This window comes from Chrysemys picta, chromosome 9 (genome assembly GCF_011386835.1).
Source record: "Chrysemys picta bellii isolate R12L10 chromosome 9, ASM1138683v2, whole genome shotgun sequence".
Classification (NCBI taxonomy): domain Eukaryota; kingdom Metazoa; phylum Chordata; order Testudines; family Emydidae; genus Chrysemys; species Chrysemys picta.
The window spans coordinates 45,861,369-45,983,108 of record NC_088799.1 but is presented as its reverse complement, the minus strand read 5'-3'; the positions used below and the strand labels follow the sequence as shown (position 1 = coordinate 45,983,108).

Below are 121,740 nucleotides of genomic sequence, written 5' to 3'. Positions count from 1 at the left end.
CACAATTTTCCCTTAGGAGATGAAGAACTTCTATACCCAAAGGACAACCTTCCCCCTTTCCCCTCCCCGCCCCGGCATGTCCCCACTTTACACTACACAACCTGAAACACCACCTATCAACTACAGTCTCTCTGACAGAGGAGAGATGACTGGACAATACTCCACTTAGACCTCATGGAGGCAATTGCTCTTTCAGCCAGGTGGGGCACTCTTGGAAAAACATGAGGTTGTTCCCGGCTCACAAATCAGGGGCTATATGCTCTGCTTTCATTGCACTCCAAGACCATATTAATGAGATCGAGATCAGTAATAGTAATTCAGCCCTACAAATGGCAGTGCAGTGCTCTGTGGGGCAACAACAAACAGGAATTAGCATCCAAATGGACTTTGGGATTGCATGCTGCAAGGATGCCCATATATTGTATGGCATGTGATACTGCTTATTTATAAAACTACACATCTAATCAACCATACACACTGGTTGAAAGTTTGTGATAACTGAAAAGTCTTTGTATCATGTTTAACAAAAACATGTCTAAAGAGCTGCCAGTCAAAAATGTGTACCATCTATAAATAAGATGATTTCATTAAACAGACCCATCTTGATGGTATTTTACAACAGGAGCTCAGAGACATTTTTATTGATCCCCCTCAAATCAGTCAATTGTGCTATTGCCTGAGAATTGATACAAAATATCATCTGATCATTTTTATGACTTTACTACATCAGTACACTTGGAATGTCACTATCACATCTGTTTAATCAAGCTCTATTCCATCTGCCTCTTTGGTGTGGTAATACAATGAGAACAAACTCCAGTTGCTAATAACAAGCAACCCATATATTTCCTGATCAAAGAGCTCACAGAGGGTTTGAAGTTTAAAGCACAGGAAGGTTTGTTTTGTTTCCTTATGCACCATTACTTTTTGCAGAAAGAAAAGAAAATATTCCACGTTGTGGAAGCACCTTTGGGGACTACAGAATTTCAGCAATCTTTCCTTGGGTCTTACCAGGGGACACTGGTATAGAGTTGTCTACAAAAGGTGTTGTGCTTTCCCTGGCTTCTTACATCCATTGCATCAGCTTTTGCAAGGCTAGATTCAACACAGAGCTTGTTTTGTCCAAGTCAATCAGTCCTCCAAAAATCCTAAAGAAATGAACTTCTTAGCCTGTGCCTCTACAATGATTCTGAATGCAACCCTGAGGGAGATGGATTCCAACAGGACCTTGGAGTTGGATGAGCCTTCCACGTACATGTTGCAAGAATGGATCATCTCCCCTCCATATACAGACATGAAAATGTTCCTGATCCCACCAATTGTCTGCCTTGTGGCAGCCATCCTGGTAATTCCCTCCATCTTGTTTGTGATTTTCTCCAGCTTCAGCATCCGCCAGGAAACAAGGTACCTGCTTCTGGGGAACGCTTTACTTTGTGATCTGATGTACCTAATCTTCTACACCCTCTCCGCCATTCTCAATGGCGCGAACCTCACGCTCCCCAAGTATGCCTGTGTGCTCCTGTTGTTTTTGCTGGCCGTGACTTACTGCGGGGGATTGCTCACAGCTACTGCCATGGTACTGGATATATTCTTGGCCATTTTGTTTCCTTTGCGCTACGTTGCCATTTTGCCTTCTTCACGAACAAAAAAACTGATTGTGCTCATATGGCTCTCTTCCGGTGTTTTCCCAGGGATCATCTACTTGGTGCTGATGGTGACTCAAAAACCCGCACTGTGTCCCATGAACACATGCTCTGTGCCAATAATACTGGTCATGACTCTGCATGGAGATGATGCTGTGAAGCTCTGTTATATGCTTTCAGTTGCTGCCCTCTTTCTCTGCTTGGCTTTAATACATGGTTGTTATATTATCCTGTATCTTAAAACAAGACAGTCGGGCATATGGGAAAGCGTTTTCTCTAGAGCTAGTGTGACATTCTTGATGCATCACACTATATTATTCTTTTACTTTTCTCCACTTCTGGCCCTTGTGGTGGAAACATTACTTTACATCAATGCTGTCATTGGACTACGGACAGGAATATGGATGTCTCTAACAATCTGCAATGTCCTGATGGTTCTGCCAAAAGCTTTGTTGCCTTATCTGTATGGGCTTCGATATAGGGAGATATCATCCTCTCTCAAATTCATTTTCAGAATGAAGCGCCTTAGACTTGTGTCACCTGTTGTATCACCATAAAGTGAGGCAGAATGTACTTACAGTAGAGTAAACTCAAAGGGGTTGTATTTGCCCTGTCGCAATAGGTAAGCATGTCACCAGCTACCTAGATCTTTATTTGCAGGTGTCAAAGGCATTGCTATGGCTGGGGTAGTTCTACTGTCACCTCACTACCAGAAGGTTGCACATCTTGACTCCTACATCACAACATGGGACCATACTCAGTGCACTGCATGTAGAACTAGAGCTTGCTCCATTGCTGGAAGTGGCGTTCTTTGGAGGAGACATTAAACCAAAGTCATTTCTGCCCATCTGTAGTGGGGGAGGTCAAAATTAAAAATAAAGAGCCAATGACACAAAGACCAATGGCTAACCTTGGCTGCCTTGGTCAACATTGCCCCTCAATAAAGTGAGTGCCCAAGTGTGTGACTGAGGGAACATCTACACTGCAACATAAGCCCATGCTTGAGCCGGGGGTCAAGCCTAACCTCCCTTGCATGTAAACTGCAATTGTTCTAACCCAGAGCTCAGGAGGTTCCAAGCTCAAGTCAAGCTGGGATCCAAGGTCTGAGCCCTATTGCTTTTCAGTGTAGACACAGCCCCACTTGACTCGGGTCCTGGGAATCGCCCAGAAGTATCCCACATATCCATGGGACAACTTCTTTAGTCCTCTCTATCCCAACAATCTGCACTCCACTCTATTGAAAATGGAAGTTACCCCTGCTGGGCAAACGGCAGCAGCTCAGGTCAATGTTAACCCATTCTCTTCTGATCACCGATCTGCAAACACACTATCCTACGGAGCCTCCTGGGTTTGCAATGGTTTGGCAGGCTGTTCAAACTTTCTGCAACATGCAGGGCAGGCATAAAGTTTTCCCACAGTGCACCATGGTCCTAGGGCTAAAGCAGCCACATTTTGGGCAGTGGGGTGCAGGCGCTAGGGTCTCTGGGATATGGTTACTTTGACTCAGGTCTGCACACTGCAGCGTGGACACCAGAGCCCTAAGTTTGAGCATGGGTTAGGAAAATCTTAATAGGATTTAAATGTGATGTAGACGCTCAAGCATAGGGTTCCCTAACACAGGTCAGCTGACTCAAGTCCCACTAAACATGGGCTTCCACTGCAGTGTAGACATACCCTGTGCTGTTGCTGTGTGCATAATGACTATTGCATTCACCCCTGGAGGAGTTACTGCAAGACTGGTATCCATTTGATTGGTTTGTAAAGCACATTATAACACCTTGGGTATGACAAGTGCTCTATTCAGTGACATCCTGTGCTACTTCTCGTATGTCAATGCATTATCAGTCAAATGAACTAAGTCTGACAATGTAAAAAACAATGGCTTTTCATCAAACATCGGTTAGAAGTGGAATGGTCTTGGATCAGCATCTAGCAGAGAAGTAATCAATGTGCAATGATGTTCTACAGTAGCCAGTCTGTCTTTAATTCTTTTCTCATCCGAAAAGTGCACAGGTGGCTAACTACTGGATAAAATAAATGGATGGTATTTCAGATCTCAAGGGAAGCCAGTTCCTCTTAAGCAGACGAGCATTGGAGGGCAGTGTGGGGAAGCTCTGTTTATTGAACTCTGTGAAAAGCTTCCAGTATTTTAAAAGATTATATTGTTTGAGCTTTTAAAACTTTATGTACACCACAATTTTTTGATTGGCTTTTAAAACACTGTGCCTTGATTACACTCTGTGTGTTACTTGTCTTTCTATCAGTATACAGATTCTCCACTTTCTGTAGTTCTGTAGCCCTAATGCAGTGGCGCTCAAATTATTGTACTGGTGACCCTTTTTACATAGCAAGCCTCTGAGTGTGACCCCCCCCCCTTATAAATTAAAAACACTTGCTTATATATTTAACACCATTATAAATGCTGGAGGCAAAGCGGGGTTTGGGGTGGAGGCTGACAGCTCATGACCCTCCATATAATAACCTTGTGACCCCCGGAGGGGTCCTGACCCCCAGTTTGAGAACCTCTGCCCTAATGCAAAGAGAGTGCAGAGTGGTAGCATATTACAGCCAGAGACTCCAGCAGCTAGGAGCAGCAGCAGCCCAAGCAGGTACCTCTGGACCTTCAGAAAACTTTCTATAGTTTTGACTGGACTTCCTCTGGCCTGTGCAGATTGCCTATTTGCTCCAACCTTCTCCCTTCCCCTGCCCCCTCCTTGACAGTCTCTTCACTTCAGACCTGTCCCTCCTACCCTATCCTCCCATTCCCTTTTCTTTCCATTTAGTTGAGTCTCTTCTAACTAAACTCACCACAAACAAACAATGTTTGCCATCACATTGTTCGCTCTACTTGTGTGTTTTAACCCTTCCCTCACCTTGTGTCTGGCGTCTGTTTGATTGTAAGTTCTTTGGACAGGAGCCATCTACTACTCTGTGTTTGTAGGGTACCTAGCACCATGCAGTCCCATTCTTAGTACCTAAGGTCTAACCGTTGGAATAAACATAACTGATAAAAATATGTACTTTGCACTCACTTGACATGGCTGTAAAGGACTACACCAAGGGTGAGGCAGTGGAAAATCAGGTCCAAAGTATTTTGAAGTGAATAAACAATAGGATATAGCAGAGTTTCTTTTACTGGTGGCTGCATGCTTCTCTGGGTATCTTGTCCAAAACTGAACTTTAAAATCGCAAGTACTGTTCCACTGCATATATCTGTTTTCATAAGTTCTTCAATAAAAAAGTGCCTATCATATGCTCTCTGCTGTCTGCTTTTATTTTTCCTTAGTTACAGATCTCATAGACCAGAGGTAGGCAACCTATGGCACACATGCCGAAGGAGGCACACAAGCTGATTTTCAGTGGCACTCACACTGCCCGGGTCCTGGCCACCGGTCCGGGGGGCTCTGCATTTTAATTTAATTTTAAATGAAGCTTCTTAAACATTTTAAAAACCTTATTTACTTTACATACAACAATAGTTTAGTTATATATTATAGACTTATAGAAAGAGACTTTCTAAAATCATTAAAATGTATTACCGGCACGCGAAACCTTAAATCAGAGTGAATAAATGAAGACTCGGCACCCCACTTCTGAAAGGTTGCCAACCCCTGCCATAGACATTTATTGTACTAGTCAAATTTGTAGAAAGACTGTCATTTAAATACAGAATCAAGTTCTTCAATAATGTGAGCAGTAAGGGTGGAACAAATAATTTAAATCAGAATTTCCTGAATACTAAATATTAACAGAATCCGGGAGAGTCCCTAGTAAGAGGGTGGTATTGTACAGGTTTTACTATGTATCCGTGGAAAAGTGTTTTTCTCTCTAGCTAGATATTGTTTTGCTCCAAGGTTGTCTGGCTTTTTATAGGGGATTTTTATAGTGGTCTATTAGTGTCCCATGGGAGAAATTTAACTTTTTCATTGGGTTCCCTTAGGTTTTGCTGTACATTATAGAGAGGCTTGCCGGGCTTTGATTCTTGTGATTCTGACGGATAACATCAGTGTTTATTTTTGAGCATTTTAATGGGTTTCAATATACAGAGTTGTGGGCAATTGGGGGGGGGGGAATGTAAGACAATTATTTATTGACAGTAAATATTGAGATTCAAAAATTTAAAGCTTGATAGCAATTAAAACACAAATTGTCAACATCCCATGTCAAAATATACTAAGTTCTCAGGCAGCATTTTTCTTACTTTGCCTATCTGTAAATTGTGATTATCGATGGAAATATTCTTTCACCTATTAATGTGTGTGTGTGTGTACAGTGAAATCAACATTCATGGACATCTACCAGTAAAAATCTAATCCTTCCATGCCTAATGATAAATAAAGAACAGGCCTTTTAAATAAAAACCTCACCAACCAACCCCAAAAAACAACTTGGAAATAGGTTTTGCATGGTTGGTCCATGTTCCAGACTGGTATGGGCAGGATCAGTTTTACTGGGTTTTATTCCTGGCTTTGCCAGAGATGTAAGATGTGATTCTGCACTGCTCTGCACCATGTGCAATCATTTGCACCAGTGCAAAGTGGGTGTAAAATGCTACCAAATCACTGTGAGCTGGTGTAAATGATTACAAATAATTGCATTTCTCTGATCGGTCTCCTGTCTGGGAAATGAGGCAATCCCTAATCCCTATCTACCATACAAATGCTAGGAGACCTAATTATGCCACTGTGAGCTGGTGTAAATGATTACAAATAATTGCATTTCTCTGATCGGTCTCCTGTCTGGGAAATGAGGCAATCCCTAATCCCTATCTACCATACAAATGCTAGGAGACCTAATTATGCCATGACTGTAAAGAGCTTTGAGCTCTTCAAATTGAAAATATGAGCTTTGCCTTCTGAGATTCCCAAACAACCTACCCCTTCTGTGATGAGCTAGGCTCTCCCCTGGTAAACAAGCCACACCAGGCTAGTGAGGATGAGTGTGCCGGGGCTAGGTTCCTGGAGGACCAGCTGGCAGAAGATGCCAGTGGTGATGGGGCCAAGTTAAAAGCAGATGAAGACTCTTCACACTAGGTATTGAAATCTGTGTGTTAGCCCCTTTGATTTACTGTGCAAGTGCTGGTGGAGGTGACTTTGCAATGGGGCGACTTCTAATCCAATTGAAGTCAAAGGAGCTAGGACTGGGCCCAATTTATGTTAGCTGAAGAGTGCTTTATGTGATGTTTTTGTCTACCACAGAGATGGCTCTACCACTCAGTGTCCCTACTGTCATAGGATTATAAAAGGAAGCCAGTCATCCGACCGTTTCACACTAGTCAATTAATTCAAATAATTTGTTATATCTGGATGCAATTCACATAACATTACTGTGATTTTCAGTAATAAACCAAGTTTCTAGGATGCCTAAAACAATACATTTGAATATTTTTAATTGAGAGATTTTTCTTCCTAAATTTATAATGCAGTTGACTATTGTCTATTGTGACAGGGTCAGGCCAGCTGGCTACTGGAGAGTGATAGAAGGCACATATATTAGCCTCAAATTAAGCAGGTCCCTTTTCCCTGGGTAAGGTAACAGGGGTGTTTCCAGAACAATCAGGAAGTTGCTGGAACCAATTAAGGCAGGCAGGCTAATTAGGACACCTGGAGCCAATTAAGAAGCTGCTAGAATCCATTAAGATAGGCAGACTAATCATGGCACCTGGTTTAAAAAGGACCTCACTGCAGTCAGTGAGAGGCATGCAAGGAGCTGGGAGTAAGAGGCGCACAAGAAGCTGAGAGTGAGTAGGTGTACTGCTGGAGGACTGAGAAGTACAAGCATTACCAGACATCAGGAGGAAGGTCCGGTGTTGAGAACAAAGAAGGTGTTGGGAGGAGGCCATGGGGAAGTAGCCCAGGGAGTTGCAGCTGTCACGCAGCTGTTACAGGAGACACTAAAGACAGCTGCAATCCATAGGGCCCTGGCCTGGAACCCGGAGTAGAGGGCAGGCCCGGGTTCCCCCATCCCTCCAACTCTCTATTTGATATAAGAGGAGTTGATCTGGACTGTGGGTCCCACCAGAGGAGAAGGTCTCTGGCCTGTCCCCCGACCTATTAGGTGGGCCAGCAGAGACTGTGGGGGATTGTTCTCCTCCTTTTCCCCATGCTGGCCAGTGATGGGGTTAGCCGAATGAACGACAAGTTTGTGCCACTAACAAAAGGAGCCAAACTGAGGACTGCTGAAAACCTGAGGCGAACAAATCCGCCAGAAAGTGCAGAACCCACCAAGACAGAGGAGGAACTTTGTCACGCTATATATAATGTAGAGATTCTAAATGAGGTCAGATTTGAATTCCTAGAGTTCATCTTGTGTCATCCATTACTTGAGAAAAATCCAATTAGTATTTAGAGTAGTATCTTAAATTTTAGATCAGTTTCAATGTCACACAGTGTTAATAGTAGCAATATAGGTAAACAAGCACACAGCATTTTAAAAAATACACTTGTTAAAATTTTGCTAAATTGCTCCGTTTAAACTAATTAAACTCCTGCAGGTTCAATAACTTATATTAAATGTGTCTGTTCCTTGAATGGCTAACTCCATCTGTTGTCTAATTTCTGAAGGGAGGTTTAATATAAGACACCTCAAGTTGACTCTGTCCGTATTAACATAGTGTATGTAAACTGTTTCTATCTAACTCCATAGTTGCTGCTCACAAAATAAAACTCTCTAGGTTTTTAAATTAGAAAGAAGTTAGATTTTCAGCTGAAGTTACTACCTGTGTTCATCAGCGTAACATACAAATGGACAAATATTACTTTAAGGGCCTGCTTCTACTAAGATTGCAAGCTCCTTGTCGCATTTATACAGTTTCTGGCACAAAAGGGTCCTGCTCCAGGACTAGCGTTCCTAGGTGCTGTGATACTACTACTACTACTAAGATCAAAACAAAAATCTCAATGACTTCAGTGGGAGCAGAACTGAGCCCTAAAATTGCACCATTGCTGAAAGAAAATGTGCAACCGAATGAAAGGGTTACTAACTGTATCGCTTCAAGGCAATAACAAAAATATGGTCCATTAGTGGGAGGGAGAAAAGTAAATAGCCAGCTCATCCTCTAATCCTTTGTAAAATAGTTTAGTTTCCCCAGTGACGTTAAGAATCAAACTGCAGCACATGGAGGGTAAATCGATCCATTTCAGTAAGCCTTGCATATGTGCATTCATAATGCTCTGTTGACACACAGAGAGTTAAGCTAATAGCAAAGTCATAAACCAAATTGTGGCAGGGGCTACATTAATACAAGGATGTTTCCCCATGGCAAACTGTCATTATACCAGTGAAGAATTAAAGAATCATTAACTAAACAGGCTAAACCTTGCTAAAAATAGTGTTTTGTGGGGTTTGTTTTGTTTTTGTCTGCTAAACAGAGTGAGAAATGAATTAGTGTTTTGGGATTTGTCTGGAAGCTTCTTTCTACACAACTGATTTATTCAACAACCAAATGTTGCTATTGCTAGCAGAATGGCACAGTGTGAGTTAAACAGAGACACGTCACAGCTTCTGAACTGAGGGGTGCCATGGAAGGAGACCCAAAAAGAAGCACAGATTGGTATCTGTTGTTGCAGGTCTCAGCCTCATGTGACGACATGTAGTTGCATCATGTTGTGGTGAAGGGATGCAACACACTGAAGAGAATGGGAACATCTAATCTGTCTTATCTATACTTTTATAGCAGGATGATCAGTGCAGAGTGTAAATGGACCAGAGAGTGTATCTGAAAGGAACTCAAGTTCCTAAGCAGCAGATCAGCTGCCAGTCAAGCAACGTGAGTGCAGGTGGGTGGCTGGGTGTGGCTGTACATCATTCCTTGATCAGGATGGGAGGATCTGTATTGAAGTCAAAAGAAATGAAAATGGGATCTGGGTAGGGTCGGGGCTACCTGGGAAAGTGTAATGCCCAGTGCGGTTTCCTGCACTGTAGCAGATTTTATGAGCTTTACTGTATGAACAGTTTTAATTTTTGGTCTTCCCCCTGGAGGGGAGGGTGAGCCAAGGGGCAGCTGGGGAGCTCCTAGCTGGGGTACCATGTCACTTGTCAGATGCTCATGCTGCTCCACCTACAGGAAGACTCCAGCTTATCCTGCCTCTTCCCATGTCAGGTCCCCCTGCCTAGTGAGTCTTCCCTTAACCAGCTAAGATGTTTGGAGGAGTTGAGCCACCCCTAGCCCAGGCGGGATTGGCGGGAAGCTCTCTCTGCACTTAACAGAGGACTGGGAGCAGTAATGGAAAAGTCCCCACTAGAGGGGGATTTCCCACACATTGAACCACTTACTCCTATAAAAATACCCTTTCCCTAGGAGAAGGGGCGATAGGCTGGGAGCCAGGAATCCTAATCACGCCTCGTTCAACAAGCAGCATTAAGAATCCTCTGTACTTCACAGCCTGTGTTATCGAGCAAGGTCTCATGCACCTGCCCTCAGAGTGAGGGAAGTATCCCTGCAGCAAGAGGCTGCGAACCATAAGTGAGGACTACAGAAGTCCTGCAAGGTCACTTCTGACATAGCTGGGAATGGAGCCCAGCTCTAATATGGGAGACCCATGTCTTAGCCACAATGCCTACACTAAGGTAAGGCCAAGTCCGTGTGCTTGGCTATGGTGTTGCCAAGCTGGCTGAAGGACAGGCAGCTCCTCCCATCCCCCTCCCCCCCCCCCCCCGCCAACTGGATCCTGGGCCATATGGGTGAGGGGTTGGGAGGGTTTACTATATGCAGCCTGGTGCTGCTGCCTCTTCCCTCGGAGAGCACAGTACCTGGCAGAGGAGATAGGAACAGTGGGAGGGAAGAGAGCTCCCATGGACACTGGAGAAAGAAGGGGACCAGAGGAAGTAGGGATGAGGGGGGAGAGATTGGAATAGAAAAGGAGGAAGAAAACATTAAGGGTGAAAATACTGGGGGAGAGTTGGGATTGCAGAGGGGGAGTCTTGAGGGGAGGAGGGGGATTTTAGGAAGAAAATAAATATTGCTAACAGACTTTGAGGGGAAATACTGTAGTGAACTGGCCTGTGTGTGCTTGTGCGTGCTGCTGCCTTCCCTGGGACAGAGCTAACTGCTCAGCTGAGGCCAGGCTGTGCTGCTCACACCAGAAGAGGCTGTGTCTCCTTTAGCTCCAGGGGTGAGGCCTGTGTCTTTGGAGCAAGAGGATTCCCCTGCTGTGACTGCGAGGTTCCAAGCAAGCTTTCAGCACCGTGATATCTCTGCATCCTAGGCAGCTACCGGTTTACCAGACAAACAGGGGCAGAAATAAACCAAAGAGCACAGCATGTTTGGGGGAGGAAAGGGGGAGTAGACAGGGAGAGAAGACGTTTAAATCCGGAGGATGGTGGCTACCAGTGTAGTTGCTAATATAGTATTTCACAAAATGTTTGCTTTGTTCTGTGTTTTGTATCTTTTGATTTAATTGTGATTTGGCTGTTTCCAGCAGGGGAAAAACAATCTGAAAATGTTCCCAGCCTTTGGCCAGGAGCCAACCCAGCCCTGACCCCTTCCACAGTTGTTTTTGTTTCTGAAGAACTGGCCAGTATGCTGTGATTGAGAGATTCTGGCCCACCTTCAGTGCTGCCTGTTGCCTTTTGTGTACATGATCTCTCAAGCTCCTGGAAATCGCATCCAGATCCCTAGAATTGTTTTCCTTCTCAACAGATTGTTCTGTTCCTTTGCATTCCAGGAAATAAAAACCCACAAGGAAGCAAAAGCCTGGTGTAATGCTGCCACCTACTGGGGAAAATGGAGATGGAAGCAGCTCAGAGACATAATCCAAATGTACGGGGGTGGGGGACTACAGTGGAGGGAACAATCCACTTTGGAGCAGCCAGGATCCCAATGTTAACATGTTGCAAATATTTGCCCATTCGTTTAGAAGTTAAAGTCCTAGCTATGAGCACAATCATAGGGGAAGACAGGAGTTGAGGAGATGGTTCCTATCCCCTAGCTTCCAGCCAGTTGGGAAGGGGAACAATGCCACTGTCCCTGCCAGCAGGGTCCTGCCCCCTCTGAATGTCTCTCCAGCTAAGTCCCAGTGCCTACCCCTTCTACTAGCTCTGCTCTGTGACCTGCAAGGAGAGAGGAAGCATTGCAACTCAGCCCAGCTGGTGCATTTCTTTCTCTTCCTGCTTAGGTGATGCTGTGAGCAAATCGCACTAGTGGAATTTGGGAGGCAGGGTGTGGGAAGACAAGGACATTTGGGCAAGGGGAAGAAACAGAGCACTCAGGAAAAAGTTGGGGGAGTTTTTGCAAGAGAGGACAACAGAGCGGAAGGTAAACAAAGACAAGGGGGAATTGTTTTGCATTCAAGGATATTAACATAACTTTTTATCTGGGTATATAATCTTGCTTCCTCCCCATGCAGTGCTCCATCCCTAAAACAGACTGTCCTTTGGGGCCTGCAACTCTTGATGCTGTGCAGTAAATTTAAATAGAAAAACAGGGATAATGCCCCCAAACAGAATTAAACACAGACAGCTTGCGTGGCCAGTAACCTCTAGATCAAAAACAATAGCCTACGAAAAGCAACCAACCTCGCATTGAATGCCATCAGCGTTCAGTGCCCTTGGAGAAATGATGGGCCTAGAAAGGTAAGCCTTGAAGTTTAATAAATCTAGACTCTGTTGAGGGGGTGAGTGAATTACAGATATAATCCTTCTGCCAGGTGGGGTGGGACAGCAAGGGCCAGGTTCAATATCTAGGGGTTTCTCTTAACCTTACAAGATAGTACTGTCTTGAGCCCACAGCCAGAAATCTGGGAAAACTAAGCACCATCCCTGGGCACCTCGAAGAGGCAATATTTCCCTACTCACCAGCAATGAGTCTGTGTATTAAAAAAAAGAGAACTTTTATTAAAAGGAGCGGGAACACAGAATCAATTTGGGGAAACATCCTGACAATGATTCAAAAGTATGCAAACAATAAGTAAACACCTACCCCACAGTAGCTTGGGCAGTGGTCTTTTGTCTCAGTTTCCCACTTAGAGGTGTGAGAGTCTGATGGACGAACATCCCCTTACCATGCCACTCCCCATTCCCTTCACTGCACCCACAATCCCAGTGGGTTGTCCGAGGTCAGCGAAGTCCCAGAATTCAGGAGTGCCATCATGGGGTTCACCACCCACCCCTGAAAGCAGGAGGTGAGCAATGCCTCTGCCAATGCCCACCGCTGTCACTGTCATCTCTGCAGCTTCTGCCTCTCATGGCAATGCTACACTCTGGGGTCCTGCCGCTGAGCCCAGTTCTTAGTGATTTCAGCTCTTAGTGAAGAGTGGAGAAACTCACTGTTGCTTCATCTGCTACATCCTCTGCATTGTCTTTTATCACAACTCTCACCGCACCAGGTCTAAGTTCAACCCCCTAGACCAGCTTATTAGTGACTTCAGATCTAGCAATCACTGAACAGAAACAAGGATTTAGATTGAATCTGATCAACTTTAAACACTGGCAGGGGAGAATCAAATGGTATCCTGCACTCTTTAAACACAGTCCATACCACCAGGTAGGAACACCTGTCCCGTCCTGTGTCCTCCTACCTGATGGGATCGTTGTTGTTACTGTTATTCTTGCTAGGTTTGTTTATTAGTTGTCATTCTGGGTTGTTTGTGGCCAGTTTTTTATGTACTTTCTAATTTTATAGGGATATTTTTATTTATTTATTTTAGCTAGAAGAGTAAACAAATCCAGAGGCAAAATACATTGTTGTGGCTTTTATTGGAAAATAGTTACAATAAACTTACAATGGAATCAAATTAGAATTTGTCCATATGTAGAGGTGAGAGAATTAGGCTCTGTTCATTCTGTCTTTGGTATCTCAGCTGGGATTGTCAGCCAGGGATGTCAGCTGGGTTGGATTTTTTGGGTGATGTGAAATGGAAGGATGATACCTTTTTTAAAATGACATTCTTTGGCTGCATGTAACGTGCCATCTGTTGAAAAGAAGTGTAACTTGCGAGGAAGCCACATGAGTTTTGCTAGTGATGCAACTCTTCCATTCCCTACACAACTTCTTCTTTTCTTTGGGTGATGCTGCAAGTCCAGTAGTCTGAAGATAATAGTAATAAATAATATAGCAACATGAGGCCAGGGGTGGGCTGAAATTTGGCATGACTATCCTACCTGCAGTAGGATAAGAGGCAGATGCACACCTACCGATCATGTTTCCTTGTATGACTGTAGGTTCTGTACATCAAGAGTAAACTCCAGATTATCCCATTATTTTTTGGGTGGGGAAGGAATTAAGATAATTTAAGACATGTCCTGTACAGAGGAAATGAGATTTCCTCCTGATTTCAAGGAGGCCGAGCACATGTACAGCTATTTCCTGAAAGGACCCTAGTAGCAGTGGTTCCACCCAACACTCTTTACATTTAAAATGATCTTTTCAACGCAGTCTACTTGGCCATTGTCTCCTTAGGGGAACTGAGGTATTTGGATATCATCCGTGGTTCTCTTTTCTCTCCCAAAGTCACACAGAAACCGCTCCAGGCACTATCCTGCGGATGTGTGTGTAGGACTTCCTGAGGGTGACGCTGCCATGATGGGACACCCCACGAGGTAGGACACACTCTTCTGTTAACCTCTGGATCTCGGGGTCCCAGCACAGCACCGTGGCGATGACCTCGTTCTTCTCATCCCGGCCCCCTGTGATGAACAACTTGTTGTTGCAAGGGGAAATCCCGCAACTTGCTCTCTCATGAGTGAACTGAGTCACTAGGCACCATGTGTCTTGAAGTGGGCTGTACGAGTACAGCGCTTTCATTGCTCCGCCTGCAACAGAAACAGAAATTGGTTTGCTCCTGCCATTCATTCCTCTAGTTCCTAGCCAAATAAGACATTTCAACAGGGTTCCATCACTGACACTTATCAGAACACTTTACCCCCAAGGTAAAGTCAAAACAAGACTACAGGGCAAAACAAGACTGCTCTGAAAGACCTACAAAGGGCCACTTATTTTTCATAGCTCTGTCAATTTTAAGGGACCATTGTGATCATCTAGTCTGACCTTCTGCATAACACAGGCCAGTGAGAGAATCTACCATGTCCCTAGGAAAGTTGTACCAATGGTTAATTACCCTCACTGTTAAGACAATTTCATTTTTTTTTTCTAGTCAGAATTTCTCTAACTTCAGCTTCCAACCACTGGATCTTGTTACACCTTTTTCTGCTAAATTAACGAGCTGTGTGCTATCAGAAATCTCTTCCTTCTTGTAGGTATTTGATAGACCATGATCAATTCACGTCTTAACTTTCTCTGGAAGAAACTAAACCGATTGAGCTGCAGTAGACTGTCAATGTAGGGCAGCACATGGAGGGTAAATCGAACCCGTTCTCATTTTTCAACCTCTTTTTGAAAGGATTCTGACATCTAATCTCCAAGTATCCAAGACAGGCCCATGAGCCATATTTCCTCTCAAGACAATGGTACCATTACATTTAAAAGGCACTGGGGTTCCTGCCTTGCTGTTTTCAGTAATGGGGTGCTTTCTCCAGAACTGCTGTATTTAGAAGTGGTAGGCAGATCTGATAGTCTTGGTTTTATTGTCCTGCAATGTCCTGAACCCTTCATGTAGGGAAAGGGGTGGGAGAGATTTATAAACAGTTCTATTGTACAACAACATGATTTCAGTTGTGACAAAATCAGCCTAACAGACAATGTGCCTCCTGAACCCTCAGTGTTGGGCTGATTTCTGTCCCAAATGAAAACTGTACTGGGTTTCTGATTTAATTGGTGCTATGGAAGGTTAGTGGGGGAGGGAAACATTCTCACTTGCTGCTTTTCTTATTTAGCCAATCTTCCCCAAAAGCCAGGGAGGGCAGGGGAGTTGATCTGTCACATGGTTTTTTCACTTAAGAGCCTGTGGTACTTTGGGGACTTTCTGTGATGTAATTAGCATGCTATAACCGGTTGAAACAGTTGGTTTGTGGGCAAGATCCTACGCTACTTGTTGGTGTTGAATTTTAACTCAGAGGCACAAGGATGTTAACTCACCACATAGTGGTGAGACCCACTGTCTCTCTCTCACCCATCCTATTCAGAGAGGGTGAATTGCATACCAGTCCATAGGGGCAGCCCAAGGCTCTACATGCACCTCTGAAATCTTATTTAAGGCCACAAAATAGGATTTCAGTGATGCCGCAGGCCTTGTGCTAGGCCTCTGCATGGAGCGAATTTCAGCCTGAATCAGTAGTACTCTGCCCTGCATACCCATGCTAGGAGAGGTAGCTGGAGTCTGCGCAGAAAAGCAATCACATTACTGTATTTTTTTTTAAGTATCCCCCTTTCCTACCCTCCTGCTTCTCTGTGTTCCACTGATGGCTCCCCCATCCTCTACCGGCTTTGCTTGGAAGGGGGCATCTCTGCAATGAACTGGATGCAGCAGCACTTCCTCATCTCCTGCAGTAGCACTGCTGGCACAGGAGACTGGTTAGTGCTCTGCAGTAACCCATCTTCCTATAGATATGCCTAGATGTGTGCATACTGAAGTCTTTGGCTGCTAGTGAAGTTGCAATGAGAGTTTGGAGTGTTCCCACTGACATTTAAGGACCATATACAGTTTAGCTGATCCTCTTTCAATTTACATTGCAAATCTGCTAATTAATGTAATCAACCCTGAATGTAATCTTGTGATGGGAGCTGGAGCATTGGGTCCTCCTGGCTCTGATCCCATTGAAGTCCATAGCAAAATTCACAACCCGATATGCACCTCCTGTGCAATACATTTCCTATAACCAACTGTCTGCATCTATATTGAACTGAGTAGGCATGACAGTATCTGAGTGTTCTGGGTTCCCATCCCTCATCTAGAATCTTTCAAGAAGAGCACACGGTAATGATCGTTTGATTATGCTTCTCTGTAGGGTTCCAGGAATTAGTCAAAAATAAGCTGCACTCAGTCTAGAGAAGAAAGAACATCACTGCTTTACCTACCCACAACATAGATGTGGTCACGGAAACTCACAGCATTGATGCATTTTGCTTCAACTGGCATGGGTGATTTCAAGCTCCAGTTGTTCGTAGCTGGGTCATAACACTGCGTTTTGTCCGTAGCCAGTTTTCCATTGGGTCCTCCCCCAATCACATACAGCTTCTTCTTGTAGCTGGCTGCAGCAAAGGAGCTCACATTGACCATGAGGGGAGCTGCCTGTGTCACCATTAAAAAACAAATCATTAACAACCCACTGAATAGTCATTTGGATTTCATGTCATATAGACTGATGATTTCTTTTCTTTTGAATGTAAATAGTCATGCATTGCTCTGTAGTCTCTTGGAAGAGACCACCATTCATTGGTGTTCCTAGAAGCTACCATGCATTCACCCTGAAAGGAACTCTCACCACTGAACTGCGTGTCTGTACTGCTGTTAGAGAGAAGACAGGCAACAGGGAGCTCGAAGTGCCACCGAAGACCCAGAGCGCCGCGCCATCAGTAAAAGCGCTGCCAGGTGATTAAAAATTTAAAAAGCGCCAAGAAATTGAAAAGGCGCCACTTGTGCTCAGTGGGAGAGCGGCCGCTGCCCCGCTCCCCCCCAGCTATGCTACTGGCTCCAACTAGGGCACTCCCTGGAAATCTGACTTTTGGGCCACTAGCTCTGGCTGGGGTCCTGATTGGGTCTGAAACAATCCATTCCTTCCCAGTGTATCAAGAAGCTACCAACTTTAAAACAATATCACCATGAGGAGCGGAATTGCAGTGCCAAGACCTTGTATGTTAGCAGGAATGGAGCGGGAGCAAACAGAATGGGAGGGGTGTCCTGATGAGCACATGTTTTGCCTAAAATCTAACGCAAAAGAGAGAGGTCTGATTTTAGGTCTGTCAGCCTTGATGGTGTCCCTTTTGCAAAGGGTAAACTTTGTTCAGATATGAAAAGTTAGGGTGCCAAAGTCCATAACGTGCAGCTTCAGCATTTGGGATTGCATTGCAGTGGTAAGTGGACATGCTGCCCCATTGTGGTGGGGAGGGAGCAGAGGAGCATGGCTAAGCAGCTGGAGATGCACTAATCTGGCACATCCCTACTGTAGCGGCTAGGCCCACCCTCAGTCCAATTTATTTCCTGGGATGTATCAGCATCCAGCTCCCATTGTAGATGCAATCTCTGAAAGGGGAATCCCTGAGACTGGGCAATAGTGGATACATCATCTGTCCTCTCCCAGGGAGTTGTGGCCCATGTTGACTCAGAGAGGTGCAGTTTGTAAAAGGAGCCCTATAGGTGCATCTCCAGTTACATAATGTACCATGTGCAATGGCAGGAGAATTTCCTCTGCTCTCTTGAATAGAAATACTGTAGCTGTCTGCGTGGATTATTGTGCTCTTGTTATAAACTGACATCACTAAATGTTTTCCTTTTAAACCTGTTAGAAAATGGGTGAACTCCACAGGTACCCTAGCTAGAGGGACTATTAAGTTGGTGCAGAATGTGTAAGGTAGTTGTTTTCAGAGGTTGAAACTGTTGCATCCTCTGTCGTCCTCCTCAGTGCACTGTCATACTAGCCCCATGTGCTAGGAATGGAAAGTGGGTGGCTGGAGAAGAGCTTAGCTGCTTAGGGAAGCAGCAGGGGAACATACTTCTGGAGAGCAGAGCTCCTCTGGAGCCATGTCAGACTGTGATGATGATGCAATGCAGGCATGGGCGGCACATGAACCGCCATCTGGGGAAGGCTAGCCCCAGCCCCACCCCTTCCGCCCCCAGCCCTGCCAGAGCCCAGAACTCCCCACCACGTCTGCCAGCCCCTGCCCCAGGCTAGCACCCTCCCAGCCCCGGAGCGCCAGGAGGGCGGGTGGCGTGGACCTGGCCCTCCCGGCTGCACAGCCCCAGCCCGAGCCGAGGCCACCGCATAGGGAGAGCCACAGGAGGGTCTGGGCACAAGTGTGGGTGGGGCCATGCCTGGCTGTTTGGGGAGGCACAGCCTCCTCCAGCCTATGATACCCACCGCCCATGAATGCAGGCTACTGTGGTGCAAGGTAACTGCTTTGATTTCATCAAGCTTGAATTTATCATGCTGAGTTCAGTTTAGCCTGTGGGCTTCAAGCCATTAGCCCAGCCTTACCCTCAGCTCTCTTTGACCTACAGTGGAGCATCAGCAGGTTTCAGGAAGCCAGCTACCACATGAAATAACCTGATTGCCTGTGTTTTCGTTGTGCAAAAGAGCCAGATTACACAACTGGCCAGTTCCCAATTTGTGTGGGAAGTGGTTGGGTGTGATTTACTGGGCCTGTCAATTCATCTCCTCAAATATAGTAATGGTATGAACAGCAAAACCTGAGCATGCACAGCTTTCCTTAAATAGAAAACATTTTTCTTTCATCCCTTAAGGAGTAGCACGAAAGAAGAAAAGTAGAACAAGTGACCATTTCTGAGCATAAATGGACTTGACACTTACAGCAGTTTCTTTTTTCAAGGAAGTTTAACATCTGTTCTGGCCCTTTGAGATACAGACCTAAAATACAACCCCACCCTACAAACTACCCACAATCAGGTGCAACCACTACTTTCAGGGCAGTGTACATTTACATAAGTGAAGTGGTCACTCTATCTAAGGGGACCTCTTGAAAGCTCTCATCCCACAGCTCCTCTACTTCAGTGTGGGCTTGGTCAGAGCCGCTTGTGCTGCACAACATATTCTGTGTTGAAAGGCCCAGCACAGATTTGCTTTTCCTTTTGTCTTCTGAGTGCTTTGGCTTTACCCTGGGTTATGTCCACCCTCATCTTTATCATCCTGGAAATTTTAGTCCTATCCCATTATCCATCTTTGCTTTCCTAAGTAGCCACAGATCTGACTCCCTTTCTAGTCAGCTGAACCTGCTGGCCCTCCTTGTCTCTTTGGACTCTTACCACCATCTCAGTGTTTAACTAAACCTCCAGGCTGTCCGTCCTGTGTGGGTGCAAAAATGGGGGGCAGGGAGTAGAGGAGCATGCAAGGAGCCTTCCGCCACCTTTGCATCTCTCTGCAAGGGTCAGGCACAAGCCTATAGATGAGCAAAGGCTCTGACCCTGACTCAAAAGAGGGCTCGGTGCCCACTCAGCAGATGTGGACTGCTGTAGGGGATGCACATCCGGCATCTGTTGAAAGGGTGGCAGAGCTGCGGCTACAATGTGTGATCCCTAGGGAGCCCAAAAGGAATTCTAAATGAGTCGGCCAAAATTCCTCCGGGTGGCTCCCGCTACAATGCAATGTGCTCCTTTCCCCTCTCCAGTACAAGCCATGGCTTTAACACAATCAGGTCCTTTACATTTGTAAAGTACTTTGAGATTCTCAGATGAAAGCATAATAAAAATGCAAAGCAGTAGTAATTTTCCACGTAGTCAAATACTGAGGTCCTCTCAAACTTACACTGCACAGTGCAGCTGTAATGCACCTTCCTGCTATTGGTTTCCTGGGTCTGCATTTCACCACTGCCAGCAACTTCTCCTTGTTCCGATGTCTCCTTAGTTGACCCATATAATGTTTATCCTCTGAGATTATTTCTAATCCCCAACCCTGTTTTACACTTGTGTTGAAATGCATGAGATGCTGCTCTGCATATACCCTTCTAGAGTTAACCGATTAGTAGTTTCCTTTACACCTGCTTGGTGTCTTCCACAGACTTAGAACTAATTCTGCCACCTTGATGCCTGCTGAGTATATTCTGTGAGTAATCCCATTGACTTCAAGGAAATGGTTGTAGAATAAGAAACTGTTCAGCAGGAGTCAGGATGGCAGAACTGATTCTTACTTTGATCCTCCTTCCCTTGAAGTCTGCATTTTCAACTTGAATCCACAACTAATAGATTGGGGGGGGGAGTGTACTAGAATTTAGCTCATTTATTTTGAGGTACAATAAATACCTAACAAAATTCCCTGATTTCAATTTGTTTCATTGGTGTTGCATGAAACAGAAGAGTTTGGCTGTATTTTACCTCTGACCAGCAGTTATGGAAAGGATCGTATGTTTCTACGCTGTTGATTCTCTGTATGCCATCAAAACCTCCAACCACGTATACTTTGCCACCTAGCACAGCCATTTTGTGCCTCCATCGCCCGATGTTTAAATATTCAATTTGGATCCATTTGTTGATGGAGGAATTGTATTTCCAGACATCATGTTGTGTTTCTTTCCCACCTGCAAGGTACACAATACATGTAAGTGACATAATTGGCAGGACCTGAATTTGCTCAGAACCTCTAGTATGTTCTATTTGTCATACAAGAAACAAAAACCGTTCGTTCATGGCATTTGCTCTGGAATCACATCTCCAGCAGAATAGTACTTGCTTTAGAGGAATACAACTTGCATGCTTAAAGCTCATCTAGTTAAATTTGCATTGCTATACTTTGGAGAGGGCAGAAAATTCCTGGGGGTTATTTTACAAGCCATCTCTTTCCCAGATATAAATCACTATTCATGCTTCAGCTGTCCTATCACTTTTTTTTTTTTGCATTTGTAACTTTAATATACAATCAGTGGCCTATTGCTTGTAATGATGTTCAGAAGAATCTCAGGAATGAGACCTGTTGCTGATTGTAGAATGTTAGACATAGAGTTTAAAACCAGAAGGGACCACCAGATTACCTAGTCTGACCTCCTGTATATTGCAGGCCACCAAGACCTCCCAGCACCCACACACTAAATCCAACTCAAAGGAGACCCACAAGAGACTAGACTATTATGTGCCACAGGCATAGAATAAGAACCAATGTGCACCAGTGCTGAGGTCCCCTCAGTGGCAAGAAATTTATTAAGTGAGCCATAGCCAGATAATCCTGGCAAGTGGCCCACACCAACATGTTGCAGAGGAAGGCAAAAAACCCATAACATCACTGCCAATCTGATCTGGAGGAAAGTCCCTTCCCCACCCTAAATATGACAATCAGTTAGACCCTGAGCATGTGAGCAAGAACCAGCCAGCCAAGCACCTGAGAGAGAGAATGGTCGGTACCAGCTCAGAAACCTGGCCCTCACCGTCCTATGTCCCATCTCCAGCCATGGTCATCATTGATGCTTCAGAGGAAGGAGATTGGGAGGGAAAAAAGCATAATAAATGGGAAGAGGGGGAGCCCTTCCTGACCACTTTCAAGGGGCAAGCTGAAACCCTGAAGCATGAGCTTTAGGAACATAAGACATAAACCAGAAGCAAGCCCCCGCCCCACCATCTCAAGCAACTCTGTCATACAATTGCATTCATAACTGTCTCCAGCTCTCTTAAAACTAATTAAGCTGTTTACCCCTACAACTCCCACTTGGAGGCTGCTCCAGAACCTCACCCCTCTGACGGTTAGAAAACTTCCTCTAATTTTTACCCTGAATTTGTTGATGTCAAGTTTATATCCATTTGGTCTTCTGCCAGCACTTTCCTTTGGCTTAAATAACTCTTCACTTTCCCTGCTATTTACCCCCTTATAGAGAACAATCATATCCCCTTGTTTTTGTTGAGAATTGGTGAATAAACAAACATGATATCAATTAAAAAATTAAGGCTCTGTATCACATAGTCCTCAGCCACTTGAGAATCCCCCTGGGCTGGGAAGGTCCTGCTGGGGAAAGGTAAACCAGCTTTGCACTGATGGAGCTGTTATTACATAGGGACGATCTAGCCAGCTGGTCCACTGACTTCCAAAGAACAAACACGGCGCCTGATCCTGTACTCCTGTCCCATGAAACTCTCCCACTGAAGTCTGCCCGGGAGTTTTTTCAGAGGGAAAAATTCAGCATTGGGTCCATTGTTTCTTGAATGTGAAAGGGGCCTGGCTGTGATCTCACTTCTCTTCATCTGACTTTGGGGCCGGCTATGCTGCAAAAAAAATAAATAACCTGCAGCAGCGAGCCTCAGAGCTCAGGCCAAGTAACTCGGACTTGCACTTCAGGACTACAAATAGGAGTGTAGACATACCTGGGCACTGAAACCTGGCAAGAGGGGAGGGTCTCAGAGCCCAGGCTTCAGCAGTATTAGGCGTAGATTGATTTCGGTGAAATTGCTCCTTATTTACACCAGGAGATCAGAATCAGGCCCAATAGTTTAATCCCCAGAATAGGTTTGCAAATGAGTCTCACTCATTCAAAAACTTTGCAGTGTTTTTGCCAGTACGTTAGTTTCTGTGTCATTTTTATTCATAACCGGAATACGAACAGAACTAGTTGAGTGTGAAACCCACTGCACAGTCTGAGAGGCTTCACTGCATAACCTACAGTCCATCTACGCAATCACTTCACCAGTTACTACATTGCAAGGAGGATTCATATTCCATTACCGAACTGGCTGCACTCATTTGTATGCTGTACCACAGCCAGATCACTGCAAACTGATGGAGCTCATCGCTGGGCCAAATAACAGATTGAATAGGAGATAATTAGCATGCTAGAAAGATTCGTTGGTAATGCCTTTGTGTCTATGAATTTTTCATATATATGTGTTGTTTTATTTGCACTCAAACAGGTGAAGTGTCTGAATGCAGAATGCCAGTAGTCTTATTTGCAGTAATGATTAGAGACAGCAGGTGTTCCAACCACATATTGTCGCAACCTTCCCATTTACATTACAGTTTGTTCTCTCCTGCATTAGAAAATAGCCCTGACAGGAATCTGAACTAAACCATGCTTTTGAATTCTGTCTACATCATGGGGGAGGGCGAGATTTTTGAGAGAACTGGAGATATTTAAATGCCTTGTCCTAAGCTTTATGGGAAGTTGTGCATTGATATTCTCTCTTCATTAAAAGCAGTAACTGCAGTAAATGAGGAAACTGAGACCTCCAACAGTACCCTGAGGGAAACCAGCAGGTAGAGGGATGAGGATGCAGAGATACTGAAGGAGTGGATAGCAAGGTAGAAAAGAACCAAGTCATAGAGCCCAAGAGAAGGAAGAAAATAGAGAAGTAGAAAGTGATAAACAGTGTCAGAGACAGCAGGCTAATCAGGAAGAATAAGCATAGGTAAGTGCCCCCCTTTTTTTTAGCTAAGAGAAAACAATTAATAACCTTGGCCAGTGCAGCTTTGTTGGAGTGGAAAGGGTGAAAAGCAGATTGGAGGGGACCAAGGAGGTGAAGAGGTCAAGGAAGTGAGTAGATGAAGGGGAAGAGGGATGCTAGTTTGAGTGCCAGTCTGATCAAAGTAAGCAGTTCTTACATAGCAGGGCATGTATAGGCATGTCTAGAGGCAGAGCAGCTAAAGGGGATAGAAAGAATGGGAGAAGAAGCCGCAGATGACAGGAGGCAGAAGGCCTGGGGCCAGGGGTGGCTCCAGGCACCAGCACAGCAAGCGCATGCCTGGGGCGGCAAGCTGCGGGGGGCGGCCTACCAGTCGCTGTGAGAGTGGCACTCTGGCAGCCTTCGGCGGCATGCCTGCAGGAGGTCCGCCGGTCCCGCAACTTCGGCAGCAGGTACGCCGAAGGCGCGGGACTGGCAGATCACCCACAGACACGCCGCCGAATCCGCGGGACCAGCGGACCTCCTGCAAGCATGCCACCAAAGGCCGCCTGACTGCCGTGCTTGGGGCTGCAAAAAACATAGATCTGCCCCTGCCTGGGGCTAAGGAGACAGACTGTGAGATTAAAAGCAGGTGCAAAGGATTGGGGGGACGTGTTTGTTAAACATTCCCAGTTGGAATGTTGGCTTTGATGCCCCCGCTAAGGACTACTGAACAAAGGGAGAAGCTCTGAAGAAAGAGCAGAATGTAATGATAGGATGAAAAGAGAACTTCCTTTCCTTAAACTATGGGGAGTGAAGGAGAATGAATCCTGGCCCCAGAACAAGGAGATGAATAAAGACTAAGTTGGAGCGAGCTTGTTAAAATCCATGTAGTCCTAAACACAGACTGCAATGGGAGATATTTTAGACCAGCTTCATCTTCTAGGCAGAATGTTCCCATTTGACTCACCCACCTTCCCCCTCCCCCTGTTCTACTTCACTCATTTTTGAAGTAAAGGTTGTGTTTGGGAAAGGTGCCTGATTGAGAACTCTGCAGAATGATGTCTCCTACCCAGTGCCGGCGCTTCCGCTAGGTGACCCTAGGCGGTTGCCTAGGGTGGCAGGATTTGGGGGTGGCATTTTTCCACCCTCGGTGGAAATTCGGTGGCAGGGGGTCCTTCCGCCTCGGGAATTCGTCGGCAGGTCCTTTACTCGCACCGAGACCCGCCGCCGAAGTGCCCCGAAAACACGGAGCAGAAGGACCCCCGCCGCCGAATGCTCAGAGGAGAAGTGCTGCCGCCTAGGGCGGCAAAAACCCTGGTGCCACTCCTGCTCCTACCCACAGCACCAGGACATTGGCTGGGCAAGCTTCCCTGCACAGCCCCACCCTTCATCCCACATTGGGGAAACCTGTAGCCTCCATTCACTCTGTAACCTCTGCGCTTGGACTGGCAACTAGGACGTGGCAGTTGTGAGGGTGGCTTTGAACCAGTGGGCACCTTTCCCCTAGGAAACGGAATGAGATCACCAAATTCATTTCCAATAGGTCAGCTGGTAATGAGTCACTACCAATCTGACCTGCCTTTGAACTTGTGAGTTTGAAATAAAAGGTTCTGTATTCCATTGCCAATCCCCTAAGCAAGCCAGAGTCTTCCTTGTCTTCATATGGGTTTGTATGGAGAGGGTATTTATAGAACCCAGGGTTGTGAGTTCAATCCTTGAGAGGACCAGTTGGGGATTGGTCCTGCTTTGAGCAGGGGGGTGGACTAGATGACCTCCTGAGGTCCCTTCCAGCCCTGATATTCTATGAAACTTGCTAAGTTACATTTCTCTTCTGAATCCATTCAAACTGTGATCCACAATCACAATTCACACTGCTGCCTTGTACAAGGACTCTCAGGCCTCACGGTGGTAATGGCGATTAACTTTGCTTTCAGTAAATGGTTGTTTTTTAGAGTCCCACCTTCTGCACTATTGAAGTGCTCCTGAAAATAGGATTTTCAATCCCAAGTAACACAATTACTATTACTGTTTGCAAATTATCGACTGTTGCTTATTCGTGCAGAACTCCTATTGGGGTCTTCCAGAAAAACTTTGTGGTAGCTACTGTTGATTGTATGCTGCATATGCAGCTGTAAGAGGCCTTTCTGTAACTATCATCACTGGGCATGCACATCAATCCATGAAAATATAGTTGTGCATGTGTTTGAAAACTGAACCCATGTTAATATTCTAAGAGGCTCAGCACTGCTACTACTCAACTTGGTGCTTCCCAGGAGCCTGTCCCTCAACTAGGGTGACCAGATTTCCCGATTTTTAGGTGTTTGTCTGGATATTTCGCTCCACCGGCAGTTTTTTTTTTTGCTCCGCCGGCGGCCCTCCACCTAACACCCTCCCCCAGTCCCCGTCCCCCCCCAGTGTCCCGATATTTTCTTCCTCTCATCTGGTCACCCTATCCTCAACCATGGCAAAGGCAATGGCTGAAATGCTCTAACACTAGCTGTTTATGTCAATTTACAAAGCATAGTATATGTTCTACATCAGTGGTTCTCAACCAGGGGCACATGTACCCCTGGGGGTCGCAGAGGTCTTCCAGGGGCTACATCAATTCATCTAGATATTTGCCTAATTTTACAACAGGCTACATAAAAAGCACTAGTGAAGTCAGTACAAACTAAAATTTCATACACACAATGACTTGTTTATACTGCTCTATATACTATACACTGAAATGTAAGTACAATATTTATATTCCAATTGATTTTTTTATACCAATATGGTAAAAATGAGAAAGTCAGCAATTTTTCAGTAACAGTGTGGCTGTGAGACTTTTGTATTTGTATATCTGATTTTTGTAAGCAAGTAGTTTTTAAGTGAAGTGAAATTTGGAGTACCCAAGACAAATCAGCCTCCTGAAAGGGGTACCGTCGTCTGGATAGGTTGAGAGCTGCTGGTCTTCATAAAAGCTGTACCTATTTCCCCTGCCTTGTTTATGAGACTCCTGTGTTCTCTTCTCTTGCTCCTTACCTGATATGTAGACTTCATTTTTTAGCGTAATACATGCAAACTCCACCCATTTTTTATTCTCGCTCTCCGTTTCCTGTTCTGTGATTGGTAATTTTGCCACCTCCAAACGGCTCCGCCTCAAAGGATCCAGGCAAGTTACTTCTGCAACAAATTTTTCATCTTTTGTGCAACCACCTATGATCATAAACACCTCAGACTGGAACTCATGCATCCGGGGCTTGGTTCTTTCTGAAATAATCTAGACACAAGAAATATAGACTGAATACGCAGGATGTGTCACGTGTGGTTAAAAACAGCATTATACCCTAGGGTGTGAGTAGCTCACTAATTTACCTCCCCTTGGTTCAGTTATTTGGCCAAGTTTTGCCCATAGTCCATTGAAAAGAGTCTCCTCTCACACGGTATTAACCAGCCCCAGGAGCACAGCTGTCTATCCATAGGTGCTGACTCCGAGGGTGCTCTGGAGCTGGAGCACCCATGGAAAAAAATAGTGGGTGCTCAGCACCCACCAGCCACAGCTGTTCGGCAACCCGCCTATCAGCTGTTCAGGGACTGGCAGGATTTGCAGGGAGAGGGCAGGAAGAGACGGAGTGAGGGTGGGGCCTCAGGGGAGGGGACAGAGTGGGGGCAGGAAGTGGTGGAGAGAAGGTGGGGCCTGGGGTGGAGTGGGAGCAGGGCATCAGGGCAGAGCAGGGGTGGAGCACCCACCTGAAAAAATGAGTCAGTGTCTGTCTTAGGTTGTTATATGGCCCCATCACTGTGGTATTTGAGCACCTCCCAGTCTTTAATGTATCTATTCTCTCAACACTTCTGTGAGGTAGGGGTGTACTATTATCCTTAATTTACAGGTGGAGAACTGAGGCACAGAAAGACCAAATGACTTGCCCAAGGTCACACAGGAAGTATGCTCCCAGGTCGTAGCCTAGAGCTCTGACCACTCAACCACTCTGCTTCTCTACAAACAGTGCACAAATCTAAAATGCTGCCTGTGTTGCAGTCGCAGAGTGAGACTGGTTCTAGCAAACTGTTTCTGTGTCAACGATAAAAGTGTCAAAGCGCTGTGCTGTTCCTAGGAGAATATTTACAAGGGGATTTAGGCACGATTCTAAGTTCAGAGGTGTTACTGATAAGCTGCATCTCACTGAATTGCAGGTGGCATGACATCCTTTGCTCCTAGTAGATACGCCATTAGTCATATTGGAATGAATGCAGTGGAAATTTCAAGGAAAGCTTTTTATAGCATACAGGAATTTATCATTTATTTGAAATTTCTGCCCTGTCAAACAGTATTAGATGTTTTTCTTGGACTTTTAGAACTAATTTATGGTGTGTTTCTATAAACTGGCATAAACGATCTAAATTAAAAAGCAGGGTCATGCAGACGTAAAATTCCTTTCTGTATTTGCTCAGTATAACTTACTAAACTGTCAGCAAGTCTCAGAGCTCTGCAGATGCCTCATAAGCCCTATTTTAACCCCTCTGCCAGCCTCACAGTCCTTTGTCTCAGCCATCAGCATTGGACAGGACTTTCAAGAGCACACACATTCTACCCCTTCAGCATCCAGGGAAATACCTGTTGCATGATGAGTGGCACTCTCTTTGCACAACTAAACTGGCCCAACTGCACTGCCATCGACTGCTGGCTCAGACAGCCAGACACTGGGACTGAAGACTGAACCCAGATCTCTAGCAAGACAGTACAAGGCACTGCCACTGGGTCACCTGCTGGCTGGCCTGAATTGCTAAGCACATTTGGAGTTGGGGCCTGCCTGTGTTTTGCGATGCCCTATGCAGGCTCCTAGCCAGGGAGCCTATCTAGCCCCTTCCCCTCCAAAGACAGGGTTTCACCACTATCTATGCACCCATGACAGACCTCAGACAGCCTGCTGCCCTCTCCTGGCACTCCTCAGGCTGTGGGGAAGCACAAGCACATGGTCTCTCATTCTCGGCTGTGAAATTTTGACATATGATGACCCTCTTTTGTGGGCCAGGAAATAGGACTGAAGCGTAACTTTCCATGTGGGGGAGGGATCAATTAGGGAATTCCCTTTGCCTGTTACACCTGGACTGAGATGGGCTGGAACAGGGTATGGGACTGTGGATTGCAGGTTAGGCACACGCGTATGTGTGTACGGGGTCCTGTGCTAATGAATAGACTATACAGACTTCTGTTTAGGATTCTGTCCCTGAGATCAAACCTGTGTTTTTCACAGCAGGTTTTTCCTTTCCTAAAAGGTTCCCTAGTAACTAATAAAGGTAGACACTGCACCTTCTCACACCCACACTGAACTTCTTGAATGCCTCTGTCTAGCTGGCCCTATGCATGGAACCAGGATCATTTCAGAGCAAATTTGAATAGCAGCCCTGCATTTGAGCCTTTTTTGTACTATAAAGACAGCTAGCACTGCTTGAGCAGATGTGCTACACACTCTGATAAGCATAAGGATATACAGCACACACACGTACAGCAGCAGGTTTTTAAAAAGTTACCAGAATCATTACTTGATTCATATAGCCCCCATCCCAAGTATACAGGCAGAGTACAGCACGCTATGAATGGGAATCACATCACCCAACACTAAGCAAAGCCATCTTTGAGGTGGAGCACACGAGTCAGCCTACATCCATAACATCACACAACCGTTATTTAGGAGGGGATGTGAAGAATAACATACTCAAGAGGTTCCATCTGGGTAGAGGATATGAGCGAAGGCCTGGGCAGATGGTCATACACATCTCAAGAACACAGGGGATGCTTTAACAAACCTAGCTCATACGTATCTCCAGTCAGGCTGTACCTCCTCTCTTATATTTTAATAGCTCCTACATTCTAAGGCCAGAGGGGACCATTATTATCATCCAGTATGACCTGCTGCATAACCCAGACCAGATAATTTCACCCAGGAATTCCTGCATCAAACCCATAACAATTTTATTGACAATTGAACCTTTAGGCTCAACAGTACAACTACAAAATGAGTATATTTTAGTAGGGGAAGTAGACATAGATAACTGTTTATGCAGGTATGGTACTGCTTACCCTAAGTGATCCATTGGAATGCTTAGCAGTATTTGATGTTATAGATGATGATTTTAAATAAGAAAGTAATGTCCAAAGTAATACCTTTGATTTGCCTTTTTACTAGGGAACACATCAAGGAATATTGATTAACCTTAGTTTGATATTAGACAGAATTGTGTGTGAGGGGTTCTCTCTCCTTTCAGAGATTCATGAACATTTTCTTAAATGCTTTTATGTTAAAATAAGCTGTCTGGAAACCTCTCGGATTCCACAGTTAAATCTCCAGGGTAACTGATCGTGATTATCTTATTTTTCAGAAGTACTAATTTGTGAATCTATTTTGTAAATATCTTTTTCCACCTCCAAAATCCATACTGAGTTCTGTGATTGTCAATCTGAAATATTCCTTAATTAGAATTGGTTCAGCTCCCCGCATCCCCTGTTTACTAAGTATTTTCATTTGTTACTTACCTCATTGCCTGACAGATGGTACATTCTTGCTTCTTGAAGCAGAGGGAAGACATCAGGACACTGTCTAATGAGTTGATCAGCTTCAACTGTCTCTACAAAATACCAAGGGTCCAGAAGGGGTAGTCGGACGTTCTCAAGAACGTAGGATAGGAGAGGAAACCGTTCAGACTCTTTGTATCTAACCCAGTTCATAACAGTCTCAAAAACCTGTGCCTCTTCGGTGACATAGAGGTCATCGCTCTTTAGCGTGTTGTAGAGAACGTCAACGGGGATCTCCAGAAATTCCTCACAGTGCAGCACTTGAGCGAAGTTCTGGATAATGTAGTTCTGGACTTGCTGCTTCAGCTTCTCCAGAGAATGAGTGTCAGCCAGCCTCAGAATCCCAACACAGTTTTCCGGATGGAGGGCTTCAGTGAGGAAACTGGCACAAGCATCCACCATCCGCAGAAACTACAGACACAAGGAGCATGTAAGATAATGTGCAGTTATTATATATTTGTATTGTGGTAGCATGGGGGAGCCCCAGTTAAGGGCCAGACCCCACTTGTGATAGACATTGGACAAACACAAAACAAAGAGAGATTCTTGCCCTCAAAAGCTTGCAACCTGAGTATAAAACACCTAGATAATATACAGTTACAGACAGACTGATGAGCACAAGGAAAGAATGAGACAATACAGTATGACAAGCAGTGATCTCAGGCAACGCACCAGCAGCCTAATCAATGTCCAGTTTTTTTGTAGGCATCATAGCAAAAGAGACTTTTAAGGAGGATAATCAAAGGTAGCATATATGGCCCTTAGTACCACAGAATTTGAGCACCTAATAGTCATGAGTGAGTTTATTCCCACAATACTTTTCTGATGTAGGAAAGTATTTATCCATATTGTGGATGGGGAACTGAGGCACAGAGTAGATTAAGTGACTTGCCCAAGGCCACACAGGGTGTCTGTGGCTCACCCAGGAATTAAACCTGAGTCTCATGAGTGCCAGTCCAGGGCCCTATCCATTAAACCATCCTTCCTGCCCTTATCATTGTTTATTTACTTAGTGAGTATGCTTGGTGAGCAGCTAATGATTTAAATCAGGTGCAGACAATACAGCTTGGACCTATGAGATACAAAAATTGGTATTTTAGGGACTAGTGTTCTGAAGTGCTGAGTGCGGACAACTCCAGTTAAAGCTGGTGGGAACTGCTGGTGCTCACCACCTCTGAAAATCCAGGCCCAAGTGAGTTTGGAGGGAGATTTGAATGGACAGAAGGTGGCCAATTGGCTCACAGAGAGAGGGAGAGAATTCCAGCCATTGGTAGTGGCATAGGAGAAGGATATAAATAGGGCCTCTAAGTCATGGGAGGGAGGGAGATGGAACTGTGAGAGTAACACATCCCGTGCTGATCCAGTTCTGTCACTTTTGTGGTGGTTTGGTGATGAGGTCATCAAATTAAACATCCCTTGGGACTACAGCCAGGATCTGGGTGGAGGAAGCCATACAGTCTTTGAACTTTATTTGACAGTGTTTCACAAGGCATTAAAAAAATGTCTGCAGTGGGACAGATTCTGATCTCAGTTATACCCATGGAGTACATAAAAACATAAGAATGGCCATACTGGGTCAGACCAAAGGTCCATCTAGCCAGTATCCTGTCTTCTGACAGTGGCAAATGACAGGTGCCCCAGAGAAATGAACAGAAAAGGTAATCATCAAGTGATCTATGTCCTGTCGCCCATTCCCAGCTTCTGGCAAAAAGAGGCTAGGGACACCATCCCTGCCCATCCTGGCTAATAGCCATTGATGGACCAATCCTCCATGAATGTCTCTAGTTCTTTTTTGAACCCTGTTATAGTCTTGGCCTTTACAACATCCTCTGGCAAAGAGTTCCATAGGTTGACTGTGCGTTGTGCGAAGAAATACTTCCTTTTATTTGTTTTAAACCTGCTGCCTATTAATTTCATTTGGTGACCCCTAGTTCTTCTGTTATGAGAAAGAGTAAATAACACTTCCTTATTTACCACCATCTGACCCATTATTCAGAAACTGCTGTTTGTTTTACAGCAGTGCTTTCATATGGGCTTCCTCTCCTACCTGGCTTCAGCTCTGTTTTAACCATGCAAGAATCATTGTAATTTAAAGGGACACTGTCAAATTGAAGAGTTTTAAATTGATTAATTAAAAATAAATCCCAGTTTCCAAGAGAGCGCCCTTTAAATAATATGCCCTGATTTATTTATTTTTAATTTTAAAAAATGTGTCAGGGTTTCTCTGCTTCCTTGCTGATGTTCCGAAGGGTCTTTTCAGGGAGGGAAAAATAGATGGGGCCAAAGAGCAACACTAGCAGATGTTCCTCAGGTCCCCACCTTCCCCAGTGCACTTGTGCATGCCTGATCAACAGCAGCACCACCATCACTGAGGGCATGTCTATACCTAAAACGCTACAGCGGCACAGCTGCAGCACTTCAGTGTAGACACCACAGTGACGGGAGGGGTTCTCCCATTGCTGTAGTGAACCCATCTCCCTGAGAGGTGGTAACTAGGTCGACAGAAGAATTCTTTGGTCAACCTAGCACTGTCTACACCAGGGGTAGGCTGTGTCTCTCAGGGGTGGGGATTTTTCAGTATATATTTTCAGTTTAGACCAGCTCTGAGGGCTTTCTAGGATCTTCATAGTCTTAGGGCAGGTCTTCACTACAGGGGGGGGTCGATTTAAGATATGCAAATTCAGCTACGCGAATAGCGTAGCTGAATTCGACGTATGGCAGCCGACTTACCCCGCTGTAGGGACGGCGGCAAAATCGACCTCTGTGGCTTCCTGTCAACGGCGCTTACTCCCACCTCTGCTGGTGGAGTAAGAGTGTTGATTCGGGGATGGGACACGATAAATCGATTCCTGAGAGGTCGATTTCTACCCACCGATTCAGGCGGGTAGTGTAGACCTAGCCTTAGGGAGTGGAAACATTTGTCTTGTGCTGCCCCACCCCCAGACTCCTGTTGCTCCCTTTGCAGGAGGCTTGGGAGAGAAGAGCGTGTCTCCTCAGCCCCCCACATCCCCAAAAATTTTAATTGCGTCCTGGCCCCATCCAGGAATAAAGAGGGCTCCCTGCTCCACCCTGTCTCCATTGCTCTCCAGCCACAAGCAGAGGTCTGGGAAGTAAAGAAGGGGGTTCTCCCAGTAACCACCTTCCCTGGCTCCTGTTGCTTCTCGCAGGGGTCCCAAGAAAAGGAGTCACCTTCCTGATCCTAAGCTCAGAAATGGTAGCAGCTCTGCTGCTTTGTTACTGGTAAAAACCTCCACTTGGGCTGTGTTTACACTGGACTTCTGTGAGAAATTCCCCACCATTACTGCCACCAGTTCCTCTCCACCAGTTGGAGAGTTAGTGCAGTCGAGTCTCCCAGGGCTGCAGGCATTTCTTGCCCATTGGCTCAATGACATGGGGGTGGAAAGGCAGGTGGCCACCAACACCCTGCCTACGTTAGTGCTCCCTCCATTGCTTCCCTTGCAGGGAAACTTTTATTCAATAATCCTAGTCACGGGGAGGTCTTGCTAGGTCCATGGAAGAGCAAGCTTGTGAGCTCCCCCAGCACGGTGTAAAGGAGCTCCCTTCTCAGCCCAGAGTGAGCATGATGTCATCTTGCTGGTGGATGAGACAGGAAGCTAGACTAAACATCAGCAAAACAGTGACCTTGACTGACAAAATGGGCTGTCAAATGCACAGCGTAGATGTCCTGAGGAAAACACTAACCTCTAAGTGTTGTCATTGCAACAGATTTAAAAAACATCAGACAGAAATACAATTTTCTAGTTGACATTGTCCCTTTAAATCAAAAGGATGATTCTGGAAATAAAGCATCAGAACTGCTATGATGGATGCATTTTAACTTTTGCTAATTACCATTACATTAGGGCCCCAATCCTGTTAATCCCCATATCCACTGACTACGATGTGAGCAAGATTAGTCTCCGAGTGATTAGCTCAACAAATGGACAACCCTTTCTGAGCACAAGTGATTGCAAGTAACTCCTCGTGCTTTGCTTTTTCTTGCCTCCCTGATTTAAAAGGGGAGTAGCACCCTGGTATTTAACATCATTCTGGTAAAGAATGAAGTGCAGAAAGACAAATAAAAGGAGATATTATGAATAATTAAAAGTAGTGCCATTTTTTTTTCTATTTAATGGCAATGACTGGCCATTTTAACTTTATTGTTCTCCATTGTAGGGAGTGTTGTATAACTGTAATTGAAGGAGAAAGAGAAGTGAAACACAGTAAACCCACAATTAAATGCAATCGTATTTAGATTTGTTTAAGTAATCAGGGTAGAATTTTCTGGGCAGACCTGTATCCTGTTGATATATGTAGACTGTTTACTAAAGTTGAAAAATGACAGGCATTGGTCACAGATATCTGGTTCCTGTTTTGCATGTATATGTGGTAAAGAGATTAGAGAAACGCAACTGACTAATGAAAAGGGCTACATTAAAAATCAAAATACTGTGGTTGTTGCTACAGCTTTTGTTCTAAAAATGTCAGCAGTCTGCCATGATGCCACTCTAGAGCTCTGTAGCTTCAATGTTACCTTGTCTGTCCCAGTGCTATTGAATTTCTTCATTGGGCTATCACTGTCTATTAATACTAATACTTTCCACTTATAGTAGTGCTTTCCTCCAAAGATCTCACTTTGCAAATACTGATTAACCCTCACAGCCTCCCCTCCTTTCTGCCTCCCATAAGGCAGATAAATAAGTATTATCCCCATTTTATAGATGGGAGAAAACGAGGTACAAAGAGGATGAGTGACTTGCCCAAGATTACTCATCAAGTCACCCATACAGCTGGGAAAGAACCTAGAACTCCTGACTCCCCCGCCTGTGGGCTAACCACTGAACTATGCTCAGTCTATTTATACATAGCCTATTAAGTGTAGCGTACATATGCACACAAGTGCACAGAAGTGATGTCAATAGGATGGTCTATATTTTGGTCCTAAAAGGCTTATGAGTGGGTGGAGAGCACTGTTAAGTATACTGTGTGGTTGCATCCATTGACAGAAGGTTGCAGAAGTGTGTGGTGCATATGCGGAAAGCAAATCACACACAAGAAATGGAGAAAACTATAAATCTTCAACAGGTCAAAATTATTTGAACCAGGATTGCCCCCTCCCCATTGCTCCAAACCCTGCCATCTGGATTTTGCACCTTCACTTAAGTCTTAATTTTAAAAAAATCCCACAAAACATCGATTTCCACCTTCTTGGGGACACTGTAGTTCCCCAAGGCTGAGTGGACACCCAGGGTAGTGAGGATGAGGACCACCCTCAGCCACCTCTGCCCTCGGTGATAAGGTTGTTTTCTTTGCTTCTGCACAGCAGCAGCTTCTCTAGCAGCTCTCTGACTATCTCTTAGCTGTTCTGTTGGGAGCAGAAAGGACACCTGCTCTCAGCCCTTCTAACAGAGAGGCGTGATGCATGCTGGGTACAGTGAGGGGTGGGGAGAGGCTGTCAGGGGCCCTAAGATCAATGCTGAATGAGATTGGGTGACAAGGAGCTTTCTATCACAGCACAGAGGGGCAGCCGAGGCTTGGACAGCAATACGCAGATAAAACCACCAGCTGCTCATAGTCCTATACGTTGCGGTGAGATAAGGGGTAAGGCCTGAGACAGACTTGGAGGGTGAAGAGGTTGTTGGGGGGCTTGGACAACACCAAAAGAGAGACAAAAAAGTGTCATATTTTGTTAACCCTCATAAAGAACTGGAGTATTCTCCAGTAACGGTCCAGAACCCATCAGTGTGCAGTAGTGCTGCAGCAGGTTTGCAGGATATAGTAGAATTTCTTATAAAGGCCAGTGCCAGGACTGATACTGTCAGTTAAACATTCTAATTCGGAACTGAGGGTACTACAGTGTTATCAATTCTCAGGATTTTACCACGAGTCTCAGGATATTTCGTGTTTTACTTAAAGCCCCAGCGGATGTAGTCAGGTGACTACATCCAAACCTTGATTTTCAACTTTCATTTAAAAAAAAGTGTCTTGCCCTCGAGGTTTCAGAGTAAAGCCTGAAAACTGACCCTGACCGATCAAAAAAAAAGAAGAATAATAAAAATAGGCCAGCATTTTTTTTTAAATGTTCTGATTTTGTAATGCTAGGGGTTTGCAATACTGGAATGCTGCAAACATTCATGGGCCATTCCACTCAGGCCATGAGGTTGGAGAGAAGAGAGAGAGGGACGAGAAGTAAAAATTGCCTTTTATTAAAATTAAATTACTTTTTGCTGTGTGGAGGTACTTTCCTAACAAGCACACCTCTCCAGAGTACTGTAAATATCAGCTCCTATTATTCTAAAGGCAATTGGTTAATCTCAGTGCACAGAGCTTTATATTTGTGAGATTCATAGATTTTAAGGACAGAAGGGACCATTATGATCATCTAGACTGACCTGCTGAATAATGCAGCCCATTTATAGATCCATCTGCATTATGATTAGAATGTAGTCCCACTAAGGGTATAATACCATGAGCTTTCAGGTAGCACATGTTTGAAGCTCTTTGGGGCAGGGTCTGTCTTTTTTTTCTGTATTCATACAGCGCCCAGCACAATGGGGTCCTGGTCCATAGCTGGGGCTCCTAGATGCGACCATGATACAAATAAATATGAAGCCAAAGATCTCTAATGGGTGTGACAAATTAAAAAGCATGTAGCGCTTTGATCATGTGTGCTGAATTGTATCCTCCTGGCAGCAATGACTGAAACAATGTGTTTCCATTAGTCCATGTGCTGAAGGTGCTTTTTCACTAACCTGAAAAAGGCTGGCGGCTTCTAAGACTTTCTGTACGTTTTGCTTTGTGATCAGCACCTGGCTTGTGTAAGTGTAGTCCAACAGCATCTGCATGGTTTTTGCATCAACTCCTTGAATTATGATTTTGTCTTCATACTTCTCTTTTAAATCATTGCAGAACATGGCCCTGAAACAAGAGCTGTTCATTGGTTACCCAAGAAGGACTACGCATTCTGAAAAAATATAGCTACCAGGTTTGAACATACCAGTATCAATATGTTCTATCAATGCAGGAGCCTTCTGGTTGCTTTGTATTTACACAATTAATATTGTAGCAAAACTACAAAGAAAATTCTTTGTCAATTACTTTCATACCATTGTAGTGCTAGATTTTAAAATATATATTTGCATGGTTATTATACAATGGAGCCCAGTTCAGAGAATATCTGATGATAAAAGTATAGAGCTGCTAAAGGGTCACACTGTCTATTCTGTAAAATGTAAAACATACAGTCTGCAGAAATAGACTGAAGCTTTTTTAAATAGACACTTGATTCAGGAGTAAATTTCTTAAAATAATGGCCTGCCAATGCATAAGAAGGTGAAATGAAATTGACAGAATAGATCTGTTAAATCATAATGGTAATAATGATGATAATACTTGATCTACATTTACCAAAACACTTCACAAACATCAAGGGCTAAATTGTGCCTGGTCCAGGAGGAGAGGACACAAGGAACTTCATCATCTTCCATCCCTGGGAGAGGGACAGGCATCGAGTTAAAGGGCTGGGGGTTGGAGGTGGGCCTATGGAACTAAGGAGACAGGTTTGTCATTGGGCCAGTGAACTGGCCTCTGCACTAGAGGTGAGGACTCAGTGGGCAGCGGGTGTCAGGTGGGAGCCCCATTGATAGCTGCTGTAATCAGCCACTCTCCAGCACTAAACCCCAGTTTCATTCACAACCTCTGCCTCACTCTAACTTCCCATCATATAGTTCCAAGCACATATACTGTTACCCCTCAGGAGGCAAATCCCAATCATGGAGTTTGTTGTGGAGTTGAGAAGTCTGTGTGTTTGGATATAAGGGTATGTGGATGGTAATGACTCTGAATTGTGGTTGGCTTGGCTGTTGTTATTGCCTTAAATGGCAATTTCCTTAGGTCACTAATGTTGTGTTTCAAGGGAAAGACACTTGCACAATCTTAATCCTAACAGAGTATTTTGTGAGGGGATATAAACCACAGAATTACCTAAGAGCCATCTAGATGCACTTTGCTTCCTCATTGCTGTTTGATGATCATGCACATTTATCTTCCTTTAATCTTTTAATCCATCTTTTATTTTTGAGCCTCTCTTCCAGCAGTTTTCTTCTGTAAGGTGAATTTACTACTGGTGAATGGTTTCTCACTCCCATGTAATTCTGGTTTATGGACTTTAAATACTTGCTGATTATCCTGATCTTGGTCACTGAGTTCAGATATCGCTTAGAGGCCATGTGCCAGATTCCAAAGAAGTTGCAATCACAACAGTAAGATTAGAAGTACCTGAGCCTGCTTTTGACTAGAGCCAGAGGAAAACATGTGTGAGTCTCAAATGTAATTCTATCTGCTGTTAACCCTGAATGCCAAATCTTTCTAGATTAGAGAGGACTACATATGATGCAATGTTAGGAGGACAGTGTGTCATGAGAAGTGAATAATTGTCTTGAGGGCCGAAGTCTTCACGGCCTGAAAAGGTGTGTGTTTCTGGGGGCATAATGAACATAGATTAGCTATCGCTCTGTAAAACCCTAGTGGACACAAGGTGCTGTAGTTTTTACCTCAAAATACCTAGGTGAGGTGAGCCACAGGCAGGGCCTATGCTATTGACCTCTCCTAGCTACACTGCAGTAAAAGTGACCTGCACCTAGTCTCCACTGGGATTTTACAGCAAGGTAACCAACCCACGTTAGTTATCCTGCTGTGTATGGTAGGGAAGACACAGCCTTTGAGCAAAAGGCTTGGGCAGATATGATATTTTAAGGAATGGCCACATTCTCATTTTCACTGCACTAACATCACAGCTATTTAGCATTTTTCTGTTCACTGATTTCTACTATGGTCCAATCTTTCTCCCATTAAAGTCAATGGCAAAACAGCAATTAAAGTCAACAGGAGCAGGAATTAGGCCCTCATTACATCTGTATTTTTCACTCTGTCTTGCTATAGTGGGGTGTTGTACTCTGATGAGACTAAATCTGGGGTATTGCAAGCAGGCAGGCATTTGGGAACAAAAGCACCCGGCACACACTACAGAGAGAGGAGTTCTGTACAAAAAGGTAAAGAATTAAGGGGCACATACTGCAAGTGTGGGTGGTGGAAATGCTTCTCATGTGAGTGAGAAACTGTCTGTTGTCCTAGGATGCAGCTGTTCTGTGCCCTCACTCCTGTATCTCATAGATCTGTGACTGCGGTCTTGTGGTAAGTGGGCACTGGCAGTCAAGGGAGGCACAGCTCTGATCTCACGTACATCATCATCATGAAACTGGAGTAACTCAGTGGAGTTACAGAGGCTTTCCACTCCCATAGGTGAGTTCAGGACCTTGCTTTTGGATTCTTGCCCCAGCTGTGACACTGACTCACTGATCTTGGACAAGTTGCTGAACCTTTCTGTACCTGTCCTCTAATCTTTTAAAATGGGGGTGGTAATACTTCCCTCATCTGCCTCATGAGGGAGGTGGGCAGGAGACTTGTTCACTGTGTGTGATGTGTGCTGACACTCTGAGCTGAAAGGCACTGGGCAACACCGCATCACTGTTCCCTGAAAGTTATGGGAGGAGTGGGGGGGAAGTGATGTAACAAAAAGGAGTGCTGGCCTTTCTTACAGCACCCCTACTGTGGCCAGTCTCTCCCCACTTGACTGACAGATGGAGAGATATATCCCCAGTCAACTCTGCCTCCCCCATACTTGCAGGGTCCATTGTACCCCCAGGGCAGTAACTTCCACTGGGCCTGGGTAGGCATGAGGAGAAGAAGTTCAGGATCAGTAGATAGTTTGAGCTTCCTGTCTGCTTTGGAGGTTCCAACTGCAGAGCTCCTGCTCCTCACCCCCTTCCATGCCATTGTCTTCAGGCTCTTTGGGATGGGTCAGGCTGGTGCAGAACTCCCCTTTGCGGGATTGAAGGGCTAACATATACCTCCGGATTTTCCTCATAATTACGTGGGGGGATGATTGTAGGTATTTATATATCTGTGTGCATGTATAGATACTGCAGATCTACACATACAGGAGAAGCGGTGCTTTCATTGCTTGAGCACATGGTTTAAAGTCAGAATGCCTGGATTCTAATCCCCACCATGGCCCTGATTTTCTGGTGTCCTTGGCCAAGTCACTTAGCCCAAAATTTTCAGAAGTGGCCACTAAGGAGGGATGCTTCTCTTTTCTGGTGCCCAACCCAGTGAGCCACCAGAGGCCTGACTTTCAGAGATGCTGAGCCCCTCTCGGAAATAAATGGAGCCTTAGGACTACGGACATGCCGTGACAGCTACATTAAGGCGTGCAGCAACTGACTTGCACACCTGAGGCTGTCCAAAATGGCATCCTCCATGCGGCGTGACCTCACACGAATACGGTGCACGCTAGGTCATGTGATGCAGAGGATGCCATTTTGTTCTACAAAATGGTGTTCTCTATGGGGGCCAGACAGAAGCATCCTGTAGGCCACCCGCGGGACAGTGCACTCCTGGTTGGGAATGCAGGGCATACTTGGCAGACATGGACGGCACGCCACTGCTTTGGACTCAGATTTTCAAAAATGGGTGTCTAAAGTAAGGCTTTCAAGTCCAAATTTAGATACCCAGGAAATGGGAGCTGCAGTGTGCCCAGCAATTTTGAATATCAAGCCACTTAGGTGCCTAAATTTGGACTCGCAAGTGTAAGATTAAGCACCCATGTTTGAAAACCTTGGCAAATTTTGGGCTCCCCCAACTACAGGGTGCTTCTGAAAATGTTGACCTTAACCTCTGTGGACCTGTTTCTTCACTGCCATGTGCAAATCAGGTGTAAAATGCTACTATTCTGATTTGGTGCCCTCTTTGCATCATTAACTTTGTGCAGCAGAAGTGAAGAATTAAGGCATGTTTCAGGATACAGAACTCCATCAGAAGCATTATGTTATGCATGCTCTTCAATAATAACTGAGGAAGGACTAAAGGTTGATACCTCTGCCTGGCCTCCGCTCAACCCCTGTTTAAAGTGTGAATTTACTATTAATTATTTATATTATGTTAGCACCCAAAATGTGCTAGGCCCTATACAGACCTAAAGACCCCAATTCAGCATGACAAATCAGTGAAATCCCAGCACAGGAATAATTCTGGAATCTATTTGCTCCTTGCAGACATGCAACATCCAATGAACCCTTGTGAGATACATCAACAAAGGCCTCATAGGCTTTTAGTTTCTTGGGGTATTTGTCATTGCTGTTAACATGACAGCACCCCGCCAGTATTCACCCTCTTTTTATTGGGTCATCTTTGTGACATGTCCCAAAGGGCTGAGGGTGCATCATAGACCCAAGGGGCATTTCATCCTCCCAAAGTCCTCTGCCAACAGCAGGTGACTGGCTGACAGCAATCAGCTCTTTGCTATGCTGACAGCCGCTCGTGTTGCACTGGGGCTCACTCTGGCTGGAGGGATCTGTAATCCCCTGATAACACACAATACTTTTTTAACAGTTAACCATTTTTTCAGTTACATTATTTTAATTGTTTGTTTCTTTTCCCTTTTCCATATGGCACTACTTTGAGAAACACTGGGGCATTGCTTTTAGCTGCATGAGTTTCACATGTAAATATTATTTTGTATTATCTTTAGTATCAGATGCCTAAAATAGCACTTCTCTTGTGATTTCTGTGAGTAAAATTTACTAAGCCTCCATGAAACTGGCACTTCCTACTCATATTACAAATGATCACAGATTTGTTTCCCTCCAGTTTCCATTGTAGTCAGTCAAGAGGCAATCTCAACAGTTAAAAAAAAAAAAGTTCCCAGCCATGCAAATGTGAAGGTCTAAATGATGATGGAAAATGTGTGATAACCAATACTGTGTTTCTCCACAGGTCTCAAATTTGTTCCTTCCAGTGAGTAGCAGAAAGTGGGCAGTTCACTGTGGTTTTAAAAGAACTAAAGGTGTAGTCTTTGGGTCTTTTAAAAATTCTTTCACATAGGGGGTTCCCATCTCTCAACTGATTTTACAGGAATCCTGGGAAAGACAGGAAATAGGACACACATCCTCTTTCTTTCTCAACGGGTTTATAGAATATGTGCTCTACCTCATAGTAGTAGTGGGGGGGGGGGAGACAACTTCCAGAAATGAAGTCACGCTAAAATAAAACTACTCCATGATCGCAATGAATCTTCCTCTTTGCCTTATACACAGATGCATTCAATGAGGGGTAAGCACCAACAATGCTCAGAATATTTGGCTAAGATTTTATTCTTCCATCGCTTCACCCGCCAACTGTTTTCCTTCCGTTTGTCTGTCTCAAGTAGACGTGACAAATGTTGGTACATAAAAATCCAGTGTTTGACACTGTTGATTTCCTAATTTAAGGCTCCCACTATCAAAGGAGGTAAAGGAGTTAGGGGTCCAAAACCCACTGAAAGTCAGTAGGAGCTGGGCATCCAATGTTAGGCTCCTTAGAAATTCCCAGACTAAATGTACTGAGTGAAAAAGGCTTTTGTTTTTAAAACTGCCTTACCTGAAATAATTGCTTGCTGCAGCAAGGACCACACGGTGGCAAGAGAATTCCATGCTGTCCACACACAGGATGACGTCCGTGAGAGAGTTTTCCAGCCTGAGGTTCTCCAGGCCATTCTGAAGCACCATAGAGAGCCCAGTGTCATCAAACTTAACCTTGTCACTGCTTGAGACTTCCACAAGTTCCCCCATCTTCCTGGAGCACTCATTGTCCAAAGAGACCAGAGGTTCTTCAGAACTTTTCTCCACCATGTCCCCCATGTTTAAACCAGCACTGTGTCATTCCGTTGGGGCTTCTCTCTAAAAGAGTTCCTAAGCTTCAGATGAGTTACACTGCCGAAGTTAAGCGGATTTCCTGTCCAGGGCTCTCCGCTTATCTACAGCTGTCACACACACATAACAGGAAGCCTTGCACTTTCTCATCCTGTTAACACAAACAAAGGCTGGTGGCGGGGGGGGGGGGGTGTCTGTGAATTTCAGGCAATATCAGCATGCTTAGAAAAGACTTAAGATGCTTCTGAATGTGAGAAGATTACAGGTGATGGGGAAGACCTCTCTCCTATCCTGAAACTGGCCCTTTATTATTATTATCCGGATCTACTTATCCAAAATGAAAGGTGCACTTTATGGATACCAGGTCCCATCCACTGGCAGTGAAACTTCTGTTGTCAGACATAAATTCTCACTTTTACAATTACACAATTTATCATTTTAAATGCTAATACCTGAGCTGACATCTATAACGTGTTTACTTTATACTCACATATTCAAAAATACCAACTGATGGGTACTGCTGCCCCTCGTTAGGTAATAGATGCTGTACATCAGCAATATTTCATTTTTAGTTTCTATGTGAAGAAGCATTTGAATAAACAAGAGATATATGGGGCTAGATCCTCAGTTGATATAAATTGGCATAGCTCTCTCAAAGTCAATGGACAGTGTCAAAGAGCCCACATTTGATGATCTTTAAGGTAAATTATGTCTTATCTTTTTTTCTCCCTTCAGCTATCTGAAAATGGGGGCTGAGGGGGAGAATGGCAGTTGTAGGGGTAAGGAACTCTCTGAGGGAGAGCTATGGTAGGTTATCTAAATGGCTGCACTTTAGAGTGTCTAAAGCAGTGGTCCCCACACTTTTCAGGATCGTGCCCCCTCTTACCCCTGTCCACGCCCCCCCTCCCAAACCAGGACTGTTCCGTGGGAGTGGGGGGGGGCATGGACAGGGGTAAGGAGGCTGAGGTTGGGGCCTCAGCTGGGAGTGGGTCTGGGCCTGGGAACAGAGCTGTGGCCAAGGCTGGGGCCGGGGCCAGGTGCGGGGCCGGGTGCAGGGCCATGGCCTGACCAGTCGGGGGCTGTGGCTGGGGGCAGGCTGGGCACAGGGCTGGGAGCCAGGGCCACAGCTGGGGGCAGAGCCGGAGCAGAGCTGGGAGCAGAGTGGAGCTATGTGGTGCTCCTTCCCCTACCCCTGGATAGGTGCTTTTTTAAGCATTTTTATAAATCTAAATAAATCAATGGAACTGGGCTGACTGAAGAGCTGGCCCATAAAGCACAAGAAAATCTCAATAAAGGGTTACCCGGTGTTTTTTCACTTTGTAAATTCCTCAGTTTATATTTTGCTATTATGAAGCTGCGGGGCTGGACCATGGAATAGCTTATTAGTTTCTTTGTGATACAACCTTTAAATTGTTATTCAGCTGTCCTCCTTCACTGTAGACCCTTGGATAAAAGACACTTAACTCAAATCTCTGAATAATAATGATAAATCTACAAAAGGAAGTAAAGAAAAGAATTGGAACTTGAGATTTGTAGATTCTATTCCCAACCCTACCACTCATATGCCAATAGATCTTGAGCAAGTTAGTTAACCTGTCTGTGCCTCAGTTTCTCCACCTATAACATGGGTATAATACCTAACTTTCATGGCTATTAAGGTTTAATATTTTGTAAAGTACTTGGAGAGCTTACGCATACACATTGTTGTTTCACTGTGTTCCCTCATCTGCCTATACGCACCTATTGTCTCCTGGCTTATACCCAGATTGCAAGCTCCTTGGGGCAGGGACCATCTTTTGGTTCTGTGTTTGTACAGCAGCTAGCACAAGGGGGTCTTGGTCCATGACTGGGGTTCACATGTGCTACGGTAATACCAATAACTGTATATATAGATACACACACAGAGTGTTGTTATTTCACTATAAATAGTGCTATTGGTTTCAAATCATCATTCATTAAAGGGCTGCCCAAAGAACTGCCCCTCAATCCCTCCAAAAGGAAGTATTCACACTACACTATCTTCTAGGTACGTAGACATCCAAAGTATTTTTTCCTTTTCAGATTCACACAGGAGATAATACAGTGGCAGCTTTACTGGGGGTCCATAGGTACAATTGCACCCACAGAAATCAGTCCCAGTTTAACTAATGTGCAGAGGGTGCACTTCCATGGGGCTCCCATCCCAGACTTGGCCCAGCTGCCCCTCCATCATGACGGAGGGCTGGCCGGGCCAAATTTGAGTGAGTGGTGTTTTGGCCCTGTGCACCAGACACAACACCTGGAGTGAGAAGCTGGGTCCAACCCCACAGGACAGAAGGCACAGCTGTGGAGTGAGTGCAGGGCAGGTTCAGTCTCCAGCATCTCTCCTTCCCCAGGGCCTCCCCTTCCCACTGGGCTGGGATTAGGGATGCTGTGTCACAGCGTAGGCTACTGCTGCAGGTGGTTGGTTCCCCTTCGGCAAGGCAAGAAAGTGGAGACGTGCACCCACTGAATTGGGAGGCTAAATCTGCCCCTAGGATAATGCAGGAATAATAGATACTTGGATGCATTTTGAGCATGGAACTAGTTGAGCATTAAATCACTACATCCTAGAGTCCCAGTCTTAGTCAAGCTGTCAGGCAACTGATGGAACAGATTAATACATTCAGTGTGTCTTCTTGCTTTAGCATATCAGGGACACCAGAGGAGCCCAGAAGTCCAGCCAAGAGGGAACAAGAACCAAATAAGTAAAGTTGGCTGAATTTTTTCATTTACAGTATTTTTTGATGAAAAAAGATTTTTTCCAAAACTGAAAACTTTTCTGAAAAGCTTTGTTGTTGGGGGGGTGTTATTTTTTTAATTCTTTTGTCAAAACCAAAATATTTTAGAATTTGAAATTTTGAATTTTGAAATTTCTAATTTTTGAAATTGTAGTGTTTTGTTTTTTTCACCTTCCTCCCCCTTGTTTCCTTTTTTTCCCCTTTATTCCTTTCTGTCACTGAATGCAATAGGATGAATGATGTCTAGGGGGTTTTCTACTTCCTTTTCTCTTTTGCCATAGTAGCTTTTCCAAAGTAGAGGAAGGTTTGAAAAGTTACCCAGTACCAGAGTTAGTTTCCTTTTTCCAGATCCTCTTTTGAAGAGTCATCATCATTTAATACATTCTCTGATTCAGTAAATACACCAGAAGTTCACTAATTTCCCCTAGCAACAGGAGAGTCTCATTGAGAATTATTTTATTTTGAATATATATATATAATGTGTATATAATGCCTGCATCTGTAACTTTCACTCTATGCATCTGGAGAAGTGAGATTTTTACCCACGAAAGCTTATGCCCAAATAAATCTGTTAGTCTTTAAGGTGCCACCAGACTCCTTGTTGATTTTATTTTGAGTTACCAAGTAAGAGACAAATTCTCTTCCTGCCTCTGTAGTACCTGACAGCAACATGGGTGTGGCTTCCCCTCAGGAGAGGAGAGGATTATGGAGTGCACACCAGGAGCTAAACTGTATGCAACTCTGTGCCCCACAGGGCACAAGAGGTTTGAGGCAGGATAGGAGCAAGCTGAGGAAGAAAGGAGTCAGAAGACTCACTGCTACACAGATCCCCTCAGAGCTCTTCACTTGTCCTTCTATCCAAAGTCTGTGCTAAGGTCAAAGATAGAGTTGGTTGGGAAAGGGAAAACTTTCCCTTTTTGACACTGAATACAATAAAGGGAGTGATATCCAGGGTTTTTTTGGTTGTTGTTTTTCTTCTTCCATTTTTCCTTCTGCTACTTAAGCTTTTCCAAAGTTGAGGAAGTGTCACAAACAGTAGCAAACTTAAAAATGAAAAACCCAACCCTCTACATAATTCATTGTATTGGTGCCAGGAAGGGAGAGAATTAAAATGGGAAACTTTTTTGAAATTTTTCAGGGGAAAAATGTGTGGTTTTGAACCCTGCAAAATGGAAACTATTTCAAAAATGTTTGGATTCCCCCCCCCCCCGCTCCTTTTTTTTGTCCAGCTCTAAAGAGAAGGCCTGAAGATGCTTAGACATTAGAATCCCTAATCGGAAGAACTTTAAGAATGGCATTTCTCTTTGGAGGCCTTCATGAACAAGAAGATGAAGACTGGTAAGGGTGATATATTGAGAAACCTATTTTGTTTGTAAGACTTCTGCTATTAAAAATCTGCTTTTTAAACATTCTGTGCTTTTAATTGAAACTGAACTGCATTGCTTTGATTGCCTGACCTGCACTCTGTCCACCAATCCATCTCTGCCAGAGTTACCACTAAAATTCCAAACCTCTGAGCCTCTTTAAACAGACTCCAAGGAGATGTTTCATTCTTTCCTCTCCAATGTGGAATAGATTCCCCCCAAAATTACTGCTTTGAGATGCAGGACAGGCAATATTAGGCCTTAGACTTTGACAGGTTTAAGATCCAAGGACTAGGAACAGAGCGAAAGATTTTGAAAGCTAGCTGGAGGATTTAGCCACAAAATCCAATTGAAAGTAATGGGAGCTGGGTGGCTAAATCCTGTCATTGGCTTTGAAAAATCTCAAATAGGAACTTTATAGCTATGGGGAACTGGGAAATCCTCCATTTCAATGGGATATGACACTTGTTTCTAACCTTGATAAGCACACTTTGAATCTGTGACAATGTTATTTACAGAAATGGTGTTTTAGTGCATTTTTAGGTTTCCAAAATGCATTAGTTGTTTTTCTCTCTCCTTCCAACAAGGTCTGTAGAATTGGACCCATGGTATTAAAGGAGTCTGACTTTACAAACAGAAGGAAATGAACAATAGTGCTGAGACAGGGCTAAACTTTGGGTGGCCCTTGTGCAGGCTGCAAGGGTGGAGAGAAAGGAAGCCAGAAATCTCCCTCCTCTTCTCCCCTATCTGCTGCATTCATTGTCTGTCATTTCTGCATAATCCTACTCATTCTTTATTTGCTCCTTCATGATCTCAGAGCAGAAATGAAGCTGTTGGGGTTGCTGTTGCTACTTCTTGTGGCTGTGAATTCCTCTCCTCTTAGGCCCCATCCGTGTCACTAATACGCAGTATTGCCAGCTCCACGTGTTCAAAAATCATGAGTCAGTCCCATAAAAATCATGTTTAAAAATCATGATATTTGAACCATAATAAAGGTGAGATTATTTGTATTTCTCTTTAGGATTCCCATTGTCATACTTTTCTCTATGCCATGAGGGCTAGAAACTTCATTTTCTTTTAAAATGAAAGCTGAGATTCTCATGTAAGCACGTGAGCCCAGAGGCTGGAGCTTTAAGAAAAACACCAAACATTGCAAGACTTGTAGTTAAATTGCCAGGAGGAGCAACAGTGAATACGGCCTTTGGGTTTGGGTCCCATTAACATTACAAAATGAAAACAATGCCACAGCTATGTCAGTGGAGAACAGTGATGTTACTAGCTCACCAACCATTATGGGGGACACAGGGAAGGCCCTAGCAGCTTCGGCCATGTTGAATTGCATTAACATTGAATGGTATCTCCATACCATTCTTATCTCTGTCTGTGCCATTGCCAATACATGTGCTGTATCTTTAACTGTTACAAATCTTATCTTTTCTACCATGCAGCTCTCCTCTATTTCCTCATCACAGTAAGAGTCTGCCTTTATAGAAGTGCTTCATCGTGCCAGAATCCCTTGGTCCATGAGGAAAGACTCACACCAAATTAAGTGATTGGCTGTTCATGCTTTGTCATTACTTGCATGGGCACTAGTACCATCAGCCAGTAACATAGAGCTGAGAGGCAAATGCTGTGTTTTCAGATGACTGTAGATTATTGGAACAAAATAATCAAAGAGCCATTTTTAAGATCTCTGAAGCCATCCAGATACTTGGTTTTGCTTTGATCTCTTTAAAGCAAGCTGGTTATTAATGGTTTAACAGATCACCAGTAATTTCAATGAACGAGACCCTGTTATGAGATCCTAGACCACTACAGTGAAATATTCCTTAATCCTGCCCCATTCTTTCTGTGCTTACTTTCTAGTAATGGCTTCCAAAAAGAGCTGTCTCTTTTTGGCCTTCATAACTTGCTCTGGCTGCAGTCCTTCTTTTCTCATGAATTAACTAATTGCCATTTAAATGAATCTGTTAATTTGGTGGAAACTGAGATGATCCAGATTTTTTTTTCACTTACTTAATTGGCCTCTCAGAGTTGGTAAGACAACTCCCACCTGTTCATGCTCTCTGTATGTGTGTATATATATATCTCCTCAATATAGGGAGGAGATATATATACTATATAGTTCCATTCTATATGCATCCGAAGAAGTGGGCTGTAGCCCATGAAAGCTTATGCTCTAATAAATTTATTAGTCTCTAAGGTGCCACAAGTACTCCTGTTCTTTTTGCGGATACAGACTAACACGGCTGCTATTCTGAAACCTGAGATGATCCAGTCAGTACTGGAGAGCTGCTGAGTTCCTTGCCTGTGTTTTCGATAGGTTTGACCCAATATTCACTAACTGAAAATAGGAAGTCTCCATTTTAACCAGGGGGAAACTGATGGGATTTTTGTAGGGGAATTGTTTTTAAAATTACACCTGAAACTTGTGGACCCAGCTTTATACAAACTACTAGTAAATTGGCTTCTCTGAGTTATCTTGGTGTCCTTTCATAGTTTACTCTTTCTAACCTGGAGTCACTGTCCATTTTATGACCCGATTCTTGAGCCTTGTATTGAGATAGTATCTGCACCATTCCTCTGGTCATTGTCTGAAGTTGTCAGGCAATTGTGCTTTTGTTGGTGTGGGCACTAACTTGCTCTGCCCCAAATTGTACCTCATTTTGGCCCCTCCTCCTCACTTTTGAAAAGCGCACAACTTTTTTTTTAAAGTATAAGTTAGCACTGCCAGCCCTACCTATATTCCCTTTCCTTCCCATCTGTTTGTTTATGCTTGTATTTTAAGAGGTTCTTATTGCACAGTGTTTGTTTTATTCAGTTGTATGGCACTCAGAGCACTTTGGGTGGGGAGAAGTGCTGCTATAGAAATAAAATATATTGTTTTCACATTTAAAGAAGCAGAATAGTATTATTAATTGCTTTACTTGTAGCACGGTAGCTCCCAGAAGCCACATTTAGAACCAGGACAATTGTGCTGAGTTCTGTACAGTCAAAGTCTTTTACTCTGTGTTTGAAGAGTTTACCATCTAAGAGAAGATGCAACAGTGGGTGGAAAGAACAGGGGTATGCAGAGGTAGATCAGGGAAACAGTAATAAGAAAAGTGGGCCAAATATATGATAGCAGATGTCCCTACCTACCAGCCTTCCTCACAGAGTGGTCTGTCCCTTCTCCTGGGAGGAGGAGGTTCTTTTCTCTATTCCTTTGACTTGCTACAGATTCTTGAGGAGGAGACATAGATTCTCCCCTTCCCTAGGACTTTTAGGGCACTGGGTCTTTAAAAGAGAAGGAGCAGCAGTGCAGTCCCCATCCCCTGTGATATGAGAGGCTAATTGTGTGGGCCTTCTACTTGCAAACAGGAAGAGAAATGAGATCCTTAAAGTGAGGCCCACTTTTTAAAAAAGAGTGCAGCCATCTTTTGTTTTAAACTAGTCCTCAACATAAAGGTGGCTCTTCAAACAATTTCTGCATTATGTGAGTCACAAACAGGCTCTCTCTTTAACATCAGGCTCCCTCCTGCTTTAATTTATTTAAATACATAAATAACAAGCTGTCCTGGACACTTGTAGGGTTGCCAGCTCTCCAGGATTGTCTTTAAGAGTCCAGGAATTAAAGATTAATCTTTAATTAAAGATTATGTTATGTGATGAAACCTCCAGGAATACATCCAACTAAAACTGGCAACCCTAGATGCTGGTCTAGTGCTAGCTGCCATGGCATCTATTTGGATTTGAAAGCAGCTGTTTCTCTCCCAGTTGCTGGAACATGGCCACTTATGTGTGAATAGTTCTTCCTCCAAATAAATGACACCTCTGATCTCTATAAGTGAACAGGAAGAGTTCATAGAATCATAGAATATCAGGGTTGGAAGGGACCTCAGGAAGTCATCTAGTCCAACCCCCTGCTCAAAGCAGGACCAATCCCCAACTAAATCATCCCAGCCAGGGCTTTGTCAAGCCTGACCTTAAAAACCTAGAGGCCACACTCGGAAAAAAGAGGACCGTTGTCCTCAAGAATGGTTTGATTTTGTATTCCTTGTGCACCTCAAACTTTCATTGAAGTCTGGTTCTGGCCCCAAGAGTGAAATGTCAGAAAGACAGCTCCAATAAGGAAAATAAGTACTGCTTTGCCACCTGTTTAGTGACTGAGTTGACCACGTTCACCAGAACAGGGATTGCAGCTCTTCGGATATAGGGTGACCATATTTCCCTATGCTGAATACAGGACACCTGATAAAATTACTCGTATTCATGCAAGTTCAACGGCAATCAATCAGAACTATGTAGTGCAAACGTTCAAATTAACATCAAGTTGGCTGAGCCCCCATTAAAAATAAATACGGCGTAGTTGGATTTTTTAAATTTACCTTCTTATCTTTAAGGCTTTAGATTTTATACAGGGAGGGGTAACACACACAACCCCCACCCCCACCCAGCGCTCTCCGCCCTCCATGCCTGGCTGGGCCCTTGGGACAGACCCACCTCTCCTGGTACCTGGCGCCGCGTCTTCCTTAGACAACACGTTGAGGGGAGCATGTAGGATCACATGCCCCCCTCCCCAGATTTCTGCCAGGGTTCACACCAGAATGTGGCCAGCAGCAGCCTTTCATCACTGTGCAGGAGGGAAGGGATGGGAGCTGCTTCCAGCAGCAGGGGAGGAGGAGGGGGAAGGGATGACCTGGCCCATGTCTTTGCAGAGCTCATCTCTTCCCCCACTCGCCCCCTGTCCCCTGTGGCTGGAAGCAGCTTGTCCCTTCCTGCCCACACATGTCAAAAGGCAGCTAACACCTCCAGGCTGCTGCTGATCACCGACATAACCCAATCGCCTCTTGTCCCCCGGCTACATCGCGGGCAGGAAGGGGTGAAGCCCTATGGATGCATTGTGCACCAGGGCCCAGGGAACCTGACTGCAGGGGCTTCAGCAAACTTGGCCAGAGACATGGCTCAGCTTCTCCTCTCCCCCCTGCCCCTGCTGTCCCCCCCCCCGCCGCCCCTGCTGCCCCCCGCCGCCACTCCAGAGCTTAGCTGAGGGGCAGAGAGGCTGCCCTGTCCTGTGCCCGTGCTGTGCGGGGCTTTGGTACATGCGGGGCTCGGCTTCTCTTGGCTGGCACCCCAGCCCACAATGTCTTGGGCTTTCCCAGGGTGCCTGTCCAGCCAGAGGCAGTGGGGGAAGGAAGGAGGCTGCCAGCCAGGTTGTTGGTGAGCTGAGAACTCCGACCAGGGGCTGGTTCTCTGCACAGTGCTGGGAGCGAGGCACGCCCTGCCAGGGGGGGATATGTAGGAGCAGTGGGGTTGCGGGGGCAAAGGATCAAAGCAGGGAGAGGACAGTGAGAGGGGGAACACGTAAAGGGCTGATGGGTGGGCAGCAGAGGTGAAATGTAACTGGCTGCTGCCTGGCGCCTGCCCTCACTCACCAGTCACAGCAGCTCACAGCGCGCAGCCAGTATCATCCAGAAACGGGATGGGGGGCAGGGCCCTGCTGGCTGAGTGCTGGCACGCAGCAGGGGCTGAGCTGATGGACCAGCACGGGGAGCAGCTGGCCATGTGCACTGCATCTTCACCCCACCACCAGCCTTCTACACCCACCCCCTTCATCGGCCACTGGACACCCTCACTCACTGCTGGTAGGGCGGCTGGCAAGCAGGGATCCGGCCAGCAGCAGTACCCACCAGTACTGATGGCAGGGGAAGACAGAAAGTACGGGACAATTGGCCTGTTTTTAAGAAAAAGTCAGGATACCTGCAGGAGGGTTTAAATACAGGACTGTCCCTTTAAAAACAGGATGTCTGGTCACCCTATTCATATGAATAAAAGACGGTATGTGTAAAAAGCTGTAAATGGAGGTGCTTGCAGTTTGTGATGAAATATATGAAGGTTTGACATTTCAAGAGGGAGTGTGATGTAAATGAGGGGAAGGGATGCTGATACAACTGAACCCCAAACCACAGGAAACGCACCCGCTTTCAGATTTCATGGCAGAGCTGCAGATCAATCTTGTGCTGAGTTTTAAGTTTAATTACTGTTTGTAAACCTCAGCCAGTTCTGAGCAAACTTACCTGTGTGCCACTCTGTACCTCGTAGCAGCACCCTGGAACCCCCATATTCACCCCGTCATATAATTATGATATATTTCATACAAAGCATGCCATGTAAGATATCATATGGAAGGTCATGATCTGCTGACACCCATTGTTCTGTCAAAATATGTATATCGTTAGTGTGTATGAAGTTATGAGATTTTGCTGTATGGTTGTTACTAAAATATGTTGTAAATTTGAGAGCCTTCACTGCTAGGTGGTGATGCACTCCCAGGAAGATGCTAAGTGACCATTAATCAACAGGAGAGTTATAAACAAGGGATTTAAAATACTGTAATAGGGCTGCCCAAGCATCACACAATGGAGGATTGCTCAACCCTGTGACTCAGCAAAGCTGGGTGACCATATTTCCCTGTGCTGAATACAGGACACCTTGTAAAATTGCTCGTATTTAACAGCAATCAATCAGAACTATGTAGTACCCCCCCATCGCAACATGCTATTAAAACTCCAGAGCCCAGAAGGGGGCCTCAAGGGTCTGGGGGGGGGGGGGAGCGGCCTTAGGCATAGATGTAGTATTACTTCTATTTTGGGGGGCCAGGGGCCAGCAGGGCTCAAGCCAGCTCCACATGGCAGATCTGGTGAGGGAGTGCCACCTTCACCCCCTGACTCACCTCAGGAGTCCACCCAACTTGTCTTGGTTGTGACGGGAGGGAGGCACAACCAAAAATTATAACTCAAAGGTGGGGGGGGTTCAGCTCAAAAAGTTTGAAAACAGGTCAGGGTGCATGGAGAGGGGTAGCTAGGAGCTGTGTGTGGGTGGGAGGAAGCTCAGGGTGCAGGGAGGGGGGTAGCTAGGGGCTGTGTGCAGGCAGGGGGGGTAGCTAGGGCTGTGTGTGGGCAGGGGGTAGCTCAGGGTGCAGGGAGCAGTCCCTGTTCCCTGAGGGCTCTGCCAGCCCCATCCCTACGGCTCTTACCGGCTGCGGCTGCATGAGAAAAGGGGGCTGGGAGCTGAGGTGTAGCCAGCAGGAGAGGCAGGAACACCATGGCTGCCTGCTCCATGGCACCTGCCAGAGGAGCAGTTGCCCCACACTGCCCGGCTCCAGCTTTCTGCCTCCAAACTGGCCAGAGGGCAGAGAGAGAAGGAGGTGTGGGGGGTGTGGAGCTGCCCCCGGGATACGCCTTCACGTGCACTGCAGTTTGGGGTGGAACCATTCCCGGTGCCCTCCAACTCTGCCCATAGGCTCAGGGGGCTTCTGCCCCATGGAGAGCACCGGAAATCCAAGATTCAGTCCTGCAGCTCCTGCCTTCAGCCTCATGGAGGTCGCCAGGGCTCAGGCATTCAGCCCCGCGGCGGGTGCTAGGAATCAGGGCTTCAGTCCCCACCCCGCGGCTCTGGCTTCAGCCCTGTGACAGGCGCTGGGAATCAGGGCTTCAGTCCTCCCCGTGGCTCTGGCTTCAGCCCCGTGGTGGGCGCTGGGAATCGGGAACTGGGGGCTTCAGCCTCCCTGCGGCTCTGCATACAGCCCCGTGGTGGGCGCCAGGGATTGGGGCTTCAGTCCCACATCTCCAGCTTCAGCCCCAGGGCGGGCGCCAGCCACAAACAAGACACAGCTGGGGCTGCACTGACTGACCAGCACGGGGAGCAGAAAATACGGGACAGTTTGCCCGTTTTTAAAAAAAAGGCGGGACACCTGCAATAGGGCTTAAATACGGGACTGTCCCATTAAAAACGGGACGGATGGTCACCCTAAGCAAAGCCCACCAGGACATGTCTGGGCTAGTGTTTTCCAGGCACATAGACTGAGGATATAAAATAGGGGACAGTCACATCATGCTTTGGCCTTTCTTCCCCGCCCCCCCCTCCAGCCCCCCATGCTGGAAGCAGCAAGAACGCTGGAAAGACCAAGACAAACTGAGGAGGCTGGTCCCAGGCATAAAGGGGAAGCCTGTGTATTAAGAACTATAACCTACCTGCAACATCCAGTGGGGTGAGAAAAACTGCTTGATCTAAATACTGCCTTGTGTAATAAGGTTTAAGATTTAGATTGTGCACTTACCAAAGAAAATAAAAGGTAACTACCTCTAACCTTTTGTGCCTACCAGTTAAAATCACTTAAAATCTATCTTTCTGTAGTTAATAAATCTGTTTTATATTTTACCTAAAACCGTGTGTTTTGCTTGAAGTGCAGGGAAATCTCAGCTACGTTTACAAAGGCTAGTGTGCCTCCTTTCCACATTGAGGGAGGGCAGATGGGGTAATAAATTTACACTCCTCAGGTTTCTGAGCGGAGCAAGATGGTATTCCAGGCGTGCAAGGCTCGGGGCTTGGGAGATTTGCTGGTGCCTTTCTCTGTGGATGTTAGTGGCTCAGGGAGCATTTGTACAATCTAGCTAGGTGTGGGGCTTCACATGCAGTTGTGCTGAGTGATACCAGTGCCTGGAGGGGTTTGCTGTTTGTCACTAACAAAGCATTGTGAGAGAGCCCAGGCTGGAGAGTTAAAAGGGCACAGCAGTACCGTAGTTTCAGGTTGAAGGTTTGACATTTCAAGAGGGAGTATGATGTAAATGAAGGGAAGGGATACTAATAAAACTGAAACTTCAATTTGTGAATCTTGTCTACTGTGTGATAAACAGCTGTGTGAAGTGTTGGCAATGGAACCCCAAACCACAGGAAACATACCCAGTTCCAGATTTCATGGCAGACCTGCAGATCAATCCTGAGCTGAGTTTTAAGTTTCATTACTGTTTGTAAACCTCACCTAGTTCTGAGCAAACCTACCTGACAGATGAATTCACATCAAAAGTGAAACTCAGAAGTTTTGCCTGTACGTTGCTTTGATTCTGGCGTTCATTTGGCCCGGAGATGTGACCACAGACTCAAATGGTGTCACAGAAATGCTGGATCTGTCGTTGCCTACTGATAGAATTTCATTAGTTTATAACAAAAGTTTTCAACTCAGACAGGCTATTAAGACACATTTACAATTGCCTTGATTTGCTGAGGAGGCAAGAAGAGGGGAGGCCAATGCAATGTTCCATTTGCTATCAGAACATCACACTTAGCAACATCCAGGCCTGCACACTAGTGACTGACTCACCTCAGGCTTCTCTGTTTTGTATGCTTGAATCCGCCTTGGTGCAAACACACATGGACCAGAACCAAAGAAAAAGGTCACATGGAGCCCAATCTCACACGACTGAAGCCAAATGGAAGTTTTCCTATTCAACAAGAATAGCATCAGGCCCATGAGCCCCTGTGACTAATAATAACTTACAATTTAATCATCATTAATTATATTTAATTGCTGTCCCCAGTAGGATTGAAGTTAACTTGTGGTGCTAGTTAACTCGGGGTCACTTACATAGTTCCAGCCTCATTCTCTGAGAAACAAGGAAACCAGCTCTCCAGATATTAACACGCTTGGTCAGCTTTTTTTTATTTGGACAATCAAATCTTTGGCTATTTAATGCTTCTGGCTTCCCTTTTTGATTTAATAAAGAGTGAAAACTGCAAGCTTTGTAACTGTGGTGACTGGCTGTTGAAAGCTGCAGCAGTGTCATTGCTGGGGGAAAGTACAGGAGCAAAGAGGGGAAGGGGTGCGTGTCCAGCCATGAAGCCTAAGATATTTTTAAAAATAAACAGATAATTCTTGGTAGAACTGCCAAGTGTGTGTGTGTCTGTCTGTCTGATTCTCTACTTATGGCTTATTTCATTTTATTTTTACCTGTAGAGCTATTTTATTAAGCACTACATTATGCATTAAAGACCTTCAACTCAACAGTGAACAGAATGGTCCAGTGACAGGGGCTCCTAGGCACTATGAAAATACAAATAATCATAACAACTTAATACAATGAAAATGGATTATCATTCTTGGATAATTGTGGATTTTGGGTGTTTTGGTTATACAACTTCCAAAAAGAAACACGTTCCAGAAAGTTTATAATAACCTGTTGCAAAATAAGTGTTTTTGCTGAAGAGTGTCTCCTTTGTTTTTGTCCCCCTTTTGCAAGGAATCTAACACACTTTGGGACTTGACCTTGGGTTACATTGTTGCTCCTCATGAGCTCATTACTGGAATATCATTATGCATCCATAGTATCTATGGCTCCTAATTTCCATTAAATCCTGAAATACCTTTGTGGATTTGAGCCTTTAACCCTAACTCTGACTCTACACTAAGAAAACAGTGCAACAAAGGATGGAGTAAATGCAGTATTTCACAACTTCCATATACCTAAAGTTTTTGATAAATGTAAGTACCATAATTAAACCACAATATACACATACATATATATATATATATTAGGGCTGTCAAGTGATTACAAAAATTAATTGCGACTAATCGCACTGTTAAAACAATAATAGAATACCATTTATTTGAATATTTTTGGATGTTTTCTACATTTTCAAATATATTAATTTCAATTACAACAGAGAATACAAAGTATACAGTGCTCACTTTATATTTATTTTTATTATAATTATTTGCACTGTAAAAAAACAAAAGAAATAATATTTTTCAATTCACCTAATATGAGTACTACAGTGCAATCTCTTTATCATGAAAGTTGAACTTACAAATGTAGAATTATGTACCAAAAAAACTGTATTCAAAAATAAAACAATGTAAAATTTTAGAACCTGCAAGTCCACTCAGTCCTACCTTACCCAATTGCTCAGACAAACAAGTTTGGTTACAATTTGTAGGAGATAATGCTGCCTGCTTCTTGTTTACAATGTCACCTGAAAGTGAGAACAGGCATTCACGTGGCACTTTTGTAGCCGGCATTGCAAGGTATTTACGTGTCAGATATGCTAAACATTCGTATGCCCCTTCATTCTTCGGCCACCATTCCATCCTGAAGTAGGACTGAGTGGACTTGTAGGCTGTAAGTTTTATATTGTTTTATTTTTGAGTGCAGGGTTTTTTTTGTACATAATTCTACATTTGTAAGTTCAACTTTCCTGATAAAGAGATTACACTACAGTACTTGTATGAGGTGAATTGAAAAATACTATTTCTTTTATCATTTTTACAGTGCAAATATTTGTACTAAAAATAAATATAAAGTGAGCACTGTACACTTTGTATTCTGTGTTATTATTGAAATCACTATATTTGAAAATGTAGAAAACATCCAAAAATGTTTAATAAATTTCAATTGGTATTCTATTGTTTAACAGTGTGATTAATCACGATTAATTTTTTTGAGTTAATCATATGAGTTAACTGCGATTAATTTACAGCCCTAATATATATACACATACTCATTTTTATATTTTTCTGTGTGGGGGATACACTGTGGAAATGTAAATCTTACCAATTATCAAAATAATAGAAATATTACTAGCTTGATGATACAGAATTCTGACTTATTGTTGATCATGGTTGGAAATATATTGTAATTCAGTAGTTAGTATTTACCCTTCCTCATTGGAGAAGAGATGGACACTATTAGATTTTTTTGTATTTTGTTTGTTCAAAAAAATGTTTGTAGAAATAACAAAAATATAACTACAACCATCTAAAGAAAGAAGACATAACACAGCCATTTATTTGCCTTTTTATTGCTTCCTGTCTACAGTAATGACCTGTTCCTCATTTCACTTCCCCTATCCTTCTAAAACTACTAAAAACCCCTCTCACCTGTACATAAAAGTTAATATTCTATAGCTTAAACAGCCAAAGAGTTCTGATACCTAGTGATAATATTTTATTTTCCATTTCCTTCTAAAGATTCAGCACCCTAGTGATTATATTTATAGTAGAAAGGTCATGCAGTAAACAATGTGCTAGCACAAAGTAGTGTTTTTTGTCAGAAATCCATACTGTCTCACTAATCCTATTTTTACACTTTTTCTGCCTAATGAGGCTGCTTTTGTATTGGATAGATCTGAGGAAGGAGTAGAATCAGACTGTAAAACACAAATTCTGTATATTAAAAGCAGCAAAGTGCATTGACTTAACTACAGCATTTGAGCCTGCAAAATTCCCACTTTTGTTAAATGTGTTTTTCTAGGATCAATGTAGCTGCTATTTTCTTTCCTTTCTTCATATTACAAAGCTTTATTCAAGAGTAAAGTCCAGAAGTGACTAGGATCTGGCCCTGTATTTTGAAGGGAGCTGAAGGTAGCAGAGCATTATTTTCTTTGGAAATACTTTGGACCCAGAAATCATTCAGATTAAGGCCCCAATTCAGCAAAGCAGGTGCTTAAATCCCATTACTTCAATGCATTTCTGTACCCTAACTGTACCCTCAAACTGGGTCAGGTTGGGAATTTTGTTTGATTTGGAATTACCTATTTATTATGATTGTATAAGTCAACCAATTATACTGTTGTGCAAAAGCAGGTAAGTATTAGTTTTAATAATTAACCAGGAAAAAAATTGCTAAAGGAGTATCATTAATGTGCTTTGATTTTTGTTGTTGTCATGTCCAGCTGTCTCAAGTTGGCCAGCCACAAAATCAGTGGTCACTTCTGAAAATGTTGGCCTACATGCTTAGCACCTACTTAGATCTTTGAAAAATAATAATTAATGAAGTATTATAGAAATGAGTAATTATTAATCATTGACTTCAACTTCTTAGGCAACATACAAATACTTATTTTGAGAGAAATGCTATGGACAGCTTGAGAAATGCCAAACAAGCTTGGTAATGCAATAATAAGGGCCAACAGCAGCTAATAGCAACCCAACAAGATATTTACTGCAGGACAAGCAGCTGTAATTTCTGACAGGGATGTGTGTGGGTGTGCATGGGTGTTTGTGTGTGTGGAAAGAGAGATGACATGAAAATCACCTTTATTCACATAAAATTACATTGAAAACTATTTTAAAATGTTATAAAATCACAATATACATAAAGAAAGATATGAATGAAATAAAACACATCTTAAGCAAACATTGAACATGGGTCACTAAAGCACTATCATCACTCAGCTTACTCAAAATATTGTTAAGATGTCAAATCAACTGAAAAGTGTCCAGGTTATAAGTCAATTTATAAAAGGTGTAATCAATTCATAGCTGGGCCACCATCAGTGCGTGGAACAGCCTTAGCACGTCGTACCCCTCTACCTCAGTCACTCTCTTCTGGTGAGATTTCAGAACAACTAGTTTTGCCTGATCCAGCAGAAAGTTAGCCAGGCAGGAAACTGGGCGAATGTGAGCACTGTATCTCGCTCCCAGAACAAACAGACTGCTGAAAAGTTGCTGCAAAAAATCAACAAGAGGAATCAAATGTGGGCAATGAAGGAAAAAATGAAACACCATGCCTGAAGCTGAACAGAAAGGGCACTGTGCAGACACTGAGGGGTGATATGTTCACAAAACGATTGGTTGCTACAAGTGCTGTGCAGGACCCTCCACTGCAAGTCACTGGAGTGCTTAGACAAAGGAGGTTTATTACAGCATCCTTCAAGCCAGGGCCATAGAATCACTCAAGGACAGAGCCATCCTCCAGGTTGTATTGGGGAGATCACAGATGATGGCATAATCCTGCACCTTGCACGCACACCATCGAGCTGCTGCTTGGTCATGGCTACAAAAGGAACGTTTACTAGACACGTCCAGGAAAACAATCTGCCTGGCTGCACAAGGATCTCCTCTATGGAAGAGGAAACAATCAGTGAAGGGAACAGAGGATTCCCCACAAAAGGGCAGTCCTTGCAAAAATTCCCTGCAAATACCAGAGCAGCCCATTGAGGGAGCGCCGCCTGGAATTCAGTGAGAACCTTATCCAAAAAACACACAGACTGGATTCTGGTCTGAGAAGCAAAAGTTGCTGCCGATTTCCAGTATGACCCACATGGAACAATCAGGTGGGACAGCTTTGTCAAGCCACTTGGAGTAAACGCAGAAAAAGCAGGCTCCTGGAGGAAAGAGCTTCAGAGGGGGAAAAGTGGATTAAAAACAGTGTCTCTTCCAAGAGCCACAGGCTAAAAAAAGAATGGAGGCAAATCTAGACTCTGTACTTGACCAAGTGCCAACAAAAGCAAGTAAAGGTCAAAACCCATCCCCCCAGCACAGAGGAGGAGAGAGGGCAAGGGAATCAGAGCACAGCAGCCGTTGAACAGACCGCAGGTGAAAAGCCACCACCCTGCTGACTAGGTCAATGAGCCCCTGGCTACCCTCATCTAGTGGCAGGAACAGCAAAGCAGGGTGCAAGCAGTGGTAACCATTCAAAAAAAAGTGATTAATGTGCTTCTGAATCTGGTCCAGGAGACCTGGGGGAGGTCTCAAGGCTGTTAGCAATCAAAACACATCCCTTAAAAGAGAGTCCAGGAAGAAGCCAGTGCTATTTCTGCAGGTAGCCCTGCATCTTCTCCTCAGCCCCTTCCCATGTATTGTTCAAATCAAAATCCCCAACACCTTAATCCCAGAGATGCCCCATTGTAATTGTTGGGGCAGCAGTCAGGGACTGCTGCATTGCCAAGAGCCCCATAAAATCAAATTACTCTTACTCCAGGTAATTCAAGCAGCGGACACTTGTTCGTATATTTGTGAACAAGCACAAAGCGCCTGCATGTCACCTTCAGACATGATGAAAACTGAGACATCGTCTACACAGGCCAACAGATAAACCAGGAAATCATCAGCCTCCCTGGCATAGATCAAGCCAGTCAAACGGCTTCTAAGAAGGTGCAGGAATGGCTCCAGACACTGGGCATATAACTTCCCAGACAGAGGGCACCTTTACATATGCCCCTGCAGACTGGGGAGCAGCAGCTAAGACCCCCATTAATCCTTAAGACACTAAAAAAGTTATGGTACGATAAAAAATATGACATGAACACTAGCTTCTAACATTTTTAAAAAATAACTATGGTTAACTCTATCAAAGACCTTCTCCTGGTCCTCTGAAACAAGCCCTACATCCAGATTAGAAAGTTTGCTAACAATAAAAACATCATTAATTAAGAACAAATTATCAAAAATACAGCTATTAGGAATAGGATATATTTGATCAGGGTGTATCAAAGAGTCCAGGTAGTCCTTCAGCCAATTGGCTACGGCCCTGGATATAATCTTATTATCAGAGCAGAGAAGGGAAAATAGATCTCCAATTCTGTAAATCACAGAGGTTCTCTTTTCTGTGCAACAGGGAAATCACTACTCTGGGGCAACTGAGAAGGAGTTCTTTCTCCTGGATACACTCCAGCACCAGTGGAAAAAAGTCAGGACCAATAAGATGTCGGAAATGTTTGTAGAATTCAGATGGCAGCCCATCAATACCTGGGGCCTTGCCTGTAGAGAGCTGTTGGACTGCAACAGAGAGCTTCTGTAGTGACAGCGGGGCATCAAGGCACCACTGCATCTCACCAGTTAGATTAGTAACCCCTGATGCAGCTCTGCTGGTGCCAGCATGTCATAGGTTTCAGGCGAATACAGAGTACTGTAAAAGAAAACAGTTGCTTTCTGGACCTCAGCAGGGTCAGTCATCAAATGACCATCCAGCAGCCAAAGACAAGAGATCTGCTGATGGTCCGTTGTCTTTTTTCTCCAACCTGAAAAAAAAACCTTCTGAGAACATGCGTGTCCTATAGCTGGATAAAAAAGGCCCATCTCAGGGCCCCCTGCATCTTCTCTTCCAACAACTATCTCAGGAGTCAGTACATCTCATTTAGAGTTTGGTGAATCTGTACCAAGATCGCCATGATTGCCATCTGCAAGGTTGCCATGAAGGTCCAAGATATCTCATTCCAGGGCACTAGTGGCCTGATGCAAGGACCATGTGGAGGCCTGGATATGCTGCTAGCAGAACAGTTGGATCTGGACCGTCTCGACACCCCACCGCTGTCTTAAGGATTCATATAGGGGCTTTTGCTGCCGCCAAGCTCCCAAACCACAGTGAATATCTGCAAAAAGAACAGGAGTACTTGTGGCACCTTAGAGACTAACAAATTTATTAGAGCATAAGCTTTCGTGGGCTACAGTCCACTTCTTCGGATGCATATAGAATGGAACATATATATCCAAAGAAGTGGGCTGTAGCCCACGAAAGCTTACGCTCTAATAAATTTGTTAGTCTCTAAGGTGCCACAAGTACTCCTGTTCTTTTTGCGGATACAGACTAATACGGCTGCTACTCTGAAACCAGTGAATATCTGGGTGAAATTCAAGTCCTTTAATAATTTGCTGTTAAAGCACCATTGAGAAGCACAGGCAGGAAGAGGGAGAAATACAGTGATCAGACAAGTGAGTGGGAAACACCGAGGACCAAACAAACATATTCACACTGTCCTTCATGGTATAAAAGTGATCCAGTCTAGCATCTGAGATGTGTTTGGGAGTAGCCTTCAGCCCACAGTACTGCCTAACAGTGAGGTGAGAGAACCTCCAAACATCTACTAGCCCAAAGGTGTGCAGGAGACAATACCCTTCTCTGGCTGCCTGAGGGTGTGGCTCCTCATGGTTCCTATCTAAAACATAATCTACAGTGCAATTCAAATCACCTCCCAGGACAATAATAGTATCGGGTTCACAGCCAAGCATGGAATGGGTAAGTGTCTGCAGAAAGGAGAGACAATCTCACCCCACAGTAGGGACATACACAGTAAAAAGATTAAAAACAACAATACCAGTATGTCTCCCCAGCTGGAGGAACCGGCCCTGCACAAACTTCTTTACAGACAGGATCTACGCCCCTGCACCCCAGGAAAAGAGAACAGCTACCACAGCAGTGACATTAGAGTCATGGCTCAAGAAAACTTCCCCCTTTCCATTCCTTCAACCAGTTTCCCTGATTATCAGGGTCCGAGTGGGTCTCTTGCAAAAGGACTAGATCAGCCCATTTTTGTCTGAGAAATTCAAAGAGTTGTGCCCTTTTATGGCCCCAGCAACCATTAATATTTAGAAAGCCAAAGTTGAGCAGCACCATGGAGACTAGAAGGAGAGAGTCAAAGAGCAGAGAGAAACAATGGAAAGTGGAAGTATCTGGGGAAAAATGAGCCATTGGGAGGCCAATATATCTTGAACAATCCCCACATACTTCCTCACCTTGCTCAACAACTTTTTGAGATGGAAACATTTCCTATGATCAACCGAGGTATCTTTCAAGACAAGGGCAGCTAAGTGAACAAAGCACTGTAAATCATAAGAACATAAGAATGGCCATACTGGGTCAGAGCAGAGGTCCATCTAGCCCAGTATTCTGTCTTCTGACAGTGGCCAATGCAAGGTGCCCCAGAGGGAATGAACAGAACAGGTAGTACATCCCCTGTCGCCCATTCCCAGCTTCTGGCAAACAGAGGCTAGGGAAATCAGGGAAATAGGCCTCAACCTCAAATCCCCACTTTCCTTTAGTGCTATCCAAAAAGTCATTAATCTCTTGCATACTGTACCTACTCTTCCTAGATAGCTGACTGGCTGGGGCATCAGGAACCAGTGAAGAGTCAGTGACATCATCAACAATCTCTTCTAGCTCCCTCAGACTCTGCCAACTCAGAAGAACATTGAGCTACTATTGTAACATTCACAATTGCGAAGGAGAGAGATTCAGTAGGAGCAGCTGTCATATCTATTTTCCCAAGAGTGGAAGGCAGTACAGTCCCAGGCTGGGACATAGTGTCATCACTGCAGTATACAGGATTGTGGACTTGAGGATTTACCATCCAAAGGGAAGACAGCACGCATTGAGAACTCTAGGCATGGAGCTAACCCCCCCCCCCCCCCCCCAGCACAATGCTGTCCTCCTTCTCAGGACACACAGCTCCATCCTCAACCACTTCCAGAATCTCATGTGCCTCCAAAGTCTTAGCCCCTTTAGAAACAGTCCCACATAAATCCATCTCATCAGAGTGTTCTTCACCCCCATCTCTAGAATCTCTCTCTGCTTCCTCTGCAGGGAGGTGCTCCTCAACCTCCAGGACTTGCTTCTTTCCAAGCACAAGTGATGGGATCACAACAGAGGCTTCTTCTAGGGAGGCTGCTCCCTAGACAACAGCAGACCACATATGGCGAGTGGGAGGATAGAATCTGGCGGTACAGATGCAGGCTCTGTCTCCTGCTGGTTCCTTGATGTCCCAACTCCCTCCCCACTATCCTGGGATCCCATATTCTTACCAGAGGCCCCCAAGCCAGAAGTGCATGGGCAGGAACCTCTCAAATGACCAGGGTCTCCATGCAGGAAAAAATTCATATTTGCAGAGGTAGCAAACACTGTATAATCTGTCCCATCTATGTGGTCCTTTAACACCAGGTTCAAGGGCTGTTCACAGTTACTTAGAACCACATAATCCTGGCACCGGAATGACATACCATGCCCGCCATTTGGGTTTTTGCAGCCCAGCGGAATCATCCCAACAGCAGAAACTACATTCCTATAATGGGAGCAATCATACACTAGAGTCACTGTGAAGCAAGGGAGGAAGAGTGGGCACTGGAAAGGCTACTTTACTAGCAGGAGGAAACAAGAGGAAAACTGGAGCAAAAGACTCCTTGATCCAGAGTCCCTCCTGTTCCAAATTATTCACAAACTGCTCTTGAACCAGGAAAATCACTATAGATTTACTCATTCAAGAGGCAGATTTTATATTAGCACAGCCAATAACCTTACCTACACTCAGCAACACTTCCTTCACTGTGCAGGAGACAGAAGGCACACATCAAACCTGTTGCTTGTGGGTCCTGTGATTTCTGAAATTAGGGAGAAGCATCACTTGATCTGCCATGCAGGGCCATCTCTAGAGATTGTGGTGCCTTACACAGCCCCCCTGCAGGGGGCATCCCAGGCCTCTGCAGAGGGTGGGGGGTGTCCCAGGCCTCCGGGGGTGGGGGGGCTGCGCCCAAGGGCTTTGGGAGGCAGGAAGAAAACTTTTGGAATGTGAACCACTGTGTGATATATGTTCCACTCTATATGCATCCGAAGAAGTGGGCTGTAGCCCATGAAAGCTTATGCTCTAATAAATTTGTTAGTCTCTAAGGTGCCACAAGTACTCCTGTTCTTTTTGCGGATACAGACTAACACGGCTGCTACTCTGAAACAAGATTTGGTATACAGAGACTTCAGCCTGCTTCATACCATGGCTCAAACACCATTCAAAAACCTTTTAACCTTTTATTACAGATATGGAGAAGAAAGAAAAGGAGTTAAAGCAATTGAAATATAAAGTATTAAGTAAGGCTTTCATTTTCACAAAATTTCTTGTTCCCTTTTCCTTTAGCTACAGAGAGTTTTTAGAAGGAAAAAACATCCTTGTTTGACAGTATGTTAGATGGTGTCAAATATGGTAATAACTGTCCTTTTGGGGAAGAGAGAAGTTAGTTGAGATGAACTGAATCTGCTCGTTACTGCTGTTTTTAAAGTCTAATCCCATTTCATCTCAGGTGGTGGTTGGGATTCAACTGGAGCTGCCAAGGCTGCTATTGTCCTCTGGATACCTCTCTGGCCTGACCTGATCAAGACATCCCTCAGGATTATGATGAAGGTCCAGAGTCCCAGGAGACAGTGAGGATGGAAGCCATGATGGGGAAGCTCACTCCAGTAGTCTCTGTCTGTTCTTCTTATACTTCCCACACACACACACACACACACACAAGTCTCTTTGTTTAAGAACACAAAAAAGGAATGATTGGTGGATAGCCCATTCCCTCATTATTTTGTCCACCAATTAAGCCTTGTTTCTGACACACCAGTTTTGGTTCACTGATTTCTGGTTCCACATCTTGTTTGCATCAAGCATGATTTTAACAGTCTTTGAACCGATCAGCAGGCCTTTTAGTTTAGACTTATTCAGTTTTTCTGTCTCCTTTTTGTACCTTTTCCCATCAACATTTATGATTGTAGGTTATTGTTACATTTCATGAACTTTTAAATACTTTTACAGTTGAGCTCATAATTAAAGTAAATTTGTAGGCTCAATTATTATAACACCCCAACTCATTACTGCTTTCTTCAACCTGCAGAGAAGTGAGCTGTTTGTAGGTCTAAATTTCCTTGTACTGCTGCCTCCTTCATCTGTTACTGCTTCACTAGCACTGGTAGCAGGTGAGGACATGGCAGATTGTGAAGAGCTGGGCATGCAGAGAAACTACTACCTAAATATAACCAGGAATTATACTATTTCCTCTTCTCCCCATCTCTACAGAGTGGGAGGGAGAGTCTGAGTGACATCTTGGCCCCTTTTTTCCTCATGCAGTGAACTAGCTATGCACTCAGGTGCCTTAGAAATTCAGCGGTATCGGAGCAGTGTTGTTCTCATACAATCCTTGGAGCCAATCTTGCCAAAATTACAGCTTTTCCTGAAGTGAGCAAGAAGGAAAAATCCTGACATTTGTGTTAAACACAATTAAATGGTGCCTACTGACAACACTGTGTATATTGGAGAACAGAGATTAATTGGGGGAGATTGTAGCTGGAGTAGATGAAGTAAAGATCCTCTCTTTTTTTCTTTTTTAACTATTTCCTATTTTGGGGCCTATTTATGAGAGGAGACATTGTCATATTCATTAGTCAGTTGTGTACTTTCCTAATATATATTGGGTAGGCCCCAAAAATACATTTGTAGATTTTGGGGGACACAGAAGCACCAGATACAAAATGCAACAACTGAAGAGAAAACAGTGCTTTAATTTGAAAGATATGGTACTGTCAGATTGCAAAATTATTCTCACTCAGGGTGAAGGTTCATTTTTTTTTTTTTTTTTTTTGGTAAGAGGAGTAAAATATAAATTGTTGGGTTTTTTTCATTATAATCTTGATAAAGGGAGTTGAGTAGATTTTGGATTTAGGCTGCTAAAATTACATGATAATTTGTAAGGCTGTAATACTGTATATCAGTGGGTGTTGGAGAATATTTTTCACTGAGCCTCTCATTTTCTTTTTGCCTGTTCTGCTTCCAATTTCCTCTTCACTAGTTTTTTCTTCTTTCAACTAAATCAGAATTGAAACATTGACTATCGAACAAGAAATCTAGTTTAAAAATTTCACTTATGAATAATTTCCCAATATATAATGTCCTAACAGCCAAGGGCATAAATCAGAACTTTTGTGAGCACTGATGGTTGCACTCACCAAGATTGTGGGCTCATTTTTGGAAGTGGCCTTCTGAAAATATTACCTCAAGTTACAGCTAAGGACTAAATTTTCACTGCAGTTAAGACTATTCAGTTCTGGTTCCATTCAGAAAATTCATGTGTAAATTATACATGCCAACAAATACCTGGGTGTATCTATATTTTATATGGGTGGTGCAATTATTTTTGGGAAGTTGGCCCTTGATAGTTGCTAATGGTTTAAAATACCAGCTTCAACTCTGACCATGGACAAAAATGGGCAGGCAAACGACGTGACACGGATGTTTGCATCGCTGTGGTCTCTTTGAACTACATCTCCCAAGTACTTCTGCCGCTGTGCTCCCACTGGCTGGCGTGTCACTGACATCATGTGTTTTGGCTTTGGCAGGTCACATGTTTCTCAGGGTCTCCTTTGTTTTGAGTTGAGCTGGAGCTAGAGAGACAGCCCTAAAACAAAAAAGGCAGAACCAGAGCACAAGCAGCAGCCCCACTTCCCAGCACCAGCAAATCTGCAGGAGCCAGGACTGAGAGGTAACGGGTGTCTGTGCGTAGCTGTCAGCGAATCACAGCGGCAGTCACCCTGTGTGTTGGGGGGCTCCAGGGGCTGGGGCCAGGAGCCGTGTCCCAGCACACCGGGTTGTCTGCTGCCAGCGGGGACGGGTGTAAAGCAGCCTGGGGCAGGGACCATAGACTTTAAGCCCAGAAGGAACCATCGTGCTCATCTTGTCTGACCTCCTGCCCATGGCAGGCCACAGCGCCTCACCCACCCGCTGCTGTGACAGACCCCTACCCCACAGCTCGTGGACAAGGGAGCAGGAGGCTGAGCCTGCCGGTCTCTGGGCGCCTAGTAACGTTCCCCCCCCCCCCCCCAGGTGGGTGTCAAGTTCCCCTCCCCGAGCATCCGGTCTCTAGGTACGGAGCGGTCCCCAGCCTGGCGGGGAGGGGGCGCAGGCTGGGCTTGCTGAGGGGCCCGGGGCTTGGCCGCAGGGGGACAGACCTGGCGCAGGCGCGGAGCCTCAGAGAACCGGGCTCCTCGCCGGGGCCCCCCGTGTGCCGGCTGTGTCAGTCGCGGCGGGACACGTTGTGGTTGAGCCGATCACAGGGGATGACCCTTTCTCGGGGGGAAGAGGTGCTGCCCCCCCATCACAGTAACCCCTCCGGGCCCGGCGAGGGTACTACAGGGCCTAGAGAGGGTAGTAACGTTCTTTCTTCCCCCCCTTGGAGTATGTGGACTAGGGCAAACCACAACGGAGGGAAGGGGTGGCGCTGCACCCCTCGGTATTTAGTAATTTGGATCCTTCCTTTCTTATCCTCCTCCTAATAACAACGGTGTTGGGGGGGGGGGGTTAAGGGTACTGGCGATTGGATAAAAAGGGAGCAGGAGGCGGGACTTTGGTGCTGCTTCGGTCTGATTGGGCAGAAATATTCGGGCGAGGAGATGGGTTGTCGCTAAGGCTTCCCCGGGTGAAGGTGAGCTGGAGGGCGCGCGCGTGCGCACACGTGGCAGCCCATGATGCTGGTAGTGCCTTGAGGGAGCCCATTGTAGTAACACGCATGCGCACACCTTGTGGTGGCCCGTGGAGGTCGGGATGGTTATCATCCCTGGCGCCAGTCTGAGGCATTCCTCCCCCATCCCCTTGGTTCGCCGCCGGACGGTCTCCAGCCGGAGCCCGAGGGAAGGGGACGGGCGGGCCAGGCTGTTGTCCAGGCCGCCGCCTAGAGTAGTTGTGTAGAGCGGGCTCCGGGAGAGACCGACCCGGCTCAGCGCGGTGCGGGCCATGTCGGGAAGTGCCAGGTGTGGAGGCCAGGGCTGCTCCCTTGTGTGCCTCCCCCTGTGGCCCTGGCAGTGGTACGCGCACAGCGCCTATGGCTGCAAGCGCCCTTGTGTTGTGTGATTCCAGGTAACAGGCTGCCAGTTGACTAGCTCCATGTAAATACTAGAAACTCCGCAAACATGGCTTTTTTTTTTTACCCGGAACAACTGTTTGTGGAGGGCTACGTCTTCACTAGCAACGTTAAAGCTCTTCCCGCGCTATAAAAAACCCACCTCCAGGAGGGGAATAGCTACCAGCGCTGTGCCGAGACTACACATTAAGCGCTGCTGGGTGAAGACGTTGCCAATGAAGACGTGCCCATAGTAAAGCCTTGCCCCTCTTTTGCAGAACAGAATCTCCCCGGTATAGACAGACCCTGAATTGCATGTTAGTCTGAACTAGTTTTGAAATGCATTTGTTAGGTCTGAACTGCCATTTAAACCTTTTTAAAAACTTAGGCAACTGTGCCTATTTAAAAACGGTTTTTTTTTTTAATTTCTAGTATAGACAAGTCCAAAGTGGGATTAAACGAGTATTAAAATGAGATATTTGGCAATGCTTCTCAAAGCAGTTAAGTGCTTCCTGTCCCACACTGATTGTCCTAAATAATTCCAAATCACAGATTAGAAACAGAGGGGTTTAGTCTCTAAGGTGCCACAAGTACTCCTGTTCTTCTTTTAGTTGACAGTGACACAGCAACACAACTGTGTCTCTTTACCATATATTGTTTCTATTGCAAATAATCTAGAGTCTGGTAAATCATGCACTGGGAAGAGTGGTACCAGGCTTCTATTTTTGTAGTAGTGTTCATACCGACAGTACATAGAGTAAACAAGTTATGAGTACATTGCCTCAGCCTGGGAATATCGCCACATGGGCCTCACAACTCACTTAGGCAAAACTCCCATTGACCTCAGTAGACCTTTATGTTGCAACCTTTTGTAGCAGTTTTTTGCCGTTTCACTCTTGTGTGTGTGTATGGGGAGAGGGGGTGGGGAACAGCAACCTTGAAACACTCTTGGATTATAACTGTGCTAACATGCAGTTAGCCCTCAGGGCACAAAGTATAAATAGAATCCTCCTGATAATACCTGGTGAAATAGCACTCAAGTTTCAGGACATAGATTTATAACGTATGCAAAATCTGTATTTAAATAATGTTAGGGCTGTGATGCAATCAGACAAAAGCCAGTAACCCACGCTCTGCCATTGACTCAAGTGGCTGTAAACAGGAAAAGGTCAACAGTGTAAATTGAAGACAATATCAGCCTTCAATTTCCTGGCTTTTGTCCATGATTTTTACCGCCTTGATGGTACAATGCATCTTTTTTCTATTTCTGTGTTTCTATGGGATTTTTTTAACAAAGAAATATTCAGGTGTATAAACGTAAGTATAAAACCAATCTTGCCATTGTTACACGCTCAAAACTCCCACTGATTTCAATTAAACGTGACATAAGGAAATCCCATTGAATTAAGGCATTAGGAGTGGTTTTAGTGTACTGCACGTCAGTTCTTCAGTCACAGATTTCAAGAGCATGCAAGACCCGAATTTCTAGTGTAAAATAACAAGCAGAAAAAAACTCTTAAAAATCCCTGAAACTTTTTAGACCTTTCTAATGTCACACAGAAACAAAAAAAGAAACATTTTCCCCCTTTTATACATCACCTTTTTAAAAGCAGACTGAACAAAAGTTAGAGAATATACTGTAGGGAACAATCCTATTTTGGTCAGAAGGATGGACTAGATGAACAGTCTTTTCCGTATTTGATTTATGATGTCCAACTATGTGGAATAAAGCACATCCACTGGATATGTTTGTTAAAATAATCATTAAAATAATTAGAATGAGAAGTAAAATGCAGTTATTAGGCTTCAGCATAAACACTGGTATTTATTTAGTTGTATTACAGTAGAGGCCGACCCAAGGTCGTTGCACTAGGACAGTGCTATACAAACACATAGCTTTGTCTTGACTAGGATTAAAGGTGTGTTGTTAGAGTAGATAACACCTAGTACTACACACATTCCAAAACTCCTAGGGTGCAGCCAGACTATGGATTTGGATTTTGTTTGTTTTTACCATGTGTTAGTAATGTGATAAAAAAAACACCTGTTTTCCTGGTAAAGACAAGGCTCTGGGCCAGGTTTACATTAGCAACTTTTGCCACTGTATTAATGTTGGTAAGGGTGTGATCTTTTTCTTATGACATTTCTATACTGGCAAAAGCCCTAGTGTAGATACAGTTATACTGGCATAAAAGTGCTTTTGCCCATGTGTCTTATTTTGCTCAGGGAACCAGTATAAACTATCCTGACAAAAGCAATTTTTGCCAGGGCAAGCTATATGTACAGTAGATGGGTTTGCCAGTAGAGGTATACTGACTGTAGTCTTTCATTAATTTGGGGTGCAGATTACACAAGTCACTAATCACAGGTTCTTTAGTCAGGTGGCTACTTGAAATTATTATGAGATTGGTGGGCCACACTTAGAAACTTGAATTATCCAAATAAATCCATGGATAATCGTTAGGGCTGTCAAGCAATTAGAAAAATAAATCACCATTAATTGCTCTGTTAATAATAGAATACCATTTATTTAAATATTTTTGGATATTTTCTACATTTTCAAATATTGATTTCAATTACAACGCAGAATACAAAGTGTACAGTGCTCACTTTATTTTTAGTACAAATATTTGCACTGTAAAAATGATAAAAGAAATAGTATTTTTCAATTCACCTCATACAAGTACTGTAGTGCAATCTCTTTATCAGGAAAGTTGAACTTACAAATGTAGAATTATGTACAAAAAAAACCTGCACTCAAAAATAAAACAATGTAAAACTTACAGCCTACAAGTCTACTCAGTCCTACTTCTTGTTCAGCCAATCGCTACAGACAAACACGTTTGTTTACATTTGCAAAAGATAATGCTGCCTGCTTCTTGTTTACAATGTCACCTGAAAGTGAGAACAGGCGTTTGCATGGCACTATTGTAGCCAGCGTCGAAAGATATTTACCGGCCAGATGCGGTAAAGATTTATATGTCCCTTCATGCTTCAGCCACCATTCCAGAATACATGCTTCCATGCTGATGAAGGGTTCTGCTCAATAACAATCCAAAGCAGTGTGGACCGACGCATGTTCATTTTCATCATCTCAGTCAGATGCCACCAACAAAAGATTGATTTTCTTTTTTGGTGGTTCGGATTCTGTAGTTTCCTCATTGGAGTGTTGCTCTTTTAAGTCTTCTGAAAACATGCTCTATACCTCGTCCCTCTCAGATTTTGGAAGGCACTTCAGATTCTTAAACCTTGTGTCAAGTGCTGTAGCTATCTTTAGAAATCTCACATTGGTATCTTCTTTGCATTTTGTCAAATCTGCAGTGAAAGTCTTCTTAAATCGAACAACATGTGCTGGGTCATCGTGCAAGACTGCCATAACATGAAATATATGGCAGAATGCAGGTAAAACAGAGCAGGAGACATACAATTCCCCCCCAAGGAGTTCAGTCACAAACTTAATTAACGTACACCTCTACCCCAATGTAACATGACCCGATATAACATGAATTCGGATATAACACGGTAAAGCAGCGCTCCGGTGGGGGCGGGGCTGCACACTTCGGCGGATCAAAGCAAGTTCAGTATAACGCAGTTTCACCTATAACGCGGTAAGATTTTTTGGCTCCCGAGGACAGCGTTATATTGGGGTAGAGGTGTATTATTTTTTTAACAAGCATCATCGGCATGGAGGCATGTCCTCTGGAATATTGGCCAAAGCATGAAGGCGCTTACAAATGTTTAGCATATCTGACACTTAGATACCTAGCAATGCCGACTACCACAGTGCCATGCGAACATCTATTCTCTTTTTCATGCGATGTAAATAACAAGCGGGCAGTATTATCCCCCGCAAATGTAAACAAACGTGTTTGTATTAGTGATTGACTGAACTGGAACTAGGCCTAAGTGGACTTGTAGGCTCTAAAATTTTACACTGTTTTATTTTTGAGTGCAGGGTTTTTTTGTACATAATTCTACATTTGTAAGTTCAACTTTCCTGATAAAGAGATTGCACTACAGTACTTGTATGAGGTGAATTGAAAAATACTATTTCTTTTTATTATCATTTTTATAGAGCAAATATTTATACTAAAAATAAATATAAAGTGAGCACTGTACACTTTGTATTCTGTGTTGCAAATTGAAATCAAATATTTGAAAATGTAGAAAAACATCCAAAATACTTAATAATTTTCAATTGGTATTCTATTGTTTAACAGTGTGATTAAAACTGCGATTAATCACGATTAATAAAAAATTTTGAGTTAATTGCGTGAGTTAACTGCGATTAATCGACAGCCCTAATAAGCATTAATACACAGAAAACACATAAAGAATAAAGCAGTCCCTGCTGACATACTCACAATATAGTAGAGACTGGTGAAGATAGAAGAAAGAGTCAGTGCAGAACATCGTAAGTGGGATGTAATGCTCCCGGCTTCCACCATCTGATCACCCCGATGCACACATCAGAGATTGGGCATACATCTTTTTTTATACTCCTTTTCCCTGAGCACCCACACACCCAGGTACCATATTTAGATTATTTTCCAGCCTAAGGTTCATGTAGGGCTATCCAGAAAACCATAACTGGGGTTCTGATTGTTGACACAAGCCACATGCCTCGGTACATTTCCTAATATTTCTAACGCATCAATGCAGTTAACTTCATGTTTACACATACTAAAAGTCCCCCTGGTTTTTGTTCTTTTCCAGTTTACTTATTTATTACAAGATCTATATTGCAAAAATCCTTATAACCTAAGCCAAACACTCAAGCTAACTTATGTCAACTGTTTATGCTAACTGCTAGGCCTCACTAGGTCTACTGCTGATAGCAAAGCCTATTTGAAATAATTCTTTATAGAGTTTCCCCTACTTTTATAACAGCTGTTCTTAAGCAGCTTAGTTTATTTTAACATATGAATTAACAATACAGAAACTCCTAAACAAGGGTTTCCAAGATCAGGTCGGGCTTCAGTGGTCAATCTGGCAAACCTTTTATAATGTAGACCTGGCCTTAGGGCTTGTCTACACTTGGGCCAAGTCTACACTACAAAGTTTTGCCTATACAACTTATGTCAGAATATGAAAAAAATCATCCCTCTAGCCAACATGCTGGCAAAAAAAACCCATGTAGATGCAGTTTATCCTGCAAAAGAATCTTCATATGCTGTAGCTTACGTCATTTAGGGAGGGTATATATAGCTATAGACACTTACTACAACAACAAGCAGGTTCTTCTGTTGACCTAGCACTGTCTACACTGGGGCTTAGGTCGTCTTAACTACATCTCTGAGGGTGCAGATTTTTCACAACTCTGATGATGTAGCTAGGTCAACCTTTTTCTAGTGTAGACTAGCCCTAATACCACCTTCCCGAACAACATTAGCTGTGCTGACAAAAGTACTCTTCGGTTGGAATAATTGGGTTTGCACTGGACTGTTTTTTTTTTTTTTCCCAGCATAGCTATATTGGTTAGGGGTTATGATTTTTTACACTCCTAGCCAATATAATTATGCTGGCGTAAATTTGTAGTATAGATCAGGCCTACCCCATGGAGTTATTCAGGAACAGTTGTTCCTAAATCAGGCAATGTGTAGCATAGCCCTTAGACAGCATAGACTTTAACATGTGCTAATGTGATGAAATTGAAGTTTATGGGGGAGCTGTATGAGATGGTCCCTGCCCCAAAGAGTTTAGATGAATGGGGAAATTCACATCTCTCCAATCTATTGTTTCAGGTTGTCTGCAGACTCAGGAAAAGAGAAGCACAGTGGTTCACATTCCAAAAGTTTTCTTCACAACTGTAAGGGTAAACATTTACAGTATTTATTTTTTACAGAAAATGGTAGGGCCACCAGAAAAATGCCAGCTACAACAGTGATTGGTACTATATGAATACCAAAGATTAATAGATAAAAACAAGTTGGAACAGCTTTTTGCCTTTTTCAGTTAACCTTTGGCTCAGTTTAATTAAAACTTTTTTTATTATGAAGTAGCTGGGTTTTTCAAGGGTTTAGATCCCCTTGCGCAATACAAGAAATTAAGATTATGTTAGGGAGCAACTTTTCTTGCCAATTTTAATTACAGAAGCACAAAAGGTATGTCACATCTGTCAAATTTTTCCTTTCATATAATTTTAAGCGTATCCAAATTATGGGTAAAAATTTGGTTTAAAAAAAATTAACTCACTGCACAAACCTTATACACCAAAGCAGCGTTTTACAGTTGATGTATAGTTCACTTCATAACACAGGATTATAAAAGTGACATGAAAGACTGCTGTACTGGAACAGTGAAAATGTATGATCTTGGTTCTCCAGTGAGCTCTGCCTGGCTCAGGGGTTTGCCTACCCATAGCTCATTGCAGGATCAGGGCCTAAATATTAAAGTGACCTCAAAACTTGTCAATGGAAAAAATGGATTGTTCTTTCTGACAAAATAAATGAACATACCTTCTTTGTGCTGATTTAAGGGCCAGTTTCACCAAACCTTCCGCATGAAAGTCTTCCTTACTCTCACAAGTAGTTCAGTTACCTCAGTGTGACTCTCCATGTAAATAAAGATTTACACAAGGTCTTGCCATTATTTTTCTTATATGTATTATGTCATTTTAGAGATGTAGGGGTTGCTTAGAAACTTTACTCTTTGGGGGATTTTTCATTTCTCTCTCTTTAGCTTTAGTTAAATTTGTGGCAGAGAACCTGAAACTGAACACTTAGGGTTTGTGTACACATGGAGATATTCAGGAATAGTGTGGTCACTCTTAAGCCATGTCTACACTACTGGCGCTACAGTGATGGAAGGGCTTTTTTACCGTCGCTGCAGTTAGTCCATCTCTCTGAGCAGTGTAGCTAGGTCAGTGGACCTAGCTGCACGTACATTGGGGTTAGGTCATCTTAACTTCGGCACTCAGATGTGGGAATTTTTCACACCCCTGAACGATGTAGCTAGGTCGATCTAAGGGCTACACTTGCGAGTTAGAGGACATTAAAGCAGCCCAGTGCGCTCTAACTCACAACGCATCCACACTGGCAAGGCCCGTAGAGCACTCTGACTCCGCGGCTAGAGCGCTCCTGGTACTCCACCTCGGCGAGTGGAATAACATTTGATGTGCCCCTGCTGGAGCGCCACGGCGCCAGTGTGGACACCCTGGTCTGTTAAGGCGCTCTGATTGGCCTCCAGAAGTGTCCAACAATGCCTGTTCTAGCCACTCTGGTCATCAGTTTGAACTCTACTGCCCTGCCCTCAGGTGACCAACCATCAGACCCGCCCTTTAAATGCTCTGGGAATTTTGAAAATCCCCTTCCTGTTTGCTCAGCCAGGCGTGGAGTGCTCTCAGCGAATCTTTCCAGGTGACCATGCCTCCACGTGCCAGGCAATCCCCAGTATGGAGCAATGGCGAGGTGCTGAACCTCATCAGTGTTTGGGGGGAGGAAGCTGTCCAGTCCCAGCTGCGCTCCAGATGTAGGAATTATGATACCTTCGGGCAGATATCAAGGGACATGATGGAAAGGGGCCAGTGCACTTATAAAAATGGCAGGTCACAGGGGCAGCACCGGAGTGGCTGTTTGCCTCGCAGGCTTTGCGGTAGGCATTCTGCAGCTCCTTCACTTTAACCCTGCACTGGCCAAGCGGACTCGATCCAGGCGCTCGTAGCCATGCAGGCGGAGCACTACCACGCCTGCCCCTCCCCCCCCCCCCCGCAGCCCTTGTCCCAAAACTCTTTCCCTTGTGCCCCCATGTCACCTCCAATCCACTTTCCCCAACATCCGGGTTCTTATTGCCACCAGCTGCCTCCAACACCTGTAGCTTCACCACTCAGCCCTGAAAACTACGACCCTTACCCACTGCACTCAACCCCTATCACCATACAGTATAGCCATCCTGAAGTGCAGCACTCATTGCAAAGCACTCCAAACAGGAAGGCTGAGTATGATCACAGGACATATGCAAATCTGTGATTGTCCCGTTCCCCACTCCACCCCTTTGCCTTTTCTCTTTCTCAAGCAATTGTGTTTCTTTTCAATAAATGCATTTTCTTTTCAATAAATGGATTTTTTTGCTTTGAAAACATTCTTTATTATTGCATAAAGTAAAAGATACCTTAGCCCAGGAAAGCAACAGGCACCGCAAGTCAGTGTATCATACGTAGCAAACACAGATTCCTACTAACATTGGAACCACTGCACTTCACTCCCGTGCAGGGCACCAGACATTACTGGTGGCTTTCAGCTTCAAATTGCTCCCTCAAGGCATCCCTAATCCTTGCAGCCCCACGCTGGGCCCTTCTTATAGCCCTGCTCTCTGGCTGTTCAAATTCAGCCTCCAGGTGTTGAACCGCCGAGTTCCAGGCCTGAGTTAATATTTCACCCTTCCCTTCACAAATGTTATGGAGGGTACAGCACGCGGATATAACCGCGGGGAAGCTGTTATCGGCCAGGTCCAGCTTCCCATGCAGAGAGCGCCAGTGGCCCTTTAAACAGCCAAAAGCACACTCCACAGTCATTCTGCACTGGCTCAGCCTGTTGTTGAACCACTCCTTGCTGCTGTCAAGGCTCCCTGTGTAGGGTTTCATGAGCCACGGCATTAAAGGGTAAGCGGGATCTCCAAGGATCACACTGGGCATTTCGACTTCCCCTACGGTGATCTTCTGGTCTGGGAAAAAAGTCCCGGCTTGCAGCTTCCTGAACAGGCCAGTGTTCTGAAAGATGTGTGCATCATGCACCTTTCCGGGCCAGCCTGTGTTCATGTCAATGAAACGCCCACGGTTTCCACAAGCGCCTGGAGAACCATAGAGAAATAGCCCTTCCGATTAACGTCCTCCGAGGCTAGGTGGGCTGGTGCCAGTATTGGAATATGCGTCCCATCTAGCGCCCCTCCACAGTTAGAGAAACCCATTTGTGCAAAGCCAGCCACAATGTCCTGCACGTTACCCAGAGTCACGGTTATTCTGAGGAAGATGTGATTAATGGCCCTGCAAACTTGCATCTACACGATTCCAATGGTCGACTTCCCCACTCAAAACTGGTTAGCCACTGGTTAGCTGTCCGTAGTTGCCAGCTTCCAGATTGCAATAGCTAGCTGCTTCTCCACTATCAGGGCAGCTCTCAATCTCGTGTCCTTTCGCCACAGGGTCAGGGCAAGCTCCTCACACAGTCCCATGAAAGTGGCTTTTCTCATGCGAAAGTTCCGCAGCCACTGCTTGTCATCCCAGACTTGCATGATGATGTGATCCCACCACTCAGTGCTTTGTTTCCTGAGCTCAAAAATGCCGTTTGACGGTGGTGAGCATGTCCGTGAATGCCACAAGCAATCTCGTGTCGTATGCATTACTCGAGTCGATCTAGTCGGAGTCCTCACTGTCACTTTGGATCTTAAGGAATAACCCGACTGCCAAACGTGATGTGCTGGCGAAACTCGTCAGCATATTCCTCAGCAGTTCAGGCTCCATTCCCACAGACCGAAAGGGAAGACAGAGCGCCAATTGAAAGATGGCGCCAATTGTGGACGGAAGCAGAGGGATTGCTGGGATGCGAACCGATGCATCATGGGGTGTTGGGATGATGCCCAGAATCCCCCGCCCCCTTCCTACAAGCCACAGCGCCAGAATGGGAAGAGGTGCTCTGTGGGATAGCTGCCCACAATGCACCGCTCCCAATGCCGCTGCAAGTGCTGCAAATGTGGACACGCCAGTGCACATGCAGCTGTCAGTGTGGACAGACTGCAGTCCTTTCCCTACTGCACTTTACGAAGGCTGGTTTAACTCAAAGCGCTCTACATTTGCAAGTGTAGCCATGCCCTAAATTTTAAGTGTAGACCTAGGTTTATTCAGGAACAATAGTACCTTGTTCCTGTTTCGTTTAATCCACTCTGAATCCAGTAACATGGAGTTAGTCAGGAGCAGCTGTTGCACTTTACATTCACACCCTAATTTACCTGTGTTAACTTTCAAGTGTAGACAAGCCCTAGGGCCCACCCCCACTCTCCCTGTTAACACTGATGCAACTGAATGGGTGGTAGCACCAATGGAAGTATTTTTCTGATATTACCTAAACAAGGCCATAGAAAGGACAGTACGTATAAATTCTAGGAACTACACCTCTACCCTGATATAATGCAACCCAATATAACACGAATTCGGATATAACGCGGTAAAGCAGCGCTCCAGGGGAGGGGAGCGGGACTGCGCACTCCGGCAGATGAAAGCAAGTTCAATATAACGTAGTTTCACCTATAATGCGGTAAGATTTTTTGGCTCCCGAGGACAGTGTTATATTGGGGTAGAGGTGTAATTCCTGTTCCCATTGCAGTTAGTGGAAATATAACCTTTTAATTCAGCAGGACAAGGATTGCAATCTAAAACGTTTAAAAGCAGTACATTCTACTATTGGTTTGTTGTAATTTGCTTTCCTCTCTAATTTCTTCCCCCCTTTGGTATCATTTGTGTGATATACTTTGTTAGTAATAATAATGTGATAAATAATAAACTAAAGCTTCATAAAAGTGCATGGTACTTTAAATAAATGAAAGAAGATTGGTAGCTCTTGAGAGCATTTCTTTAAAGTACCATGCACTTCGATGAAGCTGTATTTTATTATTTATTACATTATTATTTTACTAATTGATTGCTGACTTTTGTCCTCATCCCTGTACAAAGTATAGAAGACACACGTTCCCTTCCTCAAGGATCTTGCAGTTTAGGTCAGGGGTTCTCAAACTGTGGCTTGGGACCCCCAAAGTGGGTTGCTTCGGTCCCCATTCCTGAGGTCATGTAGTAATTTTTCTTGTCAGAAGGGGGTCGCGGTGCAATGGTTGGTTTAGAACTGTTGGTTTAGGTATATGGCTTGAAAACACAATGCCCCTTATTAAGCAATTAATAAGTATTATGAATTGCACTGTATATTGCATGCTAAAACTTAAATTTGTCAATTTAATAAGAACCAAATCCTGCTTTCTTTACTTATGTCAATAATCCCATTGAAATCAATAAGATTGCTCATGGGAATAAGATGAAAAGAATTTTGCCCTGTTATGCTATACACTAAGGCCATAATTCTGTTTACATGCTAGTTTTACCTGGGTATAACTCCACCAGCTTCATTGAAGTTACTTCTGATTTACATCAGTTAGATCAAAATCAGGCCTTTAGGTTTATAGTTATATTCTCACAGTTGCACTTTCCTTTTTTACTGCTGATGTAAATCCCAATCTGCCACACTTTTTCATGCTGAGTAGCCTGAATTTACTGTACAATTAGTATCAATATGAGTAAATGTGGCAGGGTTAGGCCTCAATATAAGAATATAAGAACCATACTGGATCAGACCAATGGTCCTTTTAGCCCAGTATCCTGTCATCTGACAGTGGCTGGTGCCAGATGCTTCAGAGGCAATGAACAGAACAGGGCAATTTAGCAAGTGATCCATCCCTGTCGTCCAGTCCCAGCTTCTGGCAGTAAGAGATTTAAGGACACTCAGACTACAGAGTTTCATCCCTGACTATCTTGGCTAATAGCCATTGATCCTCCATGAACTTATCTAATTTTTGTTAACCTTCACAACATTCCACAAGTTGACTGTGTGATGTGTGTACAAGTACTTCCTTTTTGTTTGTTGTAAACCTGCTGACTAGTAATTTCATCAGGTGACCCCGATTCTTGTGTTATGTGAGGGAGTAAATAACATTTCCGTACTCATTTTCTGCACACTATTCATGATTTTATAGACTTGTATCATGTTCCCCCCCTTTAGTCATCTCTTTTCTCAGATGAACACTGTCTTTTTAATCTCTCCTCATCTGAAAGCTGTTCCATTATCCCTAATCATTTTTGTTGCCCTTCTCTGTAATTTTTACAATTCTAATATATCTTTTTTGAGATAGGGCAACCAGAACTGCATGCAGTATTCCAGGTGTGGGCATACCATGGATTTATATAGTGGCATCATGGTATTTTCCATCTTATTATCCATCCCTTTCCTAATGGTTCCTAATATTCTCTTAGCTTTTTTGCCTGCTGCTGCCCTTTGAGCAGATTTTTTCGGAGAACTATCCACAGTGATTCCAAGATCTTTCTTGAGTGCTAGCAGCTATTTAGGCCCCATCATTTTGTAAGTATAGTTGGGATTATGTTTTCCAATTCACAATACTTTATCAACATTCAATTTCATCTGACATTTGGTTACCCATGTATGCAGTGTAGTTGTAGCCGTGTCAGTGCCAGGATATTAGAAAGACAAGATGAGTGAAGTAATATCTTTTATTGGATCAATTTCTGTTGGTGAAAGAGACAAGCTTTCAAGCCACACAGAGCTCTTCTTCAGGTCTGGGAAAGGTATTCCGAGTGTCCAAACTAAATGTAAGGTGGAAAAGATTGTTTAGCATAAGTAGTTAGCACATATCGTAAGGGACCATTCAAGGTACAGTGGCCTGTTAAAACCTCTGCAGTCATAGGACCAAAAGGGGGCTAGTGGATTACAGATTTTTGTAATAAGCCCTAAATAAGGCTACGTTTTAGTCACGGGTATTTTTTGTAAAAGTCACGGACAGGTCACAGGCAGTAAGCAAAAATTCACGGTCTGTGACTTGTCCATGACTTTTACTAAAAATACCCGTGACTAAAACGGGGGGAGGGGAGGCTGCCTGAGGGCATGGCAGGTGCTGAGGGAGGGCGGCCTGTGTGCTGGGGGAGGGCAGTTGGTGGCACACAACCTAGAACCCTCGCTGGTGCTGGAGGGGGCAGTTGCGCACTGCCTCCGCCCAGAGCACTGGCTTTGCAGCTCCCATTGGCTGGGAACCATGGCCAGTGGGAGCTGTGGGGGTGGTGCCTGCAGGCAGAGGCTGTGTGTAGAGCTGCCTGGCCATGCCTCCACCTAGCAGCTGAGCAAGGGGGATGTTGCCACTTCTGGGGAGCCCCCCAGGTAAGTGCCATCCAGAGCCCACCTCACCCCGTCCCATGCCCCAACCTCCTGCTCCCTCCCACACCTAAACTCTGCTGCTGGGCGGGGGGGGGAGGGGCAGCGCAGTGGCCCAATATTGCCCCAGCAGCAGCTGGTACGACTGGTGCAGGGGCTGCCTGAGGTGCCCCATAGCCAGGTGCACCGGCCGCTGCAGAAGTCATGGAGGTCACGGAATCCGTGACCTCCGTGACAAATTTGCAGCCTTCGCCATAAATCCAGTGTCCACTTACCCAGTCATCCAGTTTTTTGAGATACCTTTGTAACTCTTCACAGTCAGCTTTGGATTTAACTATCTTGAATAATTTTGAATTGTCTGCAAACTTTGCCACCGCAATGTTTACCCCCTTGTCCAGATCATTTATGAACAGGAGTGGCCAACCTGTGGCTTCGGAGCCACATGCAGCTCTTCAGAAGTTAATATGCGGCACCTTGTATAGGCACCAACTCTGGGGCTGGAGCTACAGGTGCCAACTTTCCAATGTGCCAGGAGGTGCTCACTGCTCAACCCCTGGCTCTGCCACTCCCCTCAGCCTGCCACGCCTTTGCTCCTGCACACCACGAAACAGCTTATCGGGAAGTGCGGGGAGGGAGGGGGAGGTGCTGATCGCCGGTGGGTGGGAGGCGCTGGGAACAGGGTGGAGGAGCTCATGGGGGGCTGCTGACATATTACTGTGGCTCTTTGGCAATGTACATTGATAAATTCTGGCTCCTTCTCAGGCTCAGGTTGGCCACCCCTGATTTATGAATATGTTGAAAAGCACTGGTCCCAGTACAGATCATTGGGGGACCCCACTTTTTACCTCTCTCCACTGTGAAAACTGACCATTTATTCTGACCCTTTGTTACCTATCTTTTAACCTATTACTAATACATGAGGAGCTTCCCTCTTATCCCTTAACTGCTACTTTGCTTAAGAGCCTTTGGAGAGGGGTCTTGTCAAAGGCTTTCCGGAAGTTCAGGTACACTATATCAACTGGATCATCCTTGTCTACATGTTTGTTGACCCCCCTTAAAGAATCCTAGTAGATTGGTAGGCCATGATTTCCCTTTACAAAAGTCATATTGACTCTTCCACAACAAATCGCTTTCATCTATGCGTCTGATAATTCTGTTCTTTATTATAGTTTCAACCAGTTTGCCTGGTTCTGAAGTTAGGCTTATTGGACTGTAATTGCCAGGATTGCCTCTGGAGCCTTTTTAAAAAATCAGTGTTACATTAGCTATCCGCCAGTCATCTTGTACAGATGCTGATTTAAGCAATAGGTTACATACCACAGTTAGTAGTTCTGCAATTTCATATTTGAGTTCCTTGGAAAGCAGTATAACTGGTGAGTTTAATATTTTCATTTGGCCCAGGAGATGTCACTACTGGATAAAACTGTTGCAAAATCTATTGGATAGAGTATAGAGATACAGATTAGAATATCAAGTGACACAATATTAACTGGGTGCTTTAGCGGGCTTTATTGAAAATGTTACATTGAATGCAACAGTATTCTTTAGGCAATAAATTGACATGTAATCTATGTGTTAATCCAAATTAAGAATAATTATTTTGTAGCCTTCATATGACCTTATCAAAAGTGTTTTCTACCTTGTAAATAGTTTCTAGAGGTTTTCATTAAATTGTGTCTGAAATGGAATTGAGCCCTATGTAAAAAGCAACAGTATGACGTTTGGTATATTTATAGTGTTCCTTTTTAAAATTGTCTGAGTGAGAAAATTGTACTACAGAATACAGTCAAGAATAGTGCCTTCTAAAGAGGCTTTATAAAAAGCCTGTTTAAAAAAAAGTATGGTTCATTTTGTTCTATGTTAAGAGATGGTATAACCGGACTTTGGTCCAGTAATATGCAGCTCTGAAGATGCTGGGCAGTCAGGAAATAAAATTAGTATTAGAAACAGCATTTACTGTCTCTGCACATGGGGAATGAGAGGAAATGAACGTAATCTCTTAGAATCCTTTTTTTAAAAAGAATCTTTTGCACAAGTTTTAAAATAATTTGAGACACATCTTCCTGGAAGTTTAAAAATGAATCCATACACTTAGAATTATGGAAGTTAGTGCAGGAGTGCTTCCCAGGTTTTTTTTTGTAGGGCTTTAATCCAGTTTGTTTTAAAAATCAGGAATCAAAAGATATACCAACTGAGCTATGCTTATAGGGATGATCATCGTATATACCTTCACCAGGCTATGTCTAGGCAAATTAATTATATTATATTTACAGGCAACCTTAATTCATTTCCTAACCTTTGAGTGTTTGACTTTGCAATCTTAATAATATTCTTTTAACATACTTTGTGTGTGAGTGAGAGAGCTGTATATATTGATGATGATATAATGCCTTCGACTATAGTCTTTGCTTTTAAATTTTAGATAGGAGTTAACTATTGTCAGAAAATAGAAATTCTCCTTTAACTCATTAGGTAGCCCCCACTTCTTACTTCCAGATGCAAAGACTCCTTATTCATTTGCTTGCATAATGGTTTTCTCACAAATATACATAATTTTTTATTTGATACTTATTCATGCGGTTGCCTTTTTTCTGTGGTATCTACATTATGCTTCAACATGAATTTGAAGTATTTTTTCCAAAATGCACATTAGTAACCTGTATTAATTTTTAATTTCACCATAGCATATTGATTAACTGATTGTTTTGCTGATAAGGAGAAAGAGTTAAGACATTTGCTTTTGCTGATCAGGAATGGTCACTGGGATAAACAAAATCATTAAACTCCATAGATTGCATTATGGTACTGATGTATACTGAAGACTGAGATGTAGTTTGTAGCCTCCCTCTACAATTGTTCTAGTTTAAAAATTTCTTCTTTAATATTACTTTTATTAGTGGTATTACAGGAGCACCTGGAGGCCCTGAGATCAGACTTGCGTTGTGCTAGGGGCTGTGCAAACACGTAGTAAGAAGCAGTTTAAAAATCTGTATAGCAAAATCCTGAGGTCTTTACTCAGGCAAACTCCTGCTGATATCAACTGAGAGATTTGCTTGAGTAAGGACTTTAGGATTTAGCCTTTTGACATTTTTAAGCTTGATATAAAGGTGATACTCCAATTAAGCAAAGGCTAGGGTATTCATAATTATGGTTCTCACAGCAACCTTAACTCAGTCCTTTGTGTGTATGCATTACAGTAGGATATATTTCATTGCATTGCATGGTGTCACATTTCATTTGCCAAATAATAACTTTTGACCGTTACTAGAGTAGTGTAAGTTACACAGATTTTAGACTGATCAGGCTATTTGTTTTGTATTATGCAAGTTTCATAAATTTCATAATTCTTTCATTGCATTAACTGTCAGAATTGATTTGTTGGGTACTAAAATGTTTTAATTCTTCTAGCCATAGCACCGTACAGAAGACACTCAGAAATCTTTTCTCAATGATTCTATAGTCAACGGATGTAACAATGGTACTAATACTGGGCCGCAGACTGAATAGAGAGGATAGCGGGGTCCGTGATTCCCCTGCAACCAAACGTAAAGTTTTTGAAATGGACCCGAAGTCCTTATCAGGTCATGAGTTTTTTGACTTCTCTTCAGGATCATCCCATGCTGAAAGCATACTCCAGATCTTCAATGAGTTTAGAGACAGCCGCTTGTTCACAGATGTAATTATCTGTGTGGAAGGAAGAGAGTTTCCCTGTCATCGAGCTGTTCTCTCAGCCTGCAGTAGCTACTTCAGAGCTATGTTTTGCAATGATCACAGAGAAAGCAGAGAAATGTTGGTGGAGATCAATGGCATTTTTGCTGAAGCTATGGATTGCTTTTTACAGTACGTGTACACTGGCAAGGTGAAAATCACTACAGAGAATGTGCAATATATCTTTGAAACATCAAGTCTCTTTCAAATTAGTGTTCTGCGTGATGCTTGTGCCAAGTTCCTGGAAGAGCAACTGGATCCTTGTAACTGCCTGGGAATCCAGCGTTTTGCTGATACACACTCACTAAAGACACTCTTCACCAAATGCAGAAATTTTGCACTGCAGACATTCGAGGATGTTTCTCAGCATGAAGAATTTCTTGAGCTTGGGAAAGATGAGCTCATTGATTATATTTGTAGTGATGAGTTGGTGATCAGTAAAGAAGAGATGGTTTTTGAAGCAGTTATGCGCTGGGTTTACCGTGCTGTTGATCTGAGAAGACCAGTGTTACAGGAACTTCTAACACATGTGAGACTCCCTTTATTACATCCTAACTATTTTGTACAGACAGTGGAAGTGGAACAGCTGATTCAGAATTCTCTAGAGTGTTATCAGCTGCTGCATGAAGCAAGAAGATATCACATACTTGGAAATGAAATGATGTCCCCAAGAACTAGACCACGCAGGTGAGAGGATTTTTTACTGTTTTTCTGATATGCCCTAGAAGAACATTATTTTTTTTTACCTGTTTATCTAGTAGATATGAACTGTAACCAAACTGCAGCATAGTGAAGAAAAATTTGAAAGTGTCTTTTATTTTGTGTTACTGAGTTCTGCATTTTTACTGCCTTATCCACACACAAAAGCCTGGTCACCTCACATGCTTAACTTTAAGTAGGCCTTTGAGTAATCTTATTCACACATATATGTAACTTTACTGATATGAGTAGTCCCCTAGAATTCAATAGGAAGGACACTGATGTCAGTAAGTTACTCACAGGTGCAGATGTTGGCAGGATGAGATCCTAAGCCCTTTCCACTAGTTGCCCAGTTAAGCCACTTGCAGCAGCTTTCATTCCAGCTCATTACAATGCAGCCATTAATCCACTACATTTCATAATTATTTAATTTTTACAGTGTAAAATAATAATGTATTGTACACTTATCAAGGAGTTGGGTGGCATTTTTCAGTTAGGGCAACAGCGACTGCTTTTGAAAATCCCACTGTTACACCACAAAACATTTTACAGGTTTAATAAAACACTTTACAGGACTAAAAATACAGTTCTAGAATTATATAACATATTTAGAGATGAAATAACAAAACAAATGTATATATTTACAGAATTACATAGTAGCTACAGAAAATATTTTAAGTTTAAATATTGTAAACTGTTTTTTAAAATCCTAAAACATTATTTCTTATTATCCCATAATACAACTGGAAATTGCTACTGTAAGCTACAGTAGGAAATGAGAAAAAATGCCAAGGGTGGTATTTTGGGAACTGTTGGTTATGGTGATTTCTTTTAGATTCTGCCATATACCTTCCTTCCCAGGTAATTGCTAAAAACATTACATTCTTGAAGGAATGGTAAAGAAGGAAAACTAAGATGTTTAACCCTGGAAATTCTGCCAAACATAACATAGGTACTTGAGAAGGTTAGTTGGCTAGCTGTAATGCTGCACTGGAGAATTAGCTGAAAAAGGAAACACCCACCTTCACCCCACTGCTTATGTTTAACAGAGATGTTTTCTGAGCAGGGTTTTTGTTACTAAACTTAAGAAGAAACTAAACACTGAATCATGAATGCAGCAACAAGAGGAATAATTTATAAAGAGAGAAGCTGCCTAGTCCCCGAGTGATGATTTTTCCCTGTATCTATTATTAAATTCAAGGGATAGTTCCTTGTCATTTGATTCTGTTGCAAAAATTGATAAAGTTTTGTAACAGTTACCAGATTCCTCCCTGCCTCCTCCATGCTTTCCCCTTTCATTTCTTCTAAAATGGGATTTTGCTAGCTCCTTTACCCATTCCCTCCCTATGTTCCATGTATTGCTGCCTCTTTTTTCTCCTGCTGTGCTTTTATGTAAGCTTTGTTAGTGAGGAAAAAGCATAGAACCGACTGAAAGTTCTGTATACCAAAATTAATGTTTCTACTGAAACTTTTCTTGGGAACTGTTCTTGGGATTGTGTGTGCATATGTATCAGTATGTTTCTATACTTAAACTGGTTTCTGACTAGCTGTTCAAAAACAGTGGGATTCTGGTCTGAGTTCATTTGAAGCAAGTGAAAAATTGTCTGATGTCACTGCACGTTTAAAACTTGGGTTGAGATCCTCCCTTCTTTTCCCTTATGCCCCTATGCCGGGGTGGTCAATTATTTTTTGTAAAGGCCCAAATTTCTTTGTGAAGGTATAGTCAAGGTCCAGACTCCAGGGAAGAAAAATAATAAAAATAACTACAATAATGATAATAATAAGTAAATTCCATTCAAAAGCCTCTGATGGTCAGGATTTGGCCTGTGGTCTGCCTATTGACTGTTCCTGCCCTAAGCTTTCATTGTATAACAAAGTGGTGATGTGGGAGCCAGATAACTGAATACAGTTGCACTGACATCTTGAGGTCGTCTCTCATATCTCCATTAAGCTTCACAGTGACATCTAGTGGTCATGTTGTTCTAGTGCAGGGGTGGGCAAACTACAGCCCTCAGGCTGCTTCTGGCCCATCAGACGTTTTTATACAGCCCTCAAGCTCCCGCCAGGAGCTCACAATTCCCTTGATGAGCACCGTCTTCCAGCACGCAGAGCCACACTGCACAGGCGCAACTTCACTGTGCTGTTTCCGGGATCGGAACCCGCCCCAGGCGGCAGAATGCCAAATTCCCTCCCGGTCTCCTACAGTCCCACCAGTCCCAGCTAGGGTGCCTCCGCCTATGGCGGTGCCTGGTACGACCATCTTGGTGCCGCTGCTGACAGGGCCCCTAGGAGTCCCCAGTACCGCCCCTGTAGAGCTCCCCCCACGCACCACACCCCATGAGTCCCTTCTCCCCCACCTCGGTAACATCCTTTATAGAGCCTCCCCCCATGCTACACCCGATAGAGTCCCCCTCCCCCACCATGTATGCATGGCCCGCCATACAATTTCCATACCCAGATGCGGCCCTCAGGCCAAAGAAGTTTGCCCACCCCTGTTCTAGTGGATGGACTCCTGTATATTTAAAACAAAATATGAATTGCATATCATAAGCTTTGAATATCTTTAGACTGGCTTACAGTTGTTGCTTATTTCAGTGCACAGACCCACTAGACCAGTCTAATGAAAATATATCAAGATGTACTTTTAATTGGTTATTATCATATTTATCCATTTCAACCAGTTCTTCTCAACTACTTTTTTTTAAAATGTAAGCATTCAGTAATTTTTTCCTCTTAAGTGATTTACTTTTTATTTAATTACTGCACTGCTGGCTATTTTTTTTTATGCAGCATCCAAATATGGTGGATGTTTTTACAGACAAAATTATTGGTTTTTTTCAAAAGCCCTCAGAATTTCTGTCTGTGGAAATTTTTAATTTTTTTGAACAGATTTTCTTTGAACTGATTAAACGACTTCTACCCAGGCAGCATTTGTTGGTCTATATTGTTTCATTCAGCTTTCTCAAATAATGTCATGAGAGCTGTATAGTTTCCTGTGTGAAGTACATCAGAAATCTGATTTTTAATTTCTTTTGTGAAAGTACTGGATTTAATGTCACTTTAGTAATGTGATTTTCCATTTTTTCTATTTTGGGGACCATGTAATGACAGAGAGATCTCGTGGACCACCTTCCATGTTATCTCCATAGGCCACAGTTTGAGAACCACAGCTCTGCTGACCTCCATTTGCATTTTATTTCAGTAGTTAACTGTTGCTGTTAACAGCCTATGCCTACTTGTATTTTGTGCCTGCCTCTTTATTTTTTAGCTTGATCCCTATTATCTTTATTGACGGCACACTGTCCCAATTGCAAAAAATTCTAAGGTCTGGTCTACACTAGAAAATTAGGTTGTCTTAACTACGTGGCTCAGGGGTGGATTTGGGTGTGAAAAATCCACCCCTCTGTGTAGTGTGGTTAAGCTGACCTAACACCTAGTGTAGACAGCACTAGGTCAATGGACAAATTCTTCTGTCGACCTAGGTACTGCCTCTTGGGGCTTGTCTGCACTTGAAATGCTATAGCAGCACAGCTGCAGCACGTCAGTGTTGAGACTGTATATGCCAACGGGAGGCATTATCCTTTTGATGTAGGTAATCCACCTCTTTGAGAGGTGGTAGCTAGGTCGACGGAAGAATTCTTCCATCGACCTAGCCTAGTGCTGTATACACAAAAGCCTGGTCTACACTAGATAATTAAGTCGGCTTAACTGCATTGCTCGAAAGTGTGAAAAATCCACACTCCTGAGCAGCACCGTTAAGCCAAACTAACCCCAGTGTAGATAGTGCTAGATCGATGGAAGAATTCTTCTATCAACCTAGGTCCTGCCTCTCAGGGAGATGGATTACCTATGCCAATGGGAGGGGTTCTCCCATCAGCATGATGCAGCAGCAAAGCTGCAGTGGTACAGCTCTGCCACCGTAGCATTTCAAGTGTACAGAAGTCCTGGGACTTAGGTTGGCTGTGCCACCCAGGGGTGTGGATTTTTCATACCTCTAAGTAACGTAGTTATGTTGACCTAATTTTCTAGTGTAGAGCAGGCCTTAATCTCCACATGTGTGACCATCCAGAGGTGTGGTTTGTTCATTTTTAAATCCAGTTCTGGATTTAAAATATTTTAGTAAATTAATTTTCCTTCAGAGAGAGCAAAACTATGCATCATCACTCTCAGGCAGTATTTTTGATCCACGGATATTGGCTCATTTATCTCTTAATTTAAAAAAGATTGGCAACCATGCATAAGGCTGCGAGTTTGTCACAGATGTCACTGATTCCGTGACCTTCCATGACTTCTGCAGTGGTTGGTGCCCCTGCGCCAGTTGTACCGGCTGCTGCTGGGGCAGTCTCGGGCCACTGCACTCCCATCCCCCAGCAGCAAGAGGAGTTTGGGAGGGGAGCAGGGGGTTGGGGCACAGGATGGGGTGAGGCGGGCAGGCTCTGGGAAGTGTGGAGCCAGGTAGGGAGCCTGCCGATCCCGCCAACACATCCCCACACCAGCACCAGCGGGGGTCCTGGGCTGCATGCTGTTACCCACGCCCTCCTAGCACCAGCAGGGTCCTGGGCCACACACCACTGCTCACCCCCTCCCCAGCACCCATGAGGGTCCTGGGCAGCGCGCTGCTGCCCGCACCCCCCCACACACACAGCACCTGCCGTGCCCCCAGGCCACCCCCTTCCTCCCCCCAAGTGCCCCCGGCACCCCCAGGCCACCCCCACCAAAAGGTTTAATCAGGGGTATATAGTAGAAGTCATGGACCAGTCACGGGCTGTGAATTTTTGTTTACTGCCCATGACCTGTCCATGACTTTTACTAAAAATATCCGTGACTAAAATGTAGCCTTAATCATGCACAACAAGCTCCTCATTTGGCAGAAGGCCATGATTGTAGTCTTTAAAAATATCAATAGCCAAACCTTGTCCTTTGTAGATATCTTTGGTACATACACTTGGGTTTGCCTGTTGGGGAAAAAGTAAGAGAGACAAATTACTTGCTGTTGAAAGAAACCAATTTCTTTTTCTGAATAGTGCTTCATCGACTCATAAGGTTCCTTCCCTCTCTCCCTTGAGAGATATCTTTCCAAGATTAGTTCCTCAAAAAAGAAGATGGGATAACTAAACATTAAACATTAAATAGATAAAAAGCAGGACCTGACATCACTTCAAGGTTGGAGCAGCTGAAGGGAAATTTTCGTTGGGTTTTTTGACTAGCTATGAGAGAGTAACTGAGACTTTGCTTTTTCTAAAATATTTAGAGTAAAAAGGACTTACTTGTTTAACAAGAGAACAGTAATAATCAGCTAGTTTTTACTTGTGGTGTCCCACAATGTGAAAAAAGTATGGTTTTAAATAAAGGCCTACAGCACTTTTATCATTTATAAACAAAGTTGATGACGGGTCATGCAGTTGTTATAGACACAAGGTAATGTGATTTTTTGCAGGATTGGGTCATAGTAAATAAGATATCTGCTCTTATGGAGTTATTGTAGTTAAAATAGTGTACAGCAGTGGTTCTCAAAGTAGAGTCGCCGCTTGTTCAGGGCTTGTTCAGGGCCACTTTGAATTTGCTGGCTTTGGTACTTGGTTTTATTATTTCAATCTTCTTTGAAGTTTTCCTCCATCACCATACCCTCTTTCACATTACTGTTACATATTTGCAACCATATGTCCTAACAAAGTTTTTATCTGATCCATAAGTCTTAAACTTTTTTTAAAAGAAATTTTCTGTAACACTTGGAAGATAGTTCTAAATTTGTGAAATATTAAAGTGATGCAAACTGTCACAGGAGTCTTTGTGAGATTTGTAACTTTGCAGAAGACTGTTTTCAATATGATGGATTTTATATGAAACTTCCAAAACTGCATATATAAATTTCTCACACATGGCTTCAGCTTTACCTCTGATATTTCTCTATTTTCAGTCAGAGGAGGAAAACAACCTTAAAGTTTAAGGTCTTTCTTTTTAAAAATTTGATTTTTTTCATGGAGCAATCATGCAATATAAAAATTTATTTAAAAAAAGGTTACTTATTGGCCTGGTTACCTGGCACACAATGGGACAGCTGGAAATACAGTGAAACCCTTAACCATTTTGTAAGGAAATAATTATTGCTGTAGAAGTCAGTATAACATTAAATAATAGATTTTCAGATTTTAAAACTGTACGACCTTGGTTTTTCAAGCTGATATTGTTTGCTACATATGCTTTAATAAACATCTATTTTGTCTTTCTGTTTTCATTCTTTTAGATCAACTGGTTATTCTGAGGTGATAGTTATTGTCGGAGGCTGTGAACGAGTTGGGGGGTTTAACCTGCCATACACTGAATGCTACGATCCTGTGACAGGAGAATGGAAGTCACTGGCTAAGCTCCCAGAATTTACTAAGTCTGAATATGCAGTGTGTGCTTTACGGAATGATATTCTTGTTTCAGGTAAATAATTCCAGGAAGCTTAAGCTTAAGTGATGACAGCAGGAACATCCTTGGATAATTTACAGTTCTTTAGGTGATTGTTGCTCTTTGAACTTCCAGAAGCTGCTGGAATGAAAATTTCACGAATTTCACCCCCCTCTAGCCTATGTGTTGCTTACCAAATCATCTCCCTCAGTATGTGTTGAGCATAAACCCTATGCCTATATTTGGTAGCCACAAATATTTTTTTCTTATTGTTTTGTTTTTAATCATTAATAATTACAGCTCTGGCTGAAATTTCATCAGGGAGGTCTGGGGATATAATATTGTTATGAGTGGAGCTTAGAGCTAAATGACTGTATGAACTGACCCACAATCCAATATGTCCTCCTCCATACCAGTTAAGTATGCAGCTTTTAAATATTAGTGCTCAGGTTCTGCAGTGAAAACAGATCAAACCTTTTTTCAGCATAGAAATGCAGAGTAGAGGCAAATATCTCACCCTTCTTAAATCCTGACCTGGAGGTGCTGAGCACCTGCGTCTCCTAGTGAAGTCAGTGGCTGTAGCTGCTCAGCACCTCTCAAGTTTAGACAAAAAAAACGTTATTTGGGTCCATGTCTGTCATCTGGACCAATGGTGACAGACTTAGCTGGATACTAACTCCTGTCCTGGAACTATCTATCTCCCCCATTACATTTGTTTGTTACCTCAAAGCAGGGTGGATTTGATTTAAATCAAATTGATTTAAATCATGATTTAAAGCACTAGTCAGGAAGACTCGATTTAATCATGGATTTCTACATAAAAGTGCATTCTTGTTGTTGTTATCAGGGCCGGCTCCAGGCACCAGCTTACCAAGCAGGTGCTTGGGGCGGCCACTTTGGAGAGGGGCGGCACGTCCAGCTGTTCGGCGGCAATTCGGCGGACAGTCCCTCACTGCTGCTCGGAGCGAAGGACCTCCCGCCGAATTGCTACCACAGATCGCGATCGCAGGTTTTTTTGTTTGTTTGTTTGTTTGTTTGGCTGCTTGGGGCGGCCAAAACCCTGGAGCCGGCCCTGGTTGTTATAACCTTAATACATATTCTTCACAACTCAGAGATAGATGTAGATTTCATTTTTAGAAGGTACACACTATACATTTTTAAAGTGATTTATTTTGAAAACTTTTCAGATGAGTTTTACAGGTATATCAGAAAATGAATGATTGTTTGGTTATTTCATTTACCAAAGGTAATTGAAGCAGATATTTATGAAGTCATTGGGAGGTGAACTATCTCCAATTCAACAGGTTAATCATTAATATTTGGAGGATTTTCTTTCCATGCTGTATTAGGAGGGGAACATCACCAGACAGACATTTAAATTGTTTCATTTAACTAAAACAACAGTGTTATGTATTCTGGATTTTTTTCTTCAACAGCAAACATATAATATTTTAACAAAACAAGCATATGAATTTTTGAATTTAGTTAAACATTCAAGTTTTTTAAGATTAGGTTTGTTTTTGTTAAAATTGTTTAACTAAAATAGTTAAATGAAATATTTAAAAAAAAATTAAATCGACTATGTCAGTCAGTCAGCAACTTAAAATATTGACTTCTGCAGCTAACTCGGTCGTCTTCATCTTAATTTTCTTGTTTGTTCATAATCTGGAAAAGAAAAACAAGCTTTCCTGCTTTTTCAGGTCCCAAACGATTTACCAGTTTGAAATGAATTAGTGCAAAGGAAGAAAATATTCTTTCTACACCGGCAGAAGAAGCTACTGCTGTTAAAAGTGAGATTATCACTTCAACAGTCTCTGAATCCAAGTGCTTTAGTGACTTCCACCAGTTCACTGGTGTGACTTTCTTTAAAACATCATCAACAAACATATATTTCTTGAATGGTTCACTCTTAGTTCTGAAGTTTATTATAGTTGGCATTATGGCATTATGATTGCTGGATGTCTGTCATAGCCAACTCCTCTTGTTCAGTTGTTAAGGTTTGACTGTGGTACTGAGTATTGAGAATATTTGCAAGAAAATGAGCTGGAGATAGTGCTTGTCCCATTTGTTTTTTTAATGCTTGTAATTTAACTGTCATTGCATATTTCTCTTTTTAAGATCTCACTCAGTTCCTTCCAAATTTCAACAGTGCCAGCAATAAAACAGCTATTTCTCTGCATTTTGTTCAAGGCTACAGAAATAGGCTTCAGGGTACTCAGTACGTGTTCAACATTTCTCTAAAGCCTAATGTTGAGAACTTTGGCTGTGACAGTGCCATCTATTTTTTCACTATTTTGTTCACAAACTGTCATCAGATTAGGCCAGTTCTTGATATAGTGCTCAAAACAGTCCACTACTGAGTTCCATTGCATGTCTTGTGGGAGAATTAGCTTGGTTCCTCCCACTTTTTTCAGAGCAGCTGCTGCAAAGTGGTTGTTATGGAACAACATGAGCCTTTATTTCTGGAACACTGAAGTCTTTGGCTAGGAGGTGCATCAAATGAGCACTGCAACCGTATGTTATTATCTTGGGACTCTCTTCAGTCTCTTCTGAATTTCTTCTCCTCTTGGATACATTTGCAGCATTGTCTGTGACCAAAGCTGTGTACTAGACATTTGAAATTTTTTTCAGTTTGTTCTAGCTTTTACTGCTACTTCTTGTAAGTATTCTGCTGTGTGTGCATTTCCTGATGTATCAATTGTTCTGAAAGGAAGACATTCCCTTCTTCCGTTGTCACACAAGCACATACAACAGGTTCATTGTGGACATTGCTCCACCCATCAAGACTCAGGTTAACAATTTCACTTTCTAGACCTTTTGCACACTGTTCAAATTTCTCTTTCATACACTTTATTCAGTAATTTGCCTGCGACATCTGCTCTGTTGGGTGGACTGTATCGTGGTCTTAATGACTGAACCATGTTAATGAAGTGTGGGTTCTCAATCATACGGAAAGGAGAGTTTGTTGCATAAACAAACCGGGCAGTTTTTTCATCAATTACCTTTTTTTGTAATCTGCTGTTTCTTATCACAAACTCATGTATGGTTGTTTCTGCATGATGGAGTTTTTTTTTTTTCTTTTTGCTACAGGTGATATACTGTGGCTATGTGACATACATGATGTGACTGAAACACTATCATTGGCAGATAACTCTGAAACTATAGAAAATGATGGTGATATTGAAGATGGATAGTCTTCAGAATCCTGAATGTTGAGGATGGATTCTCCTAAACGAAATAAGTCAATGCAGTTATTTAATTATTATTACCATACTGCTCATTTAGTATTACTCATTGCATTCACTGACACTCAGTACTACTTTAAATGTGAAATTGTAAAAGGAAGATCTGCCTACTTCAGTTATTTATTTTTTTATCACAACTGCATCTAAAATGATAGCACCATAGAGTAACAACTATATTTTTTGCTCAAACATGAAAATTCAAGAATAGTCCAGAAGGAAGACAGGCAGTCCTTAAGAAAGAAGTACGAAACAAAAAAGTTTACCAACCTGAAGATCCTGCATGTTCAGACATGTTGCTTTCATCATCTTCAGTGCAGCTTCCTCCTGAGAAAGAACACTTCTCATGATGTTGTTCCATTTGGGCAACCAGGCCTTGCATTTCTTTGTTGCGCTGTTTGCATTTTGCACACATGCCTGTCTTACCCACAGGTAGAGGAACTTCATTAAAATATTCCCAAACTGGGTCTCTTTTACGGCCTGCTGCCATTATAGGTTTTCCCTTCTAATGAGAGAATGGTATGGTAGATCTCAAATCAGTGAAGGCTACACCAAGACTTCTGGAATATGCTGCTCAAACAGTTTCACTTTTGTTTCTACTGCCTGTCCCTCCCTTTTCACATTTATCTCCAGACTTCTTCTCCTTGTCCAGATCTATTCCGCCCCCAACAATCTTCTATTCATTGAACTTTTTGAAACTTTTCACTTTTAGAGAGAGGTAAGGGATTGACTCTGTGTACTCAAATTTGCAGAGGGACAATAGGGTTGAGGTCTGTTATTTTTATTTATTTAAATAAAATTTATTTATTTTATTTAAAAACATTTTTGCTGTTAACAAGCATGTTATCTCTGGAGACACAAATCCACAGTTTGAGAACTGCAAAACTAAGCATCTCTGATGGTATCTTCTAGACTGAGCACTGAGTCCCATTGGGTAGATAGAAAGATTAACCAAAATAATCTATACAGAAGCCCATGGAACACCATAAGATTGGGTCCCTAATCCATGAACTATTGCAGGGGTCGGCAACGTTCGGCACGCGGCTCGCCAGGGTAAGCATCCTGGCGGGCCGGGCCAGTTTTATTTACCTGCTGACGCGGCAGGTTCGGCCGATCGCGGCCCCCACTGGCCACAGTTCTCCGTCCCGGGCCAATGGGGGCGGCGAGAAGCTGTGGCCAGCACATCGCTCGCCCGCGCCGCTTTTCACCACCCCCATTGGCCCGGGGGCGCGATCGGCCGAACCTGCCGCGTCAGCAGGTAAATAAAACTGGCCCGGCCCACCAGGGTGCTTACCCTGGCGAGCCGCATGCCGAACGTTGCCGACCCCTGAACTATTGGAACTCGTTTACAAAACACTTCATAGAATATCAGGGTTGGAAGGGGCCTCAGAAGGTCATCTAGTCCAACCCCCAGCTCAAAGCAGGACTAATCCCCAGACCAATTTTTACCCCAGTTCCCTAAATGGCCCCCTCAAGGATTGAACTCATAACCCTGGGTTTAGCAGACTAATGCTCAAACCATTGAGCTATCCCTCATATTATAGAATTAGAATTTATAACCCCTATTTCATGATGAGATATCTTTGAGCTATAATGTATCTTAATTAAAACTATCTTTAGATAGTTTTTTTCCTCAAAAAGCATTTTATCAAAACAATCTGATTTAAATAAAAAAAATCAATTTTTTTTTAAATCATATATTTTTATCCACCCTGCCTCAAAATGACTATCTTTGCAAATGTAAAATATCTTTCTCATTTCAGCAGACAGACAGTGGAACGGAGAGGGGGACATATGCATGAACCATGTAGAGGAAAACAGCCTGTGTTATGTACATGCCTCATAGCATATAAATCTTAGAGATTTCCTTTCCAGTGGCTCATCCATGCAGTGGTGCTCAAAGAAGTCTAAAGAGTGTGGCAAAAGTTATTGAAATATTTCCCAACATTAAAAAAACTGTTAGTGTAATGTCTTATCACAAAAATGTATGTATTTTGCTCAACATGTTATTCTGAAAGGTTTGCACAATGGGATGTATTTCTCGTGTATTTTCATGTTTGAAAATATTAATTGATATTAGCGTTTCTTAGAATCATAGAATTAAAAGGGACCTCAAGAGGTCACCTACTCCAGTCCCCTGCACTCATGGCAGGACTAAGTATTATCTAGACCAGGGGTAGGCAACCTATGGCACACGTGCTGAAGGTGGCACACGAACTGATTTCTAGTGGCACTCATACTGCCTGGGTCCTGGTCACCAGTCCAGGGGGCTTTGCATTTTAATTTTAATTTTAAATGAAGCTTCTTAAACATTTTAAAAACCTTATTTACTTTACATACAACAATAGTTTAAAGAACAGGAGTACTTGTGGCACCTCAGAGACTAGCAAATTTATTAGAGCATAAGCTTTCGTGGACTACAGCCCACTTCTTTGGATGCATATAGCTCTAATAAATTTGTTAGTCTCTAAGGTGCCACAAGTACTCCTGTTCTTTTTGTGGATACAGACTAACACGGCTGCTACTCTGAAACCTGTCATTATGCAAGGCACTGCATTTAGCCGTATGGAGTGGAAATCCATCAACTTCATGAAAAAACTCGCACAGATACAGACAGACATCATCTTCCTTTCCAAATGCAAGCAGATGGACATCATACCAAGCTATATGCATCCGAAGAAGTGGGCTGTAGTCCACGAAAGCTTATGCGCTAATAAATTTGTTAGTCTCTAAGGTGCCACAAGTACTCCTGTTCTTTTTGCGAATACAGACTAACACGGCTGCTACTCTGAAACAATAGTTTAGTTATATATTGTAGACTTATAGAAAGAGACCTTCTAAAAATGTTAAAATGTATTTACTGGCACGCAAAACCTTAAATCAGAGTGAATCATGTAGAATCATAGAATATCAGGATTGGAAGGGACCTCAAGAGGTCATCTAGTCCAACCCCCTGCTCAAAGCAGGACCAATTCCCAACTAAATCATCCCAGCCAGGGCTTTGTCAAGCCAGGCCTTAAAAATCTCCAAGGAAAGAGACTCCACCACCACCCTAGGTAACGCATTCCAGTGCTTCACCACCCTCCTAGTGAAATAATGTTTCCTAATATCCAACCTGGACCTCCCCCACTGCAACTTGAGACCATTGCTCCTTGTTCTGTCATCTGCCACCACTGAGAACAGCCGAGCTCCATCCTCTTTGGAACCCCCCTTCAGGTAGTTGAAGGCTGCTATCAAATCCCCCCTCATTCTTCTCTTCTGGAGACTAAACAATCCCAGTTCCCTCAGCCTCTCCTCATAAGTCGTGCTCCAGACCCCTAATGATTTTTGTTGCCCTCCGCTGGACTCTTTCCAATTTTTCCACATCCTTCTTGTAGTGTGGGGCCCAAAACTGGACACAGTATTCTAGATGAGGCCTCACCAATGTCAAATAAAGGGGAACGATCACGTTCCTCGATCTGCTAGCAATGCCCCTACTTATACAGCCCAAAATGCCGTTAGCCTTCTTGGCAACAAGAGCACACTGTTGACTCATATCCAGCTTCTCGTCCACTGTGACCCCTAGGTCCTTTTCCGCAGAACTGCTACCTAGCCATTCGGTCCCTAGTCTGTAGCAGTGCATGGGATTCTTCCGTCCTAAGTGCAGGACTCTGCACTTGTCCTTGTTGAACCTCATCAGGTTATTTTTGGCCCAATCCTCTAATTTGTCTAGGTCCCTCTGTATCCGATCCCTACCCTCTAGTGTATCTACCACGCCTCCTAGTTTAGTGTCATCTGCAAACTTGCTGAGAGTGCAGTCCACACCATCCTCCAGATCATTAATAAAGATATTAAACAAAATCGGCCCCAGGACCGACCCTTGGGGCACTCCGCTTGAAACCGGCTGCCAACTAGACATGGAGCCATTGATCACTACCCGTTGAGCCCGACGATCTAGCCAGCTTTCTATCCACCTTACAGTCCATTCATCCAGCCCATACTTCTTTAACTTGGCGGCAAGAATACTGTGGGAGACCGTATCAAAAGCTTTGCTAAAGTCAAGGAATGACACATCCACTGCTTTCCCCTCATCTACAGAGCCAGTTATCTCATCATAGAAGGCAATTAGGTTAGTCAGGCACGACTTCTTGAATAAATGAAGACTCGGCACACCACTTCTGAAAGGTTGCTGACCCCTGATCTAGATCATCTCTGACAGGTGTTTGTCTAAGCTGCTCTTAAAAATCTCCAATGATCGAGATTCTACAACCTCCCTTGCTGTAATTTAAGCCCATTGCTTCTTGTCCTATCCTCAGAGGTTAAGAAGAACAATTCTTCTCCCTCCTCCTTGAAACAACCTTTTATGTACTTGAAAACTATTATCATGTCCCCTCTCAGTCTTCTCTTTTCCAGACTAAACAAACCCAATTTTTTCAATCTTCCCTCATAGATCGTGTTTTCTAGACCTTTAATCATTTTTGTTCCTCTTCTCTGAACTTTCTCCAGTTTGTCCACATCTTTCCTGAAATGTGTCTCCCAGAACTGGACACAATACCCCATTTGAGGTCTAATCAGCGCGGAGTAGAGTGGAAGAATTACTTCTTGTGTCTTGCTTACAATACTCCTGCTAATACATCCGAGAATGATGTTTGCTGAGTCTACCTCTCAGTCTACTTCTGAACAACTGCCTTGTTTAAATGTAATGTTTTATGAGACAACAGAATGAGATCCAGTGTCAAAAATAGCTAATAATATCCTTCTCAATACTGACTTAACAATTAAGAGAAAAACGTTACTTTTTAGTATTAATTATCTTTGAGAGATTTATTAGAATTCTTTCAGTCTAAGTTATAATTAACAAAGGATCTGTTGTCTTAAAGTGGAGGAAAGTGGTTATTTAGATTAGAATGCAAGCCTTGCCTCTTTGATTAAACTTTTCTCCAGCAGTGACATCTTCTAAGGAACAACCAACAACTAGCAAATAGAAGGCAAGAGCAAACAAACATGCACATCAGAAACAGGAGGCTTTGAAAATTGTCATCTAGGAAACAGATCTCTCCAATTTTTGTACAGCATGAAGATACCACAGTGATAGGTGCCTTATCTGAGATAGATCATGGAAGATTGTACTTTGTAGAGGGTTGGGAGAAGACTGGTGTAGATCATTATGGTAGATGGTATTTTGGGGGAATCGGTTGGAAGAGATTATTGTTTTGGGAGACTATACTTCATAAGAGATGCACTTCCTCTACACAGTGACCAAGAACATCTGAAAACCTCTATCTACTTAAATTTATATAATCACAGATGAGTCTACATCAGATGTATAGGATGTGACATTTTCCGTGGTCTACTGCAGAGGCGTACGTCAGTATCCAGCACCTCTTATTTAATAACTTCCTTAGTCAAAGATACATTGGTTTTTTTTCTGTCTTTTTTCATAATTTTAAAGGTGGAAGAATTAACAGCCGTGATGTGTGGATTTATAACTCTCAGCTTAACATTTGGATCAGAGTTGCTTCCCTAAACAAAGGCAGATGGCGTCATAAAATGGCTGTCCTTCTTGGTAAAGTAAGAGAAATAATTCATTACTTATTGTAGCTAATACATTTCCCAAATATAAGCAAAACTTAAATGTAAAACCAGGTGTAACTATTTAGAGTTAGACTGCATTCCCCATCAACTTCTATTGCTTTTAATAACCAATGAATTATGGGCTCAGTCAGGTTGGCAGTGTCCATAGAAGTTAAACTGATGTTTCCTAACTTTTGATTCTTCTTCAAGTGCTTGGTCATGTCAATTCCAATCAGGTGTGCATGCACAGTCGTCGGAAAGTTTTCCTTTAGCGGCTCCCATTGGGTCGGCTGTGGAGCCCCCTGGAGTGACACCTTCATGGCGCTCAATATATGACCCTGCCGACCCGGCCCCTTCTCAGTTCCTTCTTATCACCAGTGACGGTCTTTGGAACTGCAGTTGCTTGCTTAGCAAGTGCTTCCCTTAGCATTCTTTCATATAGTTAGCGCAGCCTAGTTTAGTTGTAGTTAGTCTTAATTGTTAGTGTATATATTGCATATAGTGAGGTTTGGGAGCAGGGTTTCCCCAATCCCCAAACCTCCCCTTCCCTCCCACCCCCCTTTGGGCTCCAGGGCATGCCGTGAGCGCAAGGCTTTAAACCCTGTGGAAACTGCAGCAAGCCTATACCAGCAAGCGCCCCCCACAACTCATGTCTGAAGTGTCTGGGGGAGGCACACCAGACAGAAAGGCGCAAGATCTGCAGGGCTTTCCTCCCGAGAACTAAAAAGGAGTGATATTTCCGATTGAGGCAGTTGCTTATGGAATCCGCCCTTCATCCCCAGTCTACTGCGGACCGCCCCAGCATCAGTACGTGACACAGTACCAAGGAAGGACTCTAGTCTAAGAGACCTTCGGCACCAGCGCTCTCTGGCACTGCAGGATGCAAAGACAACCCGGCACCGCTCACATTCACCAGTGCCGTACAAGCGGCATAGAAAAGCCGACAGGGGGCATTCCCCGTGCAGAAAACAACGGGATCTGCAGGCGCAGTACCAGGACGTCCCATGAAGGAGCCCTCGGCATCCAGGCAGCAAGAGTGGGTGCAGTCAATTTCAGTTCCCACGATGGGACTGTCGAGTCTGGTGTACAGCGACTCCCGGGATGGGCAGTGCCAGGTGGAGGAGTTGGAGTTACCCTCCACACCGGACACGTTTGAAGTCACCAGAGACTTAACAGCGATGATGACTCCTCAGCCCCCGGTGATCAGAGATAAGCCCCCGGTGTCACCGCAACCATCGCCATCTAGAGGCAAGCTGGCCATGATGTGGCGGTCTCCCTCTCCTGCCCGGCACCAACGAGTGAGCAGCAGCAATCCCTGGCTCCAAGAGAGAACTGGAACCGACTCTCGGCACCGGTCCCTTGGCACTGGACCCTTGACACCCAGTCCCTGACGCCAGATTCCCGGTATCGGTCCCTGGCCCGGGCATCTCGACACCTGTCCCCTGCATCATCGGCACAGGTTCCCGGCGCAGGATCATGCGGCACCACCATGGTCATCTCAGTCGAGATCCATGTCTTCGAACTCAGATGGTGACTCGTACTATTCCTGTCGCAGCAGGCATAGATCCGACAAACAACGGAGGGAGGCACCAATGGCATGGCAACCCCAGTGGCAGCCTCCGGTGCAATGGCCTTTTTGGACCCCCTGGGCTTACCATCAGGCCCAGGGCTCCCGTTCGGTGGCCTTGGAGCACCGATCACCCCAACCAAAGATCAGCCTATGCCCCGTGGTTCCGAGGCGACCTTGGCACAAGCCCCACAGCTGGCGCAGGTCGCCACCAAGGCAACTCTGAGGCACAACCCATTGCAAGGCCAGGCTACGGTTGCCACAAAGGCCCCAGAGGCTGAACAGGAGGAGATCAGGGAGTCAGAGGGTCAGGAGGACCCTGTACCACCTCTGATCTCCTCATCTTCATCTTCAGATGAAGTGGTGGCGGGAGCTTCAACCTCGGACCCTTTCCCAATTGACCACAGGGCCCACCAGGACCTTCTACAAAGGACTGCCTGTAACATGGGGTTACAGGCGGAGGAGGTGGTCAAACCCGAAGTCCCCATGGTCGACATCCTTGCACCAGAGGGACCGTCCAGGGTAGCTCTGTCACTAATAAAAACTATCCAGAGCAATATTAAGACTCTGTGGCAGATTCCTGCCTCAATCTTGCCCACCGCCAGGGGGGATAGAGCACAAGTACTCCGTTCCCTCCAAGGGATAGGAATACCTGTTCTCTCACCTGCAACCATGCTCTCTCGTATTATCGGCGGTGAATGAGAAAGAGAGACGGGGCAGCAAGGATCGGCCCCTAAATCCAAGGAGTCGAAAAGGATGGACCTTTTTGGCAGGAAAATCTACACAACTGGGGGCCTGCAGCTGAGGGTAGCTAACCAGCAAGCTATCCTCAGCAGGTACAACTTCAACTCGTGAGCCTCCATATTGAAGCATAAGGAGCTGATTCCACCGGACTCCATAGCTGAGTTCTTGGCTATCATTGATGAAGGGAAGGTAGTGGCGCGAACCTCTCTCCAGACTTCATTGGACTCAGCAGACTCAGCTGCCTGCACCCTTTCCTCAGGAGTAGCCAGGAGGAGGAACTCATGGCTATAGGCAAACCTTCATCTGGCTCTAAAAAGGCCTTTTGAAGGGATGCCCGAGGACTGCGCACCCACCATGACATTGGATCCTTCCCCCTGTTTTATGAATCACCTATCCCACTTTTACCGTGCGTGGTCCCAAATAACATCGGACTGCTGGGTTCTTTGCATGGTAGAAGTGGGATATTCTCTCCAATTCTGCTCCTCCCCTCCCTCCCACGTCCCTTCCCCGTCCCTTTTCAGGGACCCTTTACATGAGCAACTCCTTATCCAGGAGTTGCAAATGCTTGTTGCAACAGGGGCAGTGGAGGAGGTTCCTCAGGAGCTAAGGGGCAAGGGATTCTATTCCCATTATTTCCTAATCCCCAAAGCCAAGGGATGTCTCAGACCCATCCTAGACCTGCGAGGACTCAACAAATTAATGATAACGTTGAAGTTCCACATGGTCTCCGGGGGACTAGTACACTGCCCTCAACATGAAAGATGCATATTTTCACTTAGCCATTCGACCAGCACACAGACGATTTCTCTGGTTTGTGGTCAACCAAAAACATCAGTTTGCGGTCCTCCCATTCAGCCTGTCAACAGCCCCTGAGTGTTCACCAAGTTCATGTCCATTGTAGCAGCCTTCCTTCGAAGGAGGCAGGTGCAGGTATACCTATACCTCGACGACTGGCTGCTCAGGGGCCGCACCAGGGAGCACATGGAGTCTCAAGTCCAATTAGTCAGATATACTTTCAGCAGACTGGGTCTCCTCCTCAACGTGAACAGGTCAACCTTGTCACTGACCCAAAGAGTAGAGTTCATCGGGGCACTGCTGGACTCGGTACGGGCAAGAGTGTTTTTGCCAGAGACCTGATTCCAGGTCATGACAGACATTATTCAAGGCCTCAGGCAATTCCCGACCACCACAGCAAGGGGATGCCTGAGTCTCCTCAGCCACATGGCAGCCTACACTTACATGGTCCACCATGCCAGATTGAAGCTCAGGCCACTCCAGGCGTGGCTCACTTCAGCCTACCGCCTGGGACGCAACAGTCTGGATGTAGTGGTCATGGTACCAGGGCAAGTACTTGAGTCCCTCCAGTGGTGGCTCAAACCCTGGGTAGTCTGCGAGGGAGTTCCATTCAACAGCCCCCAGCCCTCCTTTTCCTTTGTAACAGACGCATCAGCTCTGGAATGGGGCGCACATTTGGGAGACCTACAAACACAGGGCCTATGGTCACAGGAGGAGCTTCCCCTTCATATCAACAACAAGAAGCTCAGGGCAGTATGGTTAGCATGCCAAACCTTGCAGGCCCAGCTACGAGGTCAGTGCATGGTAGTGATGATGGACAACACCACTGCCATGTTTTACATCAACAAGCAGGATGGAGCCTGTTCCTCCCCCCTATGTCGAGAAGCCCTCCAGCTATGGGAGTTCTGCATAGCCCACTCCATTTACCTGGCGGCATCCTATCTCCCAGGAGGGCAGAACAAACTAGCAGACCACCTCAGCAGATCGTTCCGAAATCACGAGTAGTCCATCTGTCCGGATGTCATACACACCATCTTCCAAGGGTGGGGGTTTCCCCGGGTCAACCTGTTCACCACCAGGAACAACAGGAGGTGTCCAATGTTCTGCTCCTTCCAGCATCGCTGTCCTGGCTCAATCACGGACACGTTTCTGCCTCCCTGGGGAGGCCACCTGTTGTATGCCTTTTGCCCGATCCCTCTCATGCACCAGGTACTTCTCAAGGTCTGCAGGGACAGAGCGGAGGTAATTCTGGTGGCCCTAGTGTGGCCCTGACAACAATGGTACACCACGCTCCTGGAACTGTATGTGGACACTCCAATCAAGTTACCACTGCATCCCGATCTGATCACTCGGGACCATGGTCACCTTCACCACCTGGACTTCCAGTCCCTCCATCTCACAGCCTGGAAGCTTCATGGTTAAACCCTATGGTGCTTCTGTGCTCAGAACCAGTAAGGGAGGTCCTACTTGGCAGTAGGAAACCATCTACTAGAGCAACATATCTAGCTAAGTGGAAAAGGTTCACTTGCTGGTGTGCCCAGCAGCATACACCTCCACTACAGGCGTCTATGCCACTCATTCTAGAGTACCTTCTGTACCTGAAACAACAAGGACTGGCAGCATCATCCATCAAAGTACATCTCGCTGCTATCTCAGCCTTCGACCCAGGAGCGTCTGGCCGATCGGTATTTGCTAACCCCAAGGTAGGCTGTTTCCTCAAGTGTTTGGAACGCCTACATCCTCAGACCAGACAGCCTGTCCCAGTGTGGGACCTCATTCTTGTCCTCTCCAAATTAATGGGGCCCCTTTTGAGCGAATAACGATTTGCTCCCTTCTCTATCTATTGTGGAAGGTAGACTTCCTGGTGGCCATCACATCAGCTAGGAGAGTAACAGAGCTAAAGGCTCTTACCTCCGATCCACCCTACACGATCTTCCACAAGGATAAGGTGCAACTCGGGCCTCACCCAGCCTTTCTTCCTAAGGTAGTGTCACTCTTTCATACTAGCCAAGACATTTTTCTACCTGTTTTCTATCCTAAGCCTCATGCCAGTAGTCAAAAGCAGAGGCTATACTCATTGGATGTTCGGTGAGCACTAGCATTCTACATCGAGCACACTAAGCCGTTCAGGAAATCGAACCAGCTCTTTTTAGCGGAGCAGACCGGATGAAAGGACTCCCGGTCTCATCTCAAAGAATATCTTCCTGGATCACGTCTTGCATCTGCACATGCTACAAGCTGGCCAAGGTCCCAGCCGTGGCACTTACAACACATTCCACGAGGGCACAGGCCTCGTCAATGGCGTTCCTGGCCCAGGTCCCGATACAAGAAATTTGCAGGGAAGCAACGTGGTCCTCGGTGCATACGTTCACCGCTCATTATGCTATTACCCAGTACGCCAGAGATGATGCAGCGTTCAGCAGTGCGGTGCTCCAATCAGCGCTCCGACCCCACCTCTGGGTTGGAGCTTGGGAGTCACCTGATTGGAATTGACATGAACAAGCACTCGAAGAAGAAAAAATGGTTACTCACCTTCTCGTAACTGTTGTTCTTCAAGATGTGTTGTTCAGGTCCATTCCTATACCCACCCTCCTACCCCTCTGTCGGAGTAGCCGGCAAACAGGAATCGAGGAGGGGCTGGCTCGGCAGGGTCATACATGGAGCGCCATGAAGGCGCCACTCCAGGGGGTTCCACAACTGACCCAAGGGTCAGCTGCTAATGGAAAACTTTCTGACGACTGTGAACGTGGCGCACACACACCTGATTGGAATGGACATGAACAACACATCTCAAAGAACAACATTTATAAGAAGGTGAGTAACCGGTTTTTGTTTGTTTGTTTGTTTCTTTGCAATGGAGCGCTGTTCTGGTACATTGTGGAAGATCTAAAAGGAGATAAATGTTATGGGTACAAATGAGCAGCAAATTACACCTCTTCATAAACACACAGGTTAAAGCATGTATCCAACAATGATTTGGTACATAAAATAACACTGGGCCTTAGACATCTTTTATCTGCAAATCCTTCACTTATGCAGCCACTAACTCAAATTGATTGTGACTTTAGCAGAATATCTGGGCCTTTTTATTTACATGCAGATTATTTTATTTAATAATCTGCATGTATATTGAACCTTTAAATCAAAATATAAATTAGTAAAGAAACTCTTATTCTTGCTGCATTTCCAAAGGCCTATTTTATTATTCTACACAAATACAATAAATGAGATCGGGGATCCCCAAAGGTTTCATTCATGAGCGTGAGTGGCAATATATACACTTATCAGGGAACTGTAGTATGTAGCTTCTTAGAGATAACAGCACCTGCTTTAAGTTGGGATTGACCTGAGGTGAGCAAATTGAGCAGAGACAGTATATCTGTCAATATGCTAATGGTAATATACTTGTGAGTCTCTTTTTCTTAAACTGTAACTTATGTGATAGGCAGCCAGGTAAGAAAATACATGACCAAAAGGTAAATCAGAGTAAAGAATGTCATTTTAGACAGGAAAGAGAGAAGTAAAAAGTTGAGGAGAAAAGGGTTAAGTTAAATAGAGTTTCTTTTTATTTCTGAATATAATTTTATATTATTATAAATTTATATTATTGTAATATAATTTATAATATCAGTGAAGATAATCATAGAGATTTCTTATAGAGCATGTTCAAGTAAGAAGGAAATCTAATGTCCATATTTGTAACATATGTTCAGGTGTCCATTGACTCCAGTATCCCCACATATCAATGTATGGCTGCTCTCTTGAGATTCTTTAGCTCAGAATCTTAAAAGGCAATATTCCTGTTCTTCTGCATAGAAGCATTCTGGAGGGAAAACCTATGCATTCAAAAATATAGCAAATCAGAACTGAGGCACTGAAGCTTTGAATGAGTTTAATCCTATACTTGCTTAATTAAAACTGGAGATAAAGATAAAGAAGATGCTATTTTCTCTTTGTTTTGCATAGGTGTATGTAGTTGGAGGGTATGATGGGCAAAGTCGACTCAGCAGTGTAGAATGTTACGATTCATTTTCCAATCGATGGACAGAGGTAGCTCCACTTAAAGAAGCAGTGAGTTCTCCAGCAATAACCAGCTGTGTAGGCAAATTGTTTGTGATTGGTGGAGGTCCTGATGACAACACGTGCTCTGACAAGGTTAGTTAACTATATTTATTTCCTTTCTACGTATCTTAATAATACTGCTAAAAATGTAAGTTATACAGAGAGATTTTTCAACTGAATTACAAATCTCCTGGCCCAGTCTATTGCCTGAATGCAAAGTATATATCTCACAGTAGAAAAAGCTAACTAAATAAAGCACAGTTATGCCATTAATACAGTCTTTGTCGTAGTCACATCATCTTTCGCTTTGTGTATTAAGAGCCATACAAGTTCTTAATGAAACAGCATATTTAAGTAAAGAATGTAATATACTATATAATTTATTATGTAAGTTGCTGCTGTTTAATATTTTTTGTTTTTAATGTTGCAGATGTACAGTAGGAACAAGGTGTATGTTTTTGACATAGCAATATCTTGAGTTACTTTGGTTTTTTTGTGAGGCACTCCAAATAGATACAGTAAAAAGCAACAAAGAGTCCTGTGGCACCTTATAGACTAACAGACGTATTGAATACCCACTTCGTCAGGAAATCTAATGTCCATATTTGGACATACTTGTCAGACGAAGTGGGTATTCACCCACGAAAGCTTATGCTCCAATACGTCTGTTAGTCTATAAGGTGCCACAGGACTCTTTGTTGCTTTTTACAGATCCAGACTAACATGGCTACCCCTCTGATACAAATAGATACTGTTATCTTTAATCTCTTTGAATCAAAACTTCTGTATGTACCTAAGATAATAAGTTTGATTTTGGTTCAATTGTGGTGTTAAACCTAAAATGTGTTTACTTGTTTTCAGGTTCAATCATATGATCCTGATACTAATTCTTGGTTGCTCCGTGCAACTATCCCCATTGCAAAGAGATGCATAACAGCTGTATCTCTAAATAATCTAATCTATGTCGCGGGAGGGCTCACCAAGGCAATTTACTGCTATGATCCAATTGAAGATTATTGGATGCATGTACAGAATACATTCAGCAGACAGGTAATAAACACTAAAAATACTTGAAATGTCTAAAAATGTATTTTATTTTCCTTGTATTAATAATTTGATATGAAATGAGTTTGATATGAAACTCTGTTAAATTACATCTCTCAGATCCACTAGTTTTAGCTTTTCATTTATTAAGGTTAAGATTTTTGCCTTGGGTATTTTTAGTAAAAATCATGGACAGGTCGTGGGCAATAAACATAAAGTCAGGGAAGCCCACAACCTGACCTTGACTTTCCAACACCGGCCACAGCTCCAGCCCCAGCCACTGCTCTGGCTCCTGGGGGCTGAACCAGCCCTGGCCACTGCTCTAGTCCGGGCAGCTGCTCCAGCCCCAGCTGCTCCTTCAGCCCAGGTGACTGCTTCAGCCCAGGACCCAGTCCTGGCTTCTGTTCCACACCCAGCCACTGCTCCAGCCCCTGTGGCTGCTCCAGCCCTGAAGTCCACCCTGGCTGCTGCTCCAGCCCTAGCGTGGTTCCTGCAGCAGGGCCAGATAGCTGCTTCAGCCCTGCTGCTCTGGTGGGGGCTGAAGCCAAGGAAGTCATGGAGGTCTGATAAAGTCACAGAATTCATGACCTCCATGATAAAATCATTTCCTTACTCTTTATAGTCTAGACACTCAAAAACAAACCATGAAACATCTAAAAGTAACACTTCAGGTGAGCGCCAATATGTTAGAATGGGCAGTCTACTTATTGGAAACCACTACCCCAATGTAACACATCCAAACATGGATTTATACTAAATTCAATTGGATCCTTTTGTTTAGTCAAAATATTGTTTCCTTGAAATTGATTAGAACTACAAAATGTTGTAGGAAAATGTTTTAAACAGAGCAATAAACTGGTCTGTGTAGAACTAAAAGCAGCAGAGAGCAGTGTCACAGCAATGTGTGAATGAGCCTTCTGAACAGAATTTCTGTGTGTGCCCTTCCCCTTGGGATACTATTTGTATGTCATCCTATAGCAATAAATTTCACCATGTTTTTTGAAAATCTACTAATGAAACACTATAAAATGGAGGGGAAAATGCCCTCGAAGAGATCTGCTTCTGCCCTTTCTCCCCACTTTCCATCTCTTCCTTTTACCATTTTCTGCATAGTGTTTTCACTTTGACTCCCTCTTTCTGTCTCTCCTTTAGGACAAAATAACTCCTAGCCTCCCTTTTTTCCTCTAGAACCCAGCATCTCCTTTCTTTGTCTCTTATTTACTCTATCCCTGGCTCTGTCTTCCTTTCCTTTTTTCTAACCACTAATTGTTACCTACTTCTGTTCCCTTAACCTCTCTCCCTGTTCCCAGTCCACATTTGTTACATTTAGTCTTTCCACTTTTCTCTCTTCTTTCAATCCCTCCATTCACTCCCCTGTTTTCTTATCTTAGTTGCTTAATTGTATTATCCCCAAACGCTGGATATCTCATGTATAGTGTCTGAATCAGCCATACTTAGCTGCTTCAACACCTCGTAGCCTGATGCCTGAATAGCCCAAGTCTTCAGGATTATCATGCTGCTACTTCCCCCGGGTTGACCCAGAGGAGCAGTATCCTGCTTTCTCCAGTGGGTAGCATCAGAAGGAAATAATATAGCACCAAGCTATCTCCTTTTGGTAGTCAAAATGCTGTACTATCTCTCCAACCTTGAATAGGGTTTGGGTTTTGTAAATAGTCATGTATGTGTTTGTGTATTTGATAAACAGGAAAACTGTGGCATGTCTGTGTGTAACGGCAAAATCTATATCCTTGGTGGAAGACGAGAAAATGGAGAAGCCACAGACACTATTCTTTGTTATGATCCTGCAACAGGCATCATCACGGGAGTAGCAGCCATGCCCAGGCCAGTATCGTATCATGGCTGTGTGACTATTCATAGATACAATGAAAAAGGCTTTAAACTGTAAAGAAAGGAAATCTTAAGAAAGAATGCAGTGCCTTGGTACAGGACAGAATTTCAAAGATTCATAAAATGGGAAACTGACTTTTCCCTCAGTGCCATATGAAACTAAATATCCATGTGCCTTTTAAAACAAAATGTTTTCAATTAATTAAAAGGTAAAAAAAAATCTACAAACATATCCAGGACCCGTTCAGCCATTTCTGGCATGATAGCAGTGAACTAATATTTACATAGTTTTCCCCTTCTTTGTGATCAGTAATTAAAATTTGGGATGTTGTGTAGGGAATGTGCCTTCACAAGTAGCTGTGCCTATATCTTAAGGACTGATGTCTGTATTATTTTTTCAGTTATTTCAGAGTCAGTTAATTGAAAATATTTAACCAAATTGACCTACAAAAAATGTGTTGGTTTAAAAGAGGGCATATCATTCTGATTAACAGGCATGATGCAGTGTTGTTGTAGCCATGCTGGTCCCAGGATATTAGGGAGACAGAGTGGGTGAGGGTAATATCTTTTATTGGGCCAGCTTCTGTTGGTGAGAGCTTTTGAGATTATATAAAGCTGAAGAAGAGTTCTGTGTAAGTTCAAAAGCTTGTCTCACCAGAAGAAGTTGGTCCAATAGAAGATATTATCTCACCCACCTTGTCAGTATGGTGTTATTTTATCAGAAAATTGCTTGGCGTACCAAATACACTTTATTTCATGATCACCCACTACTATAGATTTTTTTAAATGCAATGCTTCATAGGAAATAAATATTAAAACCTTTGAGAAATAATGTTCCTCTGTAAATGGATAGGGAATAGAGTGGCATCATGGTTGTTCTCTGAGCTACTGCAAAAAGTTGCAGTAACTATTGTTTTCATAGTAACAAACCTTAGTGTTGCTAATAATTTATTATAAGTCTTACAAATACTGGACTACATGCATATGGAAAAATAATGATCCTTGCAGCACGGGCACACTTCTGTGAAGCAGTTTTGTATCCCAGTTCTGACCTCCTTAAGTTGTAGAGCTGAAGTCTGCTAGTTCCTGGTATCATTCTTTGCTAACTGCAAGGTACCTTTCATCATTCTACTGCATGAATCGACCCCTAGTCAAGGGGGTCTTCATGAATTCCACAGTGTAAACTCTGTGTTGATAGAAAGAGCTAGGGACTACAGGCCTAACTCTGCTGTTTTATAAATTGATCTTTGCGGTACCTCGTTATGCGAAGTTCCAGGATATCTGCCAACTCTGTTTCTACAGATTTCTTCAGACAATCACCTTTTCCAGTGCTATTGAGCTCCCATAAACCCTACAGAGGGCATGTGTGAACCTGAAAATTTCCCCACATCACCAGAACGCTACCCAGGGACCCGTCCATTTAGCCATGTGACTGTGTGAGGAGTATATTTTAACTTGTTTAATTTTGAAAGCTTAGAGACTTCCAAAGTATCCTCCCAAATTTTGGCCCATTGCTTTTCAATGAAACTGAAAATCTTGCTGAAGATATTCCTCCCATTCCTGCTTAGATCTCTGTAACAGAACTATATGCTCAGATAATTGGGGCACAAATTCATGAAACTGTACATAGTGCTTTGGAGTTTGCACGTGGAAGGGACGCTCGCTTCCCGCACCAATTTCCCACCAGAAGGCAGGGAGTGACACCATATCCTCTATCCCCATGAAGCCTCTCCTTACTTTAAGAACATAAGAATGGCCATACTGGGTCAGAACAAGGGTCCATCCAGCCCAGCATCCTGTCTGCCGACAGTGGCCAATGCCAGGTGCCCCAGAGGGAGTGAACCTAAAGGTCAATGATCAAGTGATCTCTTTCCTACCATCCATCCCCACCCTCTGACAAACAGAGGCTAGGGACACCATTCCCTTTGAACTCCCTTTATGAGGAATTCTGAGGATAGCTGTCAGCCAGGAAAGCAGACAGTACTGGAGCAGATGAACGCAAAGGGCCTCTTCAAGGACAACCATAATCTCCAGCAGACCCAGGAGATTTATGGGTTCTGAACTCTTTGTTCAGTCTGTAGGGAATAGGAACAAACCACATGTCCGGAACATAATCTGTTCTCCTTGGAATTTCTTCTCCATCTCCTTCCCACAAGTTTTCCCATGAAATAGGTATTCTGGCTCTTGGTGTGGAAATGATTCATTTAGAGGGTCATCATTTTCAGTACTGAGTTACTGATGACATTATAAAGGAGCACTGAGCATTAACTGCGCATTGTGCCTTTTCATTTGTAACCTCAGGAATGTATGCAGATTTCAATTGCTAGCAAAATACCAAACATTGGTACAGTATATTAGGTATATTGATGAAATAAAATTATATGCATATTACTGAGGTAACTAGTGAATCAGTCCCTGAGTGTATACACCCAGGTGGACCTAAATTGGAAGAAATGGAGTAGTGTAAGAAAAGTGAATCAGATAAATTAATCCTTTTCTGGATTTCTTGGGTCCCTGTTCACCAAGCCTGACTTTGAACATATAATTCCAGCACCCGTGAATAAGGTCCATTGACAGCAATGGTAGTTGCACAGTAACTGTTTTGTAGTAACATGGTAAATAGTTTTTGCCATCATTGTAAGTGAAAATGTAATTATGGAAGGAGCACCTGATTAGAAATAAGATATTAAGATAGATTTCCATTTCCCGCAACTTCCTTCCTTTTTGTATTAAGATACTGACTGTTGATTCTTATAGTAAGCTGTTCTGAAATGTTTTTTATTTTGTAGCTATATTATAATGTTATTTGTGTGGCGATTACTTTTGATTTGTGTTCATAAGACTCTGTAAATACAAACACATTGTTTTCCTTGTGTCTGAAGATTCAGTTTATACTCTAGAATGTTGTCTTTTCTATGTTAACTGTTTACATGTATCTTATTACTGTTACATATTAATTTTGAAAGTAGCTATTTACTGTACCAGTAATTGCAGACATTTAGATGTAGAAGAAACTTTTTTGCATGCAGCTTTTTAGACCCTGTACCAGTAATGGAAGAGTTAGTGTGTTGAATATAGCTAAAATGGCAGAAGTTATTTATGCAGTAATTCCTTTTTAAGTGAACAGTCAATATTTAATATTTTTGATTCAGTACATATATAGTTGAAGTTATCACCCATTCTGTCAAAATAATATTTTTTAGAATGTAAAAGAAAACTACTTGTTATTGAAAATCTAACACGGTTTAGAGGGATCTATTATATATTGAGCCACTTTCTTGGGTCACTTGTTCTCCAAGACATTTCATTTAGGGACAGATGGATTCAAAGATTCACCATGATGTCAACCCATTTGATTGGATCTTACGTGCCCTGATGGACAAAAAAAAAATCTACTTGCATTCCTTGAGAAAAAATACGGAAGTACCTTTCAGTATAATCAAAAGAGCTTCATGATGAAAAGTCACAACTTGTGCTAACTCCCAGGGAATGAGATCTTCTCAAGGATATAACTTAAAAATAGCTATGTTTGGGAAGCAGAGCAAAATATTTTCTAAGTGTTCCACCCATTTAAAAACTCACTGTTAAGAGAAGAACAGGAGGACTTGTGGCACCTTAGAGACTAACAAATTTATTAGAGCATAAGCTTTCGTGGACTACAGCCCACTTCTTCGGATGCATCCGAAGAAGTGGGCTGTAGTCCACGAAAGCTTATGCTCTAATAAATTTGTTAGTCTCTAAGGTGCCACAAGTCCTCCTGTTCTTCTTTTTGCGGATACAGACTAACACGGCTGCTACTCTGAAACCTTTCACTGTTAAGAGTTTATCTAATATTTAGCTAACAGAGAAAAGTAATTTCCTTAAATCTCATATCTTTAAAAGAAGCTAGATTAAATGTTTTCCTTCTGAGTTTTGATGTTCATGAGCTTTGTCACTCCACTCTTCGGAATCTTGGCATTGACTGAAAAGAACATTGGTACTTAATTGCAACTTGACTGTCAAGAAGGTACCATCTAAATAATTTAAGTAGTGCATCCTAGAGAGGTCTACAACCTTTTACTTTTAAACACACCATGCATGACATCAGTTTTATAGTCATCAGCATGTTACGTTTCCTAGAGTCTAGTAGTTGCTCATTTTCTGGTCAGTTCCCTCATACCCCATATGCCTTCAGAGTAGGCTGAACTTGTGGGACCTCTTCCATTTGTACCATTGGATAGTTCATCTTGCAGTGTATGCATCCTATATGATCCAAGGATTAAGCACTGTGTTTTCTCTCCTAACAGTGGGAGTTCAACATATTACTGATTTTTGACTCATGCACTAATACAACAGCATTAAAAATTGTTTTGATATTCTTACTCCATGGCGCAGATACCTTTAATTCAGGAGATGTTGATATGGACTCCTCCTATATTAATTCACCCAGAATTTTTATAGGATTTTCAACACTCTGCAAGCTTCAGGGAAAGGCTGATAATGGAGGAAAAGGAAGTGTTCATCTTCACAGAGAAGAAGTTCAGAGAGGAAACTTTGGACATCTGTGCTTGAAAGCAGGAGACACTGATGATTGTTAGCTATTCTCTATAAGACAGACTGAGTTCACTGCCTTATCTTGTGTGATTAATCAGGTTATCCTGCTTAAATTGATAAGATGCCAGGACACAAGATGAGAAATAATCAATTTCTTGCTATTTAAGACTCTTCTCCTCCTCCACAGTGTGTTGATGGTGCACTGGACCTTCATTGTTCCCTACCATAAAGGGGAGGTGATGGAGTTATAAACTAATTCTCATTCCAGTTCAGAAGAAAATTAATAGAAAGAATCTGAATAGATGGGTGGGAGAGGTAACAGTTAAATTCCAGTGCATTCATTTGGTAGTTGAGGTTGCTCTAACCAGGAGTTTCTAGACACTCTTACAGTTCATGATCTCAGATATTGACTCATTTAACAAAACGACATCATGTTTGGCAATTCATTGTCTTCAGCTTCAGAGAAAAAGATGCACATGTTGATATGCTTGTAGTCCTTCTAGTGATGAAGCTCAGGAAAGACAGGAGGGTTCAGTTTTCTTACTTGCTCAATTTGGACAACGTTTTCTTTACTGTTGAAGGTGGCAATCGCCAATTCAAGCGGATTATAAAAATTGCTAGACTTTGTCACTCAGAAGCAAAGCAGATGTTTTCATTTGAACTTATTCTTTTGCACATGAGAAGGTACAAATTAAATTGGTTAATGTGCCTGATTAAAAAGTCTCTGTCCTAAGTACTGAAAGAGAATCTGTTAGGCAAGGTATAATTTCAGGTAGAAGTTTGATATCTGGAATGGAGCCAAATATTTATATTCACATATCTTGCATAGAAGTTTGTTTGTTTGTTTGTTTGTTTTTTCACATAATCTAGCCTTCAGGTAGCCTCAGTAAAAATCCACTGCAATCTTAGCTTTTTCTGAACGTCTAGATTCAATCAATACTATTGCGAAAATAGAAGCCAGCCTTCCATTGTCCCTCCAGGCCAGATTTGTCAGTCATGAGTTCTCAAGGCACTGACAACACATGGCAGCAGTTTTTCATAACTGATGTTATGTACAAGAGTCCAGGTAACTTAGGAGTGTGTATCCATAGATAACGTTGCCTGAGAGTTTTATTTACAGGAAATTCTCCTCTTTATCATATCATAATGCTTCAGTCAATATTTTTAATTATTTGTGTGTATGTATTATGTGTGTGTGATTAGATTTTCTGATCATTTTATGATAGTGCTTATGACGATCGTTTACAAAAATGATAAATAGGTAAAGCCACTGTGTGCAGCATGTAGGTAGCTGTACTTAAGTGATGGTGGCAGATGTGTAATTGCAGCTTCTTTTGTACCACTGGTTCCAAAGAAAAGAATGTGTTTAAAGTCGCCAAAATATGTGTGCCTTGAACTCACTAATATTTCATCTACTTTCAGTATGAGTTTGTATTATTCCTCCCAAATATTTTGTGAAGGTCAGTTTTACTGCCCAGAACAATAATGTCCTTGTCAATGACAGTAATCTCTACATTCATTAATTTAAAGCACAATTAAATCAATTTATGAAGAATATGTAAATTGGGGGGGGGGGTTAAAGTGATGGGGGATTTAATTGATGGGGGGGATGTAATAGTGTGCTTTTTCCATTCTCTATTTTCTGTTTCCAGAACTCCCACTGTGACAAAGGAGACTAATGTTGCTGTTTTTAGCCAACTGTCCTTAATGTGTACAGTGCATTTTTTGTTAGTATCTTAGTTCAGGACATTGTCTGAAATTTCTGTCAGAAATATTTTGTTTAGGACAACACATTTCCCTCTCTGCCCCCTTCCCACCCCTCCCACCCTGAAGTACGTAATATGAAGCAACTGTATAATGCAGCCTGGCAATAAGTGAGACTAAGAGACTTGAATACAATGTATTGGTATTCATTTCATATGGGTGAGCACATGACACAAGGGTCTATTCTCCTTTCAGTGCACACCCACATAATAACTTTGAGTCACATTAATAGGCGTTACCTCTCCAGCAAAAGAGAATACACCCACTGAACAACAGATAGACTTTCCTCACCTGGGGTTATGTTTTGTGATTTCCTTTTTGGAAGCAGTTCATTGTTGTTGTTGGGTTTTGTTTTGGGGGGGAGGGGAAGGTGTTGGCCAGTTTCCTTATGTACAGAACATTAAAACATTTTGTTCCACCAAGAGCTAATGTCATTTTCAGGAACAAATTGGTACAGCACAAATCAGATCTGAACAAAAGTGCAGACCACTTAACATGTACCAGAATCAGCTGAATATTACCTTGCACGAAGCCAATTTTAGAGATCTTCACTTTATGTTGGCAGTGGGAAAAGATGCCTTTTTGTAATGTAGCACAGAATTTCAATAACATGTTATGTACTTGTTATATTTAAATGTATTTCTTGCATAATTCTTTTTTAAAAAAATTAAGTTCAGTGTATCTAATAAACATTTGTCTTTTGAATATTGCTTTGTGTGTTGTGCTTAGCCCATGGAAGAATCCATGTGGAGGCTTGGTTGCAGAGTTTTTCCCAGATTGTTTAGTTTGATGGTGAGTTCCCCGCTCCTCTGAATCCTCCTCCTCTCTGGCAGGATGGCTTTCCCTGCAGTGTGCACGTGCGCGCGCACACACTCTCTGTAAAAGGGAAGGAGCACAGAACACTTAACGCAGCCTCAGACCACACACACACACTAAAAGGGAAGGCGCACAGAACAGTTAATGCAGCACAGATCCCATCCCCTCAGAGTCCAGGGTGCAAATGCAGCTCACTCCCTGTGTCTATGGAGTAAGAGGAGATCTGTGGCCAACCCCTTAACACCTTATTGCAAACTTCTTATAGGTTTGGTTCAGACTAAAATGTCTCCAGTGTGGGCATCCACAAATGGAAAATGTTGCCTTAAGAACTGATGATTCCAGGATCAAGGAGTTAGCGGATTATATTACTAAAGCTGAACGAAGGTAGAAAAACTATGAAAAATAAAAACACAAGATGTTTGTCAAAACACAATTTGTATAGATTACTGGACTCCATTGAGACCCAAGCAGCCATCATTACCTTCCCCTCCCTTATTTAATATATTTCAAGAGGTGGGTATACAGTGTTTGTACTTCCAAAGATACTATTCCATCACTGCTTGGGACCCGACTCTCAGTGTAGTCCAAGACATATCTACAGCTAATACAGTCAATTATTGCAGAATTGATATAGACACCATTTATATTGCAATGGGAGTAATTTAAATGCTGGTGCTGCTCTTACCCAAGAGCAGATGAAGGCAGGGCCAGCTCCAGGCACCAGCTTGTCAAGCAGGTGCTTGGGGCGACCACACCGGAGAGGGGTGGCACGTCCAGCTATTCGGCGGCAATTCGGCGGACGGTCCCTCACTCCGGCTCAGAGCAAAGGACCTTCCGCCGAATTGCCACCGCAGATCGCAATCACGGGGTTTTTTGGGGATTTTTTTGGCTGCTTGGGGCGGCCAAAACCCTGGAGCCAGCCCTGGATGAAGGGCCTGATTCAAACTTACATCAGAAAATTTAAGTATTCCCATTTGTTTCTGTGGAGCTGAATCAGGCCCGCTAGTGATGTGTGAGACTAAGTATTTTACCCGCAAGGTATATAGCATTTTAAAATAAATGTTTTGTAATGGGAACCATCAAGTTTGCCATGCCAGCAGTGTACTTGCCGCCTCAGTGTTTCACAATGGGGCCAGAGTGTTTCCAGCATCATTTGTGAGAGCCAAATTAATCTTACTCAGACATTAAAAATAAATTAAAACTCTCAGAAAATGAGTGAGCTCCGCACTGACAGAAGTAATCTCACATGAAAAAGCAGACTGCTGTTTACAAAGCAATGAAAATAAATACATTTGTAGGTATCTGGGAACTGTTCTTAGAACACATTAAATCTTGAAAACAGCAGGCTCACAGTATTAATCATTTCAACAGCTCCCTGTATTTCCCCCTCCTTTTCCTTTAAGCAGATAATAGAAAGAAAATAAAACCAAACTAAAACATATTAATAACATTATTGAGGAAAAGGGTATAAACTAAAAAACTTGTCCTGGGAACATTTGTTCATTTGAGTTGTTCCATTGGCCTTGATTGACACAAATCACAGAAATGATTGTGGGATCAGGGCCTGAGGGGCAGAACCTGAAAACATTTTTTGCCTGATTATTGGTATTGAAGCCAAGTAGAGATGACAGGGTTTGCAGGATCAGGCCCCAAATATCATATAATACAGCAGAATCTTTGCTGATCCCCATTGCAAATTACAAAATAAGGGCCCAATTCTCATACCTTTAATGCTGTTGGGTAACAGTTTACTCCGGAGTCAATGGGATTATTTGTGGAGCAAGGTACTGTTTGACATGATTATTGGTATCTGAATCTGGACCTAAGTGAAAGAAAGAAAGAAATGAAGGAAGAAGAGGACACTGCAAAATTAATCTTGCTGATTTATTTTGCCAATTCAAGTTCTCATTTAGTATATTGTGAAGTACTATAAACAGTAAACAGAGTGTAGTATATTTTATAATGAAAAAAAATCTTTGTAATATGAGCTTGCTACAACTCACTGCTAGTAAGTCTTTGCAGACAAGCTAAGAGTGCTACTTTTTGTGCAAATTTATAGAGTGTGAAATAAGATTTTACTTTCATTTCCTGAGTTTTTTGTCTTGCATCTTGATCTGTTTATACTTTATTTCCTATGTTATGTACTTTTTTGTAATAATCATGTTTTTTTAATAAT

At 43.5% G+C, this 121,740-nt stretch overlaps 3 protein-coding genes across 8 annotated transcripts; 2 read left to right on the top strand and 1 right to left on the bottom strand.

The window, feature by feature from the left end:
* Positions 1-1,183: 1,183 nt before the first annotated feature.
* GPR148 (G protein-coupled receptor 148) lies at positions 1,184-2,200 on the top strand. The gene has a single exon (XM_005282620.2). The coding sequence runs from the start codon at positions 1,184-1,186 to the stop codon at positions 2,198-2,200; it is 1,017 nt and encodes a 338-aa protein (XP_005282677.2).
* Positions 2,201-13,320: 11,120 nt separating this feature from the next.
* KLHL6 (kelch like family member 6) lies at positions 13,321-42,884 on the bottom strand. 4 transcript variants are annotated; one of them, XM_024103247.3, is made up of 7 exons: positions 42,537-42,884; positions 36,815-36,992; positions 30,024-30,473; positions 26,531-26,768; positions 20,522-20,724; positions 16,555-16,768; positions 13,321-14,393 (listed from the first exon to the last, which is right to left on the bottom strand). In XM_024103247.3, the coding sequence occupies exons 1-7, from the start codon at positions 42,794-42,796 to the stop codon at positions 14,092-14,094; spliced, it is 1,845 nt and encodes a 614-aa protein (XP_023959015.2). In that variant the 5' UTR covers positions 42,797-42,884; the 3' UTR covers positions 13,321-14,091. The 4 variants fall into 4 exon arrangements, with proteins under 4 accessions (XP_023959015.2, XP_023959016.2, XP_005282523.2 ...); XM_024103248.3 differs by having other exon boundaries at positions 16,586-16,768; positions 42,537-42,883; XM_005282466.4 differs by having other exon boundaries at positions 36,815-36,980; positions 42,537-42,883.
* A 25,470-nt stretch (positions 42,885-68,354) lies between these two features.
* Positions 68,355-115,320, top strand: KLHL24 (kelch like family member 24). Of its 3 annotated transcripts, none has more exons than XM_005282467.5 (8): positions 68,355-68,526; positions 75,624-75,688; positions 86,205-87,191; positions 93,448-93,632; positions 102,270-102,388; positions 109,464-109,652; positions 110,421-110,609; positions 112,309-115,320. In XM_005282467.5, the coding sequence occupies exons 3-8, from the start codon at positions 86,272-86,274 to the stop codon at positions 112,507-112,509; spliced, it is 1,803 nt and encodes a 600-aa protein (XP_005282524.1). In that variant the 5' UTR covers positions 68,355-68,526; positions 75,624-75,688; positions 86,205-86,271; the 3' UTR covers positions 112,510-115,320. The 3 variants fall into 3 exon arrangements, with proteins under 3 accessions (XP_005282524.1, XP_005282525.1, XP_042709476.1); XM_042853542.2 differs by having other exon boundaries at positions 68,388-68,526; positions 75,624-75,694; XM_005282468.5 differs by lacking the exon at positions 75,624-75,688 and having other exon boundaries at positions 68,386-68,526.
* The last annotated feature ends 6,420 nt before the right edge of the window (positions 115,321-121,740 follow it).

Excerpts from the sequence above, each read along its gene's own strand:
- GPR148 (XM_005282620.2), top strand. The coding sequence starts at position 1,184 with ATGATTCTGAATGCAACCCTGAGGGAGATGGATTCCAACAGGACCTTG.
- KLHL6 (XM_024103247.3), bottom strand. The coding sequence starts at position 42,796 with ATGGGGGACATGGTGGAGAAAAGTTCTGAAGAACCTCTGGTCTCTTTG. Across the intron at positions 30,474-36,814 it reads AAGCCGCCAGCCTTTTTCAG|TTTCTGCGGATGGTGGATGC; the intron begins GTTAGTGAAAAA and ends TTGTGTCTGTAG. Across the intron at positions 16,769-20,521 it reads TCCATAACTGCTGGTCAGAG|GCAGCTCCCCTCATGGTCAA; the intron begins GTAAAATACAGC and ends ATGGTGACACAG.
- KLHL24 (XM_005282467.5), top strand. The coding sequence starts at position 86,272 with ATGGTACTAATACTGGGCCGCAGACTGAATAGAGAGGATAGCGGGGTC. Across the intron at positions 87,192-93,447 it reads CCAAGAACTAGACCACGCAG|ATCAACTGGTTATTCTGAGG; the intron begins GTGAGAGGATTT and ends TCATTCTTTTAG. Across the intron at positions 110,610-112,308 it reads AGAATACATTCAGCAGACAG|GAAAACTGTGGCATGTCTGT; the intron begins GTAATAAACACT and ends TTTGATAAACAG.